Source organism: Barbus barbus (assembly GCF_936440315.1).
Source record: "Barbus barbus genome assembly, chromosome: 36".
Lineage (NCBI taxonomy): Eukaryota > Metazoa > Chordata > Actinopteri > Cypriniformes > Cyprinidae > Barbus > Barbus barbus.
Window position 1 is genome coordinate 13,378,742 of NC_136714.1, and position 101,035 is coordinate 13,479,776.

The 101,035-nt window shown below is 37.3% G+C and overlaps 7 protein-coding genes across 11 annotated transcripts; 6 read left to right on the forward strand and 1 right to left on the reverse strand.

The window, feature by feature from the left end:
* The first annotated feature begins 6,181 nt into the window (after positions 1 to 6,181).
* Positions 6,182 to 17,658, forward strand: efemp2b (EGF containing fibulin extracellular matrix protein 2b). The gene is made up of 11 exons (XM_079395570.1): positions 6,182 to 6,338; positions 8,395 to 8,672; positions 8,888 to 8,936; positions 11,654 to 11,866; positions 11,977 to 12,099; positions 12,287 to 12,403; positions 15,097 to 15,216; positions 15,301 to 15,420; positions 15,507 to 15,633; positions 15,734 to 15,929; positions 16,808 to 17,658. Exons 2-11 carry the CDS (start codon positions 8,583 to 8,585, stop codon positions 16,967 to 16,969), a joined length of 1,317 nt encoding a protein of 438 aa, XP_079251696.1. The 5' UTR covers positions 6,182 to 6,338; positions 8,395 to 8,582; the 3' UTR covers positions 16,970 to 17,658.
* Positions 17,659 to 23,483: 5,825 nt separating this feature from the next.
* On the forward strand, positions 23,484 to 27,355 carry LOC306855674 (neuronal PAS domain-containing protein 4B-like; the record flags this gene model as incomplete). Its single annotated transcript, XM_079394478.1, has 8 exons — positions 23,484 to 23,691; positions 24,090 to 24,244; positions 24,342 to 24,444; positions 24,553 to 24,844; positions 24,939 to 25,048; positions 25,160 to 25,295; positions 25,861 to 27,236; positions 27,330 to 27,355. The coding sequence occupies exons 1-8, from the start codon at positions 23,517 to 23,519 to the stop codon at positions 27,353 to 27,355; spliced, it is 2,373 nt and encodes a 790-aa protein (XP_079250604.1). The 5' UTR covers positions 23,484 to 23,516.
* Positions 27,356 to 30,499: 3,144 nt separating this feature from the next.
* On the forward strand, positions 30,500 to 31,355 carry LOC306856117 (small ribosomal subunit protein uS12m-like). The gene is made up of 3 exons (XM_079395143.1): positions 30,500 to 30,638; positions 30,736 to 30,806; positions 30,898 to 31,355. Exons 2-3 carry the CDS (start codon positions 30,758 to 30,760, stop codon positions 31,278 to 31,280), a joined length of 432 nt encoding a protein of 143 aa, XP_079251269.1. The 5' UTR covers positions 30,500 to 30,638; positions 30,736 to 30,757; the 3' UTR covers positions 31,281 to 31,355.
* Positions 31,356 to 31,544: 189 nt separating this feature from the next.
* LOC306856275 (hydroperoxide isomerase ALOXE3) lies at positions 31,545 to 37,085 on the forward strand. Of its 2 annotated transcripts, XM_079395448.1 has the most exons (16): positions 31,545 to 32,023; positions 32,322 to 32,400; positions 32,561 to 32,714; positions 32,827 to 33,031; positions 33,452 to 33,533; positions 33,626 to 33,748; positions 33,835 to 33,938; positions 34,032 to 34,204; positions 34,293 to 34,436; positions 35,060 to 35,257; positions 35,450 to 35,536; positions 35,634 to 35,803; positions 35,986 to 36,107; positions 36,192 to 36,292; positions 36,372 to 36,542; positions 36,632 to 37,085. In XM_079395448.1, exons 3-16 carry the CDS (start codon positions 32,565 to 32,567, stop codon positions 36,809 to 36,811), a joined length of 2,010 nt encoding a protein of 669 aa, XP_079251574.1. In that variant the 5' UTR covers positions 31,545 to 32,023; positions 32,322 to 32,400; positions 32,561 to 32,564; the 3' UTR covers positions 36,812 to 37,085. The 2 variants fall into 2 exon arrangements, with proteins under 2 accessions (XP_079251574.1, XP_079251575.1); XM_079395449.1 differs by lacking the exon at positions 32,322 to 32,400 and having other exon boundaries at positions 31,920 to 32,023; positions 36,632 to 37,083.
* A 43-nt stretch (positions 37,086 to 37,128) lies between these two features.
* LOC306856276 (NLR family CARD domain-containing protein 3-like) lies at positions 37,129 to 42,010 on the reverse strand. Of its 2 annotated transcripts, XM_079395450.1 has the most exons (7): positions 41,762 to 42,010; positions 40,889 to 41,055; positions 40,592 to 40,693; positions 40,262 to 40,360; positions 39,530 to 39,659; positions 39,201 to 39,441; positions 37,129 to 39,109 (listed from the first exon to the last, which is right to left on the reverse strand). In XM_079395450.1, the coding sequence occupies exons 2-7, from the start codon at positions 41,038 to 41,040 to the stop codon at positions 37,527 to 37,529; spliced, it is 2,307 nt and encodes a 768-aa protein (XP_079251576.1). In that variant the 5' UTR covers positions 41,041 to 41,055; positions 41,762 to 42,010; the 3' UTR covers positions 37,129 to 37,526. The 2 variants fall into 2 exon arrangements, with proteins under 2 accessions (XP_079251576.1, XP_079251577.1); XM_079395451.1 differs by lacking the exon at positions 40,889 to 41,055 and having other exon boundaries at positions 41,762 to 42,002.
* A 2,435-nt stretch (positions 42,011 to 44,445) lies between these two features.
* cnksr2b (connector enhancer of kinase suppressor of Ras 2b) lies at positions 44,446 to 90,614 on the forward strand. Its single transcript, XM_079395452.1, has 22 exons — positions 44,446 to 44,940; positions 60,960 to 61,123; positions 65,877 to 66,079; positions 68,994 to 69,099; positions 72,179 to 72,220; positions 72,841 to 72,960; positions 73,887 to 73,946; positions 74,091 to 74,159; positions 75,412 to 75,558; positions 77,458 to 77,591; positions 79,273 to 79,463; positions 79,684 to 79,773; positions 80,389 to 80,594; positions 80,734 to 80,785; positions 81,664 to 81,839; positions 81,965 to 82,038; positions 82,860 to 82,931; positions 83,174 to 83,241; positions 83,571 to 83,674; positions 84,723 to 85,245; positions 86,846 to 87,045; positions 89,630 to 90,614. The coding sequence occupies exons 1-22, from the start codon at positions 44,877 to 44,879 to the stop codon at positions 89,678 to 89,680; spliced, it is 2,916 nt and encodes a 971-aa protein (XP_079251578.1). The 5' UTR covers positions 44,446 to 44,876; the 3' UTR covers positions 89,681 to 90,614.
* Positions 90,615 to 93,667: 3,053 nt separating this feature from the next.
* Positions 93,668 to 100,367, forward strand: sms (spermine synthase). Of its 3 annotated transcripts, none has more exons than XM_079394695.1 (11): positions 93,668 to 93,857; positions 94,809 to 94,929; positions 95,525 to 95,612; positions 96,697 to 96,761; positions 96,870 to 97,045; positions 97,133 to 97,287; positions 97,371 to 97,460; positions 98,655 to 98,769; positions 98,857 to 98,936; positions 99,019 to 99,134; positions 99,445 to 100,367. In XM_079394695.1, the coding sequence occupies exons 1-11, from the start codon at positions 93,812 to 93,814 to the stop codon at positions 99,473 to 99,475; spliced, it is 1,083 nt and encodes a 360-aa protein (XP_079250821.1). In that variant the 5' UTR covers positions 93,668 to 93,811; the 3' UTR covers positions 99,476 to 100,367. The 3 variants fall into 3 exon arrangements, with proteins under 3 accessions (XP_079250821.1, XP_079250820.1, XP_079250822.1); XM_079394694.1 differs by having other exon boundaries at positions 93,678 to 93,863; XM_079394696.1 differs by lacking the exon at positions 93,668 to 93,857 and adding an exon at positions 93,891 to 93,946.
* The last annotated feature ends 668 nt before the right edge of the window (positions 100,368 to 101,035 follow it).

The window sequence follows — 101,035 nt, forward strand, 5'->3', positions numbered from 1 at the left end:
AGCAACGCACCTCACACGTTCAAGGCCCAGAAAGGTAGTAAGGACATTGTTAAAATAGTCCAAGATACGAGAATACTTTTTATGCGCAAAGATAACGGGCAGGGCCGGCGCGTGCATATAGGCAAACTAGGCAGCCGCCTAGGGCGGCAAAACGGACAGATATTTTAGTTTATCTTTTGGGCATTCGTTTGGAATTATTGCACCATATCAACAAGTTATCACCCCTTAGTTATTCTAAATCGAAATTAACAAGTTAACACCCCCCACCTGAGCGGCGTCAATACTCTCGGAGCTGATTCTCCCTATAAGCGGAATACGCAAGCTGCATAAGGCCCCCAGAAACACCAGGGGGCCCCCTTGCTCTCAAAGATGTTTTAGTTTCGTTTTTGAATTTGGCCAGCGGTTATGAAAACATGAATAATCATTTCTTGGTGTGCTGTCACCCTCTCTATGTAAAAATCTGTCAAATCATGTAGCTTGAATGACGTACAGTCTCTTGCTGGAGACCGAGCCGCGGAAGAGATAGTGTCACGTAGCCAGACCTTCAGACTGACGGCTGAAGGTCTGGAATAGATGTTCACTTTCATTGGCCAAGGCCCGCCCATGAGGCCGTTTGACCGACATGTCAAACAACCAATCATAGTTCGTTTCGTTTAGCGTCACGTTTTGGGGCGTGGAAATGTCGCCACAATAACAAAACGGTGTGTGAAACTATTAGATGTATTTTAAAGATCCTATGCCGCGAACTTGAAATATTTCACATACTTTTGAAAATCCAGTGTTTAGTTGACCCTGATAAGCATTCGTCGTCACATTTGTATACACGACGGCTTTCTTCTTTCGTGAGGGGGTTTGGCGCCACGGCATCTTTGTTTCCCAGCGGACCGAAAATAAACGCAACACTCGCGTCTCCCGGAAATCCGGTTAAATTCAACCAGTCAGATGACAACTTCGACATTCCTGAAGTGTTTCCAGAAAAGTGTGCCATATGCATCAGACATTTAGCCAACATTCCGTGGGCGTGATATCTGAGGCTGAGACCACGGAAGAGATACTGTTTCTCGAGCGCTTTCCGTGAGCGCGATTCGAGATGGAGAGAAACACGGACAAATGCGTTTCATCCATTCTTTCAGAGGATGGAGAGTAAGGGATCATTCGCGCAATCACTTGGTTGACCCACTTAAGTGATTACCAGCTTGCATCAGTTGCTTTTATAGTGTGCCTTTATACTCTAAAAACGACGGTTATTTTATTGCAACATTTTTTAATGTTTGGGTAGTTTTTGTGTAACTCAGCTCCTATAGGACAGTCGCAACAACCCAGCTTGCAGCAGATATTTTGCATTCTCTTCGGGTGAGAGCAGTTCTCAGTGCCGCTGACTTATTTCTTTGGTCAAATATAGGTTTGTTTCATTTAATCTATAAAACAGTAAACCATTTTATTTTATGCAAAGCAAACCAAGTCACCTAAACGAGCCGCATCAGTATTTACTATGAAATGTTTTATTTTTACTTCTAAAATGCTTGTCAAGCGAGTTTAAATGTAAGAAATGTTTTATAGCTACATGTTTATACGGTAAAATATGTTGTATTAAGAACTGTAGGCCTATTTGACGAAAATAAAGGCATTTAGGCAAGAAAGAAAGATAAATAAATGAAAAACTAAAACAAAACGAAACCAACCACAACTAAATAAAATAACGGAGTGTCTATTTACACTAAGTGCAAATAGCCCATCTTGTTGGCAAAGGCTATTTACACTAACTCCGCCCACTAACGTGTGATTGTGTGATCAGTTTCAGTGGCGTAGATGGTAAGGCGCATGCTTTTTGACGCGAGCGACCCGAGTTCGAGCCCACCTTTTGCCAAACATTTTTTTCTCCCTTTTCAAATCTCATATCGCATCAGAAAGGCATTTATTTTCAATAAAAATGAAGGAAATAATCAAAAAGGTGAAAATAAAGTATCGGGTGGGTGTAGGGAGGGCTTTATTGTCCCAATAAGGTGGCATCCATTTAATAAATTTGAATTAAAATTATAATTTACACTCAGTACGTTATTATTGCGTACTGTTTTATAATGTACTACAATACTGAGGTGCAGATAATTGCCACTATTTGCAATAAGTAGTATAAATAGCACAAAATCTTGCTATTTTAACTTAGTGTAAATAGAATCTATAGCTATTTGCACTTAGTGTAAATAGCATCTGTCACTAAAAAAATATGCTATTTGCACTTGGTGTAAATAGCATCTAATTGCTATTTACACTGAGTGTAAATAGCATCTATTGCTATTTGCACTTAGTGTAAATAGCGTCTATCGCTATTTACACTTAGTGTAAATAGCCGCTGCCATAAAATAAATAATAATTTTCTAATTAATCTCAGCATGCTTTAATTTTGTGTCGCTAGTGGTTTGCGTCAATAAGCTTAAATTAAAATGTCTTTGGTCTGCGCTCTGGAAGTGTTCTGTTAATTCTGCTAAACTTTAATTACTAAAATTAAAATGGAAACTAAACTGTATACAAACTATAGGCTAGAAAACTGTTCACAAAATAAAAACTAAACTAAAATTAACCAATGTATTAAAAAATAAAAACTTAAAATTTGAAATTTATAGCAAAAGTTTAAAGCAATATTAAAATAAAAACGAATTTAAAAATGCAAAACTATATTAACTCTGACCCGAACGTTTTTCATTGGAGGAAGGCGATCTGCCAAATGAGATGATCGGAATTCGTAGGTTCCGGATCCGGACTGGATTTGTTCAGATTAAGCCCCGAGTATTAATAGCTGTGCATACACCAGCTGTTTTGCGCTGCTCACCGGGAATTCTCCCAAATCTTCCCATGGCCACTTCAGGCTTGTATACTTAATTTGCGTTTGCAGCTATACTGGTTATTTATTTATTATTATTATTATTATTTTATTTTGATATTTTTAACGTTGCAGTAGGAGGAAAAAAAATAATAATCAGAAAACATGCCCTTGTCTGCTTTTATTTTAATGCAGTTGTATCAATAAACAAATTCTTTTGTCTTTCACATGCATCTTTAAAATCGTATTTAATTATGAAGTGAAGTGGGGGTGGCACGGCAGAGTTTTGCCTAGAGCGGCAGTTGAGCTTGCGCCGGCCCTGATAACAGAGTACTATTGTAAACGCGCAGCGAATACTGACATGGAAGAGAAGAAATTGTTGAATAAATTGTTTTCTTTGAGCACAAAATGTATTCTCATAGGTCATAGATTCGTAACCTTACGGTTGAACCACGAATGTCACATGGACTATTTTAACAATGTCCTTACTACCTTTTTGACTACCTTTTTTTACTACCAATGTCAGTTGCATTGCTGTCTATGCAGAGTCAGAAAGCTCTTGGATTTCATCAAAAAAGAAGAAGAAACAAATCCATTATTAAGGTGTTTTACTTTAAACTCACTTCTGGCCAAAAGACAAATCTATAATCATAATAATTCAGTAAAAAATCCATCCCATGTTGTCATCTCACATCAGAATCCACCACTATATTTTTTAGAACCGTTATGGACTGTTTTCACTTGTAAACGGTGCTTGATCTGTGCATATTTCTCTCCTGATTCAGACAAATTAACTTTTTTAATCTGGAAAGCAATTTGATAGAGGCATTTTTAAACATGACCTTAAGTTAAAACTGCAGTCCGTAACTTTTGCCTCTTTGTCGCCATCTCTGTTTGAAAACCTGGAATTTCAGCTTTGTGCTGAATTATCCTGCTTGCTTGGGCTGTACTCTGGCTTCAGCACTGAGGAATCTAATGTTTTGAGGAGTATGTGTGGTAGTCAGTCACCGCACCGGTGTGGATGTTTACAGTACTTCTCAATCACAGATTCTAGCCTACGTCTTGGAATATATGACCCAAATAAGAATTTTCACTGTATATTGCCATCTGAAGAAGTCAGTAACAAGTCTGCCACGTTTGTTCTGACCAACTGAGGAAAAAAGCATTACCATAAATCACGCTACCAATGGTGATTTAATCTAAAGATCGGTTAGCTCACATCACATCAAACCGTGCAAAGTATTATTGTTGTAATACTTTATTCTCAAATTATTAATGTTAACAACATCAGCATTGCATGACTATGAGTAATGTGTACTAGCATGTAGATTTCAATTTCTGTACAGTCTAATATCTAATTGTCATACCATTCGAATTTCATATCAAGAAATTCTTTTAACCCAAAAAGCAAACTATGCTCCCTTTGAACTCTTTAAAATACAAATCTTGTGTAATCCCAGGCTATCTGTAATCAGAAGCACATTTAAACCTGGAATATAATTAAATTGCATTCACATGTGTTTCATAAACACATAATCATTTCTGGACAATCCGCCATCAAAATGATACATTTAATTATTCTAGTTGCTGTGAGAAAAGGCTATAAACGATCCTCCACCTGCAGGATCCTCATGTGTGATAGTCTACTAGCTGGGACAACTTCTTTATGTTTACAGACGTGAGGTAATGACGCAGTGCCATGCTCGAATTTCCCGCGAAAACCTACCCGTACCACTCAAATTAGAAGACATTATTATAAGCTAAACTGTTGTGAATCTGGCTGGTTATGTACTTACTCAAATAATGATTTCGGATCATTTTTAACCAAAAAAAGATGCGGACTGCAGCTTTAAAAAATAATTATGGTTACACTTTATTTTGATAGTCCAGTTTAGACATTCTACTAACTATAAGTAACTTTGTAGCTACGTCTACTACATGTCAACTAATTCTCATTAATTTGCAACTACATGTTTACTAACTCTCAGAGTAGACTGTTAGGTTAGGTTTAGGGTTAGTAGAATAAGTTGACACATACTTGCAAAGTTTCTCATTGTCAGTATGTTGTATGTTGTGGATCCATCAAAATAAAGTGTTAGAAGATATTAAGCAGGCAGTCTACTAATACTTTAATGACTACTAGTTGACATGTAGTTGCAAAGTTACTTACTATTAGTAGAATATCTAAAGTGGACTATCAAAATAAAGTGTTACCAAAATTATTTTGATTGTTGTTTTTTTTATAAAAAAAAATAAAAAAAAAGTGCTTCACAAGACGTGAATTGATGAACTGGAGTTATGTGGATAACTTGTGGATTATTGTGATGCTTTTATTATATGTTTGTACTTTTGTTCTGATGGCACCCATTCATTGCAGAAGGTCCATTGGTGAGCAACTGATGTAATGCTAAAGTTCTCCAAATCTGTTCCAATGAAGAAACATACTCAACTATGTCTTGGATTTCCTGAAAGGGAGTAAATTTTCATTTTTGAGTGAACTATTCCTTTAAGAACTGTTCACTGAAAGGTTGGTTCTTCTATCTATGCCATTGCTGTGAAAAAACCCTTTTGGAACCTTTATTTTAAAGAATGTTGAGGAGGGCAATTATCTCAAAGTGTGCATGTGATCAGTGTTTTCCCAGAGTGAAGTAGCTACCTGTTTGTGTGCCCAGCGGGTGTGGGTCAGCAGCAGGGGGCTACAGTTGGCTGGTCAGCTGTGAAGTGAATGGATGAGGAGACACTTTTACTACCTTATAAAAGGCCAGACCTAGGACAGCTGTCACCCCCTACAAATGGTCATGGAAAATTCCTCAGAATTTCTGCAGAAGAGTCCTCATGGGAACTTTCCCTGGCACTCCTGCTGTTTCTGAAAGTAGGCTACCTCTGTTGTTTCCATCAAAGCCATTGTCTTAATGCTGCTCAAACCTTTGTGTAATGAAGACGCATGATGTTCCTGGCACCGGTTAGCATTTTACAGTTAAAATCGGGAGGCCTTTCCTCGTTTTTACCCTGTTAATTTGTGTCTGCATTCCTTTTCGGCATCCCCCAGTAAATATCCAGCAGTGTCAGACACAAGTGAGCTCCACCAGGATGAAAGTTAATAAGCCAAAGTGTATTAAAAATGGGAAGTAATTAAGACCTACGAATTTCACAGGATTTGCCTAATATAACCCAGATGGATTGGTTTGCCATTTTTTTCCCCCCTGAGTGATGGATTTGGGATTTGGTCTGGAAACAAGGAATTTGAATCCTTGAGGCCTGGAGGAAAAACAAGGCAGGAGGGTGAAGGGTGGTTGAGATGCAGGGGCCGTTTAGGAGTGGGTGGAGGGAAAGAGTGGGACGTCCTAAGCTCCTTTGTATAGCATTGCATCTTTCCTCACATTCGTAATACACTAACTATCTCTGCTCAGGTCCTGTCTTTTGTCACAGAGCTCTAAAAACAGTCCACTAAACGAAGAGGGAGAGATAAATCAATAGAGACAGAAGAACGAGGCAACTTTTGCTGGACAGACTTAAGAAAGTGAGTTTCAAACCATCTGTATTTGACTCCTGTGAACTTGCAGTTTGTAAAATTGAGCATAGCAGTACAAAATACAAGTGAGATTATTCAAGCATACTTGGAGATAAAGGCATTTGATAAAGCATGTATGAGAAATGTATCATTCCAGGAGGTTATGCTCATTGTTGCCTTGTAACAATGAAATGAGTGGCAGAAATTAGTAAATGCTTTGCTATCATGCTTAGATGTGACAGAAACCTTTAGTTTTAATTGGAAACAGTTAATTATTACAGACAAGGCTGGTGGCTTGTTTTTGGACGGATCTGAGTGCATGGAATTGCCTGTGTAGTCATATCCTGTAGAGTTCAGACACTTGCCATGTTTCTGCCTCTTAGGCAGGCCAATTCTGCTGTTCCAGAACAAACAGTAGAGCAAGTCCATAGAAATCAATGTAAAGTCATGCCACTGTTTTTATATAGGACATATAAAAATAAGTGATGTACAAGAGCAGTTAAAATGGTATAATGCATTTAACCGTAAAAGCAAACCCTCAAAGCTACAGATAATGATCATCTTTAATCTTGAAATGTGAGTGTAGGCAGAAGTAGATGTTATGAGAAGGTCATAAAAAATTTCTTTAAAAATTTTAATTTCTTTTTTGGTAAATTCTTTACTATGGTAAAATAGGCCAGAACAGGTGAAATACTTTTCTAGCAGCAGCATTTTGGACAGTATAAAGTCCCATGTTGTACATTGTAAAAAGTGGTAACCTGCCATTAACTCAAAGAGAACCCATAATTAGTTTTGTTGGTGTAAAGTATGTGATGTGAAGTTAAATAGTATATTGTATGTGACTTGACTAAAACCAGTTAATTTAAATACTCTTTTTTTTTTATCGTACAGTAGTCAGGATGAGATGAAGGTGTGAATAACTATCTCCAGATCACTGAATTTGAGGAATGGAAAATCCGTCATGCAATATCTGATTATATGCACCAACTTGCCTTGTTTCTAAGAACTGCCTTAGCAAGATCACAATCACTGTACAAAACCCCAAACTCGCATTTATCACTTATCATATATGCCATGGAGCAATATTTGTTGAAGAATTACAGCCATATTAATGTAAACCTAATCTCACTCTGATAAAAAGCGTGAGAATTTCTGTTCTGGTTCATGCAGGTTTGTGCTGGTCTAGCTGGTGGACAATGCATCACACAGTATTTCTTAATTTCAATATTTTAAGTTGCATAAATTACATTAATGAATTGTTAACTTTCCTGTAGCTCAAATAGTAGAGCATGGCGCTAGCAACGCCAAGGTCATGGGTTCGATTCCCAGGGAAAGCAAGAGCTGATAAAAAAAAATAATTAAAAACTGTAACTTGAATGCAATGTAATTCGCTTAAGCGTCTGCTAAATGCGTAAATGTAAATGTATTATCGAGCATTAATTAAGAATTGAACATTTACCTAGATCAGTCTTTAGTATCTACCAGATATAAAGAGTTTATTAATATTTTGAATTAGTTTTTATTTTTATATTTTCTGTTTTTATTTGCATTTAAAGTTTTAGTAATTTTGTTGTGTTTTTGTCATTTTATTGTTTTTTTTTAAACACGTCTATATAGTTTTATTAATCATTGCTTTAGTTATTTTAGTACATCAAGATTAATTAAATATAATAAAAAGGTTAAATTAAAAGTTTAAAAAAGTATATTTTATTTTATTTCAGATAAAAGTTTATTTCAAGTAACGAATGTTTATTTTTTTTAATGGTTTTAGATTTAGTTAACCATAATAATTCTGATCTACAATAATTAAATGCTGTAAAAAAAACTAAACTTTATTGTAAATTAAATAAATATAGTTTATTTGTAAATTGTACAGCTATATAAGCTAGTTAACAATCCAAACGTGGACACCAGCTCACCAGTATCCAAAACAAAACATATGGAGGTGGTCAGCAATGCTGGCCTTTTCAACAGATCACTTTCACTGCTTCCAAATGTTTATGTTGTATACTATTCCTGTTAACACGTTTATTTGCAATTACCTTTGTTGTTCTTTATTTACAAGGTCTCACCTCCACCTGTCTGTCTGCCCTCTCCTTGGAGACGACAGGAACTGACCAGACCCCCTTTACATGTGTGTTCTTGCTCTTATTGGGCCTCTTTGGCGAGAGAGTGTGTCTTAACGACAACTATACATTTGTTCATCCGTCCAGCTGTGTGTGTGGCAGGGTGAAAGTCCTGTACCCTGTAACTATGAAGGCCACATATGTGCTACTTTGCGTGGGTTTGGTTGTTCTTCCTGCTACAATCTGTCAGTCTCCTGCTGAACATGACTCTTACACGGTAAGTAATTGTGACAGATTCTCCATGTTCTTCTGTCTTCCTCTTCAGTCTTCCTTCATGCTTGAACATGTACATGTTTATCTGCCCATGTAACTCTGTATATATAGTGTGGTATTGTATACTATCAGACATCAGTTTGCATTAGAAGTAATGTTCCTGTCACTAAAAGTGTTTGAGTGTGACTGCTACATAATAAAGTGTGTTTTCACTGCCAGGAGTGTACAGATGGCTATGAGTGGGACGTGCAGACTCAACTCTGTCGAGGTGGGTGGAAAGTCATGTGCCAGAGAAAGAGAGAGAGAGATGATGAGAAAGTGATACATTTCTCCTCTAATTATCTTGTTGGTTAAATGTCATATGCACATCCCTCTGTCCTGCCCCTGTGTCTGGCTGCTTCTCTGAATGTTAAAATACACTGTGTCCTGAGGTAAACGCGACATTATGGTCAGACGATTGAAAGAAGCTTTAGATATAAAGCTGAGCAGGGTAGCCCCGCCCACTGTCAAGTCTTATTAGTCTAAAATCCTGCTTCATATAAATGGCTAATGGCTAAATAAAGTAGTTTATATAAATTATGACATGTTTTTCAATGTTAAAATATTTTCTGTCCCAGTTTAATATTCTAGATATACAGCATACAGTTGGGCAAAAAAGTATTTAGTCAGCCACCAATTGTGCAAGTTCTCCCACTTAAAAAGATGAGAGAGGCCTGTAATTTTCATCATAGGTACACTTCAACTATGAGAGACAGAATGGGGGGGAAAGAATCCAGGAAATCACATTGTCTGATTTTTAAAGAATTTATTTGCAAATTATGGTGGAAAATAAGTATTTGGTCAATAACAAAAGTTCATCTGAATACTTTGTTATATAGCCTTTGTTGGCTATGACAGAGGTCAAACGTTTTCTGTAAGTCTTCACAAGGTTTTCACACACTGTTGCTGGTATTTTGGCCCATTCCTCCACGCAGATCTCCTCTAGAGCAGTGATGTTTTGGGGCTGTCGCTGGGTAACACAGACTTTCAACTCCCTCCAAAGATTTTCTATGGGGTTGAGATCTGGAGACTGGCTAGGCCACTCCAGGACCTTGAAATGCTTCTTACGAAGCCACTCCTTCGTTGCCCGGGCGGTGTGTTTGGGATCATTGTCATGCTGAAAGACCCAGCCACGTTTCATCTTCAATGCCCTTGCTGATGGAAGGAGGTTTTCACTCAAAATCTCACGATATATGGCCCCATTCATTCTTTCCTTTACACGGATCAGTCGTCCTGGTCCCTTTGCAGAAAAACAGCCCCAAAGCATGATGTTTCCACCCCCATGCTTCACAGTAGGTATGGTGTTCTATGGATGCAACTCAGCATTCTTTCTCCTCCAAACACGACGAGCTGAGTTTTTACCAAAAAGTTCTATTTTGGTTTCATCTGACCATATGACATTCTCCCAATGCTCTTCTGGATCATCCAAATGCTCTCTAGCAAACTTCAGACGGGCCCGGACATGTACTGGCTTAAGCAGGGGGACACGTCTGGCACTGCAGGATTTGAGTCCCTGGCGGTGTAGTTTGTTACTGATGGTAGCCTTTGTTACTTTGGTCCCAGCTCTCTGCAGGTCATTCACTAGGTCCCCCCGTGTGGTTCTGGGATTTTTGCTCACCGTTCTTGTGATCATTTTGACCCCACGGGGTGAGATCTTGCGTGGAGCCCCAGATCGAGGGAGATTATCAGTGGTCTTGTATGTCTTCCATTTTCTAATAATTGCTCCCACAGTTGATTTCTTTAAACCAAGCTGCTTGCCTATTGCAGATTCAGTCTTCCCAGCCTGGTGCAGGTCTACAATTTTGTTTCTGGTGTCCTTCGACAGCTCTTTGGTCTTGGCCATAGTGGAGTTTGGAGTGTGACTGTTTGACGTTGTGGACAGGTGTCTTTTATACTGATAACGAGTTCAAACAGGTGCCATTAATACAGGTAACGAGTGGAGGACAGAGGAGCCTCTTAAAGAAGAAGTTACAGGTCTGTGAGAGCCAGAAATCTTGCTTGTTTGTAGGTGACCAAATACTTATTTTACCGAGGAATTTACCAATTAATTAATTAAAAATCTTACAATGTGATTTCCTGGATTCTTTCCCCCCATTCTGTCTCTCATAGTTGAAGTGTACCTATGATGAAAATTACAGGCCTCTCTCATCTTTTTAAGTGGGAGAACTTGCACAATTGGTGGCTGACTAAATACTTTTTGCCCAACTGTATCCTAAGCCAAGCACAATGCAATAAAAAATTAAATGAGCAACAAGCCATAAATTAATTTAATTTGAGTTTTTGTCCTAACCAAAAAATAATGTAGTTGGTTGATTGGCCCCTTTTTCTGCAGCTTGTGGTAACTCCACCCATTTTGAAATCTGATTGGTCCAAATCCAGCTTCATTGTCTCATCAAATGGGTTTTGATTGGTTAATAATATTGCGTGGACATTTTTTCATTTTTAAGACCAAAATATACCTGTTAACTTCATGGTCCTTATCAATTTATTTGGTAAATTTTATTTAAATATTTATTATTTTATTCTTTTTGTTAGATTTTTTTTTAATGCCTTTCTTAAAGGGATAGCTCACCCAAAAATGAAAATTCTGTTATCATGTATTCCCTCTTGTGTTGTTCCACTCCTGTAAGACTTGTGTGGAACACAAAAGAAGATACTTTAAAGAATGTTGGTAACTGAACAGTTTTGGTTTAAGAAAAAAAAGGTAAAATTTCTCAAAATATATTATTTTATGTTCCACAGAAGAAAGAAAGTCATGATTTCAGTTGCTAAAGAGTTAAAGATAATTGATAGAAAAAAACTGAACCGCTGTCTTTTTTTCCTGTTTATTCTCGTGTAGTTTATACAGTATGTATATTTGTTTCGTATGTCTAGTATTTAATAAAAAATAGAATAACAAGGACATTCGTACTTGTAAACCTAAATTCTGTTCTCTGTTTTACTTAGACATAAATGAGTGTGAGACTATCCAGCAGGCTTGTCAGGGAGAGATGAAATGCTTTAATCACTATGGTGGTTACTTATGCCTTCCTCGCTCTTCCTCCGTGATCACCGCACCTGAGCCCTCCAGCCAATCAGAGCCCAGTGTGCCTGTGGAGAGTAATGAGGCCTTTAACCCCTGTCCTGTAGGCTACAGGGCCCAAGGAGATACCTGTGTGGGTGAGTTATTTAAGGCCAAATGCAGGCAAAGCCTATTCATGTGGTTTTAGATTGTACTGTATATGTGCATCAGTATGATATCCTGAAGCTCTTCCTCATGTTTTGGACAGACATCGATGAGTGTGAATTGAACAGGCATGACTGTCAGCCCAGCCAGGAATGCATCAACACCGTGGGCACCTACACCTGTCAGTGCCCTGACGGCTACAGCAAGATTGGCATAGAGTGTGTGGGTAAGAGAAGAAATTATGTGTTTCAACATCTGTCTTTAATATATGGATGCATGCTTAATTGCCACTTTCACAGAGTTCAATTCAAGATTTATTTTGCAGTGAAGAATCAACATGGTCAAATTTAATTTAGCATAAGATTAAGCTTCTGTTCTGAAGTCTATAGTAAGTATCTCCTCTCATCTGGTAGATATCGACGAGTGCAGGTACAGGTACTGTCAGCATCGCTGTGTGAATGTGCCAGGATCTTTCTCTTGTGAATGTGAGCCTGGCTTCCAGCTGGCGGGAAACAACAGATCATGTGTTGGTAAGTCCTCAAACAACATACATTTTCCAGCAACCAAAATTTGCTTACATGCTAATTTATTTATAGTAATTTGACAAGTTAGTCAAAACTCAAACATACAAATTCTGTCATTTTCTTTATTCCATGGAGCATGAAAGGAGATAGGGTCACTTGAACTCCAAAAATAACAGAAAAGTAGCATAAAATGAGCATAAAAAGAGGTTCATATGATTTGTGCTCTATATGATAGCAGGTTACATTTTATTTTAAGGTGTCTTTGTTACAGTGTAATTATACATTTAAGTACTGAGTAATATTAATTAACTACATGTACTTACTATATGGTTAGGGTTAGGATTAGGGTTTGGTTTAGAGTTACTTGCATGTAAATAATTATGCATAATTTATTGTTATTATAATTGTAAGTACATGTAACGTGTAACAAGGACACCTTAAAATAAAGTGTTACCTGATAGCATTGTATGAGGAACAAGCCGTGTTTGATGTCAGTGAAGATTGTTTTGTGTGAATCTGAGATGTTTGTTGTGATTGATGTCCATATGTATTTGTGTATGTATTTCAGGGCAAATAACAATTTAAATTAAGTTTTTTCCTCTAACCAAACAATTGTATAACTTCAGAATATTTTGAAATATACAGTAGCACACAAGTCATATGTACTGTTTTATGAATACAGTCATGGTGCTTCGAAAATCAGCAGCACCTGTACACCTGTTCACCTTTATTGTATGAAAATAACAGCGTGAACATACTTCAGAATTTCTCCTTTTGTCTTTCATGGAAGCAAGAGCGTTATACGGGTTTAGAATGACATGATGGTCCCAGCAAACACAGAACCTTCCCCTAACTTTAGCATAGTTTGTGAATAATAATCTACTGTAGGAACGTTCTCTGTGGGCTCTTCCCAGAACATTACAGGGAGTTTTTTTTAACAACCTAAGACTACCTATACATAATATTATCTAATGGCTATTTTTAGGATTCATTTTTTATAACAATGAACTAACCTCCCAGAAATGAGCAGGGAGTTTTTTGACAAACTAAAGAGAACCTAAACAGAACCAATTCCTTTATTTTTGCTGTAGACTGTAAACATTTGGGTTTGACATCAAAAGATGAATATGAGATGAGAGATTAACATTTCAGCTTTTATTTACAGGTATTTTCATCTGGATCTGATACACAACTTAGAAGATAGCACCTTTTGTTTGAACCCACCCATTTTTCATGTTACCAAAAGTATTGGAACATGTGACTGACAGGTGTTTTGTTGCCCTGGTGTGTGCTATTAATTGATTATTCAAACAATAAATAGCACTGAATATCTGCGCTCAGTTTCAGATCCGTGCAGACTTCATTTATAGTTAGACGTGTAACCAACATGAAAACCAGAGAGGTGTCTATGGGTAAAAAACGAGCAATTGTGAAGCTGAGAGAAGATGAAAAATCAATCAAACCATTGCACAAACACGGGCAATAGCAAGTACGACCATTTGGAATCTCCTGAGGAAGAAGAAACCACTGGTGTACTAAGTAACACACCTCAAACGGGTAGATCAAGGAAAACATCTGCAGTTGATGACAGAAACATTGTGACAGCTGTAAAGAAAGACCCTAACACAACTGTTAGTGACATCAGCAACAACCTCCAGAGGGCAGGAGTGAAGGTATCACAATCTACTGTTCGCAGAAGACTTCATGAACAAAAGTACAGAGGCTACACCAGAAGATGCAAACCACTCATTAGCAAGAAGAATAGAAGACGAGCCTCAAAAATTCTGGGAAAAGGTTTTATGGACTGATTTTATGGACCAAAGTGATGGAAAGGCTAAAGTTTGGAGAAAGAAAGGATCTGCTCATGATCCCAAACATACAAGCTGATCTGAAACACAGTGTACACAGGTGTACATTATAGTACACATTACACAAGTAATGTAATGGCTTGGGCTTTCATAGCTTCTTCCGGGACAGGCTCATTAATCTTCATTAATGATGTAACACATGACAGCAGCAGCAAAATGAACTCAGAAGTTTACAGAAATATTTTGTCTGAAAATTTACAGAAAGATGCAACCAAACTGATTGGGAGATCCTTCATCATGCAGCAAGATAATGACCCAAAACATAGTGCCAAAACAACAAAGGAGTTCATCAGGGGCAAGAAGTGGAAGGTTTTAGACTGGCCAAGTCAATCTCCACACTTAAACCCTGTAGAGTATGCATTTTACCTGCTAAAGAAGAGACCGAAGGGAGTAACCCCCCAAAACTGAAAGAGGCTGCGGTGAAAGCCTGGAAAAGCATCACAAAAGAAGAATGCAAAAGTTTGGTGATGTCAATGGGTCACAGGCTTGATGCAGTTATTGAAAGCAAAGGATTTGCAGCTAAATATTAAGTCTTTTTCACTTTAATCTATGTTAATTCTATCTGTTCCAATACTTTTGGTAACATGAAAAATGGATGGGTTCAAATATATATATATATATATATATATATATATATATATATATATATATATATATATATATATATATATATATATCGTTTTATTTTTATCACCATTAACTAACCTTCCCAGAACACTGCACATGTGATTGTTTTATTATTATTTTTGGGTGAACTATTGCTTTAATGCTGTCTATTCAGATTTTGTTTTCAGCACATAAGCTTCTAAAATCTTTCTTCTTTATTATCAGATGTAAATGAGTGTGAGATGGGAGCACCTTGTCAGCAAAGGTGTTACAACAGTTACGGTACATTCCTGTGTCGCTGTGATCAAGGCTATGACCTGGGACCCGATGGCTACTCGTGCAATGGTTAGTGCAAAAGACATTGCCCTAATAGTTTTTGACCAAGTGACGATGTGCTGAATGTAATTGGTTTTCTTTCTCTCCTCCCAGATATTGATGATTGCAGCTATTCCAGTTTCCTTTGCCAGTTTCAGTGTGTGAACGAGCCTGGAAGATTCTCCTGTGTTTGTCCAGAAGGTTACGAGCTAGTTGGAACACGACTCTGCCAAGGTATTGAAACAAAATCCCTTTTCTTTTTAACTCGACTCTTATAATCACATTTCACTTGGTTTAGTTTGTCATAATTCTGTGTGTAGATGTGAATGAGTGTGAGACAGGCACTCATCAGTGTGGGGAGGGACAGGTCTGTGTGAACATCCATGGTGGACATCAGTGTGTCATCTCCAACCGTTGCCAGGACCCCTACGTCCAGGTCTCAGAGAAGTGAGCCTATTGGTTTAAAGGCAAATTATAATTGAATCAAAATCATATTTTGACACTTTTCAGTATTTAACACCCCTTGTGTCACTTTCTTTCTGTCCAGTCGTTGTATATGTCCGGTGGTGAAGCCAGAGTGTCGTGACCTGCCCTTCTCCATAGTACATCGATACATGAGCATCACCTCCGAACGCTCCGTTCCCTCCGACATCTTCCAGATCCAGGCCACCAGCGTCTATCCTGGAGCCTACAACTCCTTCCGCATTCGTTCTGGAGACGAAAATGAAGAATTCTACATACGGGTTAGTCAGAGACACACAACACCCTTTAAACATCAGTTTCATAACTTAGGTTACATAATGTGTGATTGAGTAAATACTGGTGAAAATGGTTCTGTTTTTATTATATTACATTATCATTCATTTGGGTTCACGTGGCCGTTTAGTTTCTTAGGCTTTGATCAAAATACAGTAATAACAGTAATACTGTGAAATATTATTACAAGAATTTTAACAATTGTTTTCTATTTTATTGTATTTTAAAATGTCATTTATTCCTGTGATGGCAAAGCTGAAGTTTCAGCATCATTACTCCCATCTTCAGTGTCACACGATCCTTCAGAAATCATTCTAATATTCTGATTTAGTGATCAAGAAACATTTCTCATTATTATCAATGTTAAAAACAGCTGTGCTGCTTAATAATTGTATGAAAATCATGTGGAAAATTGTGTGAAATTTGTAAATTTATGATTATTTGATATAAATAATATAAATATAATCAATTATTTTGAACAACATTTATTTGAAATAGAAAACATTAGCAACATTATATATATTTTTTGTCAATTTTAATCAATTTAATGCATCTTTGCTGAAAAAATGTTTTATTAAAAAAATAAAATAAAAAATGGCTCCAAACAGTATTTTATTTTTTTATTTTATTTTTAATACTTTATCACATATTTGTTTATATTGGTTAGTTATTTAAAGTGCAGAATCTTAAATATTTTTATCATCTTTAACGTGTTAAATTTTTAGTTTGAAGCTTAATTTTAAGCTTCAAATTGCAAAACTTTCAAAACTTCAAAAATCGCAAAACTTTCAGTCTGAGTTTAAATAAAAAATCTCAGCTTCTCCTACTTGTGAACTCATTTATTTTTGTAATTTCTTGTTCTTAGCAAATCAACAATATCAGTTCCATGTTGGTGTTGGCCAGAGCAGTGACGGGACCGAAGGAGTACGTCCTCGATCTGGAGATGGTGTCTGTCAATCCTCTCATGAACTACCAGACCAGCTCTGTTCTGCGTCTCTCCATTTATGTTGGGCCTCATGCTTTCTGAGGAGAGAGAGATGGAGAGACAAACGTAGGAAAAATACTGTATTAAAGAAGTTTTTTTTTAATGCGGTCTATTTCTGCTTTTATGTGTTGAAATTTGGCAACACAGTTCTACAATTCACCACCTAATGATGTGAAATCTTTTTTTGTGGCTGATTTTGGCCGGTGACTGCAGGCCTATTCTGGGAAGCTCTAAAGCATCTGAACATTCATTGCTCTCACTTTGTCATTCTCACACATACATGCAGCATACAAGCACACACACAAACACACATATATCTGCTGCAAATATTTCAGAAATATATAATTAGTTATTAGTACCAGCTAACAAAACAAAAACTAAAAAACTGAAGAAATATCTAACCTACATACCAATTTTTGTAATTACATTTATCTAGCGTTATCTCAGAAAACACTAACAAACTCCAGGTTTCTGGATAAGCCTGGAATGAAACATGAAGAGAACAAATTTCATTGTAAATATTTTGTGAAACCAATTTTACGTAAATTGTTGTATTTTCTCTAATGCTTATTAAATTCAATTCTTCTGCTTGTGTTTACTCAATTAGAATCCAAAATTAAATCATTATTTTTTTGTTTTACTTTTTGCTGAATTACATTGTTAAAGTAAAAAATTACTTTGTAAAAGTAATACATTAAAAATAAACACAAATATTTTCTAATCCTCCCTTCACATCTTTGTTTTAATATGATCTTCTTGCTCTTTATTTTTCCTTTCTTGACTGTATGCTGAAAATGCCCCATTTTATGTACATGCTAATAATTTGGGTAAAGTTTCTGTTGATTGTGAGCGTTTATGATAAGCATAAATGAAATGTATTACTCAGGTGTCTCCACATGGTGACAGTGTAACACTGGAGCACACATGCTGAGTTTGACCTTTTTTGCTATTAGCTGAAAGAACCATGATTACAGTCAGGTTTATGATCCAAAGTTAACAAAATGTCACATTTATTCTATTTTTTAGTTGTTATTTTAGGGCTACTGTACTTTGAAACTACTGTACCTAACAATCAGTTTTCATTTTGGAAATTCTATTAATTTACTACAAGATACAGAAAGCTTTAAAGCTGTCCTGTAGATTTAAATTGACCATATTCACCGACAAAAAGTAAAGACAGGACAAATTAATGAATGAGAAATAACGGAATGACTACAATATAAAAACCGATACCTTTAAATGCTAATTAGCATGTTCCAAAAAGGTTTGTTTTTGCAGGCCATTCATTAACGTAATTTCATCAATGGACTGGTCATCTCACACTTGTTTTGGAACAAAACGAGTAGGAAGTTCTGTTTGAGTCAGCGTCTGATTTATTACTGCTATGTGTGCGAAAGGATCTGTGTGTTAATTATAACGGCATGCAGTATATTGTCAAATGATAAGTGTGAATTTAGCCTAGTGTAGCTCCAGCAGGGAAACGATGAGCTCATTGATGGTCAGTGATGGCACAGAGGGCTTGTGGGCAGTGCAGCAGAAGGATGTAGGTGTGATAGGAGTAGCTGAGCTCAGTGGCAATCATATCAGATAATGCTGTAATATTTGACATTCTTCGGAGGTCTTTCTCCTGTGGAACACAAAAGAAGATATTTTGAAGAATGTTGGTAACTAAACAGCTTTTGTTCCCAATGGACGTCAATGGGAACAGAAACTCTTTTATCATCAACATTCTTTAAAATATCTTCTATTGGGTTTGGCAGAAGTAAGATGTGCATACAGGTTTGAGTAAATGATGACAGAATTTTCATTTTTGTGTGAACTATTCATTCAGTATATGCAGTTTTTTAATCTGTTTTGTTGTGGCTATGACCGCTTTCAACGAAAATCCAATTAAATGTATGTTAGGTTAACATTTAAATGTTCATATGCCTGTTTATGAATAGCTGAATTTTCTCTAAAAATAAATAAGGTTAGTTATTTTTATTAACAGAGAGGAAAATGGTGGCTTTGGAGCTATTTTTGTGGTTTTGAAGAGTAATGTTACAGCGGGTTATAAGGAGAGTAATTTTCCTGTCCACCCCCTCAAATACACGTCACAGTCGGGCCATTAAAACATATTATTCTTTGATCACCATGAATGACTGAAACAATACATGTACACTCTTGTCGTGAAATTCGAAATATTACCTTTCCCCTCATTTTTGTAGGTAATTTGAACTCATTTCCATCCCACACAGATCAGGTTTACAAGATGACAAGGAGAAAAATGTTTCTTCAAACCAGAAAGAATCATGCAACGTGACCTTCCAAGTAATTTAATGTGCTCTAAAGGTGTAAAAGCAACGACAAGGTGAATTAGATTTCATCTCAAAGAAGCTTGTTACATTGCCAAAAAGTGTGACTTTTTAAACATATAGGAAGATTTCCCTTTACTTTTGGTTTTAGGATATTAATAAATGCCACTTAATTGATGGAGGTTAAATGTTGCGACTTCTTCTGTTGGGTTCAAATAGGTGGTGCGCTTGAGAACAACCATCATTTCGCATCTCTTGCAATGCGCAAATTTTGTTACTAAGATACTGCAGCTCCGTTGCCATGGGTGCAGAGATACAGAGATGGTCAAGTATCAGCTTCTAGTTTAAACCCCTAAATAAAAAAAGAATAGAAAAGATATGAAGACAGGGATACTACAAGTGAAACACACTGCGCATTTCGTTACCAAAATTCAGTATTGATCACATTCTGTGGCAACATATTGTCCTGAATCTTGAGTCCAAATTAAGATGGATTTTTTGTGCCATACACAACATAAGCCAAGAAGACCTTCAGATTCCTGGAGGAATCTGAAGCTGCTATTTCTTTGTGGATTCAATGTAAGATAATTACCCAAGTGTTCTTTCGATTCTTCGAAAATGACCAAAGTTCAATGCATATTAAAAGACGTCCATGTGAACAGATTATGAGCATTACACATCTTCTCCAAGAAATCCCATCCCCCATCTTTCTGATTTCAGCAGATGGCCGTGCCACCCACGTAATAAACAAAAAAGTCCAGTGGGAGCTCAAGGGTTAGGCTGACAGTTCCCTCTCTGCAGAGATCTGTCTCCCAAGAGCCAGGTCCACATCAGCCAGCGAAACTTTTCATCAATATTGATGGCATATGTTCTGAGCAACGTCAAATGCTGTGGCTGTCAAACAGTCCTATCATCCAGCCTCCTATTTACATCCGTTATTGTTCAAAGGGTAAAAGATTTTGTTATTTCATCACTAATAGCCATAATTGCACAGGCTGGACATAAAAAAGAGGGAAAAAGCCAGTATTGATGCAGATAATGGCAGTCAGATACCACATAGGATGTGAAATATTACAAACAGGAAGTGTGAGTCAGACTTATTTAACTTATTTAACAAAAAACTGACATATCACCTCTGGAGGTGATGAATGGATGCCAGAACCAAAATACAAGCAGGCATGTGATGCCCCATAGTATTCTCAATTAATGTTGTTTAAAAGTTACAGAAGTTCATCGAACACATATGGATCTGTCTGTCCTTGAGCAGTATATTAAGAATCTTATAGAAAACTGAAAGCGGTTTGAAATAAATAAGCACTGTTGCTGGGTGTTAAAAATAGCCTGAGAGACTAAGGAGAAAGAAAACAGCAAGCGCAGTTACAAGGTTGCAGTTTGAACAGGCTTCATCAGCTGTATGAGAGGGAGGAGGGAGATGTGTAGGCGAGAACTTAGCTCACGTACGATCGCTGTTCGATGTTTAAAACTTTTGTAAACACACAAAATGTATGCATGCACTTCTATACAAATAAAGAAGCCATAAAGAACCGTCTTTGGTTCGGTTTCCCAAATAATTTTTCAGTGAGCAGTTCTTAAAAGATTTTAAGAGAAATTTTTCATTTGCTGAAAATGTACTCATCCTCAGGCCATCCTGAGGATGAGTACATTTTACGTGAGTTGCTCACGTAGCTGAGTTTGTTTCTTTATTGGAACAGATTTGGAGAAACTTAGCATTACATCACTTGCTCACCAATGGATCCTCTGCAGTGAATGGGTGCCGTCAGAATGAGAGTTCTGATATAAGAACAGATAAAATTAAAAACATTTAAATTTTCCACAAGAAAAACATAAGAAATTCATCAAGTTTTTAACTTCAAATCTTTGGGTTCCTCTATCCATAATATTGCTTTCTGTAGTGAAAAAGTAGTGTCTCGTCTGAATCAAGAGAGAAATCTGCACAGATTAAGCACTGTTTACAAATGAAGAAATAGCTTTTCACATCACAATACATTAACGGATGGGATGGAGTCATATGGATTACTTGCGGATTATTGTTATATTTTTATCAGCTGGTTGGACTCTCATTCTGACGGCACCCATTCACTGCAGAGGATTTTCAGCAATTTATTTTTTATTTTTGAGTGAATATATATGTATACACACATATATATATATATATATATATAAATAAATTTTTCTTTGTAGCATGAAGAACATTTTAAATATCTAAAGAACCTTATTTGCAACTTTTAATGTGATTTAAAGGTTTCATGGATGTTCTTAATGAAATCCTTTATTTTTAGAAGTGTATGGAACTGAAGTCTAAATAAGCTCTTAACTACAGTAAAATGCATTCTTGTTATGAATCAATGAGGTAGGTCATGATGTCACAGATGAATGATCAAAGCACAGGGATGAAAATAGACAGAATAATTAATCTATAAAGGGCTCAGCAGATAAGATCCCACTTTATCACAATATATAGTTTTCAAGTGATATGAATCATGACATGGCATGTGACTTTTAAATACGTTACTTTAGATAAACTAAGTTTGTTGAGTTCGAGCTTCAGATGATGACCATTCCCATCCTCAGTCTTGTCCTGCTCAGGTATTTTGAAAGATATGTTGCCAAGCAACAGATTATCCCTGTTCTTTAAAGTAAAAGAGTGAGGACCTTGATTCTTCTGGTTTTAAAATAAACATGAACACAAAGAAGAAGAAACTATAAAACCAGACAAGTGTCCTTCAAACTGTTCATTCACTGATTTCTCCTTATCTTCTCCTTCCTCTCGCTCTCCAGTGAAAACTATTTTCTGTTTTGTTTCATTATTCACATGTAAGTTTACTAACAAAAAAGAGAAAGGAAATAGAAACACCGAACACGAGTTATATTGAATTTTCAAATGTGTAATGATTTTCTCAAGAGTTTTAAACTCATAGTCTAAAAAATTTTTGATTCGTTAATAATCAGTAGGCTAATACTCCTATAATAATGATAATGATATGATGATATGATAATACTTGGAATGCTTAACCATATGTATGACTTAGCCTATATTTTGTGTTTATTAAAATATAAATATAAAATAAGAAAAAAAAATATCAGGCTAATATAGCATTCTATACAAATTTCAATTGTAATAAATTTAAACGAAATATATTTAAATATTTTTTTTATCTGTCTTATTATTTATAAAATTATTTGTATTATACAATTTTGTCATGTTAAAACTTGATCTGCTGCTTTGTCAGTAGGGGGCGATCTTACAATGTCAACCCTGTTACCATCATTTTCTGTAGTAAACAATTATATTTGTAAAAATCGCTATTTTTAAAAATATCAAAACAAAAATCGAACGTGACCTTAAAAATTAATCGCAGACTATTTTTACTATAACAATATAACGATATAGATTGTTTGAACTTAAAATTATATTACAACATACAATATTTTAAATAGTACAGTGTATTAACAAATAATTTTTTCTTATAATCATACAAGAAATCGTTTTCAAATCACCTTATCAAACTGTACACCTGTTTGATAGAATGACCACAGCCTATATTCGTGATGCTGTTGCGTGTGGGGGCAGTCGTGCGGGATAAAACACTTATTTTCTTAACCGTGGTTATTGTTTGTTTTCTATTTTCATGGGTGGCATGATGTAATTGTTGATTGTGAGTTATCAGCCTCCTACTAATTGCTTTGATGAAGAAGCAATAACCACAGGCGCATCTACACTTTCCAATTAGCATATTACTGAAACTCATTGACATGAGATATAAGTTTTTACTCCAAATCCCGTCCCCAGATAACAGCATTTAGCAGCAAAATTCTGTTACAGCAGTTCGCGGCCAGATGCACCTGCTCTGAGCGCGCAACAGGGAGGGGAGTCTAGATTTGTCCAAATCTGTCTTTGCGCGTTGAAAGGGATCCCATATTTATCCTACGTCACTATAACAGCAGCAAAATGCAGAGATACTTGGATATCAGATACAAATCCATTTATGCACGCCCCCTCCCAACATTTCTTCAGGCGCCTCTATATAAAGGATCTGGAGGCAATGTTGCCTTCAGAAGCTTCACGCGAAAGCGAAAGCGAGCATAGCATACCAACAGCACAACTTAAGAGACGACAGAGGATATATGGGAAAAGAAAAAAATACTCAATTATTGAGTAGCTTTTTTTTTAAAGATACTATCCGAAACCCCAAATGATGGCTGAGTAGCTCTAACAGCAGGCAGTTTTTACCCAGATTATTCGTCCGTTCCAACGATTCTTTGGACTCAACAAAATGTACCGGTCCACTAAAGGAGCATCAAAGGCTCGGAGGGATCAAATCAACGCAGAAATTCGCAACTTGAAAGATCTTCTGCCCATCTCCGATGCCGACAAAGCTCGTCTTTCCTACCTTCACATCATGTCCCTTGCCTGCATTTACACAAGAAAGTCCGTCTTTTTCTCTCAAGGTAGGGTTAACTTAAAAGGACTTTTGAAAATTAAACTGAGAGATTTTGAATGGAGTTCTTGAGTTGCCATTTGAATATAAAGTTGTGGATGTTGCGTTAGCTCTTCAGATCAGTGTATTTGCTTTTAGTTTCTTGAAAGGTTAAACAAAAATATTGAACATTACATGGTTTTCTAAAGAACATTAAATAAAAACAAGCATAGAGCAGATATGTCATATCTGAGGAATCTCTGTCTCTGTCCAAAGTTCTGAAAGATGCTGGTCTCTGTCTATGGTGCTGATTTTGAGCTATTTGTGTGGATGTTGCTTTAGATTGCTTTCTCATCGCTTGAGATTAAGAATTTGTACTATGTACATACAGATCTTTATTTTGAGATTTCCATGTTTTGTCTTGATCAGTGGCAGCAGGTCATGATGTGAGCGGGAGCATCCTGTCTTTGCCAGAACTCTCGGATCTGCTGCACACACTACCAGGGTTTCTCCTAGTGCTGACAAGTGAAGGAAAACTCCTGTATCTATCTGACAATGTCGCAGAGCACCTTGGCCATTCCATGGTAAGAAACACATTGTAAAATAAATCGTTTATCTAAATTTTTTGTTCTTTGTTAGGAATTGGTGCATGCTGAAAATAATTATTTGGGCTTCATTCAGGTGGATCTGGTGGCTCAGAGTGACAGCGTGTATGATATAATAGACCCAGCCGACCACTTCATCATGAGAGGCAACCTTGTGCCAATCACCCCACCTGACACAGGTAATTTACACTGTTGGTTTGACAACTTCTTTTAACATAAATAATTTGAGATGTATTGTAAATGAGATCAAAAATAATCCCTTAATTTGTCACTCTTTTTTTCTCTAGACCGTCTCTTTCGCTGCCGTTTCAGCACTTCAAAGTTTGTAAGGAGACAGGGATCAGGCAACAAAATGACATTGGTTCGGGCACGCTATCTGCCACCTCCATACCACACATCCTCTTACTGGAACTCCAATCCAGTGTGGGTGTGTTTTTGCTCCCCACTGGAGTCCAGCGTCCCTCAGGTTTCGTCAGCTAGTAATCCTCTCCCCACCCCTCCTGCGGAGCAGTCTTTCCTCCTGTCCTGTTTCCAGTCTCAGCACAGCCGGGACATGAGAATCCATGCTGCTCAGGACAGGTACAGTATGAGTTCTGTGAATGTCCCTGCCGGTATGTGATTATGTATTTGAGAGTGAGGGAATAATCCTGTTGTGTTTGTCTCTCTCTGACAGTGTAAGCGTGTACCTTGGCTATGACATAGAGACTCTGCGTTCTCGCTCATGGTACAGTCTGATTCATCCTCGTGATCTCTCTCACGCCTCTGCACAACACTGTGCCCTGTGTGAGTACATAATTTTATTTATTTATTTTCATTTTTAAATTTGATGCCATATATCAAAAAGCTGGTCAAGTAAATGTGGTTTGTTAATTGGCCATTGTGTCCTATTTTCAGTACATGAAGGTGGGGAGAAGCAGGTGGAGATGGTGGTGCAGGTAGAGGCAGCAGATCATTCATGGGTCTGGCTTTACATTGTTCTTCACCTGGAGACTGGAGAATATCCCATCAACAGCCACAACTACGTTATAAGGTATAAAGGCTACCAGCTTTTAAGTTTACAGTTCTATAAAATAAAAACAGTTATATTTACAATTAAAGTAAAATTATCATTATTAAATAATAAAAATGTGCTTAATTAGATTTTATTTTATTCCACTTAATTGTATACATTATTATTAATAGATATATTATTAGTATTATTAGTATTATATTAATAATAGTGACAAATATGATTTTTTATGTTTTTAATACATTTTTAATAATGGTAATATTAAGTATTATTATTATATTAATAATTGTCACATATATAATTTTTACTGTCTTTCATAAATTTTTACTAATGATAATATTAAGTATTATTATTGTTGTTATTATTATTAATATACTAGTACTACTACTACTACTAATAATAATAATAATTTATTATTATTATTGAAAATTTACGTTTTTAAGATGTTTTATAATATTTTTTTTATATTTTTATTATATTTAATATATTTAAATGCTATAATTTATAATAATAGTATTTATTTTTAAATATTAAACACATTTATAAAATAATTAACAACCTGTCATTTTCTCTACTCTTCCCTCAGTGAGTCTGAAGCCTGGTCGGTGCGTCAACAGTTGTATTCAGAGCAGAACCAGCTGGCTCTCCTGTACCAGGAGGCACGCCAGAGCTCTGACCCCCTGTCCAGCCCGGACCAGGTCTTCACACCCAGCAGCAGTGGCCTGTCCTCCCAGTCCTTCGACTTCAGCTTCACCACTTCTGGCCGGAGCTCTTCTGAGGAGCTCCCTAGCACCTCTGCCCCTTCATCCTTTTCTCAGGATGAAGAGAGCCATCCACAACTGCATGGCGGTCACCAGATGTGGAGATCAGCCATGACTGTTTCCCCTGAACATCTAAGCAACATCCTGAGTCTTTCTGCAGTTCCCCAAACCCATGTCGCCCCTCTGCCCCTTCCTCCATTAAGACCTCCTCCAAAGCGCCAAAGCTCAGAGGAGTTCATTTGCACACCTCCTTACACCCCAAGACTCGGAGGGGGGAGTTTCATGTTTGGTGATGAGACATTTAAATCAGACCATAGCAATGTAGTCAAAATGAGGCAGTCTATAACCGCAGCGTCCCTTCCCGCAAGCATCGGCCCAACTCAGCACTGCCGCAAACGCCTATACGAAATGCTACCGCCCACTCCAGACAGCCCAGGCAGTGACGAATGCATTCTCATGGCGCTGCCGGAGATCAGAGGACCTCTGTACGTAGACGTCCCCCATTTCCCATTCCACAATCCCCCCGAGGGCCTTTTAACCCCTGAGGCCTCACCCACCAAAAAGCCCTGTTTGAGTTTCTTCCCTCGGGAAGACGATTCGGAAAGAGAGCGAATGGAGATCTCGCTCCTGGCTCAGTACATTAGCACTTTAGCTGAAGGTTTCTGTCACAGCCACCCACAAAACACATCTGCTCCCCCTCATCACGCATCGTTTGAGGGCCCAAACTCCTCGCTGGCTCACATTGATGTCTTTATGTTTGAGGAGAAAGCAGTAGATGGCATCCCTTTTCCAAATCTGCCATCCACCTCCCCCGTACCTCCCTCGCCTTACTCATCAGAGCCGTCCTACACTCAGCGCTCCCCGAGCCGCAGCTCCCCTGTACACACGCAGGAGGAGACTGCGATTCTGAACGGTGTACACCACCTCTGTAGCGTCCAGTCGACGCACCGTAATCGTATGGCCGGGGGTGGGCTGCAGGAAGCCGAGAGACCCGACGAGGATGTGAAGACGATGTCCACCCCAGGGTCCACCGCACTTCCTGCCCTCACTCCTGCCCTGGCTTGTGCCCAGTCCCTCCTAGAGGAGCTGGTCACCATGGAACCTGTGTTTGGGGCAGCCGCCCCGATGACTCCTGCCGAAAGGCAACAAGATGAGTTGTATCAACTCCCTCATCAAGGCGGACAACAGATCTTCTACCAAGGTGAGAAACGGTGGCATTTTTTGCTATTTTAGCATGTCAGTATCTCAAAGTTTTTGCATCTAAACTGTGCTTTTTCTCTCTCCTTTCCTACAGATGGAACCAGTGATCACATGTTTTAACATAAGTCTGTGACTTAATCAACGAAGTATGGCATATTGTCATCTTTTACGAAGCTATTTTTCTGGGATAATGCGGTAGATTTAAAACAAAGTGTGTGAAAAAGGATTATTTATGTTTATATTTCAATATCATGAAGTCACATGAACTTGCATCCTATTCATATTGGACTGTCACTTTGGGGAAAAGTACTTAAAGTAACATAAAGGCAATTGCCACTTTGTATTCACTTATAGTGAAGACTGTGTTTTATTGAAAGAATATGTTTATGAATCACAAGTGTATCTTTAAACCATCGTAGAGTTCTACGGTCAAGTAGAGGATTGATTCCTACCTACAATACCCTCTTTCTATTTGCTCTTCATTGTGTCAATGCATGAAAACCATAGAAAATACTTCATAATAAACAATATTCCTTTATGTTTTGTCCTTTGTTTCGAGAACAAAGTCTTAAAATTAAAGGTTACTGGCATTGATGGTTCCATGAAGAACATAAGACACTTTAAAGTGCATGAAAGGTTCTTTCTTGTGGATATACAAATGTTCTTAAAATTAAGAAAAGTTTGACTGATAATTCTTTGAGGAACCATAAATGGTTCTTCTATGCCATCGCTGTGAAAACCTTTCTTTTTAAGAGTGCATTCAATGTACTATATGTTCTTGTCCACAAAGAATATCCTTGAATTTAATGCGCTCTTGTTTTCTAAATATGTATATGAGAGTCAATTAAATGCATCAAAGCGAGGTTCATCGGTGTGTGTTCATTGTTGCTGCCCCCTCCATTGTTCCCTTTCATTCACTGCCTTTTTAGTGTGTCGCCATGGTTTCCTAGGGCCGACTGACGCAGATGATGAGGTGCTAGCTGTTTTTCCTGACAAATGCTCTTGACTCAGAGGCGCAGTGGAGACAATCAGCCTCCTACACACACACACACACACACACACACACACACACACACACACACACATGCATATATGTCCACAAACGCATGCTGTACAGTGAATAGTCAGCCCACACTTTCCCATTATACCTGGAAGCTCACGATAATACCCTATATGGCCTTTCCTGCCTTTCCATTTTTTCCTCTTGTTGCCGGGGAAGCGAGATCTTCCTTTCGCAATCTCCACCTCCGGTGCCCCTAAATCATTGTTTGCTTGTCAATTATCCAGTTATGCACCTTTCCATCGAGTCCGACGTCCGGTGCTGCGTTGACCCTCCCACATGGGACCATGGGCCAACTTACAGCCCCGTGTCCAAAAATACCCGACGAGTTTCATCTGAATAAAACGCTCTCATGTCTTCTCTTCCTGTCCTTGTAAGAATGATGCGCTTTCAGCAATGAAGAGGAATAAAAATAGACCGGACTGAAAAGAGGGAATGGGGAGCGCTTGGAGGTGCACAAGGACTTTTAGGTGCTTATTCATCCTGCTTTCCTCCCACTCCTCCAATCAGTCAGCTGAATTTCTTTTCATCCTCCCTCTTTCACACATCTGTGCTTTCTCATTGATACCTTCCCATTCATTAGGACCCTCTCTCCTTATGACTCACCCTTACCTCTTTAACTCTTCTCTCCCTTCTCTGCTCTCTCACTCTTCATCATCCTCCAGATACGTCCACACAAACAGCCTGTGCCCACTTAAATCATAATGGAAATGCAAAAAATTAAGATACTCTCATCTTGTTTTCTGGAAAGTATGATGAAAACAACCACCTACCTTGTCTGTACTATTCAAAGACGTACAAAACATTTCTATTCTTAAACTCTAATGCAACGGTGCAACATCAAAAGAACACTTTTCTCAACAAATCAATTATATTGGCAGAGATACAGCAAAACAAAACCTTTGAAATAAGTAGGCCTATTATTTTGACAAGCTATCTTCATCCCAGGGCTTGAGACGATGTCCTCAGTTCTCCACACTCACGAAGGCCTGCATTGCACCAACATGAAACTTTATTCAATGTCTTTACTTTTGATTTGTCATTATATACTGTAAAGACTGCTCAATGCTGACGTTCAGTGGTCATTAATGGAAATTGTATAATGCTTGTAAAAAACAGAGTATTTATTATGAAAATAATGTACTTTAAAAGTATATGTTTACGTGCATACTGAATGTAATGTTTAGATAGGATGCTTAATCATATGTGTACAACACAACGTGTAGGGCACCTTTCATTTTAGATTATTCAATATAATTTTACAGTAAAGTGCACTTTTTGTGCTTAAAGTGTTAGTTTACCAAAAATTAAAATTCTGGCATTAATACTCACCCTGACGCTCCAAACCCATAAAACCTTTGTTCGTCTTCAGAACAAAAATTAAGATATTTTTGATGAAATCTGAGAGCTTTCTGATCCTGCTTAGACAGCAATGCAGTTGACACGTTAAAGGCCCAGAAAGGTAGTAAGGACATTGTTAAAATAGTCCATGTGACATCAGTGGTTCAACCTTAATATTATGACATAATTTTCATTTGTGGGTGAACTAACCTTTAAGTGTGTTAGGAAACACAGCCATGAAAGTATACACACTTAAGTGTCCTTTTAAGTCATTAAAGGGATAGTTCACCCAAAAATAAAAAAAAGTTGTAATTTATGCCTACACAAAATTTGTTTCAAACCTGAATTCCTTTATGTGAACACAAAAGAAGATATTTTTTTCTATATGGAAGTAAATGCAGACCATCGACAGTTTGTTTTCCCATATTCTTCCAATTCTTTGTCTGTGTTCAACAGAAGAAAGAAACTCATACAAGTTTAGAACAACTTGAAAGTGAGTAAATAATGACAGAATTTTCATTCTTGAATAAAACTTGTCATACAACTTCCAGAAAGTTACACCACAGAAATATTTTCTTCAAACCCCACAAAAATATCAAATTAATTCCTAATTCGTATTTTAAGACGTGTGTTGTGTTTGTCACAAAAGAGGTGCATTCAAATAGTTTTTTGTATGAATTGCATTTCCTAATGTATTCTTTTTGGGGCAATTTAAATAATAAATACTTAGAAATCACCACTTGTATTATTTGTAAAAAATGTAATACCAGATTTACCACACCCATTCACTTGATGGCGCTATTAAGCAGTTCAATCTTGAGCTACTCACAGGTCCAGGATCGAGGAAGATGCCTCGGGTTCAATGCATTTTCAATATGGCGACGTGCATGTTGGTAACATAACAGTAAGGGTGGAAGAATTCCTCCTTTTTCCTTGGACTGAAAACTAAAGGCATCACTCAAGAAACGTCGGACACTTTGTTTTAACATAACGTACACACAGGTAAATTAAACACAAAAGGAATAATTTTACACTAGCACAGTGTATTTCACTATCATTCACAGTGACCCTATACACATCTTATGATTTGATTTTGCAGTTGTTCCTACAGAGGAATTAAAATGTCTTTTCTTGGAAGTCTGAAACCAGTGCTCTCGTCTGTTTTGCAGGGTAAGTCTTAGCAACAGAATTTTGACTAATGTCCTATTAAAATAAATGACTGAAATAAATGATGCTACTTTCCATTGTGCCATTTTGGCAGCATCGCACTCTGTACCTTTCTGGTCTGGACCTGTGTTCTCCAGGACAATGGCCACTCTCAATCAGATGCACCGTAAGGGCAGACCTCCCCCACCTCGTCCAAAAATCAGTGCCACTTATGGGCATCCACAGCTCAAAGCAGTAGTGCTGAAGACCATGATCAGAAAACCCAAGAAGCCCAACTCAGCCAACCGCAAGTGTGCACGAGTACGTCTGTCCAATGGTCAAGAAGCTGTCGTGTACATCCCTGGGGAAGGACACAACCTCCAGGAGCACAATGTGGTGCTGATACAAGGAGGGAGAACACAGGACTTACCAGGGGTCAAAATCACAGTGGTCAGGGGCAAATATGACTGTGCGCATGTTGTGAAGAAGAAACAGTAATTACTAGAACTGTGTATAACTTCCTATATGACTGTAATAACTTGGATACCAACAAATAAACTTGGTCTGAAATGTAAATAATGATGGTCAAGCTTAATTCATACAGATATTCCAATCTAACAGTGATCTGATCCTGCAGTGTTATTTGCAGAGTATGTTCAAGTAGTATTTCTGGTTCTGTTACTTGTTTTGCAAGAAATGTTATCTTTGTTGATCAACTCTATTTGACAGAAGTATAAGAAGGTGTTTGTCTCAACCTTTACTATTTCCTGCCATGTTAAGCAACTGTTGTTTAGTGGCAGATTATGAGTTGTGTTATCCTTTTGTAAAAAATGTCATCTGCATGCCTGATATAACATAATATATAATGCCTAAAATGATTGAATTCTAAAAAAAAAGAGTGTACATGAGAAGCAGTTGTCTTCACAGAAGAAGTCAGTTCCTGCTGTAAAGAATTTGTAAAATTATTTAAAATCTTGTTGGTAAGTACAACTAAAACAACTACATGTACGTTTTTTTAAAATGGGCCAAAAGTCATTGATGGGGGAAATACACACTGCAGGAATGTCATGTCATGATAGGCTACAATCCCTAGTATTATCTGCAGCTCGTTTTTCGTAACAGTGCCCTGAGCTTTTCATTACTGGAAAGCCAGAATCCAGTTTGGCAGGGTCCTGTTACTGGGATTTAGGTTTTCCTCAGTTGAATTCAACTCTCAGGCTGTGATTCAACATCTACCTCAGGTATGTTTTCTTTGAAAGGACATGCTAAAATACGTTTGTATATTCTGTAATTTTACATGTAACTACATTTAGCGAGGGTTATGTTTACAGTAACCTTAGCAGTCTGGTCGTCTGTCAATGCGGCGCGACGCATCCGGTTTACTGCGTAATCGATTAATGGTTTTATTTGCTTTTGACGCGGCGCTCGTTTCTGGTGTAAAATATGCTGTCATACAGAACACATTGTAAAAAACAAACCGTAATATCTTCAGCAATTTTGCTTTACAAGTTTTGTATCGTTTGTTTTTTATTGTTAAAGGGGCAGTTCACCCAAAAATGAAAATTGTATTGTTCCAAACCTGTGCGACTTTCTTCTGAGGAACAAGAAAGACATTTCGGTAACTTTTATTGTATGGGCAAAAGCATTGAGACATTTTTTAGCTTTACAGGATGTTATCTTTTTGGTGAATTATACTTTTACAAAATGTACAATGTATAAACTGGATATTTATATATTTCTACTAGAAAACAAGACAAAATCTCTTTATTAATTTTCAGAGAAATGGAGGCCATATATGACATAGAGGTGACCACAGGCTCCATGACCCATGCAGGCACTTTTGACAATATATTCATTACTTTGATTGGCACACAAGGAGTGAGTGAGCGGACCAAGCTTGACAGCTATGGAAGAGATTTTAAGACTGGAATGGTAAGATTTTTAAAACATTTTATATGAATTTTAACATTTTCAAATGTGCTCAGGAAAGTACTGACTGAAATTAGCCATCAGTTTCTCTAACTGTCACATTTTGTAAACCTAGAAAGTGAGGTATAAAGTGATTACCAGGTTCACTCTGGCCAACCTGCTGCTTGTCAGACTCGAGAAAGATAATTTCATGTTCTTGCCAGAGAATGACTGGTTCTGCTCTCTGGTAAATGTAAGAACCCCTGAGAAAGATGTGATCCATTTCCCATGTTATCGCTGGATGGCAGAGGGGGAAGTGATTGAGCTGCGAGAGGCCAAAGGTTTGTATATTATATCCATCCATCCATCCATCCATCTATATATATATATCTGTTATTGCATTACTTTAAAAAAAATTTTTTTAAAATATTATGCAAAACAACTGTTTTTGATAATAAGAAATGTAACTTAAGCAGCAAATCAGTAGAATGATTTATGAAGCAACACTGAAGACTGGAGTAGCGGCTGCTGAAAATTCAGCTTTGGTATATTACATATTCAAAAATAAAAAATAGTTATTTTAAATTGTAAAAATATTTCACAAAATCACTGTATTTTAACAGTATTTTTGATCAAATAAAAATAACCTTGGTGAGCATAAGAGACTTCAGAAAATCTGATCTACTCCAAGCTTTTGAACTGTAGTGTACATCTATTCTAGTTAGTATTTTCTGTTTAACTACACTTATATTGTCTGCCAGCTACAAAAATCTATGAAGAAAAATATTCACAACTGAAAGAGCACAGAAAAAATGAGCTGAAGCTTAACAAACAAGTGTACCAGTAAGTTTGCACCAGTAAACATGAGTTTTCGCAATCATTATGTGGCCTTTTCATTGGTTTAGTGTAAATCTTTGTGTACCTTCTTCCTCAAGGTGGACTGAGTTTAAAACAGGTCTTCCCCAGCATGCATGTTTTCAGGAGCCCCTGTCTCTTCCCTCAGTGGTCCGCTTCTCTTTCACTAAAGACACAGACTCAGCTTTCAACTGCTCTACTGCGTGAGTCTCACCTAACATATATTAGTATAAGTGTAGTAAATCCTGTCTGGTCATTTCTTTACACCAAAGAGGAATTTATTTTCCAGGCTTGGTGAGATCAAAATGAAGAAACTGGCGAAAAAACCTGATCAGTGGGTTCAAATGGAAGACATGAACAGTGCCTTTTGGCCATCCAGAACTACTGTCTCTGGTAAGATAGCTGCTAAAGTCATCTGTATCACAGATGTGTTTGAAGTTGAGAGAAGGAAAACTGACATAATTTGGTGGGTTTTTTAAATAATAGAATATGTGCGGCTGCACTGGATGGATGATGATTTTTTTGGATATCAGCTCCTAAATGGCTCCAATCCAATGATGCTCCGTCGATGCACTGAGCTTCCTCTGAACTTTGCCGTTACTAATGGTATGGTGCAGCCTTTTCTAGAGAGTGGGACTTCCCTTACTATGGAGATGAAGGTAAAACAATATCAAATTTTCTCTTTTGCACTCTCCATGCTTTCTAAATATGTCAGCAATTAACTGTTAATTTTTTTTAACTCAACAGCAAGGAAACATTTTCTTATGTGATTATAAAAGACTGGTAGATTTACCAACTCAGTTCATCAATGGGAAGCAGCAGTATGTTGCAGCTCCACTTTGCCTTCTGTACAAAAACCAAGTGGGCAAACTTCTGCCTATTGCCATTCAGGTACATTTGATGGGTTTCATTAACTTAAGACAATACCGGAATGGACTGGACCAAGTAAAATATGTACATTAATTCTGGCATTTGCACATCTTGCTGTTAGGGCCCTCTAAATAAATTTTTTGAGAAGCAAAATTGTATAATATATTAAGCCTTGTATATCTGAATGAAGTATTTTTTTAAGTATAAAATATTATTCTTAACCCACTGACTATTTCTTGTTTTTACATATAATTCTAGCAAAATTCATACTTATGCAATAAAAAAAATTAAGAAAGAAATGAGGTAAATGCATTTAATTCAGTTTCTATATAACTTATTTAATTTTATTATTATTATTTTTTTTATATATATTTGCCAAAACATTACCAAAAGCTTATTAAAAACTGCAAATTTAAACCTTTGACCCCACATTAATCACTTTCATCTAAAAAAAAATTAAAAAGATAAATTAATAAACAAACAAATAAATAAAATGTAACATAAATTTAAATACAAAAATCAAGACAAAAATACTGCTGTGTGGCTGACATGGTTAGTCACAATAAACGATAAACAAACCTTGTATAGTCAATTTTACAGCAAATGATTAACTAATTTCCATTCTATTTTTTTTGCTGTGTCAGTTGCAGCAACAGGCATCAGAGGACAATCCAGTTTTCCTGCCAAGCGACTCAGAGTATGACTGGCAGCTCTCCAAACTCTATGTGAGGAATGTCGACTGTCTTGAGCATCAAGCATCTTTCTATCTGCGCACCCATCTGGCTGAGACCTTTACAGTGTCATTAATGAGAAACCTCCCAGCAGCTCACCCTATGCATAAGGTTCTCGAGAGACAGTTTGTATCTGTTTCAATATACTGTTTGTTGTGGCTAGACTTCTTTCTAATACCTCTGTGAAAACACATTTGGGCTAAATAAAAAAGTCCAGTCCATCAGTAAATATCTGAATAATTAATAACATTCAACCTGGATCATAATCATCACTCACAACTCATGTATGTGTTTCTCTCAAAGTTGCTGGTGCCACACACACGTTATACTATGCAGATAAACACCCTTATTAGGAATAGACTTCTCGGTCCTGAGGGAGCTGTCACTCAGGTATTGATTCAGGATGGTTTTTATTTTCATTTATTTTTAATTATCTTAAACTTTTCTTTTTCTTTTTTTTTAAATTCTTAAATAATTTTCACTTCAGAATACTAGTATTGGAGATGAAGGGATGACCAATCTTATGAATGCGGCGCTTTCAAACCTGACCTACAGCTCTCTCTGCTTGCCTGAAAACATCAGTGACCGTGGGCTAGAAGCTATTCCCAACTTCTTCTACAGAGACGATGGACTTCGGCTCTGGAGCTTCATAAATGAGTAACATGATTTTTAAAAATAAATTATAATCTATCTGTGCACCAGAAATAAAATAAAACAAAATAGACAGATTTGCATCAAATCACTCCAGTTGCGTTTCTTTCATGGCACATCTTGAAAGCTTTCTTTAATGTGTGCAATACAAATCAGTTGCCTTTGTCGCTTTTGGTATCGGTTTGTAGTTTTGTAAGGAGCATGGTGGAGTTTTATTACCTGAGTGACAGTGATGTGCAGCAGGACACTGAACTCCAGGATTGGATCAAGGAGATCTTCATCCATGGGTTTCTTGAGCGCAGCAGCACAGGCGAGTGAGATAATATGGCTTTGGTTATCATATTGTGATGTCATTATTTTTTTAATCATCAATGTTCCCTTTCTTCTTATTTAGGAATACCTCAGTGTTTTAGCACAGTGGAGGAAGTCATTAAATTTGTGACCATGGTGATCTTTACAGTTTCAGCTCAACATTCAGCTCTCAGAGCAGGGCAGGTAAGTTCAAAATGAATTAAAATTATTCTACTTCATAAGGATCATATGTTTCATATTTTGTTCCCCACTTTGCACTTAGTTTGACTATGGTAGTTGGTTTCCAAATGCCCCTGGCTCTTTAAAACGACCCCCTCCTACATCTAAGGGAAGCTCAGACAAAAACACCCTGCTGGAAACTCTCCCTGATATGAACACCTCTGCTTATCTAGTATCAGTCTTTCGGCTTCTGAGCAAACACTCATCAGATTTAGTGAGTGTTTCCTACTCAACTGATTGGATTATCCCATTTTTTGCATATACTTGAAAATCCCCACAAATCCTCTCTAATCGTTTATGCAGGTTCCACTTGGGCAATACCCGGAGGACTACTTTTGCCAGATGGCTCCCCAAAAAATGATCAGAGATCTTCAAGCAGAACTGTCCTTTTTTAGTGAGTCCATCAATGACAGAAACAAAGGGCTACAAGTGCCTTACACATACATGTGCCCTGATAACATCAGCAACAGTGTCAGCATTTAATACAGAGTTTTTTAATATACCTATACTTAATATAGCAAATTTAGAATCATTTTTATATTTAAATGTTGTATATTTACTTGCTATATACTGTAATATTCAGATAAATACACGTTTTTTAACTTTGTATTCACTGTAGATTGTCTCATTTGTCAATACTGATTTGATTTAGAAGCTAGGTTAAAACATCTAAAATTTCAAAATGATTCAATTTAAATTTTAAAAATATATTCTAAAAATATATATTTTTAGTCTCACTTGTCAATATTAGTGTTTTAAAAATAAACATATCAAAGAAAAAAAAAACTTAAGCACCAAAACTGACTTTGAAAAAGGTCTTTATTTTATGGGCATGTCGATTTGATAATTCCCTTTAATACTATCACTTTAAATGTAAATACTTTCACAGCAATGTTCCTTTTAGAATTTAGTTAAACGGAATATAAACTGTATCAAGTAATCTACATTTATTTAGATATGAATATGTATTGAATACAAAAGCCGCAGTACCAATATCCCAATGCAATGACACAGCTGTCCAAAGTTGTTGAACATTATAGTGTTTAAAAAGAATTTGTTCGTTACTGATGGAAAAGCGCATAGAGATGACACTACAAGACCTGGATGGTAGGCCTTCCTCACAGATGATTTTTCTACCACCTCACTCTTCTAACATGAGACAATGCAACAGTATCACTCTCAGAAGTTCATCCCAGTATTATTGTGGGTTCAATTCATCAATGCACCGGCAAAGGTTTTCAGTCTTTTCTGGAAAGTGGCCTTCTTTGATTTTCTTAGTAATGTAGCGAGTTGTCTCCTCTCGTGCATTCTGGCTAGAGTTGGTAGAGATCTGCAAGATGTTCTTAAGCAGCTCCTGGTTGGCCTCCACAGACAAACCCAGCAGAAAGCGGAGAAAGAGATCATAGTTGCTGTTCTTGGAGCTTAATGCTCTGTCAACCGCAATCCTAAGTAAGTCTGTCAAGGAAACCTTCAAGACTTTACTCAGCTTGTTGTGCTCAAGGACGTTCTTCCCATGTTTCTTGAAACAATAAAAAACATGAAGAGCAGCAAGGTATTCCTGAATGGTCGGATGAGCGAAGCAGCTCACCTTCTCTGTGTAAATCATGTACTTCTCTCTGTAAAACTCTGTGCAGAGACCGGTGCAGGCCATGGCAGGGTACGAATCTGGCAATCCAACGATGTCCCAGTGTTCTTTCTCAATCTGAAACTCATTCTTCTCAAGCATGTTGTAGGACAGTTTTGCGAGCTTAATGAGCAGCTGATCAGAAGTAAGATCCTTGGTGTCTTCGGTGGGGTCGGACTTCAGTTTCTCAACAGACATTAGAGTGTGACCATGGAGCATAATGGTGTACAAATTGGTAAGAGTTCTGGGCAGTTGTGCCGAAGATCGAAGAGACTGGAACTGCTGCTGCAACACTTTAGATGCCACCCAGCAGAACAGCGGCAAGTGGCACATAATAAACAGCGTCTTGGAAGACTTGATGTGATCAATCACCTTCTCAGCAAGGTATGGGTCTGGGATGGTCTTTCTGAAATAGGCCTCTTTCTGATCATCGGTGAAGCCACGGACCTCCAAAAGTTGGTGGACGTGTTCTGGTGGGATCACATCCAGAGATCCTGCCCTAGAAATTATCCACACGTAGGCGTTACAGAGCAGGTTCCCCCTGATGAGGTTGGTCATCAACACTTGCACAGTCGTAGGCCTAGTCGCATCACACCAATACACCGTTCTCCGAAAATTAAAGGGGATTTGAGTGTCATCGACACCGTCGCATATGAACATTACCAGGCAGCCTTCGAAATCGAGAGTATCTATTTCCTTCATCTCTGGATAGAGGCTGCTGATTAGACTCATGAGAGTATACTCTCCTTCCAGCATCTTATTCAGCTCCTTAAACTGCAGAGGAATTAGAAAGAAAACATCTGTGTGGACTTTTCCATCTGCCCAGTCGAGGATGAAGCGCTGCACTGCAAATGATTTGCCACATCCTGGGACTCCCCTGGTTAACACCGACCTAATGTGCCTTGACCTTACATTCTCCTGGGAAAATATGTCATTTCCTGTTAATGGCGTCCTGTTGACTTTGCCAGTCTCTTCGAGCTCTTCTATCTTTGATCTGAACTCGTGCTCACTGTTGATTGATGCATTTACACCATCTGTAATGTAAAGGTCTGTATAGACAGACTCAAAGGGGACTGGTTGTACTTGTTGACTAAAACCCTCATATACCATCTCATACTTCCTCCTCAGAGTCAATTTCAGTTCGTAGCGCACTTCGTCTGTGGAACATCAAAAAGAGAGATTTTTTTTTAAGGCAACGGTTTGAGAAGTGCTGTAATGTTTTGGTGAGGACAAAATAATATAACTTACTTCTTTTACATAGTCCTAGCAGATATTCAGCCAGCTTCTTAAAGTTCATGATATTAAAGAGTGTCAGCGTGATCTTTAGAGAGATCTCAATATCGCAAAGCTCTAGCATCTTATCCACGAGACCCACAATATCAAGTCCATCCAGCGGATCACGGAAACGCTCTGGATATCGTTCCCACAGCAGTTTTTTGAAGAACTTTAATTCGTCCTCTTTAAGTTTCTTTAGGCAGCTTGTGAGGGCCTGTTATATAACAAGAATGTTAGTGAAAGGCACTTATTGGAAATATTGTTATTACTTTGAATGAATGACCACTGGTTGTAGGCATCACCTTAAATGCAAATTCCACCGTCATTGCTGGATGCCTTTTCTCATTTGGATCTACTACCAACTCTGGTTTTACAGGAACAGGAACAGTTTGTTGTTTCACACCACCTTCCTTCTTGTTCTTCTTCTTTGTCCTTAATTTAAAAAAGAAAAAAAAATTATAGAATACTTAGAGGACAATAAATTAAAAGATACACTACTGTTTATAATGTTGGGTGTCAGTAAGATTTTTTTTATGTTTTTGAAAGAAGTCTCTTTTGCTAAGCATTTATTAAAGTAAAACAAACATATTGTGAAATGCTATTAAAATATAAAATAACACTGTTCTGTTTTTTAAAATGTAATTTATTCCTGTGATGGCAAAGCTGAATTTACAGCAGCCGTTACTCCAGAAATCATTCTAATATACTGATTTATGTAATATTTCTTAATGAATGTATTCTAAAAATGAAAATAAGTATATATTATGTATGATTCTGTACAATTCCAATGAAAATGTAAGCATCTTACAGTAACTATTTATGTGAATGCATTAAATACGGGTGAATATGGTAAAATAATATAGGCCAGGAATAAAATTCAACTCAATTTATTTTACAATATGTATCATCTGCCCATCAAAGGGTGCTCAACACCCATGACTAACATACAGTATTTATTATGACCACTAAATTGTATACCAATGTATTGTTTGACCATAGTAATAGTTCACATGCATCATGTAACTTTCACTCACCTTTCTTCAGCATTATCCTCCATATTGATGTCCTCGTCATCATCACTATAAAACTCTTCACTGCTAGAAGCAGATGAGTCCCGTCTGCACAACTGAAGCCTGTAGAAAGTCAAAAGTTGACTTACAAGAATGACAACTATAGTCACAAGCACACAGAAAGCAAAGTCTCTTTCAATCTTTCAAATAAGTATCATTTTCACTCCTGTAAGAAGAACATACTGACTCTGCAAAGAAAAAATACAATATATAAAACCTGTCCCAGAGCATATGTCATATAATCTAAAAAAATCAAATTGTCTTGAGGGCGAAATGAAGATGAAGTAAACTTACTGCGTGCAACTGGGTTCATGCTCTTCTCTTGTTTCTGACCAGCTGTCACTCTGCATGGAAGCATAACTGTTTGCAGGGGACTCTGCTCTCTCCACGTATTGTCTGGTGAGAACAATCGTTATTAATGATAGAAAAATAAGAATAGAAACACCGTCTTGACTACGGCGTGTTCCTGATCTTACCAGCAGGTGTCACACTTACACAACAGACAAGCATGCATGCGTCTGACATGTTCGTCAACATGGCCATTCCCTGCTGAACCCTATTACAATATCAGATTACCGAAAACCACATTACCCCACAGGACCGGAGAATCCGAGGGTGAATGGAAGTGTCCTCTGAGGAATCAGGTCGTACTCTTCATCCCCATTTTCACTCCCGAAGGCGGAAGCCCCAATTCCTAATGGCAGACTGTTGTCTGACGCCATGTCTACTTCCTCATCATCCATCTCAGATTTGCAACTCTTGTCAGAAACAGCTAGGTGTTGTTAATTACCCTTTTGAAAGCGGTACATATATATTGCAAAAATTCATATGCCTGTAATTTGAGCAACCCATGTCTCTTCCCGTGGAAGCTTGACTGCAGTATTGCGTTATGAACGCTAAACCTAAATATATATGTTAGAATAGGGTTTAACCCTTTATAAACCATGGTTTTAAAAAGTGTTACAGTGATATGCATTGTGGAGCAATGGAGCTAGAATTGCAGTGAGTTTAGCAACTGACAGCCAATCATAAACCGCTATGGGTGCGTAATTAAATATATGCTGTGCACACTCTGTTACTCTGATATTTGTACGCACTGTTTTATTTTTAGCGTTTGGAAGAGCAAAAAATAAAAAATAACAGTGATGGAAAATGCGTTCACTTTGGTTTTAGGTAATTGTAGCTACACAACAAGCGCAGGTTTACGTGCCGTCATTTCATTAAGTACTTTAGTAATTAAAACAAGTTATACTGGTGCAGTCAATGTGAAAAAAACCCCCCAAACAAAACATTAAATCCGAATGCTAGAAAAATGGGAGAAAATAATTATATTGTAACGTTAGAGAAAGCCAATTGGTCACCTTGTACAATAAACCTTTGGTGCTCTCTTTATAGGACCTTATATGTAGTCAAGTGAGTTTGCATATACATTATGCTATTAAAAGAGCTGTCTAAGGATTTCACCTTTGTTTATTTCTGTAGCAATGCTCCGCAGTCCTCGATTCACGCCACATAAAATTGCGGAAGACGGAACAAATCCGGTTGGTTAACTTTAAGTTAATTGTTTAGCATGAATTACTTTTATGATTAATGATTCCTTAATGATTCCTGGGTCCGTAAGCCAAAGCAAGCCCGCATATGTTAAAGTTTAACAGCCAAAAGCGCATCAGCAGCATCTGATAAGAATCACTTTCAGTTTGAAGTTGTGTATGTACTTCCCTGTTTTCTTAAAGAGACAGGAGTAAGATTAGTTAGTGATGTAGATTTTGTAGTTGTTAGTAGAGACAGTAGACTAGTAATCTGTTACCTGCTTTTTTTGTCTCGGGAGCAGATAAAGGTTTTGATGTTTTGTTTTTCAAAAGGAGCATTGTGTATCGTTACATTTAGCCTAGCCTGTAATTTGCATAAGGGTTATTTTTGTGTTTTTTATTCAATAAATATGTGTATTTCATTATGGAATATTATGATTATTTCTTGGCTTGTAGTGTATTTTTTCCCCTATTAATTTCCCCATTTTCCCTTTCTATTTCGCTTACTGGCACATGTTTTAGCCACCTATACCAGCCCAGACAGCAACATAGTTTTGGCCCACATCTGGCCCGTGTGAAATCCATAAGGGTCAGATGTGGGCCGGATCTGGGCCGACACAGCTTGCTGTCTGGGAGAGGTCTTCAACAGGGGCCTGACAATAGCAAAACAAAAATTAAAAGCCACAAAATATTGTATAAATAAAATAGGTAACAGGGGGTGCCTGCTCTGTCTTTCTATGCACTAAAGGGTCATGTCTGGAAAAAAAATAAAAATAGAAGAGCCTTGACTTATACTCTATTGACACCGCTGTGGTGAAGGACTCCATTTTGAGATTGTGTTGTTTCTATGTTTAAAAGGCCTGAAGTCCCATGTGAATGGCACTGATCTCATGTGCTGTAGATTTGTTGTAGTTGTTTAAGCCCCGAACTCTAGCTGCAGATGGTGAGTCCCTTCTCCTCCCCTTGTCGCTTAAAGCCTCTTCTCAATACCCCTGCAGGCTGTAAGGAATCTCAACATCTGTCAGCAATGCACACTCCCCTTATGTTCCCATGAGATGTGATCAACATATAGCATTCTGTAAAATACATCTCGGTTCAGTCATTTAGGTAATAATTTATTTAATGTCTTATATTGATCCATGTGCATGAATTTAGTTTGTAAGTTGTTTAGTTAAATTATGCCATACATAGGAATATAGATATTTATTTTCCAATATAATCACATTTCAGATCTGTATGGAATCTAATTGTAATCTATGCTGTAATGTAAACATACATTAATAAAGAATTAAAGACCCAAACTCCACCCAAAAATGAAAATTCCCTCATCATTTAGGCTACCCCCTCATGTCGTTCTCAGACTGTATGTCTCTCTCTCTTTTTGAGAAACACACACACACGGAAAAAAAAACAATAAGATATTTTGAAGAATGTAACCAAACCATTTGGTGATCATTGACATTCTTTGTATGGACAAATAAACACTATGACATTTTTCAAAATATCTTCTTTTATGTTTGACAGAAGTAAAAGTAATTTTGAAACAACAAAAAGGTGGGTAAGTAATGACAGAATTTTCATTTTTGGGGTAAACTATCCCATTAATGAATGGTTACATAAACCAAGCTGACTTGTCTGCACATCACAGGGATTTTTCTTTGTTGAGCACCGTGTTTCTTTAAAGAAAGAGGCTTAATTGGGACAGGCTAGTGGCATGAAAGTCAGCCGATGGCATTGCATGTTTCCCCTTGAATGATCATGCACAAAGCCCTGACTATAGGTCACTTCGTTTTTGAGGACAGCAAGCATTTAAAACACCTTAAAAATGCATTTTTTATGGAAATTGCCATTAAGTAAGAATTTATTCAGTTGAATGCATATCTTCATAAAATTACATAAATATTAATAATCATTTAGACTAACTAAATGACGGTCACTTCAGTTTTGAGGACAGCAAGCATTTAAAACACCTTCTTAAAAAATGTTTTTATGGAAATGCCATTAAATATTTTAATCATGCATTCAATTGAATATGTAAAACTAAATATTAATGATCATTTAGATTGTGTGTTAATATGTGTGCACCTTAAATATGCATGATGGGTTAAAGGGATAGTTAGCCCAAATATGAATATTATGTCACCCTCATGTTGTTCCAGACCCGTATGACTTTCGTCCATTGAAGACACAAAAAGAGGGGGTAGGGACCGACAGTATAAGTCACCATTCACTGTTGTTGCATCTTATTTGAAAATAAAAATAAAATGGAAACGAATAGTGACTGAGACTGTTATTCTGCTCAGCATCTCCTTTTGTGCTCTATACAGAAGAAAGAATTTTCACTATCCCTTTAAGTAAGAAGTAATGATTGATCATTAAAAAAAATTAAAAATCATCCAAGCATTGAAATAAAAAAGGCTTCCAAGTAAACAGTGACTCATTTGATTCTGCAAACACAATAAAATAATAGAGCATCCCAGTCCCAATACTATCTGTGAGGGTGTATTTAATACTCTGGTTTGCACACAGCTCAATTATGGAGATGTTTCCGCTGCTTGGCCCTCATGACGGCTCATTTGCCAGAGCCAACGACTGACAAGAATGGACGAGGCGCGAGTCATACGAGTGTGCGCGAGGGGCGCGCGTGCAGACTACTGTTTACTGGTAACAGCTTGAGACGAGGCACACAGCTGCGTGAATTCACCGTTGTCTGTCTTCTACTGCGCGATATATGGGATGAGGAATTGAGACATTAAAGGCATCGCAACGTGAGTGAAAATGATAGAAAAGAGGATAAAACCTCGCGCGAGAGCAAGAGAAATCTAACGTTATTCTGACAGCTCTCTCACAAAGACCACTGCGAAGGAATGCAGAGCAATGCTTTGAACTTGAAAGACCACCAACGCTTCGTTTGCAAGAACCAGAGCAGAATTTGCAGGATAAACATGCAGCGGGTGAAAAACGGGCATAAATCTGCCTGAGTGGATCTGAAGTGTGCTGAAGAGCTTCTTTCGCACCTTTGTTTGGCAGCGTCTGCAAAAACTTCCACAATGGCTCTGGTCATGGAACCTGTGAGCAGGTGGTCAACTAGCCAGGTGGTCGACTGGATGAAAGGTAGCCTATTCATTTACATTCATATGTATTTTTCTGTAACAATGGAAAAAAAAAATACTGCATATCCAATTAGGATCGCATGTGAACATTGTTTGCGTTTATAAAAATGCAAATGTTACATGCTTATCCAGGCTTTGAGTGCGTGCAAGAAATAATTTAACTCGTTTTAAAGAAACATCACTGTGCATCACAGTGCGCGCATTCAAGCTGTCAAGCAATTAAGATATAGTCTGTCATATATTGAGCTTATCGCAATGGCTGTTGTTAACAGATGTTGATGTACACGTGAAAGAATTAGGTATTAGAATTCGTTTAAACTAATATTAATGAATGAAGTTGGTTGAGTAATCACGTCATCTCATCAAACAGAATGTAAAATGACGGGTCACGTGAAGGCTGAGCGATCAGCTGGGACCCCTCTGGCTCAATGGCCCCTCCATGGTCACTTAAAGTTCACGAAAATTTTATTATTTCAGTAGCTCACAGGAAGGAAACACATATATTTCAAAACTTTCTCGTGCAGTTATATCGTTGGGTAATTAAACTGTATATAAAATGCGGGCATCAGGGAGCCGCTATTAATGTGCCGGGCACTGAAACTTCTTTCAAATGCACGATCAATTTTTACTTTCACTTTTGCTTCCGAGATTTGTGATAGCATGTACTCTGTTTATACTGTGGAGCGGCAGTACTTACCACCCATTTTACAAGATCAGATGCTTGTGAGTGGTGCTCAGGATCTGTAAATCATTCGCCATCATCCTCATCTCTCCTTACTCGGTTTATGTGGTAAGTGAAATCATATATACTGTAATGTAACAGGCTACCGCTAGCAAGGAGCTAACCATGTCCCTTTAGTGGCTGGCATTATTTGCTTTCCGTGCCTTTGTGAATACAGACACTAACCCATCCCTACACTTCTCATCCCCTGCACAGCCTGGAACATAACATTTATTTCCATGATCAGACATTTTCGCTGTTGTCCTCACTTTTTCACAATACCTGCAGAACTTCTGATGGTTCGCCTGGAGGCTGGCCTAGAACATGGGCTGGTATATGCAAATGTTGGGGGCGTAACTATTAGTGATCTAGCCTCTTAGGTCACAGTCAGTATTATGTTCTGATTTGCCTGTTTTTCAGTGGTCTTTTTTATTCACAAGATTTACATAAGGAGGAGGAAACAATGGTGTTTGAGGGTCATGGTATGTCATTTCCATGTACAGATGCCAATGTAAATACAGTTTTACATTCTATGGCACCTTTAAGAAGCTTCAGATATTTTCTTGACGTGGCCAATGCTTTGCTTCTAAAAAGCTGGAGAATTTTATTGGCATCTGTCTGTTATGTGCAGAAAGAAACCCCACAAGCTGCTGAGACACACTGAGGAGCAGAAGATAACGTGTTTATGTGCGTGTGTATCAGTGTAAGGCTGTGTTAAAGCCCCTATGGGCTGATAGTGTCTGTTTGTATTCGTGTGATCATTAGAGCCTTTTGATCAGCAGCGTGCAACAATGCGCTCAATGTTTCTCACACAAATACTCAATCCTTGCACAACAAAAGAGAGAGTTTACTCAAAAATGTAAATTCTGTTATCATTTGATCTATTTGTCTTATTCAGATATTTTATGTGTTCGTTGTGCTTTTGTAAGGTTGGGTGTTTACACACATTTCATGATTCGATTAAAAAAATTATATTTAATTCAGTTCCGATTGCGATTCAAATCAGTTCCAATCTTGATTAAGTATCGAAGTATATGTCACTTTTTTTCTCAAGGATAAAAAAAATTGATACGGTCACATTTGTGAAATTTAGGCAGGGTTGGGGAGTAACGGAAACATGTAACGATCTTACGTAATCAGGATACAAAAAACTGGTAACTGTAATGCGTTACAGTAAGTCAAAAAAGTACTTAGATTACAGTTACATTTACTAAAAAAATGGGAATACTATCAGGTTTATAATGATCTTTATTTAAGTAAGGAATAATTGACGACAAGCCGTTGAATTGTTAGAAAATAATGATCTGAGGTGGTGATGCAGCCACGATGCAAAATAGACTAATGCAGTTAAATACAGTGAGAGAGAGAGAGAGCGAATGAGAGAGAGATTAGGTGAAATTTAGTAGTTGAAAACGGAGTATTTTAGCAATGTATGAAGCATTTCTCACACAGAAGTCACTTTCAGCATCGCAAATTTGCGTAATCTACTTGAATGTCAGCGAAATTCCCAATTACACAGATTCCCATTTAAATTAATGGAATTTGCCTGCGAAATTTCACAGAGCATCAGTAAATGTGACTGCACCTTAATGTAAACTATAAACCCTAGTAAATTTCTATAATATTTCTATAATATTAAAGGTTAAAATTAACACAGGTTTTATAGTTATGATATAATGACTTTTTAATGATATAATAATCTTTTTTTATTCCAGTTGATTTTTTTGAAATATAAACATTTAACTGGTGGCTGTCCTAACAACTTGTTTTCATGAGTTTTTTTAAAAACATGCAATAAATAAAATCAATATTTTTAACCCAGCCCTACTTTTGTCACGCTACGGTGGAATGAGGAGGTCACGAAGAAGGAGATGAGTTCAAATAGTATTTAATATAATCCACACGAGGGTAAATCCACAAAGGCAGACAGGAGACACACGTAGAACATCGTATACAGCAACATCAGACATTCAATACCAGACGAAGACTAACGAAACAGACTGGACTGTAAGTACAGAAGCTAATGAAGATAATTAATGACACACACGTGAACTAAATCACACAATCAAACATGAGGGAAAACTAGGTCACACAGAGCACATGGGGAATGAAAACACAAAACATCCATGGGTGTGACAACTTTTTTGCCGTTTTTGGAGCTTAGTAGTATTTGGTCACCATTTACTTTCATTGTATGCAAAAGAGCAGTGTGAACATTCTACCAATGTTCTCTTTTCGTGTTTTATGAAAGATTTGGAATGGCATTAGGATGAATAAATGGTGACAAAATTCATAACTATCCTTTAGCAGCATTTATTAAGCTAACACAGCATGTGCAGCACGCAGTACAGTAAACCTATGATCAGTGTGCATCACTATATGCTGCCCACGTGGCCTCACTGAGCCACACACAATGCCACAAATATGCTGACTAGGACTGAAATCATTTTGCTTGTCTCTGTCTCATGTGCTGTCAGGGGCGTAGATTACGCGGGGGACGTGTCCCCCCCACTTTTCATAAAAAGTAAATTCGTCCCCCGCACTTTTTCATTGGACAGCTGTGTTCTCGACATGTTGAGGTTTTAATGGAGCAATGTATATAAATGCAGAATGATTTAAAATTCAAAGAGACAAGATATACATGACGTTTACGTTTCCATGGCAATCAGTCACTCAGTTTGTGACGTCACGACATGCCCAGGCTCGCGCCCGCGGTCCCGCGCTGTATCCATCATTCATTAGAGGTCGAGATGAGTTCAAAGCGGCAAGAAACTCTTCACTCCTTTTTTACAAAAAAGTCAAGCAGCGTAAGTTGTCATGTGGGATCCGAATAGTGTTGCACAATGTTGAGTGACTCTGCCTATTGCTCTTGTTGAATAATTAGCAAGCTTTTATGTTCATTATATGGAAAAAAAAAAAAAAAAAAAAAACTGCCTGGACAAACATGCACTTATTTTCAGTGTATTTTTCCGTAACTCTTTTGTAACGTCTTTTATTTTAACACGTATGCATGTTATCAGAACCCTTCAAATAAGAATAAAGATAATGTTGAACTGAGATTTTACAGCGTTTGCAGCATTGTGACACTCTGCCAATTCTACATGATGTATTTCAATCAAGTATGCAAGCACTGATCTGATACAGGACCGATCTTCATTTAGGGGTGCTCTGTCATTATTGCACTAATTTGACGTTTTTATGTGTTGTCAAGAATGAACAAGAAACAGTCAGCCTAGGTTTGTTAGGACAGAATCAGGACGACACACAAGAAAACACACTTCACAGCTGAGAAGAACTGATAGAGTGGCTTTTAACACCTGGCTGTTTTTACATTGTATAAAATCTATTAATACACGATCGTTTGTAGGATTATATATGGACCAATCATAGAAAACACATAATTAGTCAAATATAGAAAAATAAAAAATAACATTAGTATGATGAACAACTTCTCAGCTATCATTTTTAACTACAGTAGGTAATTATTAGCTTGCATATTGGTTGTTTATTAGTACTTAAGCACATATTAATTCTGTATTCTTCATGATCATATTCTGCATCCCATAATCCTAAACTTAACAACTACAACGACTACTTTACAAGCTATTAATAAGCAGCAAATGAAGAGTTTATTGAAGTAAAAGTCATAGTTAATAGTGAATATGTGTTTATCATTCTAAAGTTTTAAAAAATAATTTAGGATACAAATGATTGGTTACTTTTTACTTTACTTTTGTCATTTAGCAGACGCTTTTGTCCAAAGCGACTTACAAATAAGAAAAAGTAACTAAGACTAAAAGTTACAACTCTATAAATACTATATACCCACATATTTAAGAAAATAAAGAAATTAAATAAAATTGGCACATGCATATAACAACATTTCAATAATAAACATATAAATGAAAAAACTTAAATAAAAAGTGTCCCTGCCCGGTGGAGTCGCACGGTAGAGTTGATGGTCTTTACACTCTTCGGTCTTCACACTAATGTCTTCACTGGTTATTGTCCAGCAGTGTACTTAATTAGTTATTTTCTTCTGTATGTCACTTCCCTGTATGTAGATGTTTCAAACACTGCTTTATTTGCTGTAGACAGAGGGAGTGAATGAGGCAGAAAGTTTCAGTGAGGCTTCAGAGGTAAAGATTATTTACAGCATTGTCTATGATAAGATATTTATTTTAACATAGACTAATCAGACTAATGTATAATAGAACAGAACAGAATAAAGAAGTATGTGAATGTGCAAGTATCCATTACTGTGTGCATGTACTGTACATACAACACTGTAACGCCACACCAGCAGAGGGAGCTCTTGCCCTAGTACAGACTGTTACTGCTCCCTCTGCTTCTATGGTTACTTCCTGTTTGGCGGCCATATAAAGAGGGCCATGCCAAACAGGCCTTTGCGAAGTCTTGTTCCGCTGTATCTGGACATTTCTGAGCGTTGTCATTATCTTGTTTTTGCCTTGCCTGTGTTTTGGACTCTGGACTGTTCTCTTGGTTATTGATTGTTTGCCGCCTGCCTTGACCATTGCCTGTGTTTCTGTTTACTCTCTTGCCTTGCCCTGGATGTTATTGTTTGCTGGTGATCGACCCTGCCTGCCTTGACCACGATCTGTATAATAAAGCTTGCGTTTGGATCTTATCCCTGTTGTCACGCTCCAGTCCTCATTACAGAAGACTTCGCCTACCACAGATCCAGCAGCTTTACCATCAACCATGAATCCTGAGGATTGTCTCGTGCGCCTCCGTCAAGGTGAGCTGCCCATTGAAGATTATGTGGCTAAGTTTTGTGAACTTTCCTACCAGACAGACTTTAAGGAAAGCTTCTTGAAAGACATTTTTCGGTTTGGACTAAGTAAAGAAATATCAAACTTAATGCCACGAAATACCCATCACTGGACTCTTACTCGTTATATTGATTTTGCTTTGTGTTTGAGTGGCTCTGCACTTACTGTGGGGACTGCTGATGAGGAACCCGGCTACCCTCCGGCACCCTCCACACCAGAGTATTCGAACGTCATGTCTGGAATTTTTCACGTCACGTCAGAGTCTACACAGCCTGCTCATGTCATTCCTGCCAAGCCAAGGCGAACTCACGTCAAGCCTAAGTCTACTCATGTCACGCTTTCCAAGCCACAGTCTGCTCACGTCAGGCCTGCCAAGTCACACTCTGTTCATGTCATGCCTACCAAGCCACAGTCTGCTTTCTTCACGTCTGCTAAGCCACAGCCTGCAAATGTTGCGTCTGTCAAGCCAGGACTTACTCACGTCACCTCTGTCAAGGCAAATCCTGCTAACATCATGCCTGCTAACCCGAAACCTCCCAACATCACGCCTGCCACGCCCCAGCTTGCTAATGTCATGTCTGCTACACCAGGACCTACTCACGTCATGCCAGTTAAGTCACAGTTTACTCCTGTCATGTTTAACACGTCACTGTCTGATTACATATCTACCAACCCAGAGTCTGATAACGTCATGTCTGCTACCCCAGGGCCTGCTCACGTTATGCTGGCTACTCAGGAGATTCTCCCTAACATGGCCGCTATTCAAGAGCTCCATCGTAAGATAGCTGCTACACAAGAGTCTCTTTGGAAAATGGCCACAGTTTTAGAGTCTGCTCACGCCATGCCTGCCCAGCCAGAGCCTGCTCGCGTCATGCCTGCCCAGCCAGAGCCTGCTTGCGTCATGCCTGCTCACGGCATGCCTGCCCAGCCAGAGTCTACAGGGCCTACTCCCATCACGCCGGAATACCTGGCCAAGATGGCCACCATGCCTGAGTCCTCTGCCAGGATGGCCACCATGCCTGTGCCTCGCCATGTCACGGCTGTCAGTCCAAAAACTGTGTACAAAATGGCCACCATACAAGAGTCACATCACATCTCAGACGATTTTCCACAGTCTTATCAAATCACAGCTGATGTTAAAGAACCAAGTCAAGTCATAACTGCTACCAACAAGCCAAGCCAAGCCACAGCTGATCATCACGAATCAAGCCAAGCCACAGCTGATCATCACGAATCAAGCCAAGCCACAATTGATCATCACGAGTCAAGCCAAGCCACAATTGATCGTCAGGAGTCAAGCCAAGTCCCAGTTGATCATCCCAAAACAAGCCAAGCCACAATTGATTGCCATGAGGCAAGCAAAGCCACAGTTGATCCTCGCAAGTCCAGCCAAGGCACAGCTCCTCAGCCAGAGTCTCTTCACGCCTCAGCTCCTCAGCCAGAGTCTCTTCACGCCTCAGCTCCTCAGCCAGAGTCACTTCACGCCTCAGCTCCTCAGCCAGAGTCACTTCACGCCTCAGCTCCTCAGCCAGAGTCACTTCACGCCTCAGCTCCTCAGCCAAAGTCACTTCACGCCTCAGCTCCTCAGCCAGAGTCACTTCACGCCTCAGCTCCTCAGCCAGAGTCACTTCACGCCTCAGCTCCTCAGCCAGAGTCACTTCACGCCTCCGCCGAACTGACAAAGGCTGTTACCACAGATTCTAGGTCAGTTCTTCGAGTTCTGATATCCAGTGTGATGGACCCACCACTGATGTCGGTGCGAGAAGCAGGCATTCCCAAGGTCTCAACTCTGGCTGTTACCGAGACTGTTCCCCTGACCTCAGTGCTTCTCGTTATGGCGGTCGTCATTCTGAGTGTGTGGGCTGTACACTGTGCTCCTGAGGCCTCTCCGGTCCACGAGCCTGTTCCAGTGCCACCAGAGGTGGCGGCTTCGGCTGCAGAACCTCCCGAAGTGGTGGTACCTACACCCGTATCCCAAGAATCCAGTTCTCAAGTCACGGCCAGGAGTGCCGATCCCGAATCCCGAGAATCCAGTTCTCATGTCACGGCCAGGAGTGCTGATCCCGAATCCTGAGAATCCAGTTCTCAAACTACGGCCCGGTGTGCCGATCCCGTATCCCGAGAATCAAGTTCTCAAATCACAGCCAGGAGTGCCGATCCAGATCCCAGAGAATCCTGTTCTCCAGTCACGGCCAGGAGTGCCGTTCCTGATCCTCAAGTGTCCGTGCTGCAAGAGCGCCCTCAAGTGTCCGCGCTGCAAGAGCGCCCACAAGTGCCCGCTCCTCCAGAGCGCCCAAAAGTGCCCGCTCCTCCAGAGCGCCCCCTAGAGCCCGCTCCTCCAGAGCGCCCCAAAGAGGCCATCTGTCAACTCACGCCCTGTCCTGTCACGGCTAAAGAGGCCGTCTGCGAATCCTTGCCCTGCCCTGTCACAGCTATGGAGGCCGTCTGCGAATCCTTGTCCTGCCCAGTCACGGCAATGGAGGCCGTCTGCATATCCTCCTCCTGTCCTACCACAGCCATAGAGACCGTTTACGAACTCTCGACCTGCCCGGTCACGGCCCCTGGGATCAGGGGGACTCTCTCTGTGTTGTCTGTCTCTGCTCTCCCTATGGTGTCTGTCTCTGTTCTCCCTAGATCCCTGATCCTGCCATGGCTTCCTGACCAGTCCGCTCTACCGTGGAGATACTCTACCCTGTCTACGCCACACTGGTGGGCTCCGGCTCCGTCTACTCCGCTGTGGTGGTCAGCTGTCTGGCTCTGGGGGTCTCCCGCTCCGCCCAGGTGGGCTCTGGTCCCGTCCTGCCCTGCAACAAGGACTCTCCCAGTGTTGTCTGTCTCTGCTCTCTCTGTGTTGTCGGTCCTTGTTCTCCCCAGATCCCAGTCTCTGTCATGGGTTCCTGCTCGAGTCTGGTGGTTGTCTGCCCCGCCGTGGTGGTCCTCTGCTCCGGTCTGGTCATCTGCTCCGCCATGGTGGTCTTCTGCTCAGCCCTGGTGGGCTCTGACCCCGTCTGCTCCATCCTGGTGGACTTTGACCCCGTCTGATCCGCCCTGGTGGGATTTGGTCCCGTCTGCTTCGCCCTGGTGGGCTCCAGTCCCATCGTCTCCACCATGGCTTCCTACCCTACCAGCTCTGCTATGGCTTAACCTGTCGACTCCACCATGGACACATGCTCCACTGTACCACAGTTTGCCTTTGCTCCATGATCCAGGTCCTCCATTGCTCCATGATCCAGGTCCACTCCCTCTGCATGGACCTGGCCCTCCGTCCCACCCCCTGGTCTACTTCATTCCCACCACCCTCCTGGACTGTTTATTTTTGAGCGCCAGGAGTCGCTCCTTGAGGGGGGGATTCTGTAACGCCACACCAGCAGAGGGAGCTCTTGCCCTAGTACAGACTGTTACTGCTCCCTCTGCTTCTATGGTTACTTCCTGTTTGGCGGCCATATAAAGAGGGCCATGCCAAACAGGCCTTTGCGAAGTCTTGTTCCGCTGTATCTGGACATTTCTGAGCGTTGTCATTATCTTGTTTTTGCCTTGCCTGTGTTTTGGACTCTGGACTGTTCTCTTGGTTATTGATTGTTTGCCGCCTGCCTTGACCATTGCCTGTGTTTCTGTTTACTCTCTTGCCTTGCCCTGGATGTTATTGTTTGCTGGTGATCGACCCTGCCTGCCTTGACCACGATCTGTATAATAAAGCTTGCGTTTGGATCTTATCCCTGTTGTCACGCTCCAGTCCTCATTACAAACACACACAAAATACAATCTGAAATATATAAACAATAGTACCCTTATAAGGACATCTTTGTAACTTATACTCAAAAAGGTGCACATATAGAGTACCGTAATGTACAACTATGAAACTTTTTGGGGTAAATAATGTACAAAGATGTCCTTTTAATGGTACTGTCCCAGTGACAAGCTGTTGTATTTCTTTATTTTTTTCTCTCTTTCCTTCTGTTTTATAATCATATATAACAATATAATCATAAAGCATATTAAGCAAAAAGGTATGATTAAAAATAAAACCTGTCAATTAGACAAGGGTTAACTGAAAAAAAAAAAGAACCGGTATAACACTAGACATTCCGTCCCCCCCACTTTTGAAATTATGGCTACGCCCCTGTGTGCTGTATTTATGAAAGTGCATCTCTTCAGAACAATCTTTATGTATTTGACTTCTGCCTAGGTCTACAGCCCTGCATTCCCAGCTGCAAAGCATATTTCCCTGTATATAAGCTTTGCATGTTGGGTTTGTTGTTGGTGTGGCTTGCGTGTTTGACATCCTTCGTGAAATGTTTGAAGGCACATGTTGATTACTAAGCTAGGTTTTTTAATATTTAACTGGCATATGGATACAATTAAATGTATGAGAAATATCTGAAGAAAAGCAACTGTTAGTGTCATGCATCCACTTCTGCCAAACAATTCTGTGCCATGCGTATACTCATGCCCTGTTTTAAAACCCAACCTGTAACTAGTTTTATGATGGTAATGTGTAAACAATTAGTGAAATTAGTGTTAAAAAAACAAAACAAAATAAAACTGGAAGCTTTGGTTGTGTAACCTGTTTCTGTTGAGTTTTCCTTTTGCCCATTTTTGGTTCTTCCTGTCATTAGTTAATTATCTATCATCCCCGTCACCTGTGTTTGATTTAATTATCTTGTTTTCTCGTTTGTTCCAGCCCCTTTATAAGTCCTGAGTTTTCCCTTGGTTTTTGTCTGTTCTTAAGTTAGTAATTGTACAACTATTTTACATTTTGTACATTACTGGAGGATTTTTGTAAGTGTATATTTCACAATAACCGTTTCCATCTTTATCATAGTTAGCAGCTGCTTTGCATGTTAAAACGCACTGAAAATGTACTGTCATTATAATAAAGGTCACAGTAAACATTTTGCGTTGAAGTTCATGAGTTCATTATTAATTAAACATGTAAAAGCCATATGACAATAAAATATGTAAATATTAAATGAAACATAAATGTGCATAAAAATAAGAATAAACTTATCACTTAATTTTTTTTTTTTTATAAATTATTATTAGGTAAATTGTATATTTTACTTATACTACCATTTCAAAAGTTTGAAGTTATTATGATTTTGAAAGAAACTAATACTTTTATTCGGCTAGGGTGCATTAAATTGACCGAAAGTGACAGTGAAGACATTTCTGTCATGACAACTCTTGGAGGGATTGGCATAGTAATGTATATGACAATGTTAATGTGTTTGGTCTTGGCAGAATAGATCTGCTACGCTGCTGCTGCGGCAGAGCAAGTAGCAAGACTTGCTACTGCCAATACATCCACAACATGCTGCTGTGAGCATGTAAAAAATACTGCTGCTGCACATATAAAATAGGCTATATGAAATACCCCCCCCCATACATAGCTTACATGAACCACCATGTAGCAGATCTATGCAGGTGGAGCTGGGGAAAGTGGAGGGTTTCAGAAGCGCGCTGCAACTGCTACAGCAATCACTAGGGAAGTATTTGAATGTTAAGCAGCAAGCTCATTGGCTGCTGATACAAAAAGAACCAATTAGCTTTCGCCATGTGATGATGTCATTATGTCAGATTGAGTTAGACCTATTGGACTGTGCCATCTAGACTGTTTCATGACAGAATTGTGGATTTATAATGTTACAAAAGTTTTAAATTTCAAATAAACACTGTTCATTTGAACTTTATATTAATTGAAGAATTCTGAAAAAATCACAGTTTCCACAAAAACATTAAGCAGCACCTTCATGGCCTCAAAATTCCGCTTTGTCATCACAGGAATAAATTACATTTTTAAAAATGGTTTTAAATTGTAAAAATATTTTCAATCTTACTGCATTTTTTTAATCAAATATATGCAGCCTTGGCGAATATTAGAGACTCAAAAAATCTTGAATGATAGTATATTTTACCAAACAAACTTATAATATTTTTCGGTGTACATGGTAATGATTAAAAAATTAAAATTTTTACATTATCAGTTTTTTTTTTTTTTTTTTTTTTTTTTTTTTTTACATGTGATGTTTTTTAGTCAGTGGCTTCACAGGCAGCAAACAACAAGCTGAACTTTTTTTATTTTTTGACTTCTTTGGGGTAGTACAGTGAAGGGGAAATCACTGGTGGAGGCGAGGGGTTAATGGGATCAGGTCATGTTGTGGTTTGGATGCAAATCACATGTCAACCAAGTGGGTGCTTTGTCCCTAATGTGTCAAGTGCATGAGCGCTACCGCTGCACCAAATCTCTAGCAAAAGATTTTATCTAGTAACTGTTACAGTTTTGAATATTTTTGTATTCACATTCTCTGTATAAATCCATAATGTACACAGTGTTTCCTGTTCCCATATTTACAGGTTTCCTAGCACACTGCGATTACCATGTTGCAGCTCTAACATTAGCATACGGTTCAGTGGTGATGCCCCCAGGTGATGCCACTGAGGGCCAAACAACAGCCTTCCCAGCGCAGAAGAACCCTGTGACCTTCCCTCAATGCTCTTTTTTTCCTGCCCCCCTCAATGCTTCCTGTGACTCACTCCTGCGCCCCCTTCTGAGTGGTGCCATGGGCATTCTGAGCAGAATAATAGCAGTAAATCCAATAAAACTGCACACAATGTAGCTCAAATACAGCCTTGATCAAATGCACGTTGTATTAATCTATTTAACTAAACAGTTCAACAGGATTTCACATGTATGTCCAGACACAGCCTTCTATGCTGTTTGTTGACAGACACTGTAAAATAACTACAGTAGCTGTGTGTAGCAGTGTGCAAATATCAGACAGATTCCTGCATTATACCCCAGAGAAATAACATTATCTGTCTGGAAGTGGGACAGCAGTGTGTCCTCAATAGGAATAGTTCACCCCAAAATTTAAATTCTGTCAACATTTACTTCCGCTCATATAGTTCCAAACCTGTAGTACTTACATTTACATTTATTCATTTAGCTGACGCTTTTATCCAAAGCGACTTACAATTGCTATATATGTCAGAGGTCGCACGCCTCTGGAGCAACTAGGGGGTTAAGTGTCTTGCTCAGGGACACATTGGTGTCTCACAGTGGATTCGAACCCAGGTCTCTCACACCAAAGGCATGTGTCTTATCCACTGCGCCATCACCACCCCTACTTTTGAACAAGGGTGCTCAAATGAGCGGTTTGAACTTATTTATCCTGCACGTGTTTTTATTTTTGTTGCACATACAAACCTGCACACCACTTATGTGCACCCCTGTCTATATAGATTTTATGAATTTTTATTTTAATATTAGTTATTTTAGTGCATCAAGTTAAACTAAATTAAAATCAGTTATGTTGCTAAAATGTTGTAGCTGAAATAATTTAAACATATATATATATATATATATTATTTTTAGTTAACATATGGTTTTAGTTTTAGATAACTGGTAACGCTTTAGATAAGGGAACACTATTAACTAGTTGCTTATTAGCATGCATATTACTTGCATATTGGCTGTTTATTATTAGTACTTATAAAACATATATTAATGCCTTAATTCTGCATGACCACTACTGCAACAACTTCTTATTAAGCAGCAAACTGAGAGTTTATTGAGGGAAGATATTTAGTTTATAGTGAATATGTGTTCCCAAATCTAAAGGTACTAATAACCCTTCTCCAATCATTGCATGGAAAGAGCAACCAGCACAGAAAGCAACAAATTTTCACTTTTGGATAAAATAACCTTTTGATATCTACAAAGCATTTTTATTTTACAACTCATTTTATCTGTATGTATCTCGAGCAAGCATCCATTGCTTAGAGAGTTACGAAGCTCCTGATCCCTCTTTCAGTTCTGGGCCACACCGTTTGCCAAATGATGGATTGAGGACAGTTTAGAGGTTTTCAGGTCATGGCTGAAATGGACCAGCTTCTAAGCCGCTTTAGTCAACATACTATAAAGATATACGATCAGATTTTCTTCTTCACTACAACTTTCTCTCATTACTTACTCTCTCACCCTCTCGCTGCATCTTCCTCGCTTCTGACTGTTGGCCGACCACCCACCTCGCTTGACAGAGATTAATGGTCCCAGATGAACGTGCAGCACTCCTCTTTGTAGTATTTAACACAATTTAGCCACAGCGGCTGCAATTAACAGCAGATTAATGTCCTCCTAATCAATGAGTTTACTGTTTGTGTACACTGGCGCTGTGTGAGCCGGACAGCCACAGGAAGAGCAGCACTCGCTATAGAGATTACTGCTAAAAAGACACTTGGTTTCATTTGCTATTTCTAATTATTAAGTTCTTCTAACAAAAAAAAAAATGCCTTGCCTTTCCTGACTTGTTTCTGTTGTGAATCTGTCACGGTAAATATATCTACTCAGTAGAGCTATTGAGAGTCTTAATAATAATATTCCTATAATATTTCATTAGCATTACAATGCAAATTCCACACAAAAGCTGAAATCTCTGAATAGTCTATTGATGTAAGTATTAGATGTTTCTTTCTTTATTTATTGGTCTATTCAAACAGAAATCCCATATATAAGCTTCTCATCTCACTGCCAGTTTTGTCTTGGTAATGAGGTCCTACTCAAACACTCTTGCCATCCCTATACCATCTCTATAGCAGCGTGCAGCGACAAACGTGATGATTTCTTTCATTTGGAACGAGTTTAGATCAGCCTGGCAAAGAAGCGGATTTGCTAAGCCCTCAAATTGCATGCTAAGCCGCAAAACGCTCACTTTCAGCAGTTTTGAATCGTGCCGGTATCTGAACTGTCTCCTCATGGTCCATTAGATGTATGCAACATAGAGATGAATATCGGGGATTTGATGAAAGGGATATTTTACATGCTCTGCAACCTTGTCTTTTGTTGTGAAATGAGCATGCAGATAATAATATAAAAGAGTCAGAAAAGTCATGGAGGAGAAAACGTAAGTCTGTGAGGGAATTTAAGGGAGGTGGAGAGGAAATTAATAGTGCTGAGGACAGAAGGAGGAAGCTGGGAGGAAGTGAACATGGAAAATGCTGAGGTTAAGGACCTGAATACCATTTTCTATAGAACTAATCACATACATATTAAAGGAGATAAAAAGTCAAACCTACAGAGTGAAATTAAAAACAACAACAATAAAAAAAATATATATATATTAATCAAATTTAGGAGCCAAGTTACATTTTAGTTGATAAATTACCAATAATATTTTTAGTGAAATTTCACTTTTTTTTAAAATAGCATTAATTGATTTATTACACATTTTGTATCTTTAATTACACTCACAGTTCAGTGAGTCAATTGTGAACCCGTTTTGCGACTCACTGACTGAGTGAATCTGATTCAAGCCATTAATTTACAAGAAAAAAAAGGCCTTTTCATTAGTCTTTTTAAACTGAATCAAACATGACGTGCATTATTTGTGGATGCTTGCAAAGTTTTTCTGATGAGAGTTTGTGTCATTTTATTATTATTTTTATTATTATGTTTTTACTGATTGATTGATTGCACTGAATAATTTATTTGTTGCTTTGAATTTGCGGCCTGACCCCCAGGAATGTTTATGTAAAATATTTAATTTAAAATACTATTCATTAATTGAAGTTATCCTTTTTATATCTTTAATTGCACTTGCGGTTCAGTGAGGGAGTCTCACTGACTGAGTGAATCTGATTCAAATCGCTTGCTCATAAACAAATTTGAGGCTTTTTGTGAATCTTTTTGCCTGAAAAATGTTCATGAATTGGACATTAAGTTTGTTGAAATGCTGATGCATTCTTGTAACAAACACCACTGCATATGGATGCTCACAAGGTTTTCTTTACAATAGTTTATATTATTTTCTTGATTTTTTGTTTCATCTGAGACCGTTTTATTTGCACGTTTTGCAGCCTGTGGTCCTAAGAATAGTTGGAATACACTATATAACTACCTGCTTCTTTGTACATAAATTATCTCAATATACACCATTAATTATTTTGGTTTATCTGAATGTGTGAAACAATTTCTGTCTCTCTTCTATAAATATATAATGTTTTGTTTTGTGTGAATCTGTGGGAGAAGAAAACAATTGCAAAGGATCAGTATAGGAGGGTAGGGGGCACGGGGGAGGCATGTGTTTCCCAGACAACAGCTAGCTCTTGCCAAACAGGTCTTCCCTTATTAGTAACAATAAGGCTTGAAGTCCACTGACCTCTGTTCATGACAGCAAAGCGTTTCGAAATTGTGTCTCGGTCTGTGCCTGTCCACAAAATGAGGCCTGTTTAAACAGCTGTGTGCCAAGACTTTCCCAGTCCCTCACTACTGTCCTGGAGAGCTTTTTTATGTGTGCTGTACACACTCTTTTGAGGGCCACCACGTAAACACGCAGTCGGCTCCCACACTCCTATGTTGGGAGACATATATGCTATAGTTGCGTATAATCTCTGTTTTAGTTTTATTTAATCAGATTGTAACTCAGATTAACTAAACTGTGATGTAAATTTATACATTGTATCAAAGATGCTCTAGAAGCTTGAATGATGTGTGTTACTCTTTTCAAGGTTTGGATGACTGTCTGCAGCAGTACATTAAGAACTTTGAGCAGGAAAAGGTGGGCGGTGAACAGCTGTTGAGAATCACCCATCAGGAGCTGGAGGATCTGGCCGTTTCTCGAATCGGCCACCAGGAACTCATTCTGGAGGCTGTGGATCTGCTGTGCGCACTGGTGAGCAAATATACAAACACACACAGGTGCATTGTGTTCTCGCCGACACAAATGATAATTTCAAACTATAAGTGGGTTTTATAGCATCTTGTTGAAATGGCGGTATTGTTTTTATAATAACACAAATGAAATGGCATAATAGCAATTATAAAATGCATAGTTACAGATCTGGATGCAGATTGGTCAATACAGCATTCCAACTGTGTTATAATCAATGAGTGTATTGTATATGCTGTATTATTTACATTTATATTACATTCACCTTGCACTATAGATCAGGGGTTTTTCAAAGTATAAATCAAATAGTTTTAGATTTTTGACGTTGACAGGGATAATTCAAAATAAACACATAAAGAGCACATGAATACAAGCAAGCTGTACATATGAAACCTCTGCCTGAATCCAATATTTGTTTTAACATTAAAAAGAAAATTCTATCATGACAGATAATAGACTGTAAACTTAAATAAACTGAAATACAAATGAAGTGATTAACAAATCAGAAAAAAACATACAACTGTCCTGTAGAGTTTAGCTCTGCAGGACTTCGGCACTCCAGGACCAGTGTTGCCTGTTGCCTACACTATGATGTAATAGTGTGGATGAGCACCGCCTCCGCAGAAGAAGATCAGTGCCTGCTTCTACATAGCTGCCTGTGTAGCCCCACCCACCGATTGTACATCACTTCCTGTTTAGCCCCGCCCACCAATATATAGGTAAAGAACACATAGTAGGTAAATAACAAAAGTGGTAAACGCAGTTTTACACAGAAACCAAACGATGAACATTAATTGATTAAACTTTATTTTTACTATAAGAACTTGGTCCTTTGTTCACTTGATTAAACTTTATTTTTACTACTTAATAAGAACTTGGTCCTTTGTTCACTTCATTTGACCACGGATTCATTTACAAATAAGGCACAATTTGACGCTGGATTTTCAGAAAGTTTGAAACAAAAAACAATCCTGTGCCAACTATATTGGATTCGACAGTAATGTTGCAACACACAAGTGTGAGTAACTGTTTTTATTATGTGGTCACTATTGCTTTGTCTGTTTTTACAGATTGTTTGATATGCCCTGAGTATTTATGTGTTTTTAACTTAAATCACAGCAGCACTCATCTATTAGGAATGTAGGAATATAAATTAGCCAATAATAGCAGTGGGCGTTTACTTCCGAGTCTACAATCTAAACAATTAATTGCGATTAATCCCATCCAAAATAAAAGTTTTTGTTTACATAATATATATGTGTGTACTGTGTATATTTATTATGTATATATAAATACACACACATGCATATATATATTTCAGAAAAATATGTTATTTTATATATTAAATATATTTATTTATAATATAAACTATATAAATATAAATGTAGACATGAAAACACATGTAAATAATTTCAAAATATATACTGTATGTGTGTGTATTTATATATACATAATAAATATACACAGAACACACAAATATATTATTCAAACAAAAACTTTTATTTTGTATGCGATTAATCACGATTAATCGTTAAAACATACAGAATTTGACATTATTACATTTTCATTCTGCTTTCTAAAGACTGGTCAGAACATTTTCACATTTTTTTTTCTATTCACAGCCATCGTTTAAAGTTTCTCTTCAGGTTCATACATATAATGTGTACTGATGGTGGGTAAAAAAGTAAATATATTTTACGTTTTTTTTCCGTATAATATTTTTATATATTTATAATATTTTTTCACAGTGATATTTTCTGTTTGCCAACAGGAATAAAAATAGCATGTATGCAGAAATAAATTATTATAAAAATATTTACTTTTTCTTCCTATCATCAGAATACTTTTAGATGCATCAAGATACACTTAGGAAGGCAAGGGGCTAAAGTATTCATCCAAATGTGTCATCAACATGTTTTTTTCTCTCTAGTAGATACTTGCGTATTAAAATACCCAAATTGATCAAGTACAATATGTTTATCTTTATTCCTAAAGCACCTGACTCTGTTTTCGCCGCCTGTATGTTTATGGTAATTGCATCCTGTGCAATTAATAATAGCCAAAACAAACACTATAAATCCTTGAAAATCCTTTGGATTATCCCTCCATTTCCCACTGTCATCCTGCACACGGTTTCCAGGCTGTTCTGATGGGGTACAAGAGAAATAAGGACGCCGATGCAGAAGGAGGGAAAGAGAGGTGCAGCAACTGAAAGATTGTGTGGGCAGAGTGGGTAGAAAACTGGCAGCAGTCGGGTGAGAGAAGGATAACAAATTAAAACAGGAGAGAAAGGCTCAGAGGGAGAGCGAAGAAAAGTGTGAGAGAACACAGTAGTCCTGAGCGGATGAAGGAAGCGGGTAGAAAAAGGAGGGTGAATGGGGTATGTTAGCCAATACATTCACAAACTGGGCCCCCGTATTCCTCTTTTTTTTTGTTCCCACCATTTGTTATGTCATGTGCTTAAGCCCAGCTAGTGCCTTAAAGCCTCTTATGTAATGCTTCTCTGGGTTTGTCCAACATGGAGCCCTGCTACATTAAATATGATTACTCATCTATCCCTCATGCTGGTTCTATTGCAAGACAAACCCCCTCTGGCTTTTGTGTGAAGCAAGGCATTCTGGGAGAGCCGTACTGTGGTGTCACAGCACATGACTGTAAGGGGGTTTCGGGAAGAGGGGTTTGATCATGATTTTTACACTGCCTTCTAACAAGCCAATACCAGCAGTAATTTATGCATAATGTAGATCTTATGTATGCTTATCCACATGATATTTCTATTAATTTCAACATACCAAAAATGTATCTGAAATCTGGCATAATGTATAAAATATGTTTGGAAAGTTGCTGTTACTAGTTATATGCATTCAAAATGTACTATTGAAGGCTAAATGTGATTTACAAATGGTGAAAAACACAGCCAAGATTAAAGATATACATGTATACATTCATTTAAATATTAGCCTAAAATCTCAATGTTGATTTGAAAATTAGTAGATCAATACATACATTGATGGATACACACTACTATTCAAATGTTTGGGGCACTTTTTTTTTTTTAAGAAATTAACACTTTTATTTAACAAGAATGCATTGAATTGATCAAAAGTAACAGTAAAGACATAATGATACAAAAAAATCTATTTTGCATAAATGCTGTAGTTTTAAACTTTCTAAAGAGTATCACGGTTTCCACAAAAAATATTAAAAATAAATATGATCAAAGAAGGCTGTGAAAATTATTAAAGTAGACCAGACGAAATCAAACTGAATAGACAGGACTATAAATACACAGGATAATCAGAGATAACGAGACAAACACAGCTGGACAAGAATGAACTAATAATCACACTAGACAAGGAAAGGATACAAACCAAATATGGAAACAAGAGGCGGGAACACAAGACACACGACAGAGGACTGACAACCTACATCACCACATGTTGTTTGGGAGGGTTTCAAGAAAAATTCTCCTAGCTCATCCAAAAACAAACTCCAGCATATTCAATTATCAGACACGACTGGAACTTCAAATGGGACTGGCTTCTATGGTCAGATGAAACTAAAAAATGAGCTTTTTAGCAGCAAACACTCAAGATGGGTTTGGTGAACACAGGGATAAAAAGTACCCCATGTGTACAATGAAATATACTGCTGTATTTTTGATGTTGTGGGCCTATATTTCTGCTGGAGGTCCTGGATATCTTATTTAGACACATGGCATCGTGGATTCTATCAAATACCAACAGATAAAAAATCCCTAAGTGACTGACTCTGTTAGAAATCTTATAATGGGCCATGTTTGGATCTTCCAACCGTACAATAATCCAAACACAAACTTCAAAAACAACACAAAAATGGGTCACTGAGCACAAAACCAAGCTTCTGCTGGCCATTCCAGTCCTCTGACCTGAACCCTGTAGAAAATGAGTGAGGTGAATGAAGAGAAGCACCACCAGCATGGAGCTGTGAATCTAAAGGGTCTGGAGTGATTCTGGATGAAGGAATGGTCTCTGATCTCTTGTCAGGTGTTCTCTAACCTCATCAGGCATTATAGGAGAAAATTTAGAGCTGTTAAACTGGCAAATGATGGTTTCAAAAAGTATAGAATAAAAGGGTGCCGTTAATTGTGGCCAATGTGTATTAGAGAAAAACATTTATTCCATAATGATATTTCCCCCCATTTTAAATTCTTATTATCCAATGAAAGGTTAGATTTTTGTGCATTTTTTTAATAAAAGATCAAAAGGATTAACAATGCAGACTAATTTTCACAGCTTTCTTTGATCATATTTAGCAAGGGTGCTGATATTTTTGGCCATGACTGTATATATTTTTATAGCAACGAATTTAGTAAACTTCATTGGGACTACAACATTGTGTTAACATACCATGAGTTGTGTGCCTCTAAATTACCCTTTTCTCCTTCTCCAGTTTCTTTCCTCCATTATTTAAAACCACTCAAACTACTTTTTCCCAGTAAACTTGGGCTGTATCACAAAGTGCCTCTGACCTAACTTGTGAACCCAATCTCTTTTATTCTCTCCCTCCGTTTCATTTACATTTACATGTATATTTAATCATTCAGTGGATGCTTTTATCCAAAGCGACTTACAAATGTGGAACATCACAAGCAATTTGTCACAAAATACATGCAGTACCATAAAAAGTGTATTTATAGGAAATGCCTTTGCTTACAAAATGTTTGTCTTTAGCAGTTTCTTGGAGGTTGTGATCTCACTTTCTCTTTCTTATACAGAACTATGGACTAGAGACAGAGAACCTGAAGACTCTGACCCATAAGCTGAATGCATCAGCCAAGAACCTGCAGAACTTCATAACGGGCCGACGGAGGGGCGGTCACTATGACGGCAGAGCCACACGAAAACTTCCTAATGACTTTCTGACCACTGTAGTGGACCTCATCGCTACCGCCAAGAGCCTGCTGGCTTGGTTAGATAGGTTAGTCCTGCAAAAACACACAAACACAGCCCACAACAAACACAGATATGTGTACAGATACATTTTTACATTCATTAAACAGTGCAGCTGCATATATAGTGGCCCTAAAAGTATTAGGACATCAGTACTATTGTTAAAGGGTTGGTTCACCCCAAAATGAAAATTCTCTCATTAATTACTCACCTTCGTGTTGTTCCGTATGAACCTTCGTTCATCTTTGGAACACAAATTAAGATATTTTTGGTGAAATCTGAGAGCTTCTGGGCCTTGATCGTGTCAGTTGTTTTCCTGTCTATGCAGGGTCAGAAAGCTCTCAGATTTCATCAAACATATCTTAATTTGTGTTCCAAAGATGAACGAAGGTTTTAAAGACACTGAAGCCACATTTTTTTATGGATGATTGTTCATTATATAATAAAATACTAAATTTCAAAATGGCTTTTAAAGAAAGATAGCACAAGCACACTTTTTGCACAAATAAAAATACTTTGTTGATGATAAAACAATAGATATGCTGATCAAATTTAAGACAAATTTGACACATGCTAAAATGTCCATAATGAGATGAACATAATATAATGAGATACTGTATAAATATTTGTGTTGTGGGGTTAGTCGTGGCCTAATGGATAGAGAGTTGGACTTGTAACCCGAAGGTTGTGGGTTCGAGTCTCAGGTCCGGCAGGGATTGTAGGTGGGGGGAGTGAATAACCAACACTCTCTCCACCCTCAATACCACGACTGAGGTGAGACCCTTGAGCAAGGCACCGAACCCCCAACTGCTCCCCGGGCGCCGCAGCGTTGGCTGCCCACTGCTCCGGGTGTGTGTTCACTACTGAGTGTACACTTGGATGGGTTAAATGCAGAGCACACATTTCACTGCTGGTTATACTCTGTATAATTGTGTATGTGACAAATAAAAACAAATTTAATTTTAATTTAATTTATTTAATCATTATTTAGCTGTGCTATGACCTCTGTGTAATCTTGAGAGGAACTACCGTCACTAAAAAATCATTGCCCAAATGGTTCAGAAAAGCAAAGTTACTTGGCATAATTTGTTTGCAGATGCCACATGATTTTATATTATTTAAGGCAATTCAAAGTGCCCAAAAGTGTGTTTTAGGGCTGCTGTATTTATTTACAAGCAAACACAAAGTTCAATCAAAGCAGCCTCATTGATCCCATTCCTTTATCTACCATGCGTACGGTCACATGACCGCTCATCTCATCTAAAAGGCTCCATTGTTTCGAACTCATCAGGGAGGTCATGCAAGAGGCCACAGATGACACGATCACGCTGATGTCCTTATGTAACACCCATAAGCAATCAGCTGAAAAACAAAAGATGAGTAAAGAGCTTACGTAAGTCTCTTCAATTTTGGAGGAGCTGGCCCTGAAAGCGGCCAGCGTGCCTGCTAAGCGCTTCTGTTTATCTCTCAAGTGTGTGCGCGAGGTAGTGTTAATTCCTTCATCAGCTGAAGCTCTCGTTGGCCACACCTCCTCGTTAGTGCAGTACGCCAAGTTTCCTGTCTAACCGCACACTCATAATTCCAGAGTGCAATTAATCTGATGCTGTATCTCTCTAGATTATTCCTGGCCTCTGGGTCTCCCTCATTTATCCTCTCCAGACAGGATGACAGCAGGAGTGCGGTCCTGGGTGATCGACATTCGTTTGTTACAGTCTTATTATAAAGTGTAAGCTAAGAACCCTGGAGTCAGATATGTGCGCTCAGTGCACTCATTAAGATAAAGGATGCCCTTGTGCTTTCTTCTGTAGAGAAGATTTCTGTATTACTGTTTGCACCATCTAGTCAACTAGTTGATTAGTTCTTTTGCTGGTCGATGTCTTGGGTCAGTCACACTGCATGCGTTGTAGATATCTGCTATGGTCCATTTGGAGTGTTCACATACAAGTTTCGTGTGAACTGAAATAAAACAAATTAAGTTGTTGACTGAAATTATAAGCAGAACTTGTTTTTTGCACCATTTATGACAATGTGTCATGAAACACATTGAAAGAAGACATCCATCACTTGTATAGTGCTGATCATGTATGTTTGTTATGTTACTTTTTTTTGTAATATACTGAACGTTTTTGTTGGAATTTATGCTGATATATATATATCATATTTGAATATATTTTAAAATGTAGTTTATTCTTGTGATTACAAAGCTGAATTTTCAACTGCCATTACTCCAGTCTTCAGCGTAACATGATCCTTCAGAAATCATTTTAATATGCTGATTTGTTCTCAAGAAACATTTCCTAGAATCAGTGCTGAAAACAGTGTGTGACCTAATATTTTTGTGGAAGCTATGATATTTGATCAGGATTCTTTTATGAATAGAAAGCTAAAAAAAAAAAAACATTTATTTGAAATAAAATTAGGCCAGGCCTGATTGTTCCTTACTGTTGAGCCCTGTGTATTCTGTTTAATAAATATACATGTAGTATATTTAAAAAGATATGCCGTAATTGTAATATGCTTGTAGCATGTAAAGAAAATAAGATGAAAGTTCAGCATCAGTTATTATGGCCACAAAAGGAAGCAGCTTGGTCTAAATGAAAGACTTTCATGTTAATAGAAAGACAGTGATCTTTGCAGTCTGTATGATGGAGCACGTGAGCAGAGCTTCCTCCTGCCGCCCGAGCCTCTGTGAATTAGTGCATTGGAGCGAGAAATCCTCTCTCTACTCTCTCTTTCAGCTCTGTCTGTCTCTCTCTGTTTTTGTTAATCTTCATCTCCCTCCCTCTCCACATCCTTCTTTGGTCACCTCCTTTAAGCTTTCATTCCTTATCCTGAATGTTCTGCATTGCCTGAATTAGACACATTTGGCAGTGCAGCAAGACAAAGGAAGGTTAGACATAAAACGTGGTTGTGATTAGAAGTGATCTTATGGTTAATGGCAGGTGTTACTTCTTCATCAGGTCTCCGTTCGCTGCCGTGGCAGACTATTCCATGACCAGGAATAATGTGATTCAGCTGTGTCTGGAGTTGACAACAATAGTTCAGCAGGTATGGACTCAAACACTTATTACATAACACTTTTATGTGTTTTTTAAGGAATAGTTCATCCCAAAATTAAAATATTGTCCTTCATTCGCTTGTATTATTTTCTTTCTTCCATTTCATTTTGCCTTCATTGAAGCATATATATATATACATATTAGTGCGGTCAAACAATTAATCACGATTAATCACATCCAAAATAAAAGTTTTTGTTCACATAATATATGTATGTGTACTGTGTATATTTGTTCTGTCTATATAAATACACACACATACATGTTAATAATTAAGAAAAGTATGGTATATTTATATATTAAATATATTTATCTGTAATATAAATAATATAAATATATACCTATACATATAAATACATGTAAATATTTTCAAAATATATACTGTATGTGTGTGTGTGTTTATAAATGCATAATAAATATACACAGTACACACACACACACACATATATTATGCAAACAAAAACGTTTATTTTGGATGTGATTAATTGCGATCAATCGCTTGACAGGACTAATATATATATTAGAAAGTTACCTTTATATATGTGTGTATATATTTTTATTTATTTTGTGAAAATTTGTCTGTGAGGAGCGGAATAAAATTATTATTGATTGATTGATTGATTGATTGATATATACATACTATATATATATATATATATATATATATATATATATATATATATATATATATATATATATATATACATATATATATATATATATATATATACTATATAATATATATACATACTATTTATATATTATGAAAATGTCTACTGTTTAATTATACACACAAATATGCATGTGTATAGATACCTAGATATCAGATATAGATTAATAACGATTAATCGCATCCAAAATAAAACTTTTTGCTTACATAATATGTGTGTGTACTGTGTATATTTATAATGTATATTTAAATACACACACATGCATGTATATATTTATGAAAAATATGGTATATTTGTATATTAAACAAATTTTTATATAATACAAATTATATAAATATAAATAAATACATGTAAATGTATATATGCATAATAAATATGAGTACACACATATATTATGTAAACAAAAACTTTTATTTTATTTCATCACGATTAATCGTTTGACAGCACTAATTCATATACATAAATACATTTTATTATTTTTATTTACTTTGTCATTATTAGTAGCAGTATTTTTACAAAAATCTGTGTTTGTTTTTAATTTTTTTTAGTTTAAAACTATAGCCTTAACTTGCTGAGGGTTGCTGGGATTGATGTTTATTGTGGCAGTCAGAACAACATGAAGGCAAGAAAAGTATGACAACATTTTCATTTTTGGGTGAACTGTCCCTTTAAATCTCATATCTATCGAAAGAAATGCGAAAGTCAAAAGTCTGACCTAGTCAATTTTCTTCATTTCACCCTCACCAGTGTCATGCCGTATTAGCACTCTAGATCTGAAATCTCTTTTTGAGGATGCTTGGAAAGCAGGGTAAAGTTTCTAGGGCAGAAGATTTTTTTAGAAGGAGGCCATGGATGTTTTTTCTCCCTCTCAATTTTCTGTCCTGGATTGAAATAGTGCTGCTCTGGCATGGGCCATTGAGGGCGAGGACAGACTGTCCCAGGTGGGAGAAAAGCGATGTGTCCCAGAACATATGAAATACAGAAATATGAAGGCCTGGAGAATTTGCTTTTAATGATACTTGCTGTGAAATGAGTCTGTCTGTGTGAAAATGCCACAGCTTGCAAGTCTCCTATTGTTTCATCTTCACTCTGAAGGGCCATTCACACATTCAAACTTAACATAAAAATCTTCTCTCTTAATTAAACACTAATGTATTAGCTCAGCTTTATTTACTCTCTTTTTAATCAGCCTGCTGTGTAGGTTGCGTGCTGAAGGAGATTCCCAATATGTTTAACATTAATCATGCGTGCGGCCATTCAAGCTCCCCGAGCTCCTTCACCCACAGGCTGGAAATCAGACTACCGTTAAGCAGAGTGATGGAGAGTGGAGGAAATGAGCAAATGAGAGGAGGAAGAGGAAAAGCATTGCACCAGGTTCAGTGTGGGAGGATGACTCATCTTCTCCTCAGCTGTCTGCTTAAGACAGAGAACGCTGCCTTTGGCTATTTCAGATAGATGCAAGACTCTGTGCCAGCAAGCAAATCTTTTTCTCCAAGTGTCCTACAATCAAGGCTCAGCTTCCCATCTGAGATATCCCAAAATTGTTTACCCATTAGAGCAGAAATTATATAATTTGCTCGTATCGCATAACTGGGATGTATTTTATAACTTTTGTTGATATGCCATTAGCAAATATTATATAATAGTTCTGATGATTCAAATTTGAATGTATATTAATCAAAGTTTCAAGACATTACATGAATGCACATTAACTATAAAGCATTATACTACAACTAGTATTTTTTTTTTGTTTTCCAGTAAAAATATGTAAAGATTAAAGAATAATTACATTAGGAGGCTTGTTTTTAGAGAATTTATTTCGAATTAAGTTTTATTGAGAATTCTTTTGTTCTTTTAAGCATAAAGCGAATATAATTTAGCAATTTAACAATTCAATTTATCTATCTATCTATCTATCTATCTATCTATCTATCTATCTATCTATCTATCTATCTATCTATCTATCTATCTATCTATCTATCTATCTATCTATCTATCTATCTATCTATCTATCTATCTATCTATCATTAAAATATATAAAAATCCAATGGAAGAAGATTACAAATTAACAAATAATATGCAGTATATTATATAAATAATATGCAGTATATTCTTAATATTAAATTATATTTACTATTATACTATTACAATATTTAATCAACATTATTAAAGTTAATATTTTAAGACAAGATAAGACAATATGTATTATGTTTAAAGTATGTTTGCATATTTTTTACTTGAAAACTATTAAGATTAAGAAATACAGTATTTTTTGTTTGTGTTATGAATGAAATGTATTAGGAAGTTTCAGTTATATGTCTAGACTTTCAATAATAAGACTGTAAGTACTGGTATTGGAATGGAATTGGTAAAATTATATTTTCTCTTCTTGCGTTTTAGGACGGCACAGTGTATGAGACAGAAAATAAGATACTGCATGTGGTAAGAGTGACTTTTATTTTCACACAACCTCTTGATTCATTTACATAAAACTCCTTATCTAGCTCCTCTGTTCAAAAATAGAAATCTGTGTCGAAGTGAGAAAAAGAGAGCGAGTGTGTATGTGTGTGTGTGTGTGTGTGTGTGTGTGTGTGAGGTGAGTGGGAGAGAAATAAATTCACATTAAATTTGTGGAGTCTAGCCCATGCTGCAGTGTCAGTCAAGGTACAGCTGGCTCTCTGCTATAAATACCAGGACAGGCCACATTTCATCTGAGAGTGACAGCGAGAGAGAGAGAGTTTCCGTTTGCAACACCAGGAACACCTTCACTGATTAGTCACCAGCAGCAGATTGAGGGAGAATCGTGATTGGATGTATCAATTCAAAGAAGACAGCAAGATCATAGAGAATTAAGTTCATGAGACCATTGGTCACATGATTACATTATAATAAGGTGCATCCTGGCGACACTCGGTCTCAGCGCAGATGGTGTTTACGAAGCGGCACGGTGAACATGCAACAAAATCATCAGCATATTGTAGCCCATCAGCAGCATTTTCTGTGCCTCTCTTGGTCAAGATATGTCAAATTATTAAACTTTTCTCTTTTCTATCTGTCCTCAGTGTAAGACACTCTCAGGCGTGTGTGACCACATCATTTCCCTCTCTTCAGACCCCATGGTGTCCCAGGCCGCCCATCTGGAAGTGGTGCAGCTGGACAACATAAGGTCCACAGAGGGACTGGTGGGTATCTGGATTCCTGGATTTCTCAACTCTACTCCTTATGCTCAAACTTCAAGACATTTCAAGCTAGATGTTTGCATATATTTTGAAAATATTTACATGTACAGTGTTAAAGAAGTTCTGGGCATTGTTTTTTTTATATATATTTATGTATTTATCCAAACATTTTTTTATAATAGTTTATAAAAAAAAAACTACAAATAGTTTTGTACAGAAAATATGTAGACTTGCAAAATTTAAAGAATATTTACAAAAGATTTGTTTGTAAAGTAACAAAATGACTTTAAGATGTGATAAATATATCATTAAGACTAATTTAATGCATTAATTCAGTACAATTAATTATAAATATAAATTATTCAAAATTGAACTTATTTTTACTTCTTAAAGACTGATAGATTGATCGACAGATAGATGGATAGACAGACAGGCAGATGGATGGATGGATAGGTGGATAGACAGACAGATGGATGGATGAATGGATGGATGGATGGGTGGATGACAGATGGATAGGCAGATGGATGGATAGATAGATAGATGGATAGACAGTTGGATGGATGGATGGATGGATGGATGGATGGATGGATGGATGGATGGATGGATAGATGGCCAGACAGATGGATGGATGGATGGATGGATGGATAGACAGACAGACGAATTCACCCCATCTGCAGTTGATGATGGTATTCTGGTAGATGTGTTTGTATGAGCTTCGGGCAGTAACATAAGCCTGAATAAAGATAAAAATAAACATTCACACACACCCTCTCTCTGTCTATCCCCCTATATCTCTGCTCTATGAGACTGTGTCAGAGAGGATTTGTGCTTGCATGTCATGTCAGCAAGCAAGCTTCTTTCAGTGTTTTCCCAGTATGTGTCCGATATTTTCTGGCAATGGCTCTAAAGTGTCTGTCTCCTTGCCCTAGGGCATGTACATCAAATCAACCTACGATGGCCTACATGTCATAACGGGCACTACAGAGGGAGTGAGTGGTCATTTTAAATCTGTCAGTACAATCTCAATATGACATGCATGGACAGTTCAGCTGAAGAAAGGACATGTAATCATAAAAACAATTGTGTGTTTTGCCATGTGTAATCCAATATCTTACTCCCTCTCCCTCTCTCAGTCGCTAGCTGACCGCTGTAAGAAAATCCATGCTGGTGATGAGGTCATACAGGTCAATCATCAGACAGTGGTGAGTGTATCTACTGCACACAATAATTTTACCCTATAACTGATAATATGGCTGGATCTTTCCTATTGGTCAATGAAGGACTGACCTGAAATTGATATTACATGAAATATATGTGAAATTGAAGTCGTCTGATAGTATGCGGTTATTTTCCCACCAAAAATTATGTTACTACCTGGAGGATAATAGTTGTTAGTTAGTTTAAAAGGATAGTTCATCCAAAAATTAAAATTCTGTCATTAATTACTCCCTCATGTCGTTCCAAACCCATAAGACCTTCATTCATCTTCGAAACACAAATTAAGATATTTTTGATGAAATCCAAGAGTTTTCTGACCCTGAATAGACAGCAATGCAACTGATTCGTACTTAATTTGTGTTCTGAAGATGGACGAAGGTCTTACGGATTTGAAACAACATGAGGATGAGTAATTAATGACAGAATTTTCATTTTTGAGTGAATTAGCCCTTTAAGTGATATTCACAAAAGACTGAAAATATGGTCACTGGGGGAAAAAAGAGGGGGAAAAAGCTTGTTTTTATTGCTTGAAATGTTTTGAGAGAAAAAAAAGAAAAACTTTTTAAATAAATTTTAATAAATTTTTAATAAGAAGAAATTAAGAAATTCATATTTTTATTTAGCAACGACATATTAAATTGATCAAAATTGACAGTAAGGCTTATAAGTAAAATATTTGTTTAAAATATTTCTTTTGATCTTTCTATTAATCACAGAATCCTGAAAATAATTATCATTGTTTCCAAAAAATATTAAGCAGCACAACTGTTTTCAACATTGATAATAATACAATTCTTGAGCACCAAATCAGCATATTATGATAAAGAATTGACTGGAGTAATGACTGAACAAAATTCAGCTTTGCCATCACGGGAATAAATTACATTTTAAAATATATAGACATAGTTTATTTTACAGTATAATAATATTTCACAATATTACTGTTTTTACTGTATTTTTCACAAAATAAATGCAGCCTTGTTTAGCATAAGTGAATTCTTGTTAAAAAAAAATCTCACTGATCCCAAACTTCTGAATGGTAATGTGTATAGTTTTTATAGTTTTTTATAGTGTATAGTTCAATCTTGTTTAATGATTTAACCAATATACTAAGCCATACAGTATATGGTGGGGACATGAAGAATGACCCTGTTAAGAAGACAACATAATGCTGGTATGTTTTGAATTCTTTTCTGATTGTGTTATGAGGTGAACACGTGTGTTTGGCTTGCGTAGGTGGGCTGGCAGCTTAAGAACCTGGTAAACTCTTTACGTAGCAATCCTGCGGGTGTGACCCTCACGCTGAAGAAACGACCTCAGAGCACTCTCACGTCAGCCCCAGCCTTACTCAAGAACATGAGATGGAAGCCCCTCGCCCTGCAGGTACTGATGGGATGTGTGCGGTACGAGGATTAAGTGGCGTGTGTGAATTGATGATATGCCATGGCATAGTCCCCCAATCTGTGCCTGTTCTTTTTTTAGCAGCATTAAGAGCACTCTTCCCCTACCTTAGGGCTTTGACCAACTAGATTGCATGGCAAATTTTCGCTCCACTCTTCCCCCACGCACCAACCTCCCTTTTTTCTCTTTCATCTTTTTACCTCTAATCTGATGCTTATCCCTCCTTTCTCAATCTCCTCTCCTGTTCCACTGAAGCCCCGGCACATCAGGAAGTTTTACTGTGGCTCTGAGAGGAAAATGTGGAACGTCATTTTAGACGCTTGACTGTGCAGTGTATAAATTGCACATATTTATTTCCTCTTTGGCGTTTCGATTGCACAGCTGACAGCGAACAAGATATGCTGATTGTCATGACAACAGCAAAGTAGAGGACACTGAGAAGGCATTTTATTTACGCAGAACCAAAGCCATTTCAGAGTGTTTTGTGTCTTGAATACATAAAAGCAAGAGGAAACAGAATCAGCATGACTGAACACCTCTGTGATGCTGGGTTGTTGTTTTTTTGCATGTCTTCTTCCACGGACACACAATGGTCAGATTATTCTAGGGAAATTATTATATATTATCAGAGCTGGGTAGTAATTGAATACATGTAATCTGGATTATGTAATTAGATTCCAAAAATTAAGTACGTGTAATTAGATTAAATTACATTTTACTCATAATCAGACAACAATTGCTTTTTTATTGATTACATATTCATAAATTATTGATCGTCCCTAATTCCTCCTTTTTTATCTTCTAAAAAGTTTTCCAGTTTTGTGGACATTCACACAAAGACCAGTCATTAGTCAGGTGGCTACACAGTATTTGGATTTACAAAACTCCTTTCACGTTTAAGAAGTGTTTCAACATTGCATCAACTTCTAATAAATTACCTTTTATTTGAATTATCACTCAGTGGGTTATTTGACTATGCATTACTATGGCTCTGGGCTTTTGTCTTTCAAACCCTTTAAAATGCTCAAATTATTTCTCATGTACATGTAATGCAGGCTTTCCCAAACTTTTTTTTGTCATCTGAACCTCTTGTCCCTAGTATATTTACTTGAAGTACCCCTGAGATTTTAAGTATTAAGTATTACATTTGCACATTCACAGCTCTCTGACATAGGTTAACAGTCACATAACATGCAGGTAAACAAATAAAATATTTCATTTTCAGTAGTAGTTTTATTTTTAGTCATGTTATTTAAAAAATATTCATTTTAATACAATTATTTTTTATAATTTAATTACTTGTTAGCTTTTCATTAAACTCACAACCTCCTGCAGTTCCTTTACAAACCCCAGTTTGGGAAACATTGACGTAATCTAATGTTGACGTAATGTAATATTTAATGCACTTCATGTTGTTAATTACAATGAAAAGAAAAATATTTTTTTTTAATTCTTTTTATTTTTTAAAACAATATGGTACAAGATTATCCTATTTAAATCAATGTGAGAAATGAGTTAGGTCAAAAGTAATCTAAAAGTAAAATGTAATGGATTACGTTACTAACTACAATTTTTGTCGTGTAATTTGGAATCAGTAACGGACAACAATTTGTAAGTGATCTACCCAGCTCTGTATATTATTATTGTTGACTTTTATTTTTTAAATTCATTTTATTTAGTAATTGTCATGTACCATATGTATTTCACATATCAGTGTGAAATGGAGAAATGTACCTGCTATGAAATGATGAATAATGAAAGCACTCTTTACCAACAAATACACTTTTGAAAATGGCCTGGGTCAAATCACAAAATCATATTTGAACAACTTTCCTAAAGGATGTTGGAAATGCTAAATTTAACTGTACCCCTGATTTTTAGCCCATCATCCCTCCCAGCCCCAGCAGCAGTGTGGCCACTCCGTCCAGCACCCTCAGCACCCCATCCAGACGGGACAGCTGCGCTCTACAGGACCTCTACATCCCCCCTCCCCCAGACGAGCCATACACACCCAGGTACATATATTACAAAATATACAGATGCTCACTATATAAATGTATAACTATGTATGAAACATCTCAATGTGCACATTTTGAGGACAGTAAAAAAGTTTTCAAAAAATTTTGAAAGAAGTGTCTGATGCTCACCAAGTAATTAATTTGATGAAGTAAAACAGTAATATTATGAAATATTATAATTTAAAATAACTGTTTTCTGTTTGAATTAGTGCCATCAAACGATTAATCACGATTAATCGCATCCAAAATAAAAGTTTTTGTTTACAAAATATATATGTGTGTACTGTGTATATTTATTATGTATAAAAATACACACACAATATGTTATATTTGTATATTACAGGACTTGCCTTCCTAGCGAGCACACACCCCTTTCTCTCTCTGTTCGTCTGCATTGTTCAGCGAGCAGGCAGAGAGGGGTAGCACGGTAAAATATATAAATGAAAACAGTTTTATTGAGAATTTAGCTGCATCAGAACACAGTATGTGGGCACAGAGAGGCAAACAAATGTAATAATAATAAATTATGTACATTTTCATATTCAGAAGAAGTGAGTCCTGTGAAAATGTAAACAGGCTTGTGTAAGTAAATTGCTCAGTGCAAAGAAAGAGAAGTAATAGGAACCTGGTATTTCTATGTTCTTTTTTTCATGTGTTTAATAGACATGAACAAGTTCTTTGAAAAACATCTATGATCTTTGAAACATGTCTAGTCTTCATGCTCTATGTTGACTATAGTTTCACTAATAATAAACATATATTGCATAAAGCATCCATATTTGTCCATGACCATGTTGATTAGAGTATTAAAAACTTGAAAAATATTCATTTAAGGTACATTTAGAACAGATAAAAATGTGTGATTAATTTGCTCACAATCATGCGATTAATCACGAATAAATATTTTAATCAATTGACAGCCCTAATGTATATATAATAAAAATTATGTAAATACATGTAAATATTTTCAAAATATGTACTGTATAAGTGTTTATTTATATATATACATAATAAATATACACAGTACACACACATATTATGTAAACAAAAACATTTATTTTGGATGCGATTAATCGCGATTAATCGTTTAACAGCACTTTTAAAATGTAATTCATTCCTGTGATCCAAAGCTGAATTTTCAGCAGCAATTTCTCCACTCTTCAGTGTCACATAATTCTTCCGAAATCAATCTAAAATGCTGATTTTATGCTAGAGAAACATTCCTTATTATTATCAATTTTAAAAACAGTTGTACTCCTTAATGTTTTTGTGGAAACTGTGATGACTGTGAACTGTTTCCAGGATTCTTTGATAAATAGAAGTTCAAATTAACAGCATTTATTTAGAGTAGATTTTTTGTAACTTTTTAAATGTCTTTACTGTCACTTTTAATTAATTTGCTTAATCCCCGCTTAATAAAATTGTTAATATTAAAATAAAAAACATCTTACTGACCCTGACTTTTTCAATTGAAGCCATACAGAGCAAAATATCATGACAGCATTTGGAGGTGGATCCTTTTGGTTTAACCAGTTAGCAAAAACGCTAACAACTGCATTGTAACACTCTGGTGGGTTTGCACCAGAAACTATTTTTCTTTAGGAATGGTCAAAATCTAGTTCACATTCAAGAATTGTGGTATAGAAGATTATAACAGATTTCTCTTACTATTACGCAGAGATGACATAGGAAATCTGACCAGCAACTGCCAGCAGGCCGCTAAGGGTTCTGATTCACCCAACTCCTTCCTGGATCAGGAGTGCCGGAGGCGATTCCCACTGCTGGATGAGGATGCGGTCCTGTACTGTTACGAGTATGATCAGAATCAGGGCCCTCCACCCGTATGCAGGGACAGCACTCCTACATATGGTACATGCTTTCATACATGATGATATTCAGTCTTTCCATGCTGTTTTTATCTGCAACACAGTATATACTGTATACAAAGAAGCATATTACATTAAATTGGCTATAAATCATTGTAAACATAACAATCAAACTACACTTAATCTTCTACTCCTGGCCCAGAATGTGTATTTTGCTGTAATTATTTGATTTTGTTTTCGATTTCTCTGTGCTTGTGTACTAGGGCGGCTGAGGCCTGTTTCTATGCCTGTAGAATATAACTGGGTTGGAGACTATGAAGATCCCACCAAGCTGAAGAAAGAGATCAGAAGAGGTGTGTATGTGTGTGTGTTTGTATGTGGGTGGATGGATGAGCATTGAGGAGGATGTCGTTTTCATATCTTTTCCTCGGGTTACACTGAACCAAAAATTTCATCACTTTAGCCCTGACCTCCCCATTGGCACATTTTAAAGTCTTTGGGCATTGCGCTCAGATTGTCCCCATCTCCCCTATATTTACCTCATTTGTGTGGGGATCGGTCTGCCAGTATCTCGCTGGCTCTTTGTTTGAGATTTTGGGATTTTTTGGTTTTGCATTGCCATGGTAACTCCAACATAGAGGTTTTGCCAAGATGCTGGCTTCTCATTGGTCGAGGCCAGGCTCTGTTGCTGAAGGAGTGGGAGCAGAGAGAATGCTTTCTTTAGTCACGCTGGCAGAATTTATATCAAATTTGTACATGTGCAACACAGCATCTTTCAGCCGTACTCTTTGATCATGAGATCCCTGAATAATTCGATTTCAACTCTAACCATTACATTATTTAAAAGGAAGAATCAAAACTGCTTTATTAAATTTTAAATGCAGACAGTTCATTGAAAATGTGCTTTGTCCCATTTTACAATCAGCTGTACATACTGTAGTTTCATAATCCCACATGTTTATCAACAGAAAACTCCCTGCTGCGATATGTGAGTGAGGACAAGGCGGGAACAGAGGAGTACCACACTGGACGTCGCAGCAGTCGGCGTAGTAGAAGGAAGAGTGAGAAAGGTAGAAGCCCCGCCCACTACGCCCTAGTCCCCACCCTTCAGATGGACATGCTGCAGCAGGACTCGCTGGCCACACCCACATCTGAAACCTCATCTGTCTATCTTGTGAGTGTACTGAAGACAATGTATAAATTACTATATTAATGTATAATTGTGTAAATATTGTATAAATCATTTAAGATTAAGGGATGCAGCATGAATTATATTATTTACTATCTATTTGTATTTATTTACTATCTTTCAGACATTTGATCGATCATCCATGCTTTCCCGGTCAAAGAAAGTGAAGTTAAGAGGTAAGATGTTGAATGTTAAATTCTGCTAGTATTTGCAGGCAAAGAAAACATTCTGGTAAACATTTCAGATCTGGATCTCTGCCTGGCATGCAGTTACTACATTAAATTGCTTGGCACATTGTAAAATTAATTTTAATCAGACAAAAACTATTTTTGTGTTTTTTTCCAAGAAATTTTATTTAGTCATTCTTCAAATGAGAAATAAGAAATTTATGTTCAGTAGGTTTTGCTTTCAGACAATCTATCTCAAATGTATTTCTTTTTAAAGCAGAAATTAGACAGAATAAAGCAATCTATCTCAAATATATTTCGATAAATCAATTTTAACCAAATTAGAAAATTATTGCAATTTTAGATAGATAGATAGATAGATAGATAGATAGATAGATAGATAGATAGATAGATAGATAGATAGATAGATAGATAGATAGATAGATAGATAGATAGATAGATAGATAGATAGATGCACAACTTTGATCCTTTGGTGAATAGAAAGTTCAAATGATACATACATATATACATACTGTTCATATTTTATTTATTCATTTATTTGGTTATTTTTTAATATCATTAAATAATTGTTTATTATATGTTATTATAATTTTAATAATTTAATTTATGTAAATATTTAATTTTAAAGCCATTTATATTAAAATTATTTGTTTTTCAGAATGTTTCCTTTTTTTCTGCAGTGCGGTTATTTCTTTCCTACACAAATCCAATCACACATTCTCACTCTGAATATGAATGTCTATGTCAAGACATTTCTTATATGGCAGTACATCAAAAAGCCACTGTTTTGATACTATTCCTGCCAGTCTTTTAATTTATATTGCCCACGCTGACGTCTCTGCCCTCTCACTCTTTGTCCTTCTCAGCTGGATCCCTGCCCTCCATTAGTAAGCGGCGAATCTCCTGCAGGGACTTGGGTCAGGGTGATTGTGAGGGCTGGCTCTGGAAGAAGAAGGATGCAAAGAGTTACTTCTCTCAGAAATGGAAGAAGTATTGGGTTGTGTTGAAAGATGCCTGCCTATATTGGTACACCAATGAAGAGGTGAGGGCATGAGGTCATTCATCTGCATGATGAAATGCCACAGCACAAAATGGCCCATTAGGCTGCCTACGTAAACTCCCTGCTTTATCAGTATGTCTCAGTTTTTCATCTCTGTTCTTTCTCAGGATGAGAAAGCAGAGGGCTTCGTCAGCCTGCCTGAGTTCAACATCGATCAGGCCAACGAATGTCGCAAAAAGTTGTGAGTAGTAGAATAAAATAAAAAAGCTTTAAAGGGGACCTATTATGCAAAAATCACTTTTATAAGGTGTTTGAACACAGTAGTATGGCTACAGTGTGTGAAAACAACCAGCCTATAATGTTCAAAATCCACCCACTCATTCTTTTATAAAACCAATAAATCACGAACAGTCTCTCCAAACGAGCTGTTTCAGATTCTCCCTCTGTTCACGTCACCGAGGGGAAAAAGTCCCACCCACTTGTGACGCTGTCTGCCCTATTAGCATAAACACAGTCCTGAGTGAGAAGCTGCGGTCTGCCATTACTGGAGATATATACACTGTCAGCGCCAAAGAGGCATTATAAGTGTTGTGTTTTAGGATGCACTAATGAACATAGGAGTCGCCATAATGTCCCCTCATCTGAGCCGAGGACACTGTAGTTAAATTTCATTTTCGAAGGAAATATCCTGGAAAAAATCGGTAATGTCCCCTAAATGTTTAGGAATCAATACCAACACACTGGCTATTAATAGTGGAATGTTGATTTGCAAAGGCTAGCACTACTAATGCGGAGCTTGAGCTCTTGAAGCTCTGCCCTCTTCTCTGGGAGCAACAGCTTCATTTGCATTAAAGCAACACGCGTTTGGGCTCATACCCTAAAAGTGGCAGTTTTAACAAGCTATAAAAAAATGATCTGTGGGGTATTTTGTGCTAAAACTTCACATACACACTCTGGGGACATCAGAGACTTATTTTACATCTTGTAAAAAGGGGCATAATAGGCCCCCTTTAATGCAGCTTTTCATTCAATACTGACTTTGTATCTTTTGCCTGTTTTCAGTGCTTTTAAAGCTTGCCATCCTAAAATCAAAAGCTTCTACTTTGCTGCGGACAACATGGATGATATGAATAGGTAAGATGAAAAGAAATATTCCAACATGCCTATAGAAACAAAAGAGACTCATACTGTAATCTGAAACATTGTCAATTCCTCATGAATGCTCTAGTCAGGCTCCCGAATCTCATTTAATGTTCTGTGAGCTGATCAAAGCTACTAATTTTAGCGACGTCTCGAAAGACTCTTTCAGCTCTGTGTTTCAGCAGTGCGAAGAGCTCCCCAGGTAACTTTTTTTTTTTTTTAATGTTTGCTCGCAGGTGGCTCAGTCGACTGAACATGGCGGCAACAGCTCACTCTGAGCAGAAGAGGATTCGACAGGATCATGGTGAGAAGATGCCTTCATGCTCCGCTAAGCCTGTCGGTTCAATTATTCTCCCATTATGACTTTGTGTGGTCTGGTCTGCAAGTCCTATAAATATATGCATATGAAGTACAACATGTTGGATGCATGAATGTGGAGTTTGAGTATAAATAGAGGAAGTCATTTTTGTTTATTTGTCAGTATAATTTATTCTTCTCTATCATTTGATAAATAAATACTAAAATGATACAAACAAACGTATTTTAAATAAATTTCTGCTTTCCACAGCCTTCAAATGTCATTGTTCTTGGACTCCTCATGTGTTTAATGGATATTTGCTGTCGTTTTCTCAGACTACTGGAGTGAGAGTGACCATGAAGACGCTGATCACATGTCTTCAACACCCAAACAGGATAGCCCTCCACCTCCATATGACACTTACCCACACTCCACCTCAGTAAGTCTCGTCTTTCTTTCTTTTGTGTTGCTTGGGTTCCTGTGTTCACACTGTGTGAATTCTTGCTGATTATTAAGTGTTACTCGTGTCATATTGGATTCTCTGAGTCCTCCTCGCTCCATGCAAAATCATGCAACTCCTCTCCTCATCAACTACTGTTTAAAAGTTTAAAATACTTGTAACGTTTTTGAAAGAAAAACATTTATATGCTAACCAAGTGTATCTATTTGATGAGAAATACATATAATTTATCATTTAAAATAACTGTTTTCTATTTGAATATATTTTAAAGTGTAATTTATTCATGTGATGGCAAAACTGAATTTTCAGCAGCCACTAATCCAGTCTTCAGTGTCACATTACCCATTACCCATTACACATAATATTTTTTTTTAATTCTTCAATGAATAAAAAGTTCAAAAGAGCAGCAGTTATTTAAAACAGGAATCATTTGTAACATTATAAATGCCTTTACTGTCATTTTTGATCAATGTAATACACCCTTGCTGAATAAAAGTTTTAATTTCTTTAAAAAAAAATTACTGACCCCAAATTTTTGAACAGTAGTGCATTCTGTATAAATAAAACTAACAATGCAGAAAGGCAAGAGAAGGGCAGAGAGGGAGGGAGAGTAGCATGAAGAATGAGGTGTGAAGGGGTGGAGAGAATGGAGATAAAGGACACATTAATTATTTAGACTCAAGGGACGATTGTGGCCGCTGTAAATTCATAGTCAAAAAGCACTTTTTTTTTAAAGAGGACCTCTGTAATCTTAATGAAGGAGACGCAGATCGGTCCCATAATCCTACGAGGGAGAGTTGTGTGTGCGTAATGTGTTGCTGTCTCAGATCGTTCCATTCAGGCAGACCATAATTAAGGGTGACAGCAGTGAGCTTGTAAAAGAAGACAGCAGAGAAAATGGAAAACAGGAATATAAATGCCCCTCTTGTTATAGTTGTCCTTCGTTCTGGATTTATGCTTCTTGCTGCACCAACATCGAAGTTGTAAATATATCAACTAAAAGGACCTTGCATGATGTTGATTACAGGCAAGTCCATTCCAGGAGTCCCAACACATCCGCCCACCCTCCACGGAGACCATCCAGTCCCGCTCCCCACTCTCCGAGATACATGGGGGCAGCGTGAGCAGCGCAAGCTCCCCTGGCAGAAAGTCTGCTAGCCAGCGGCGTTCATGGCAGGACCTCATCGAGACACCGCTCACCAGCTCAGGCCTCCATTTCCTGCAGACTCTGCCATTAGACGACTCCGTGTTCGCCGATCCCAGTCGAGCTGTGCCTGTGGAGCTCCGCCGCCAGTCGACGCTCCCCGCCCAGCATGGGCTGCCACCAGAACACTACGTCCCGCCCATCACGCCCACCCAGCCCAGCCAAAAGCCCATCACAGCTTTAGGAAGAGGAGAGGGATTAGAAAGTGGTGGAGTAGGAAGCAAGCACCGCAGTTTCACCTTGCCCCGTGACAGTGGTCTTCATGCCATCCTGGCTGCCAGCAGTGCAGCTGAACACACAGATGCACAGTTCTACCACCTGGGCCGGGCCCATGCCAGAGACACAGGTCAGGAAACTGAGAACTCGTGAGAAGTGTGTGTGAGAAGTTGTGCCTACATATGCAGAGGCAAGTTAGTGGGCGAGTTATCATGTGTAGGCAAAGGTATGTGAGTAATTTTTTAAAGGTGTGCCTGCTTGTCATGATTTCCCTTCAGTTTCAAACATGTTTTTAATAGTAGTAAACCAATATGGATTTTAATACATTTCATGAAATAATAATAATAATAATAGTTGTTATTGTTATTATTATGTAAATATTCATCATATTTGAACACTATAAATATTTTCAGATTATTATTATAACTATTGTAAATAAAATAACAATTCTTAAAATTGTATCCAATACTGCAATTATTTTTTAATCAATATTCAAAACTAGTTTTAAATTATTTACAAAAACTATTATTATTATTATTATTATTATACATATTAACCAGAACTGTAATAATAATAATAATAATAGTTTTTGTAAATAATTTCTAATGATTAATAATTAATCTGATGGCTGATTATTTTAACATTATTTTAAACCTTATTTTTATTCAGTATTTATATTTTAGAATGATATAATAATAATAATAATAATAATAGTAGTAGTAGTATTGTGGAATTTTATACATCTTTTAATAATTATCAACCAATATACATTTTGATTAAATTGTATAAATATTTTAATAATAATAATAATTTTATTAATAGTTCATCTGATACTGATTATTTTAACATTATTCTAAACCTTATTTTTATTCAGTATAAATATTTTAGCTTAATAACAATAACATTAATAATGTTTATATATTAATATTATATTATTAAAATTATTATTTGTATTTAAGCAAAGTTTTTGTGTATATGGAAAATTGTTTTCATCTTTGTTTTGAGCAACATGTAAATGTTTATCTTTACATTTCTCATTGTAATATTGTCTTTTATTAGGTGTCATGATTTTATTTTTTTTGCAAAATGTCATTGAGAGTATATTCAGTTATTTGTATCGTAGCCTGTAATGATGAACATATTGCTGCTTGATTCAGATGCACTGTAATCTCAGCTGAATACCCATCTCCCTTAAGACCTCCAATAGCCTCATATTAGGTGCAGTCCTTCTAATCCAACGTGACAGCTCTCATCCCTGTCTATCCTTTTTCATCCCTCCTTTCTGTTCCACACATTCACTGTTCCTCAGAAGTAAACTGTGCCTCAAAGCACACTAGGAGGAGTCCCTTCAGTCCGTGTTAATGTCGTCTCAGGATGGAATGGAGGAATGAGGCCATTCTCTCTCTCTTTCTTCCACACTGGGATCCCTTATAGTCATTCTAACGTGTAATTCCCTAATGAGAACAGCTAATATGATAATTACAATAAGCACTTATTCTGTTGTGTTATACTATAGCAAGGGGCAGAGCTGAGAATCCCTGTTATAGGCTATATATTAATGGATTTTAAACCTAGCCTATAATGACATGCATACAGTAGCATATTAATATTTACATGCTTTATGATAATTATTTAAATAACCACTATTGATACCATTAGTTTTAAAGTTATGTTGCATTTAATAATTCTGGTGTATTGCATTGTAAGTACCTCTTCACCCCCCTCTGTAGGTCCAGAGCAGAAGCGCAGGCACCAGGCTGACTCATTGGGGGATTTGTACAGGGCTCTGGAGAGGACTAGTCTATCGCCTCTCAATGAGCACAGGTCCTCTTCTCGATTAGAGTACAAGCGATCATTCGTCCGCCGCTCCAATGATCCGTTACTCAATGAAAAGCTGCACCGCCTGCGGATCCTTCAAAACTCATTCAAGGTACAGCTTTCATCAGTTCACGTCCTGGTTTACTGCTTTCCCTAAGCAACCTGACCCCAAAAAAACCTAGTTCATAGCATAAGAGAAGATGTAGTTAGTTTAGTGATTGCGTTTTTAAATCCCAAAATCTGAACCTAATATTTATACACATTACATTCCATTTTTTTTAAAGCTGTCTCTTTTGCTCACCAAGGCTGCATTTATTTGATTGAAAATACAGTAAAAACAGTAATATTGTGAAATATTATTTAAATTTAAAATAACTGTTTTCTATTTTAATATATTCATTAAAATGGCAATCATTCCTGTGATTGAAAGCTGAATTTTCAGCATCATTCCTCCAGTATTCAGTATCACATGATCCTTCAGAAATCATTCTAATATGCTGATTTGGTGCTCAAATCGTAATCTTTTTCATGATTTTTTCATGATAGAAAGTTTAAATCAACATTTTAAGTACTAATCTTTTCTAACATTATAAATGTCTTTACTGTCACTTTTGATCAGTTTAATACATCCATCCTTGCTAAACAAAAAACTGTATTTTTTTTAAATAAACCAATCACTGTCTGTGAACATGTTTAAATATTTACTAATGTATTATGACAAAAAGTGAATTAAGAATGAATAATAGTACAGTATATTTAAAAAACGACCCATAACGTAGATTAATAAATGCTGTTGTTCATTCTTAGCTCATGATATTTAATGCATTTTTAACTTTAACTAAACAAATTAAACCATTTCGTAAAGTGTTCCCAGTTTTTTAACATCCTGACATCCAGACATCACGATGCAATTTAGCTAAATAATAAAAAAAAAAACTTTTGTCTTCTACAGAAAACTTTTGTCTTTTTTTTTTTATTATTTAACTCTTTTTATTGGCAATTTTCAGTCAGAGTTATTACAAGCGAGGAAAAGAAAAAAACATACAACACTGGTTTCACAACATAGAACAAAAAATCTAGATGGTATTAAACACATTCCTTGCTCTCCGACCCAAATTTAAGAGAAAAAAAATTAAATAATAAGTGGCACCTGAGTAAGCCATCACTGTTAGATGTCAGGTATCGGACAAATGCTCTTTAATAGGTTTTAATTATTCAAGAACAAGAAAAAAGGTAGGAACAGCCAGGGTTAAATGTATAGGAAGGGCTAGATATAAACATTGATTTTTTTTTAAATGCAACAGAAAAAGTTGCCAAATTGTATAGAAATCTTCTGTATTACCGTGAATTACATATCTAATTTTCTCTATTTGAATAAACTGTAACAGGTCATACATCCAGTGAAAGTAGTTGGGCGGAGAAGGGTTTTTCCAGTTCAATAGTATATAATTCTTTTAGCAATTATTAAGCAAAAGGCTAAAGCATTTGACTGTACAGATGGATTAAATCCAAACAGTGCCACTAAAGGACATGGTTCAACCTTTAAAAGAAAAACATCAGATTGATTTGAAAATTGATGTCCAAAAATAAATGAACTCTGGACAGAGCCAAAAGGTATGGTAGAGAAGGAGGAGCTTGTCGACATCTGTCACAAATAGGATAAATTTCTGGGTTTATTTTAGACATCTTAACTTTTGTCCAATAAATTCTGTGTAGCAGTTTGAACTGTATCAGTGAATGACGAGCACATATAGAAGAAGTATGTACACGACAAAGAGCTTTTGACCATTCCTCATCTGAGAAAACATGGTTAAGGTCCGATTCCCAGTCTAACTTTATTTTAGACAAGGATGAAGAATCCTAATACATTACAGTAAATGAAAATATAGTTTTATATATATTGGAGACAGCACCGTTAGAAACTTTTATTTCCCAGATTTGGTCAATCTCTTGTTTAAGAGATGCATGAGGGAAGTGAGAAAATGTATTTCTTATAAATTCACGAGTCTGTAGATACATAAAGAAGTGAGTTTTTCGAAGATTGAATTTTTCTGAAAGAAATGAGAAAGTTACAAAAGTGTTCTCATGAAAAAGGTCATTAATATTTACAATGCCCCTTCTAAACCATAATGCAAATGCTCCATCTGATATTGAAGGCAAAAAATAAGGCTTTTTATATATAGGAGACAGACACGACATTGCCTGTGTTTCCTAAGTGTTTCCTAAATTGTTTCCAAATTTTTAGACTATGTAAAACTAAAGGGTGAGAAGAAAAGCAAGAAGATGTAATAGACAATGAAGAGCATAACAAGGCATGTAAAGAAAAAAGCATGTCTTTCGATTTTCAAAGTGGCATGTACATTACATAATATTCAGTTTAAAGCAAGTGATCTTCAATGGGTGAAATTTAATTAAATGGATCAAAAACAAAGTTTTTTTTTTTTTTTTTTACTTTATAATCAAAGATGCAAATATTTTTTTGAAAGATGCCATGAAGCTTCTGCTTGGCAGCTTTAAATGCACTACATTTCTTTTTATGTTTACCAGAGGCATTTTTGGCCATAACCTGCACATCAAAAAAACTAGCCTGTCTGTTTTTCAGCTTTAAAAAACGTCTTTGTTTTATGTCTTATGATCATAGACGTGTGTTGCATAATTTAATACACATCATTAATCGTGGTGTCTTGTTTTAACAGGACATCCCTCTTCAAGAGACAGAGACGAAGATCATCCATCGGGATGTGTAGCCAGAGATACAGATAACACAGCAGGGCACAGCACCAGTCATTTCAGCCATATCTGCTAAAAAAAGATCTGCTCTCTTTCCCTGGAGCGTTCATTTTAGTCGCTTTTATCAAACATCTACGTCTTTCCTAAGGAATATTTCTCACTCTTTTACTCTGTTGCAGCATTCATGAATTTCCTCTCGTTGCACTCACTTTCTTTGCTTTATGTTATTGCACATGCTACATCTGCATTATTTTGTATCTAAAGTTCTTTTCTCTTGAATTATTTGTGTTCGTAATAATGACTTTGGCCTCTATTTGGGACCAAATAACTGCACTTCCAATGAACTCTAACCTACAGTAGTCTCTCGTGACTGAAAGAGAAAAAAAACACAGGGATAAAAGAATAAAACTACTGATATAGAAATGATTTTGTTCTAAATCTGATTTGCATGGCCATTGTCTAGTCAATAGATTTCCTGTCTGTAATGTGTGTAATTCCAGCTTCACTGAAACTAACATTTTTCAATGGTAAATGTAACTATGAGTGTAAGAGCAGGATTGACAGGATGCAATGATTGCGTGTCTCTGTTCGGGTGAGTGTTGAAAGCCTAGGTTTGTTGTAAATAATGTATGTTGTAATATTCTGACCGTTTGCACCCTAGCAGCAAGGTTCTTGCAATAATGTTGAACTAAAACGATGAATTAGTTTAACACTGTCTATTTTTGTAAGCATGATATTTATTGAGATGTTTGTACATTGTTTTGTATGCTCAACTATATGTTATCAGAAGATAACTGCAAGCGTAAATTCCTTTTCATGTGTTCCTGAAAGATCTTTAACAAAATGAAACTTTCATGTGAAAGCACCAGTGTTCTAGTATCTCCAAAAAAGTAATTTTATCAATAAATTGTTTGATGTTTTGACATTATTTTAAGTACCAGTTTGTTTAGTATCCAGTGTGTGACATTTTGTATTTATTTCTTGGAGGGTTGGGCCATCAGGACAGTCCAATGGATTCAGTTGTTATTTCTAAATTATAGATGACAATTTTTCACAATGTGTATTATCACTGACTGAATAACCGTCTGAAAATCATATGAAGCTCATATAGCCTTATTGATGATGACAGCTGGGCTGTACTTACAGTAACCTATATTCTCTGGTTAGATCCCAGGCACTGCCTGTTCTAGGCATTCGATGCACATGGCCATAAACGTGCAACTCATTCTAGTTCAGTTGCCAATTAAAATGCTTGGATTATGGCCAGTATTATAAGGGGAATGATAAGGGCTTTAATGAGGGTACTCTTATGGAGAGTGTGGTGAGAGGTTTCCATTAAAATCTGAGTATTGTCTGCCCTTGGATTTCACAAACAGAAAGCCAGAACTGAACAGCTTTGTTTTGATTAAAGTGAGTGCTCAATCAAAATAACCATGTTACTATCATGTTTTTTGGACATGTTCTTTGAAATATTTTGGAGAAAATTAAAACCCTGGACATTATCACATACATAAAGTAACATGTAAATTATACTGAATATGAGTTTTTTTTCACTAATCTATTAGATTGTGTGTAAATGCATTTGTGTGTAAATGGACGTACCCGCTAACAATTGTTGGTTCCCAAAACGTTCTGGGAATGTTATTTTTGGTTATAAAAACAAAACCTAGAAATAATTTTCGAGAAAGTTTTGAATTTGAAGGACGTTCTGTGTATATACTGAAGAAGGTTCAATTAAAGTTTTCACATAACCTACAAGAACCTCATGTTGGATGGTTAGCTTTGAGTTATGAAAAAAAGAACTAAAAAGATAGTTCCCAGGACATTCTTATTAATGGGAACGTTCTATCTTTGCTGGGCACTGTTCTGTAGGGGAGAGTGGGGACGGTTGCAACACTACTTTTTGCATTTCCTTTAGTTTTTCAGAAACTGTTTGCATTAGAAAGACAGAATTTTAATACAATAAAGCAACATCAGTCGGCTACTCACCCACATTGCTTTAACACGTGCACACACAATGTATACTTGAATAGACAAAGTCGAATGTTGCAACTGACCCCCAACAGGGGACGGATGCAACAGTCCACAGGGGCAGTTGCAACATTCATTAGAATGTAATTAAAACCTTTCTTAAATATCATTTTGCAGGTTCTTTATTTTATTTGTGCATAGACATGGTGCACGTTCAGACTCACACCGGTGTCCAACGTTTTGCTACGGTTTCCAGGTTGAACGACATGTTTCCTGGAAACGGTGTGCAACAGGGTTTGAGATACGTTTTCTCTTGTTTGGTGCTTGTGTCAGAAATGTCAGGCCAGTCAGCAGCAACGTGTACGTCATAAACCACTCGGTATTAAAGATACAGCTCGCACAATGGGTCCAAGTGAAGTAATTTAATATGTGTCCCCTGCAGCTCGGTATATAACAATTGAAGATATTAGAAGACATGTTTGTCGTAAGAGTTTTATAGTAACATCAACATGATGATAATGAATCTAATTAACATCAAAATAAATTCAGAGAGTAAGTATATTGTTTGCACATGTTTATTTACATTAAAGGCAAAATAACTGAAATAATAAGAGCACAAGTAGATCTGGAACTTCTTTAAGTCTGTCTATATATCAATGTATTCTGGTCCATATCATTTCCTCAGTGTCAGCTAGACACTGATTAATGTAACATAAAAAATACTATACATATTTATATATTTTGCTATTGTATTGTGGAGTGACACTTTCATAAACATTTGTATGCTCCTCTGATTATATATTGGTAAATATTACAATATCATAGAACAGTGATCAGCAATAATGATAAGCCTAACACTCACAATTTAATAAATTTATATAGATCATAACACAGTCTCGGAGGTAAGAAGTGGATATCCTTCACCTGAAATTTCTTTTCATCCTGAAATGTGAAGCAAATGTTGGATCACAATAATTAGGAGCCACTATTCCACAAATCCCTTCACTCGATTGGGATGTTCTCTTTTATTCTGGACGGCAAAGGCAGTGACTGTAACATCGAGCGTATTTTGCAGCATTAAAAATGTATTTATACCGATTTTATCAGTCTCCGAAAATTATTCAAAAAGAGCACAAAGAACGGCCTTCTCAGCTGCCATAGTTGCAACTCTTGTGTCATCAGAACAAGGTGTTCAACGAAATACCGTTTCCGTTTAACAAACGTTTTGCACCGTTTTTTTCGGGGCTGAACGTGGCCCTGGTCTTTAATAAGTTAAATTGGCTGTATGAAAACAAAGAATAGTAAATGGAAGAAAAAATTCAAGTAACATGCCTTGTCTTGGTTAATTAATACATTTGAACTGCAAAATATTAATTTAATCAGAATCAAGACACTTAATAAAAACTTAATAATAGCCTATTTCTGTTAACATCTGTGCAAGGTTACTGAACTAAGGCCAGTTGCATGAACTTAGTCACTGTCTTAAGAACTTGTTTGACCAACTAGCAGTTAACCAAGTGTATCAATGTTGTGGTAAAGGACAGCATGGACTGTTGCAACAACGTTACAACTGTCCCCACCCTTGATAGCAATGATCAAACTTGGTACAATGGCTTGACACAATATCTTTGACACATGCTAGCTATGCCTATTAGAAGCTAAGAAAACGCAGATATAAATCATATGTTCTTACAATGCTTCACGCAAACAACTTAGTATGACAAAAAAATCTGATGATTAAAAAAAAATACTTTTTTTACCATGAAAATTATTTTTGGAAAAAGGAAAGGTCACATGTGCCTAATTTCATCCAGGAAGGATGGGGGGCTGATTTAGCATGTGCAGTATGAATATCATTACTGTAGCTCATTCCTGATTGAAGAAATTAAGCCATGTTGCAACCGTCCCCACTCTCCCCTACCAATTAAAAGAGTATAGGTGCACGAATCTCCGTGAAGAAAGGATTCAAAAGATTCGATTCGCTGAGATGAATCAACGTCCCCAGCACTACCACCCACTTCCGAGCTAGATTGAGTCGAGAGACAGACATACAGAGCGCACACAACACACACCTCCCTCTATCCGGCGTGACCGCTCTCTCCCTCTGTCACCACAGACTCTCCACCGATTCACCGCCGGCTGCCTCATCCAGGCATGGCAGACGGCTTTACCCCATCATGGCAGTCCTACATTACACCCTTGACTTCAAGCTCCGTGCGCCAGGTAAATGTGAGTGAAATGAATGAAGGGGGCGAGTGAAGAGGAGGGCTCGTGTTGCACTGCAGACATGCGGGCCTCCTCGCAACCGCTCTGTAAGCGATTTATTGTCTCTTATAATAGCGGCGCGGCTGCAGTCCCTCTGCTGCATTGCCGAGACGGCCACGGGATGCATGTGTTATTGCAATCGAGCGTATGGCTTCTTTTGTTGTACATGTCCTTCTAACGTTTGCTCTGATAAATGACCTTCTAGGAGGTAGCATAGCGGTGTTAGCGGGGGCTAATGTCGGCTTGTTTCTTGCATTTAAATGAAGCTCTTATATGAACATATGCGCTCGCAGATGAAATATTTCCTGTTACATATTACCTATTGTTACGAATGAACAGCGCTTAACTTCGTTACGTTAGCTACAAACTTACTCCTGTGTTAATATGACACATTTTTTAACTAGAATTGTTGTTTCTGTATGTTTACAAGCTCTGAAAGTCGTGCCTTTAATAATATCGCAAGCCGATAAGATCAGTAGTACATACTTGCACACTGCAGCGATCATACTTCGATATTGCACACAAACATACTTCGATATTACACACAAACATACCTTATCTGTTTTGTGAGCAGCGTGACAGGTGCAGACTATCATGTACAATGTGTTTGGATTTGTAGTAGATAAATTTACTGCTACATATCTGTATGTTACAATTCTACCATACTTTATACAGTAGAATAGATAGGAATCAATATGGATTGACTTGTTTGGGTAGATGTGCGAAACTAGGTTAAAATGGATTGTTTTGCAAGATATCCTTTTATTTAAGAGCAATCTGAATCCCCCCCCCCCCCCCCCCCCATTAGTGTGTGTAAATGATGATCTACATGCAATAAGATTTAGGGTCAGTCATCTTCATTGAAAAGCTTAGAGGATAAATGAATCTGTCTGTTTTCCCTCTTTTTAGCTGATGTTTCTGCGACTGTGCGTGGCCTGCAGTCTATATTTCAAGAGCAGGAAATGACAGAGAACGTCCACGAATCAGAGGGACATGGATATCTGGCAACCTTTGTCGGCAAGAATGGCAGGTGAGCACTTTTGCCTCTTTGGCAACACGTGAAAGTATGCAAAAATTCTTCAACAAGTTTTGTTTAGCTGAAAGGGGGAGGGATCAGAATTTGAATGATGAACGATTGCCCTCTCATCATATCGAATTTTTTAGCATTGACTCGTAAGCTAGAAAAAAAGCCCCCAGTTTCGTTTCCATCAGGCCATTCCATTGAGCTTTTTCATTTTTGCTCTGTAACAGCTAAGCATAATGTTAAAGCTAACTGACAATAATGATGCCTGACCACACAAACGCCCCACTGAAAACACCAGGTGTGCTCCTGTGTTCAGACACTCTTTAGGATGACCATCAATTGGCCAGTTAAGTGCATCCTCTGTGCAACAAAGGAATGCATTTAGAAGAGCGCAGGGTCATTTTAGTGGCTTTGTGCATCTGATCTAAAGGCTTTGGCACTCACTTCCTGTTTTGTGTGTGGCTAGCTGTAAACACAGCTGTTGGGGCTTTGTGTAGGCTTAAGCTGGGATGAATCTGGCCTGAGCACCGCATATCACTTTTTGGTGTTTGACTGCAGTTTTGAGGTTTTAATTGTGCTTTTATATTTTTCTTGTGATCAGGTTTGCCATCTTACGAATGCACTCCCATGGTCTGGTGACCTTTGACCTGCAGTGTCTTGAAGGGGATGATGTAGCACAAGTAGACAATGTGAGTTAACAGAACTGATGATATAATAGGGATGTATGATAACTTAATGTCAATCTTAAAGCGATAGTTCACCCAAAAATGAAAATTCTGTCATTAATTACTCATCCTCATGACGTTCCAAACCCGTACGACCTTCGTTCATCTTCGGAACACAAATCAAGATATTTTTGTTTAAAACTCTGATGAATGGCGGCGGACGGTTACACGGAAGATAAGAAATTGTTGAATGAAGTCGTTATTTCAGTTTTCTTTGCACATTTCTTTGTATTCTCGTAGCTTCATAAAATTAACGTTGAACCACTGATGTCACATGGACTAGTTTAATGAAGTCTGTACTACTTTTCTGGGCCTTGAACGTGTCAGTTGCGTTGCTGTCTATGGAGGGTCAGAAAGCTTTCGGATTTCATTAAAAATATCTTAATTTGTGTTCAGAAGATGAATGAAGGTCTTATGGGTTTGGAACAACATGAGGATGAGTAATTAATGACAGAATTTTCATTTTTGGGTGAACAAACAAATAAAACACATTTATTCTTAAGCAAATCTCGCAATGAATGTCAAATGTCATATTTCCAGTCATATCCTAAAGTCTATGTTTATATACTATCATTCAAAACTTTTTTTTTTTTTTTTTGTGTTTTGGAAAGAAGTCTCTTAAGCTCACTGTGGCTGCATTTATTTGATCAAAGATACAGTAAAAGCAGCAATAGTTTGAAATGTTATTACATTTTAAAATAACCGCTTTCTATTTTTAAATATTTAAAATGTAATTTGACCAAATTAAACTAATTAAACAAAATTTTCAGCAGCCATTACTCTAGTTTTCAGTGTCGCATGAACCTTCAGAAATCATTCTAATATGCTGATTTGCTGCTCAAGAAACATTTTTATTATTAAGATTGGAAGATAATTTTTTTTTTGATGAATGAAAGTTAAAAATAACAGCATGGTCATACATCATTCTGACCTCAGATCAACCATGAGGCGTGAGTGATTCAACCATTCCAGAATGTTTAATTCCTGTTTCTCTTTATTTAGAAGGTCATAATTAAGACAATGTTTTTTTTTGTTTTGTTTTTTGTAGCTACTGAATGCACTGGAGAAGAAATTAAAAGCTCTCCTGGATGGAAATATCCAAAGGATCAAGAGGTATTTTCATTCTGAATCAGTTTCCATAAATAAAATGTCTTTGTTTACTCATTTCAAGCATGTATCCCTGTGGAACATTGTTTATATCTTTTAACTGTTTCCTGTCAGACTCCCTGCGCTGGTTCGAGGCAGTGATGTGGACCGATACTGGCCCACGGCTGACGGCAGGCTGATGGAATACGACATTGATGAAGTTGTGTATGAGAAGGACTCCGCCTACCAGAACATCAAAATCTTGCATTCGCGGCAGTTTGGCAATATACTCATCCTTAACGGGGATGTCAGTAAGTAAAAAGGGTCTTGTTTATTTGTTAGTTTTAGGGTTACTGTGTTGCGTGAACATGTGGTAATTTAGTGTGATTGAATGTCAGATCTGGCAGAAAGTGATCTGCCCTACACTCAGGCCATTATGGGCAGCGGCAAAGAGCACTATGCTGGAAAGGAGGTACTAATTCTGGGAGGAGGAGATGGTGGAATTCTCCATGAGGCGGTGAAGCTCAAACCAAAGATGATCACCATGGTTGAGATATCCTTTATGCTTAAATGGAAAACAGCTCAGTAATTTGTAACTGTCTGACTAGTTTTTACTTTCCTTAATTGAATATTTACATTGACGAGCTGGTCATTGATGGATGTCGGAAACACATGAGGAAGGCATGCGGGAATGTTTTAGATAACTTGAAGGGAGATTGTTATGAGGTAAGGATTGAATTGTCTGTGCAGTGACATTTTATCAGTTAAAGCTCTTATTTATTTCGCCCCCAGTTACCAGCAACTGTCCAAAATTTTCATCTGAAATTTTCGCACGTTAAAAAATAAATTGTCCGTCATAAAAATATTTGGATCGAGTTCCATTTTCTGCATTTTTCGCATCCGTAACAAACATTTTAGGTGTTTTGACAATTAAATGAACCGTATAAGCGAATGCCAAAATCCAGAATGGCCACTGACAATTTGATCTACTTCGTATCGCAGCACAAAGCACTGTATGACAAACAAAGTGCGGAATATAAAGAGGCGGATTGGATGGACCCAATATTGGGTCCATCCCAGACAGAGGACAACAAAATCATCCTCACAAGACTCTATTTCGTATTGTTTTGCGAATTTTTTCACAATAGATTTATTAATATGCATCGGACTCAATGTGCAAGGTTTCTGTGCGTGACGAGTTTTTACGATGACGAATGCGAAAAAACGCATACGAAAATAATTTTAGACCGCATTTTTTTTATCAAAAATACAATGCAATTCTATTTGAATATATTTTAAAATGGAATTTATTCCTGTTATGGCAAAACTGAATTTTCCGCATCATTACTTCAGTCTTTAGTGTCATATGGTCTTTTAGAAATCATTCTAATGTGCTGATTTGGTGCTCAAGATATATTACTTACTATTATCAATTTTGAAAACGGTTATGCTGCTTCACATAGTAGAAACCATGATACATTTTTGTCATGATTCTCTGATGAATCATGTTAAACTTAAAAAGAACAGCATTTATTTGAGATGGAAATGTTTTGTCACATTCTAAATGTCTATACTGTCACTTTTGATCAACTTAATGAGTCCTTGCTGTATAGAAGTATACATTTCTTCCTACTGACCCCAAGCATTTTAATGGTAGTGTTCTATTAGATTGTATTACTCATTCTCATTTATTTGTCCTTTTTTGGCTCTCTCTCAGGGCCATTCAAAAGTTGCTAAACCTATTTGTATGCTTGAAGTTACTATGAGGCCCCTTTCCTGCTTTTGAAACAAGTGCAATGTAGACAGTTGAGGGAAATTACCCAAACTCTGGGCAACTGCCAACCTCTGTATGGCTAACAATGATAAGTATATTTCCAACAGTGAATACCACTTTTCTCATTTTCCCCTTTTTTGTTTTAGGTTTTGGTTCAAGATTGTGTTCCCGTTCTTAAAAAGTTTGCCGAGCAAGGGAGGACGTTTGATTATGTCATAAATGACTTGACAGCTGTCCCTATTTCCACAGCACCTGAGGAAGGTTAGTGTACTGTATATGTGGCTAAACGTTTATGACTGAGCCTTACAAGTACTACAATGTTTAAGTTGATCTGGATTTTTCCTATAGATTCAACATGGGAATTCCTGAGACTCATCCTTGACCTCTCCATTAGAGTTCTGCGGCCCGGTGGAAAGTACTTCACACAGGTGAGATGGGCAAGTAGTTCAATATGATGTTTTGTTATTTTTCATTCCTTTAATATGCTAATATATTATTTTCTGCCTGTAGGGTAATTGTGTGAATCTTACTGATGCGCTCAGTGAATATGAAAAGCTTTTGGGGAGACTTTCATGCAAAGTGGATTTTTCCAAAGAGGTGGTGTGTGTTCCCTCATATATGGAGCTGTATCCTTTTTAAATTCAGTTCTCTCATTGTGAAATACATTTTTCATGACAATTATGTTAAATGATTTATCATTTTGTTTATAAAAAGTATATTTAATATTTATTTTTAAATTAAGTTTTTTTTTTTTTTTCTGTCAATAATTTCCCAATTATATACTTTTATTTTAGTAATTTCAAGATAACTGTAAATTGATAAAAGTTTGCTATTAATTAGTTTTTTTCTTGCTGTCCACTGAAATTTTTGTCAAGGAAACCCTCATAGATGGCCTCATATCACTTGAATTGACTATTCCTTAACATGTTGACTCAGATGGGTGTTTTACACCATCTGGAAGAAGTAATGTCTCTTCCGCCTTCACTCTCTCCTCCAAGTCCTGCCGGAATGTGAAAATTTCTCCCTCACCCTCTGATGCACTGAGGGGAGACGTGCACATATCTCTCCAAGCACTGTTTCCATTTCTACTGTTCCTTCACGTCCAAGAATTAACAGCCTTCCTTTTTGACATGGCTATTTGCATTTTTGTGTTTGAAATTACACAGAGTTCCTTGTTTTGTTTATTTGCAAGTGTTGGTTTGATGTTGTTTGCGTGGAGTCCTCCAGGGAGCGCTGTGGTGCGGTGTGTGAGTGACACTGCTGTCGATACTGAATCCTGGAGGGTGGCGAAGCATCCAGACACATTTCTGACTCCTGCCTTTGAGGATTTACTCTTATGATTCAGATTTTACAAAGCAATTTGTGTTTTCCTTTAGCTCCACAGTTTTCTTTTTGTTGGCCTTTGTGTTTGAATTTTTTGCATCCTTTTGTAACTGTGGCTTGAGTGCGATTTGATTCATGGTGCTTCACAGAGAGTGCATTGGCAGTGTTGCATTTTGGGATTTCACTGAATAGTCTTTTGAAGCCCCTAAATATGTCTTAAAAGGGAAAAAAGTCATTGCCGTGGCAATTTTCATTCTTGTTTTCTTTTTACTGAACTGTGAATGTTTAGTTTTTATGATTAGCACAAACTAGGTCCAAAGTAGGTTTCCCTGCTTGATGTTTTTGCAAGGATTTTTTTTTTTTTATAAGACGTTTTTACTGAATGTAGGCCACTTAGATTCACACCCTTTTATCCATACGGTGCTTCATTGATATTATTTATTATTTGATTTTATTTTACCATATACCAGTGATCCTGCCCTGAAAAGTAACTTCTGTTAATGAGTGATAATCATCTATTAAAGCAGTTGAGGAGAAAAATGTCTAGTCTCTCTTTTTTGTCTGTTCTCTGATCCAGTCCTATGAAAATACTATGCACAATTATGATAATTGTGATTATTTCTCATAGCACTTCACAATCATAACTGCTATCAAAACTAATGTCTGTAAAAAAATAACTGCAATACAATACATTTACACTGCTTTGCATTATGAAAAGAAATTGCCCGCCCCCAGTCTCCTTGACGAGGGGTTCCTCATGGATCGCCGTCAGCCTTCCCTTTGACAGCGACCAGCTCCGTTCATGCCAGAGGTCCACAAGGAGCTCACTAAAACCTGGCAAGCCCCTTACTCTGCGCGTGTGAACACTTTTACTACAGCAGCTCTCACTACCTTTGACGGCGCTGAGGAAAAAGGGTATTGCAAGCTCCCCCCTCTCAACGAGCCGTGGCCTGAAGATGGCTACGCATCCTTCAAAGCCCTGCAGGATGACGTCAGCGCTCGCCAACAGAGCCTATGCAGCAGCTGGCCAGGCCGGTTCAGTCCTGCACACTATGTCCATGCTCCAGGTGTTTCAGGCCAAACTTCTCCGTGACTTGGACGAGTCTGGCCGAGATCATGGTGCGTTCTCGGAGCTCCGAACGGCCACGGTTTTGGCTCTGCGCGCTACCAAGGCGACGCAGAGAAAATGGTCTTCCTTGATTCT

Excerpts from the sequence above, each read along its gene's own strand:
- sms (XM_079394694.1), top strand. The coding sequence starts at position 93,812 with ATGGCAGTCCTACATTACACCCTTGACTTCAAGCTCCGTGCGCCAGGT. Across the intron at positions 98,770-98,856 it reads TTCCACAGCACCTGAGGAAG|ATTCAACATGGGAATTCCTG; the intron begins GTTAGTGTACTG and ends TTTTTCCTATAG. Across the intron at positions 98,937-99,018 it reads GTGGAAAGTACTTCACACAG|GGTAATTGTGTGAATCTTAC; the intron begins GTGAGATGGGCA and ends TTCTGCCTGTAG.
- LOC306856276 (XM_079395450.1), bottom strand. The coding sequence starts at position 41,040 with ATGGATGATGAGGAAGTAGACATGGCGTCAGACAACAGTCTGCCATTA. Across the intron at positions 39,660-40,261 it reads GAGGATAATGCTGAAGAAAG|GACAAAGAAGAAGAACAAGA; the intron begins GTGAGTGAAAGT and ends TTTTAAATTAAG. Across the intron at positions 39,110-39,200 it reads GCTAGGACTATGTAAAAGAA|ACGAAGTGCGCTACGAACTG; the intron begins GTAAGTTATATT and ends GATGTTCCACAG.
- efemp2b (XM_079395570.1), top strand. The coding sequence starts at position 8,583 with ATGAAGGCCACATATGTGCTACTTTGCGTGGGTTTGGTTGTTCTTCCT. Across the intron at positions 12,404-15,096 it reads AAACAACAGATCATGTGTTG|ATGTAAATGAGTGTGAGATG; the intron begins GTAAGTCCTCAA and ends CTTTATTATCAG. Across the intron at positions 15,421-15,506 it reads TGGAACACGACTCTGCCAAG|ATGTGAATGAGTGTGAGACA; the intron begins GTATTGAAACAA and ends TTCTGTGTGTAG.
- cnksr2b (XM_079395452.1), top strand. The coding sequence starts at position 44,877 with ATGGCTCTGGTCATGGAACCTGTGAGCAGGTGGTCAACTAGCCAGGTG. Across the intron at positions 77,592-79,272 it reads GACGAGCCATACACACCCAG|AGATGACATAGGAAATCTGA; the intron begins GTACATATATTA and ends ACTATTACGCAG. Across the intron at positions 81,840-81,964 it reads ATTGGTACACCAATGAAGAG|GATGAGAAAGCAGAGGGCTT; the intron begins GTGAGGGCATGA and ends GTTCTTTCTCAG.
- LOC306856275 (XM_079395448.1), top strand. The coding sequence starts at position 32,565 with ATGGAGGCCATATATGACATAGAGGTGACCACAGGCTCCATGACCCAT. Across the intron at positions 34,437-35,059 it reads TTCTGCCTATTGCCATTCAG|TTGCAGCAACAGGCATCAGA; the intron begins GTACATTTGATG and ends TTGCTGTGTCAG. Across the intron at positions 35,537-35,633 it reads CTGAGGGAGCTGTCACTCAG|AATACTAGTATTGGAGATGA; the intron begins GTATTGATTCAG and ends TTTTCACTTCAG.
- LOC306856117 (XM_079395143.1), top strand. The coding sequence starts at position 30,758 with ATGTCTTTTCTTGGAAGTCTGAAACCAGTGCTCTCGTCTGTTTTGCAG. Across the intron at positions 30,807-30,897 it reads GCTCTCGTCTGTTTTGCAGG|CATCGCACTCTGTACCTTTC; the intron begins GTAAGTCTTAGC and ends CCATTTTGGCAG.